Source organism: Aquarana catesbeiana, linkage group LG06, assembly GCF_042186555.1.
Source record: "Aquarana catesbeiana isolate 2022-GZ linkage group LG06, ASM4218655v1, whole genome shotgun sequence".
NCBI classification, from domain to species: Eukaryota; Metazoa; Chordata; class Amphibia; order Anura; family Ranidae; genus Aquarana; species Aquarana catesbeiana.
In genome coordinates, this window is record NC_133329.1 from 350,039,211 (window position 1) to 350,183,389 (window position 144,179).

Sequence of the window (144,179 nt, forward strand, 5' to 3'; positions counted from 1 at the left end):
TGTGAGTTCAGGCACTGATGTTGGGCGAGAAGGCCTGGCTCGCAGTCTTCACTTGAATTCATCCCATAGGTGTTTTATTGGGTTGAGGTGCAAGCCAGTCAAGTTCCTCCACCCCAAACTCGCCCCAAAGGTCCATAAAGGTCTTTATGGACCTTGCTTTGTGCACTGGTCCAAATCATTTGGTGGAGGGTGGATTATGGTGTGCGGTTGTTTTTCAGGGGTTGCGCTTGGCCCCTTAGTTCCAGTGAAGGGAATTCTTAAGGTGTCAGCATACCAAGACATTTTGGACAATTTTATTTATATCTTTGTGGGAACAGTTTGAGGATGGCCCCTTCCTGTTCCAACATGACTGCGCACCAGTGAACAAAGCAAGGTCCATAAAGACATGGATGAGCGAGTTTGGGGTGGAGGAACTTGACTGGTCTGCACAGAGTCCTGACCTCAACCCCATAGAACACATTTGGGATGAATTAGAGTGGAGACTGCGAGCCAAGTCTTCTCGTCCACATCAGTGCTTGACCTCACAAATGAGCTTCTGGAAGAATGGCCAAACATTCCCATAGACACTCCTAAACCTTGTGGACAGCCTTCCTAGAAGAGTTGAAGCTGTTATAGCTGCAAAGGGTGGGCCTACGGACTAAGACTAGGATGTCTGTGTAAAGGCAGTCGTCCCAATACTTTTGGTAATAGTGTATATACACATGAACCAGATGTCACTGTTGATGACGTCTTTCTGCTTTTTGTTTTCCCAGTGCATCCTGGGATTACGCACACCTGCAATACCTCCAAAAGAAAGCAAAGCTAACTCTAAATAAAAGCTTCTCAAAAGCTGCAGGTTCTGTTATAAAGCATTGTTATAGACTTCTATGGTGGCTTTTGAGATTCTTTGAAGCACCAAGAAAGGAACATGGGGTATAATTTTTGGAGCAAATGCAGCATGTAACAGGACTGTAAGTTTACAACTTTATTTCGTGACAGGTGCATTGATTGACATTCAGGGTGCTTTAAAAAAGCGTGTCCAGTGCCACATTTGGAAGCACGTGTAAATGAGCCCTTAAAGCTGACCTCTATGCAAACAGGGGATATCACATGGTCCTAAGTATTCAGACCCTTTGCTCAGTATTTAGTAGAAGCACCCTTTTGATCTAATACAGCCATGAGTCTTTTTGGGAAAGATGCAACAAGTTTTTCACACCTGGATTTGGGGATCCTCTGCCATTCCTCCTTGCAGATCCTCTCCAGTTCTGTCAGGTTGGATGGTAAACGTTGGTGGACAGCCATTTTTAGATCTCTCCAGAGATGCTCAATTGGGTTTACGTCAGGGCTCTGGCTGGGCCATTCAAGAACAGTCACGGAGTTGTTGTGAAGCCACTCCTTCATTATTTTAGCTGTGTGCTTAAGGTCATTGTCTTGTTGGAAACCTTCGGCCCAGTCTGAGGTCCTGAGCACTCTGGAGAAGGTTTTCATCCAGGATATCCCTGTACTTGGCTGCATTCATCTTTCCCTCGATTGCAACCAGTCGTCCTGTCCCTGCAGCTTAAAAACACCCCCACAGCATGATGCTGCCACCACACCATGCTTCACTGTTGGGACTGTATTGGACAGGTGATGAGCAGTGCCTGGTTTTCTCCACACATACTGCTTAGAATTAAAGCCAAAAAGTTCTATCTTGGTCTCATCAGACGAAAGAATCTTATTTCTCACCATCTTGGAGTCCTTCAGGTGTTTTTTAGCAAACTCCATGTGTCTTGCACTGAGGAGAGGCTTCCGTCAGGCCACTCTGCCATAAAGCCCCGACTGGTGGAGGGCTGCAGTGATGGTTGACTTTCTACAACTTTCTCCCATCTCCCGATTGCATCTCTGGAGCTCAGCCACAGTGATCTTTGGGTTCTTCTTTACCTCTCTCACCAAGGCTCTTCTCCCCTGAAAGCTTAGTTTGGCCGGACGGCCAGCTCTAGGAAGGGTTCTGGTCATCCTAAATGTCTTCTATTTAAGGATTATGGAGGCCACTGTGCTCTTAGGACCCTTAAGAGCAACAGAAATTTTTTTGTAACCTTGGCCAGATCTGTGCCTTGCCACAATTCTGTCTCTGAGCTCTTCAGGCAGTTCTTTTGACCTCATGATTCTCATTTGCTCTGACATGCACTGTGAGCTGTAAGGTCTTATATAGACAGATGTGTGGCTTTCCTAATCAAGTCCAATCAGTATAATCAAACACAGCTGGACTCAAATAAAGGCGTAGAACCATCTCAAGGATGATCAGAAGAAATGGACAGCACCTGAGTTAAATATATGAGTGTCACAGCAAAGGGTCTGAATACTTAGGACCATGTAATATTTCAGTTTTTCTTTTTTAATAAATCTGCAAAAATGTCAACAATTCTGTGTTTTTCTGTCAATATGGGGTGCTGTGTGTACATTAATGAGGAAAAAAATGAACTTAAATGATTTTAGCAAATGGCTGCAATATAACAAAGAGTGAAAAATTTAAGGGGGTCCGAATACTTTCCGTACCCACTGTACATAAATATACATTATTTGTACAATGCAAATGGTCAATATAAAAAAGAACAAGCACAGCCTACAAATGTTCTGACTAATCTACTCGCTACTGGGTAAATGTGTTGACATTTTTCTTGTTTGCGCATTTTTCTGGAAAGTTTCCATGTAGATTTCTCATGAGAAATTGAGGATACAAAGTTACACTTACAGCTTACTAAGGTTTTCATTAAAAAAAATAAAAATGTGCATAGCCATTCACCCAGCAATGCTGCATGTTCTCACTGTGTGTGAATCTGAAAAATCAAAAAATGTTCTTTAGGCTATATTTACTAAATGTTGCTTTATTATGGGAAGTAGTAAAATGCCACATTATGGCCAATAGATGATGCTGAGGGGTATATGAAATAGATTTGTCCTTGTGGCAAGGGATAACAAATTTATTTTGGTTACATTGGTTACATTTATTTGCTTATTCCCTCCAGTGTTCTCTAGAAATGTTACATTGTATCTTGTTACAAAGACTTATGTATTTCCTTAGCTCCTCTGCTTTATCTAGTGGCCATAATGTGGTATTTTACTACTGCCCATAGAGATACAGCATTCATTCAATAGAAAAAATAACCTAATTAACATTTAATGGCTATTTCAGGGGCCTTAGAACTCTTTTAGCCCCGCTACATGAGATCCTGATGGTTTTGTGCAGGTGGAAGTCACAAATGCACTATCCAGCCCCACAACCAGTGAAACTCTATAAAAAGCTAAAAGCTGCTGCAGCTGTGCAGTGCACTTAGGGCATGTGTTCTCAACCTGTGGCCCTCCAGCTGTTGTGAAACTACAAGTCCCATCATGCCTCTGCCTTTGGGAGTCATGCTTTTACCTTTCAGACTTGCAATGCCTCATGGGACTTGTAGTTTTGCAACAGCTGGAGGGCCACAGGTTGAGCACCCATGACCTAGGGAACCCCAGGAACGAATGCTTGGAATGCAGACTGCTTGTGTTATGGGCATTCGTCCCTGTGCGCATACTGTCCTAAACATTAGTACTACTCAGCGTAATGCCAGCACCATCCAGCTGCAGCAGCTTTCAGCCTTTTATAGAGTTTGACAGGCTGCCGGCAGTGGTGCACCTGTGCCTTCCGCCTCTGGGCGGGGTCTACTGTGCCCACAAGGTAACACCTCACCCGAAGGTGGGCTCACCGATGCCTGGAACCAGGTGGAGCCTGCGGTCATGTGAGAAATCAAACATTAAGGCAGTCCCTGAATCAGAAATGAGCCACTTGTATGCAGCAGGAATACACAGAGCTCCTCTGTAAGATGTTTTGTCCAATGTTACTACACACTTGTAACTGATGTATGTTTGCATTCAGAGGGAAGTGCAGAGCCTTCGCTCACTCCACCACTCCAGCGTACCTCTGTTACCTCATTCCCAGTAACAGAATGGAGTCCTGCCGACAACATAGAGGGCCCCATGCGTGTTCATTAAGTCTTTCCTTCCCGTTCCTAGCAATCAGGCCTAGATCTCTGTAAGGCTAGTCTGCTCCCGGTGACCAGAGGAAATGGTTGCTGGTTGCTGTAGCTGTTCTTCCTTTCGGTTACCCATGGCAACTACCTCCTCTTCTTCACCTTGCAAATTAACCCTTTTTAGTGGTGTTACACATACCCCATAGTGCTATTACAGACCCAGGTTCTTTAGAATATGCCAAGACCCAACATGCACCCCTTGAATAACTTCAGACAAGGCTCAAAGCAGTTGAAACTTTACTGTAAACTTGGCATGTCAAATGCAACAAGGTAAGATGTCTTTTCCCAAACTAACATGAATTGCGATTGCCCCAGCATACCTGCACAGGTAAAGTCCTTATGGGTAATGTCCATAACTGGATGATCCAGAGTGGAGGTGTTCATAATTATGATGTTCTGATGAGTTGGCTTCCCTGACGTGGACCACAGGTCCCAGTGACCCTCTTCTTCAATAGTTCTCACTCCCGCTCCCTGGGGACCCAAATCTCTCCCCTTATATAATACGTGGGAAGGGAGGCCGGAATCCAAAAAGCCTGCAAACTTGCCCAGCGCAAGTTGCAAAACATTAACCTCTTCTCCCTGCTTGGACAACCAAGCTGGCTAGCTGACTACAATAGCCAACCTGCCTAAATGGCTGCACCAAAACTCCAGGATCTCATTCACTGGGGCTTAATGACCAGTGTGCGTGAAGCTTAGAACAGGGGTGTCAAACTCAATTTCATTGTGGGCTGCATCAGCATTATGGTTGCCCTCAAAGGCCCGGTTGTATCTGTAAGACTATATAAATTTATCCAGGGCTTTTTTCACAGGGAATAGGTGCAGAAACTCAACCATGCCCTCCACCGAACAGCTTTGAATGGTGGATGTGGCAGTGGGAGGATCTTAAAAAGGCAATAAACACCAGTGCACATGTGTGGAGTTCAGGGGTGTGCTATGTACTGAGTGCAGCTTCAGGGGTGCCCTATGCACAGAGTGCAGAGTTAAAGGGTGTGTTATCTACACAGTGTAAAGTTCAGGGGTGCGCTATGTACAGAATGTGGTTTCAAGGGTGCCTTATGCACAGAGTCCAGGGTTCAGGGATGGGCTATGTAGAGAGTGCAGAGTTCAGGGGTGTGCTACGTATAGAGAGCAGTGTTCAGGGATGTGCTATGTATGGAGTGCAGCGTTCAGGGGTGTGCTACGTACAGAGTGCAGAGTTCAGGTGTGCACTGTGTACAGAATGTAGGCTTGAGGAGTGTGCTACATACAGAGTACAGGTTTTAAGGGGTGTGCTATGCACAGTGTGCAGGGTTCAGCTCTCTTTCACAAACAGTCAACATGTCACTTCCACTTCTCCTTGGCTCTGGACTCTGCACCACTCTCCTCCAACACCAACCTCTGCACACATCTCCCTCCACAGCTGTCATCTCCCCCCTCCCCCTCCAAAAGCTTCCTGGAATCTCACCTACCTGGCCTGGCTCTAGTACCTCCCAGCAGTGTAGGTGGATCTTCGGCTCGGTTCACACAGGGGCAACACAACTTACAGCGCGACTTTGCAAGGCGACATACAGGCGACTTCAGTGCAACTTCAGCGTGACTTTGAGCAACTTACAACGTGACTTAAAGTTGCCTCCAGGACAGGCGACTTTGGCTGTGGCCAATCACAGAATAATCAGCTCTCTGGGAGGGAGGAGTTTGCCTGGGTAAACTATTTTTTTTCCCTGTAAAGTCACTTCAATATAGATGGGAGATCCGACTTGGAGACGACTTCCATTGAAATCTATGGGTACAAGTCACCTAGAAGTCACCTTGAAGTAGTACAGGAACCTTTTCTGAAGTCAGAGCGACTTCAGTAGTGTACATTAAGATGGCTCTCATTAACTATAATGGAATTTATGATGTCAAGCGACTTGGGGCGACTTGAGGTCTGACAAGTCGGATCCTAAGTCGCGGTAGTGTGAACCGAGCCTAACTCTCTCACTTGCAGGGAGATCATTGGTCGGCATCCATACACCTGGGCACAGATGAGGGATCCCCGTACAACTTAACACATGATCCCTCATCCCACACTACACCTGCATCTCCCTTTCCCTGCTGTGAATGCAGGGCAGGCAGGGATCTGTGAGAGCTGGCGAGAGGAAAGTAGTTCTTGTAAACACAAAAGGATTCTATGTTTACAAGTGACAGTGGTGAGTGGGGAGTGGGAGGTGGTGGAATGGAGTTTCGTCACGTTCTGCCTGAAAAAAGCCCTGGGTGCGAGGGCCACATAAAATGACCTGGTGGGCCGGATTCAGCCAGTGGGACTTGTGTTTGGCACATGTGCCTAAGAGCCCTTGCACACTGGGGCGGGGGGCGGCGTCAGCGGTAAAACGCCGCTATTATTAGCGGCGTTTTACCGTCGGTATGTGGCCGCTAGCGGGGCGGTTTTACCCCCCGCTAGCGGCCGAGAAAGGGTTAAATACCACCGCAAAGCGCCTCTGCAGAGGCGCTTTGCCGGCGGTATAGCCGCGCCGTCCCATTGATTTCAATGGGCAGGAGCGGTAAAGGAGCGGTATACACACCGCTCCTTCACCGCTCCGAAGATGCTGCTGGCAGGACTTTTTTTACCGTCCTGCCAGCGCATCGCTCCAGTGTGCAAGCCCTCGGGGCTTTCACACTGGAATGAAAGCAGCAGCACTTTCGGGGCGGTTTGCAGGCGCTATTATTAGCGCAATAGCGCCTGCAAACCACCCCAGTGTGCAAGGGCTCTTAGAGTATCTAATCTGCATACCTCCCAACATTTTGAGATGGGAATGAGGGACACCTACTAGCAAACATGTGTAGGCATAGGACACACCCCCTGCCATGCCCCTTAAAGGGGACATAACCAAAAAAAAAAAAAAAAAAGGTTATTTAAATCCACAAGTGCTTTTTTTACCACTAATATTTCTTTATATTGGCTTTTAAAATTGACAAATGCAGCAATTTAGAAATTGGATGACAGGTTTAGCGCTGGGAAACACTTTTTGAAAGATAAACAGTGCATTTTATATACAACTATATAGATCAGACCAAAATGAGGAGGAAAGAGGGACAGAGGGACATTGCTCCAAATCAGGGACAGTGCCTCGAAATCAGGGACAGTTGGGAGCTATGAATCTGCCCCTGGTCACAGGGGTGGATTTACTAAAGGAAAATAGATTGTGCACTTTGCCAGTGCAGTTGCACTCATTTTCCTCAGAGCTTAACGAACGTGGTAAAGCTCTGCTGATTACCATCATCCAATCAGGTGAAAAAATCTTGCACCTGTTGGGCATTCTATGCAAATTGAAGCTTTACCACCTTCACTAAGCTCTGGGGAAAATGAGTGCAACTGCACTTGCAAAGTGCACAATCTATTCAGTAAATCAACCCGACCGAATTCTATTTTTTGCTAAAAGCAGCTAAACTGAATGCAGGTAAATGTGCAGTGAACATTTATATGCTTTTAGAAATGTCCTATAAATCCATATAAATGCATATATTTGCAGGTTTGTTAATGCCAGAGTACGAGGCCTCGTAAATGAGGCCCGAGATCCTCCCTCACTTAGCTCCTTGCTGAATTTCTCAAAATCAGCAAAAAGTTTAATTCCCTTCGAAAAAGTTAAACATTCACGAACGTGTCCAAGCCTTCTTCAGATGCCTAAACACAGCACGCTCTGTGTTAATCTGACAATAGTGGCTTTGAAATTAAAGATTTTTTCAGTGAGCGTTGTCTGCTTTTCTTAAGTATTAAAAACAAATGTATCAGAATGTGCTTCCAAGGACAAAAGGGAAGCCTTGAAAAACCTGTGATTGGCTGCGTGTTTGTGCTCTCCCACGGTTAGTTTTAATTGGCTTTGAGTGAAGTTAGGATCACATTTTTTTCCCTCAGTCTGTGCTGTACAACTCGGCACTATCTGACGTGACGGCATATCCTGGACTATTATTACCCGTGTAAACTGCTGTATGCAGCGCAAACATGAGCCTGTATGCGAGGAGAGTGACCCTGCCTGCTATCACCCCACTGCTGCTACAGAAAAGGGTAGGGCACTGTGTGTGATTTGTTCTGTCAATGACTGTGAGCCAGAATAGAACGCAGGCACGGAAAAGCTTGTATGAAGAGCTGCATGACAGTATGTGTGTGTGCTATATGGCTGTAACATTTAAACAGTGCTTTACGATAGCTATTGGTATTTTATTTTTTTGTTGAGTTTGCAGAGCTGTCCGAATAGATTAGATAGTTTGATATAGATTTAGGATCTTATCACCAAATTATTGGGCTTGATTTACTAAAAGGACAGAGTATTTACTTAGCAAAGTGAAGCTTCAATGAGTTAAGTAAAACCGATGAAGCTGAGTTCACTTCAATTAACCAATCGTGTGCTAACAAAAATCCTGCCATTTCTTTTAAACATGATTGGGTGAATGAACGGACGTGGACCTCTTTTACTTGGCTAAGAGAACAGTTAGTACTGAGTTAGTCAATCCCAAAGGGGTTGATTTGCTAATGACAAGTAGGCTATTCATTTTGCATGGGAATTTTCCCTAAGCTTAGAGAAAAAAGTGGATCTTCACTTTGCAAAGAATACCCAATCCGAGCAAGGGAAATAAAAAAAGTTAACAGTATTTATGCTTGCACGTGATTGGATGATGGAAGTCAGCAAAGCTTCATCACATTCACTAAGCTTGAGGAAAATTCCCTTGCAAAGCAAACAGCTTATTTGCCTTTAGTAAATCACCCCCGATTTATTTATTTTTTATTTGTTTAGAAATAAGGACATTTTAATATTATACATGTAAAGTAATTATAATCTTTAAGGCTAGGTTCACACTGCTGCAAATTCTATTGCGAATTTGAGCTGTTGCGATCGCTCAAATTCGCAAGTCATTTAAATTACATAGATTAACATTACTGTCGTTCACATCAATGCGTTGCGAATATAACCTGCGGGAAAAAAGGTCCTGTGCGAGTTTGATCCGTGTGCGATGCGAATTCAGCTCTATAGACTGAAAAATTTGCAGTAGAATCTCAAGAACACATATAGAATTCGCAATGCAAATTCGCAATGCAATTGGAACAAAATCGCGCTAAATTCACACTGTAGCAGTGTGAACCCAGCCTAAATATTCAAAATGAGCATGCAGAAAAAAGTGACAGTGTACCTAGCTTGACTGCATCTCAGAGAGACACCTTTATGGCCCGTACACATGATCTGAATACTGTACGAAAAATACCGCTTTCACTTTAAATACCCTCTTTCATATCTACTGGTTTGGGCTTAACCCAGTTATTTGATGTTCATTATCAGTTGCTTGAAACCTACAGCCTTCCTTGACATTGGGCACTGGTAGCCCCTAGGCAGGAAAACAGTTTTACCTGTTACCTTTATCCAACTGAATGTTGCAACAAATTGAATGTATACAACTATGCTTGATATATCTCTGTATGTTCAAAAAAATCCCTTTTTCAATAAATCTTGTTTAGAAAAATACCTTTTTTGAATGGATCGTACGATAATCTGATGGTTAGTACACAACTTTCGATAGCCGATCATGACAGTTCATCCAATATTATCTGATGGGACAAGCAAGAAAAATGTTCTCGTACAATACCAGATTGTACAACTTTTCTTTTAATTAGTACAGTTGTTGTCCGAAAATACAATACAAATACACTACAACACATTACATGACTTCCGAATTTTTCTCCTGTCATTCAAGAATTTTCATAACTTTAGTAACCTCTTCAATTTCTACTTGCGACTAGCAAGTGAAAAAAGTCGAACGATCTGTCGTCTGATTTTCAGATTGTGTGTACAGGGCATTAGTCTAATCTTGGGGCAATAATTGCAATGAGCCAGTAAAATTTAATTCTGCCTTTTGACTCTTCCATATGACTAGAGCTACCATATGACAAAAAGCTGGAACTACAGGATACATAATATTATTATTACTATTATTATTCAGGATTTATATAGTGTCAACAATTTGTGCAGCTCTTTACAAAATGGAGGGTGACAGTACAGTTACAATATAATTCAATACAAGAGAAATCAGAGAGCCCTGCTCATTAGAGCTTAAAATCTAAAAGGAATGGGCAAGTGTTTCAAAGGTAAGGCTCCATTCACACCTGAGCGTAGCTTTTTATAGCTTTTTTTTGTTTTTTAGTGGAGTGTTTTTGAAGAGGCAACGTTCATTTAAATTGGCCTCCCTCTACCACAAAAATGCTCCAAAGAAGCTCACGTAGTGAATCTTGGCACAGAGCCGGGGCGTTTGACGCTGTGATTTTTGTCGCTCGCATAATCAGTCGCACCGTGTTTGGGGTGCCATTAAGAAATAATGGCATCGCAAACGCGTCCCGCATTTTGCCACGATTCTGGAATCGCGGGCAGAATTGTGGTGAATTGTGGCTACCAAGCACAGCTGCACTCTCCAGTTTTAGTAAATCAGCCCCATCAGTTTATTATTACTTGGAACAATAGCATGCATATTTTTAGGGGAGCTCACATTTTTGGAGAGATCAAATTGTTACTGTTTATCTTTCCAACAAAAGCATGAACTACTGTTCACGCGCCAGGCTATCACCATTGCCTTGTAGACAGTCAGGCGCTTAGAATGCATAGTCATTGGTAAATTTAGAGGCGATTATGCAGTCAGGATGTGAAATGTGTGACCAATTAGGACACTGTAATAGTTATGGCCAAGTTTTTGTCTAGAGGTAGCCTGAGATCATCTAGAGGTGTTACATTACTGCAAAGTTGACAAAGATGTACTAAAGAATGTATAAAAACCTTACCATGCAATAACTAACTAAAACAAGCAATAATATCTAAATATAAAGACAACCATACCTTGTTCTTTCAATATGATTTCGTAGGTCATGAGCACACACAGAGGTAACATACATCAAGTGAGGCGATGCATTTGCTAAGTGTTGACATCTTCAGCTGTCACTAGCTGTGGAGCTGAGGCTAATAGGGCTCACCGCAGATTATAGAAATGCACAAACCACTATAGAAGAGAACGAAGAATAAGCTCACCTTACTGTGAGATGCCAGCACAATCACACTATTTTATTTAATAAGCCTGTTACTGATCTTTGCATGATCCACTTGTCAGAGCAACATTATGGGAACTTTATTCCTGTAATGTAATGTTTGCAGAGGTGTACAATGTCAACATTGTTGATCTTGACATTGAAATACTATGCAGTGGTGCTGATTTACTAAAGCAGTAGAGGATGTTCACTTAGCAAAATGTTCACTCAGCTTAGTAAATATAAGACGAAGACATGTTCAGTTAAAATACCCCTATATGCGCAAAGGAAAATAAAAACACACATAGTGCATGTGATTGGAAGGTTGTAATGAACATGGTTTCTTTTGCTAAGCTTTCCGTCATTATATAAATTTTCTCTATTCCTTTAGTAACAGAGTGGATTTACTAGGGCTCTTGCACGCAGGTGGAAAAAAATATGCTGGATTTGTAGCCGTGTAGTGTTTTTTAGAGACTAGATATCTTTTTAAGAACTTAGATCTACACTGAATACTCCTGATGCAGTTAAATTGTGTGCTTAAGTGAAGCTTGAAACATGAGCATGGAGTACATACAGTGCATGCCAAGGTTTGCTTTTCATTCTGGCAATGCTTGAGTACACTAGGCCACTCTTTTGTGTAAACCCCTTTGGTTGCTGGTTAGAGTTGAGCCGAACACCCTCCAGTTCAGTTCACACCAGAATTGCTGAACATGTAAAAAGTTCGGACCCGAGCGGCGAACTCTATTAAAGTCTATGGGACCCAAACTTGAAAAATCAAAAGTGCCCATTTTAAAAGCTTATATGTAAGTTATTTGCAATTAAAAGAGTATGGGGGCCTGGGTACTGCCCTGGGGGACATGTATCAGTGCAAAATTTTTCTTAAAAAAAGATAATTTTACATGAGTAGTAATTTTAATGATACATAAAGTGAAGCAATAAAAATTCCTTTAAATATAGTGCTTTGGGGGGTCCCTTTAGTCTGTCTGTAAAAGTGGCAGATCTGTACCGTGTATAGAACCTGCTGAAGTAAAACTGACGTATATAAAGAAAAAAAAATGACATTTAACCACGTAAGGACAGAGCCTGGTTTTGAGATTTGGTGTTTACAAGTTAAAATCTTTTTTTTTGCTAAAAAATTACCTAGAACCCCCGAACATTATATATATTTTTTCAGACAACCTAGAGCTGGGATTTGCAATTAGCGGACCTACAGCTGTTGCAGAACTACAAGTCCCATGAGGCATAGCAAGACTCTGACAGCCACAAGCATGACACCCAGAGGCAGAGACATGATGGGACTTGTAGTTTTGCAACAGCTGAAGGTCCGCTAATTGCATATCACTGACCTAGAGAATAAAATGGTGGTCGTTGCAATACTTTATGTCACACCGTATTTGCACAGCGGTCTCACAAGCGCAATTTTTGGGGGAAAAATACACTTTTTTCAATTAAAAAAGACACCAGTAAAGTTAGCCCAATTTTTTTATATTGTGAAAGATAATGTTATGCCAAGTAAATTGATACCCAACATGTCACGCTTCAAAATTACGCCCCGCTCGTGGAATGGCGACAAACTTTGACCCTTAATAATCTCCATAGGCGTTGTTTAAACAGGTTACCAGTTTTATATTACAGATAGGGTCTAGTGCTAGAATTATTGCTCTTGCTCTAACGTATGTGACGATACCTCACATGTGTGGTTTGAAAATTGTTTTCATATGTGGGCGCAACTTACGTGTTCCTTCACTTCTGTGCATGAATGCGGCTGGACAGGGTGCTTTAAAATTATTTTTTTTCCCCTATTCATTTTAAATTTTTATTTGTAAATTGTCTTTTTAAAAAAAAATATTTTGGGTCACTTTTATTCCTATTACAAGGAATGTAAACATCCCTTGTAATAGAAAAAATGCATGACAGGACCTCTTTAATGTGAGATTTGGGGTCAAAAAGACCTCAGATCTCACATTTACACTAAAATGCAATAAAAAAAGAAAATAAAAAACTAAATGTAAATTTGTTTTACAAAAAATAAATCCCCTTTAAGAGCATTGGGCAGAAGTGATGATTGACGCCGCTTCCGCCATCCAATGATATGGAGCCCAGCGGGGGGGCCATCTTTCCCTCACTTGGCATCCAGCCTGTGAGGGTAGCAGACTCGATCTCCTCCGCCGCTACCGACGGCTCCAGTAAGCGGCGAATCCGCTGTGTAGACCACTTTTATCTGAAAGCCAACTGCCCACTGAAGAAGAAACTACCGGGGTTATGGCAGCTATATTTCTCTTCAAACAACCGCCATATAATGATGGCGGGCGGTCAGCAAGTGGTTAAATTGATTTTCCTTCTGCAAGCCATTTCTGGCAATACAAAAATGTTTAAAAAAAAACAGCATGGGGGTCCTCCCCTCAATCCATACCAGCGGTCAAGTGCATTGCTTTAGCCAATCAAGGCTTAGAATGCAGTGCATTGTGGGGTGCTCTGGGGGGGCGAACATCCCGCCAAGCGCCCCGCAAATTGGGGTGTTTACCGAATGGGCGATGTTCAGGGTAAATTTATGCTTGGTCCGAACCGCTTGCTCAACTACCCCTCAGTCTTTAGAGGAAGGTAGGTTGCAGAACTGGAAAGAAGCAGCAGTACAGTGCAAAGGCCCTTCTGAGAGCCCTGCTAATTCTGGCAACTTGAAAACTATAACCCCAAAATTAGGCTAGAGTAGTCTTTCTGATTTGTGCATATGGTATACTGTGATAGCAGGACATTGCATCATTCTACTTACCATATTTATCGGCGTATAACATGCACTTTTCCCCCCTTAAAATCAGGGGAAAATCATGGGTGCGTGTTATACACCGATCCCTGTTGTCTCTGAGGGAAGAGGAGCGAGCGCCGTTGAATTACATAGAGCCCCGATCTCCTGTGTACCCGACGCTCCGTTACTCACAGCCAGGGAAGGACTTAGGGTGGTGGGGGCCCCTGGGCTTGGGTCACTTTCGGGCCCTACCTTCTATACATTACTTTAAACCTTTAGTTTTCTTTTAAGCGCGCCACTCTGATACCGTTTGTCCGCCATTATATCACTGTCTAATGCAGACAGGTTTTCTCAACAGCAGTAGATGAGGCACTACGTAACTGCCAATAACCAATCAGCAAACCTCAAGATAAGAGTTTAAGGAATTTTAAGGAAAAAACTATTTAAGGAAAAAAAACTTACATTTAAATGCTTATCAATGCAGCCTTGCACAGCGTCCATCTGCATGCTTGTCCAGTGTCATTTACAGCCTTGTCAGTGTCATTTACAGCCTTGTCAGTGTCATTTGCAGCCTTGTCAGTGTCATTTACAGCCTTGTCAGTGTCATTTGCAGCCTTGTCAGTGTCATTTATAGCCTTGTCAGTGTCATTTGCAGCCTTGTCAGTGTCATTTACAGCCTTGTCAGTGTCATTTGCAGCCTTGCCCAGTGACATTGCAGCCTTGTCAGTGTCATTTGCAGCCCTGCAGCCTTATTAGTATCATTTGCAGCCTTGCAGCCTTGTCAGTGTCATTTGCAGCCTTGCAGCCTTGTCAGTGTCATTTGCAGCCTTGCAGCCTCCATCTGCACTCTTATCAGTGTCCATCTGCAGCCTTCTCCGTATCATTTGCAGCCTTGCCCAGGCTGCAGTTAAACTGCAGTGACTTGTCAGTGTCACTGCAGTTTAAATATGGCGCCGCCGAGATATACAGATCCGGTCCTGTGTATCTTGGCTCCTGTCTGCTTTTCTCGGCTCCTCTCGCAGTTCCACCCAGTCTCGCCCTATGATGGACATAACACAGGTCAAATAGCGGGACTGAGCGTGACTGTGAGCGGAGCCGAGCGCCGCCGATATACATACATAGCCGAATGTACTCGGCTAGCTCCGCTCACAGTCAGGCCCAGTCCCTGTGTTATGTCCATCATAGGGTGGGACTAGGCATGACTGTGAGTGGAACTAGCCGAGTACACTCGGCTGGGGCCCGCGGGGCCCCCTATTGGGCAGGGCCCATGGGCTTGAGCCTAGTCAAGCACAATGGTAAGTCCGGCCCTGCTCACAGCCACGCCTCCTGGCCCCGCATTGGGCCACTGTTCTGTCTATCATATGAGCAGGGCCAGGAGGCGTGGCTGTGAGTGACGGAGCCCCCCGGTACACAGGAGATTGCGGCTCTGTGTAATTCAGCGGCGCTCGTTCCTCCTCTTCCCTCGGAGACAGCAGGGATAATCCAACACTGGCAAGGCCAATGGCTGCAGATGGGCACTGAACAAGCTACATTGTTGGGCAATTTAATGGCTGCAGATGGGCACTGAGCAGGGTGCATTGTTGGGCAATTTAATAGCTGCAGATTGGCACTGAGCAGGTTGCATTGATGGGCAATTTAGAGGCTGCAGATGGGCACTGAGCAGGGTGCATTGATGGGCAATTTAGAGGCTGCAGATGGGCACTGAGCAGGGTGCATTAATGAGCTGTGACCCTAATTTTGCTTCAAAGTTCTTTATTTAAAATGTAAGTTTTTTCCTTAAACTTCCCTCCTAAAATTGGGGTGCGTGTTATATGCCTGTGTGTGTTATACACCGATAAATACAGTACTCTCTGAAATTGCTCTAAAAATAGACCGGCATACATTTCATTACACTATCCATGTTGCTACAGGTGCTTTGTTTCCTAATAAAATCTATTGTATGATGGAAGCTAAAAATAACTATGTGGTTTGTTTATAGTGATTGAATTGAGGCCAGGCAGATCAGGTTGAGAGTCCCCTGCGCTGCATTGTGCCCGTATTGTTGTACTCATTAAACAAACAGAGCTAAATTTTGATTGCACATGTCAGCACCAGTGTTTGTTGTCTAATACTCACATAATCACACATGATGTAATATGGCACAGGGACATGGAAGTTTATGGATGGAAAAAAAAATGATAAGTCTACCTAATCTATAAATATTATGGAATGTATAAATGTGTACCAATGTATTTTATAATTATTTTTATGTATTTATTTCATTTTTGGGATTAGAGGCTTCTTATCCTTAAAGTGGTGTTCCGGCCGAAATTATACTTTTTAAATAAAAATACCCCTATCATACACAAGCCTAATGTATTCTAGTAAAGTTAGTCTGTAAACTAAAGTCTGTTTTGTTAGTTTATAGCAGTAGTTTGTTATTTTATAAACTTACAGCAGGCCGTGGCCATCTTAAGTGTGGGCATCTGAAGCCAGACTGTATTTCTTCCTGGATCTCATCCTTGCAGATCTCGCACATGCTCAGTGCAGCACAAGCAGTGTAATAGGTTTCAGGTCAGGTTTCCATAGCAACGGCAGTTTCAGAGGAAGTTGCCACCCCTTCCCAGAAGGCATTGCAAACAGGAAATGATGCGATGGGCCGCGGCCAGGGAGGAGGAAGTGAAAAATGAATACAGCAGATATACAGTAGGTGCTGAGAAAAAAAATAAAAAAATATCCAATTTGTTTACAGTGCACAGTTTAGTGAGGGATGCTGAAGAGTTGTAAAAGTGGGTGGAACTCCACTTTAAAGTGCTTGTGAAGCGTAAACTTTTTTTTTACCTTAGCATATAACTAAAAGCAAAACTTTTTTTTTAGTTTTGGATAGAGTGGAGGGGGATAAGAACCTATGTCCGTTTTTATTGCTGTCTGTGCCCCCCTTTAGGAGATACACTTTCTATTTGTCCTGTTTACCATTACCATTGATAGGGAAAGTGAAAGAAAATCACAAATTTTGGGTTATCCCCAGAAAGGTATTAGCGGGGAAATCTTCCAATGGGGACATTAGTTCTGGTTACCTGGGGGTCCCCAGGGAATTCCCTTAATTTGCAGGGGTTTTTTATCACTTCCTGTTTGGCTATGGGACAGGAAGTGAAGGGAAATCTCCGCAATGGGACACTGATGTTGAAAAAAAATTTGACAGGGGTTATAACCAAAATGAAGATATAATACAAAAGGAAAAAAAAAGTTTTGCCTATAGTTCTACTTTAATGCATTCCTTGCATTAAGGTAAAAAATGTTTAGGTGTCAGCATTCCCCCCTCATCCCCCTTTTACTTACCTGAGCCCTCATTGGATCCAGCGCTGTGCACATCTGTAGCTCTTCTCTCCCTTCTGGGTCTTGCTGGCTTTGCTGGGGCTGTCAATCAAAGCCAGTGAGAAGGGAGTGGGAGGTGGGGCCGAGTCCCACTGTCTGTGTCAATGGGCGCAGCAGCGAGGCTTGGGTGCCCACTTCCCATGGGGGTACTGGACAGAGGGGAGGGGCTAGGAATACCGGCTGGGGACTCGAAAAGAGGAGGTTTGCAGCCGCTCTGTGCAATCCCATTGCACAAAGCAGGTAAGTATAGACGTGTTTGTTTTTTTTATTTACCCTTACAAGGTAACATTACAGGTAATTGATACATGCAGGTATATTTCTTAGACCCCATACACACTATTAGATTTTCTGCAGATTTTTGTCTTCAAAAACTACATAATATGAGGTAAAACCTTAAGAGTTTAAATTTGTATGCAATCAGGCAGGCCCTTGCACTACATGATTTTGGTAAATCTGAAGACAAAAATCTGCAGAAAATCTAATAGTGTGTACGGGGGTTGAGTGTCACTGCTTACTGTAGAAATTAAAGATGATTTAATGGCTATGAGTGAATGTTGGTGCACTGAATCAATCAATGGTGTTTTACTTTCTCTTGGGGACATAATGAGCTCTGCTTGCCTTTGCATCTATACCCATGGTGTCACAAGACTCCTGCCTGCTCCTATAATCTCCATAATGGTACCCTAAAAAAATAGTAAATGAGATCCTCCTGTAAGGCCCATGTCATCTTGTTGAAACCAGAAATTCTGTTGCCGGAATCTGCTGAGTTTCCAGAGAAATGTAACAAGCCAGTAAATTATTTTTTAATTGTGACATTACAGAGCCGGTCCAGGCTCTGAAAGGATGCTGACCATGTGGTCAGGATCCGCCCGGATACCCAGACCGACAGCTGGCTCAGCCTCTCTGTGGGACTCGCTGAGAGGCTGAGCCAGACTCTCCCACCTCCTCCACAGCTCTGCGCTCCAGTGAGCGCTTGAGGGGCAGAGCAGAGAGCTGGATACTGACAGTCACAGGCTCTCAGCTCACTGAAGGCTGAGAACTGAGTGATCAGCAGCATTTGATCATTTCGTTCCCAGTCTTAGCCAGTGAGGGATTGATGCTGCATCCACCTAGGTGAGTATAAACTTACATTTTTTTTAACAAGCCCATACTTCTCTTTCAAAGAGTATGTAAATCCAACATTTCAAATTCTTGATATGTGCCTGCTGTACCATGTACTTGTATGTACTTGTATGTAGTCTCCTGTTCCTGTTCTTCCATTGTGTGAAATCCCTGGTGAGCCTGCAAGTCCCCCTGCTTTCCTATTAAAAACTGACCACATTAAGCGCGAGAGCACAGCGTGGTCAGTTCTTTAGCTGTGCTGGGAACTCAGCCTGCTCTCCTCCAACGATCAGTCTTGTCCTGACATGCCCCCCCCCCTGCACAGCCATTCACTGGGAAGACCAGTGTGCTGAGTACTCTTATGCAGCTGAGAACAGGGGGTATGTGATTAATTATAAAAAAGGGAAAAAAGGCATTTATAGTGTTTTTTTATATCTACACAAAAATGTTTTGCCTTTTATTTCTATTTTAAACTGAATCAGCTGTTTTACAAGGTGAGGGTTTACATATACTTTAATCTCTAATAGAACAAAAATAAAGAACATGAAGAAAAAAAGAACAAAGAAAATTTTTTTTTTTTTCAGATCAACAATATGGTCTGCAAAAACAGTTTGTTCTCTATTTCCATCCTAATCCAAACATTATAGCGCCACTATTTAGACATCAAATAAAAAAGCATCAGAAAAGATATATTTTGAAGAAAAAAGAAAACTCGTCGTACAAAAAATTGTCATATCTGCACTCTGTACATTACTTTTGACCCCTGCACTTGGTATGTTACACACTTCTGACCCCTACACTCTTTACGTTGGTATAACAATTGGACACGTACATTGGGTGCACACATTGCGCTTTGATACAACAAATGGGTATGTACATCACAGAGGAGGGGGTGCAGTTTTTGCATCTTTGCCCCGGCACTGGATGACCTTGTCCCAGCACAGCCCACTGCATTCCCAATAATGAGTGACAGGTTTTAACATGCTAGTCTTGTAGTGAAAACTTAAAGTGGTTCTAAAGATTCTTCATGCACCCTATGCATGAAGGTAAAAAACCTTCTGTGTGCAGCAGCCCCTCCGCCCCCCCCCTTCCCCAATACTTACCTTAGCCCCATCGCGATCCAGTGATGTGCACAATATCCTTGGCTCTCTGGGGACTCTCCCTCCTCATTGGCTGAGACAGCAGTGGGAGCCTATGAGAAGAGAGAGGGGGTGGGGGCGAGCTGCAGCTCTGTATCTGAGTCGACATGCAAATCAGCGGCTCTGCTCAGATGCCACTACAGCAAGCTGTTTGCTCTGGGGGCGCTCGGCAGGAGGGAGGGGACAGGAGCAAGAGAAGAGGAGGATCAGGGCTGCTCTATGCAAAACCATCACAGAGCAGGTAAGAATGACATGTTTGTTATTTTTTTTTTAAAGTTAAAAACTTGCAATGCTCAGTCCTCTCTCTGTTTAATGTAATAACAATTCTAGTAGACTCTTGTTGTCCAAATGAAGCAACTAACTAGCTAGAACATATACTGCAGTAAGTGCATTAAGAAATGTGTAATGCCCCGTACACACGGTCGGATTTTCTGACGGAAAATGTGTGATAGGTCCTTTTTGTCGGACATCACACATTTTCCATCGGATTTTCCGACACACAAAGTTTGAGAGCAGGATATAAAATTTTCCGACAACAAAATCCGTTGTCAGAAATTCCGATCGTGTGTACACAAATCCGACGGACAAAGTGCCACGCATGCTCAGAATAAATAAAGAGATGAAAGCTATTGGCCACTGCCCCGTTTATAGTCCCGACGTATGTGTTTTACTTCACCGCGTGTAAAACGATTGGATTTTCCGACAACTTTGTGTGACCGTGTGTATGCAAGACAAGTTTGAGCCAACATCCGTCGGAAAAAATCCTAGGATTTTGTTGTCGGAATGTCCGAACAAAGTGCGACCGTGTGTACGGGGCATTACAATGTATGTACCGTCACACAAGATATACAGTAAAACCTTGGATTGCAAGCATAATTTGTTTCAGAAACATGCTTGTAATCTAAAGCCCTTGTATATCAAAGCAAATTTCCCCATAAGAAATAATGGAAACTCAAATGATTTGTTCCACGACCATTTATTCATAGGTCCTTCAGTCTATAGTTCATATAAAAAGATCAAAGCAATGTGATGGTTGTGTAACCATAAAATGTCCATCCACAAATGGAAGCCTCCACAAGGCGATTAGATGCAAAATCCAGCAGGAGCTACAGAGTATAAAAGAGAGGCGCCTCTAAGTGTAGCAATATGTTGCTAAATGTTGTAACTTCATTAAATGTAACCATATTGCTGCACTTAGAGGTGCCTCTCTTCTCTTTTATACTCAGCTGTGACATGACATTTGTAAATCAAGACATCACTTGTATATCAAGTCAGCATTTATTTTAAAATTTTACTTGTCTTGCAAAACGCTCTCAAACCAAGTTACCCGCAAACCAAGGTTTTACTGTATATATATATATATATATATATATATATATATATAGAGAGAGAGAGAGAGAGAGAGAGAGAGCGAGAGAGAGCGAGAGAGAGAGAGAGAGATCGATCTATATTAGGAAAAAACACATTTCTACTGTCTGATCTTTAGGGCACTGTTTCTTTTGATAGATTTTTGGCAGTATGTTTATTTTTGGCCCCAAGAACCCAGCGCCAACCCCCAAAATTTTCCTAGATAAAGCAAAAAAGTGGACTGCCACAGACCCTGACCAATAAGTGTAACCTACTGTAACTGTGACATTTCAACCTTTCCTCTCCCAAGCCCTAAAATGCAACCATATGTTACCTAACTTTAAAAATATAATTCTCATGCTGCGTACACACGATCAGAAATTCTGCCACAAAAAGTCAGATGAGAGTTTTGGTCGGAAAATGTGACCGTGTGTATTCCAGCCAGCAAAAGATTGAGAGCAGGTTCTCAATTTTTCGGTCGGAAAAAGTTTCGATCGGAAATTCCGATTGTCTGTACCTATTCAACGCACAAAATTCCTACACATGCTCAGAAACAATTCGACGCATGCTCAGAAGCATTGAACTTCATTTTCTCAGCTCGTCATAGTGTTGTACGTCACCGCGTTCTTGACGGTCGAAAGTTCAGAGAACTTTTGTCTGACTGTGTGTATGCAAGGCAAGCTCGAGCGGAATTCCGTCGGAAAAACCATCCAACATTTTTCCGACGGAAAATCCGCTCGTGTGTACACGGCATCACACTTAACATTAACCCTAAACAGTGCCCGATACTTAGCTCAATACGGTAAGCCTTTAAGCTTTACCCTAATCCACAAATGATTTCCTACACCTAATCTTAACCTTCTTGACACAAGCTTTGCAAGTTCAACCAATGTGTCTGATGTTCCTTCCCTCGGGGGTACCTACCACTTGGCCTCCCTGCAGCCCACAGACAGACCCAGACAGTGGTGGTGGCTGGTCATGGCACCTATCAGGGACAGGTTTAGTGGCAAGAAAGTGATAGCTAGGCTGTTGCGTATATGGCAGGGAAGGATTCTTTGTATGCTGGAGAAACCTTGACTAGTAATTAATTTATGCATTGGTGTAACAAACTACCCATATCGTTCGGCTAATCACAGTTATAGTAGTGCTTCAATTGTTTGAGATCTGCAAACTTTTGTACTTGCAATTACTTTTAATGAATGTTGGATTTTGTAAACAAAGCTTCTTTGCTGCAAGATCTATCAGCACCTTCATATTACACTTCTACACTTGTGGTTTCTGATGAACCTTGGAAAAACAGTGGAACTTTCCCTGTGCACGTAATTTGTGGAGGTGCCTAATTTATTTGGGGAAAGGTGATAACACAAATACAATGGCATTATGATGCAGCCCTCACTATAATCCCAGCTGGATAAAATATTGTTCTGTGCTCAAAGTAACATACCTGCATTTGGTACTCACAAATAAGAAGCCAAATCGGGAGAATAATTCTGCCCAATTTACTACGCTACACCAATCATTTTTTGACATTGTTATTTTCAGCAATGGGAGCTGGAAATAACAATCACATGGACGAAAATAAGGATCAGTATGGCAAATAATACATGTGTTATAATTTAGTCATCTAAGCCTATTGCTTAAAGGGTTACTAAACCCACAACAGTAAAATCAGTCTGTATATGCAGTAAAGCATGCTTGTTATACTCACTGTGGAACCTAAGGGGTTATTCCTCTGCATTGTGTAGAAAGGCTGTGTGTTCCTGTCTCTCTGATCCTCCTCTTCTTTAACTGACTCCAACCCATCTACTGGTAGAACAGATTCCTAGGAGTCAGGCTGCACATGCTCAGTTTGGTGTGCATTGCTAGAGCTTTTTTTTTTCTTGGGAGAGTGCATATGATTAGCACAGGGCCAATCAGCACTGTCCAGACAGAGGATCAGGTGAGAATGAAAACTCCTCCTACAAGCTTTAAGCAGATGCTGATAAAAGTCACAAGACTGCTCTAACTGCTGATGAAAAAAGGTATTTAACAGTTTATATTTACTAAGACGATTACATTCCCATGTTCTATGTACTGTGGGAGACCAGATATAGTGAATACAGGTCCTGGGTTTAGTAACACTTTAATATCAGAAAGAAAGATCATTTCAAAATGTTAGCTTGTGCTAAGGCTACTGATACTGGCTACTAATAACTCTTTTTGTGACCGCTTATACAGTACACTTGCCCTTAGGTACAGCAGTTGGTGGTTAAATAGTTAATTAGACTTTTCATTTTCTAATTCATGATCTCAGCTGATGTATATTAAAGTAGAGATTAACTGTATTTGGCAGGGATAAAATAAACCTGATCAAAGGGCAAAAATGACTGAAATGTCCTTTAATTTTTGCACACGCACACCAAAGCATAAATCCAGCCATTCTTGGTGGTACACAATAACGGAGCAGAGTCAAGACATAGAAATTTAATGAGGACTTGTATAACAATGTTCGAAACAGGAGCACAGAGGTCAACATTTTTATAATTACTAGCATTACCATTTTGAATTTAAATTGGCCAGTACAATGATTTAAACATAATTTTTCTGCATTTGTTGTTTGTGTGTTGCATCCGGCTCTTAAAGGGAATCTGACACAATCCACAGAACAGTAACGTGAACAACGTGGAATTTACTTTTACCGTTTCAAGAGGGAATCATTTTTCTATTTATTATGCAGAGCTTTACATACTGTACAATCATATCAGTCCCTGCCATTAGGGAGCTTACAATCTTAAGTTCCCTATCTCACATGCACATACTAAGACCAATATTAGTCAGGAGCCAATTAACCTACCAGCAGTCTTTGTAGTGTAGGAGGAAAGCAGAGTACCTGGAGAAAACCCACACAAGCACAGGGAGAACTTGCAAACTCAATGGAGATATTGTCCTGGACGGGATTTGAACCGGGGGCCTCAGTTCTGCAAGGCAAATGTGTTACTATTCTTCACAATATCTTTCTATTTTCCATATGTAGGTGACTCAGCCATCTTAGATCCATTTAACCTCCCTGGCGGTATGATTATTTCGGATTTTAGGTGCTGAAAGCGGTACAATTATTTTGCATGGAAATTTGGCGTTTTATATTGTAGGTCTGTAATTCTTAACAATAACACACTTAAATCTGTCCAAACAAGAGTCTAGTAGATATCCTAATATCCTGGGTATGATGAAGTTTGAAACACAAAAACATAAATTATAATATAATAAATAAATATAAATAATTTAAAAAAAAATAATATAATAATAATAAAATAAATCTCCCACAATTCACTATCGCTCAATTCTGCAAGTGTTCTAATTTACTATTGCTGTTTTCTAGCTGGTCTAAAGCCACTTTTGACGTAAAGGGACACTTTTTGGTTGCTATGGACAATCTCCAGTTTCCAGGCAGAAAGAACAGTATATATAACATAAAACTGCATGCAGGGCATAGGACAAAGCACTGGGGACAAAAGGGATGTGAAATAATTTCATACAGTACTGTAATCTGTAAGATTACAGTACTGTATGTGTTATGGTTTTTAAATTTTTTTGAATTTGTCGCCAGGCTCCGCCCCCGTGCGTCACGACGCTCGCAGGGAAAGGAGCCTGCCACAGAGAGGCTTCGGAGGAGGACGGAGCCCGCAGAAACAGCGGGGGACATTGCAGGATCCTGGGGACAAGGTAAGTAATGCCGCACCAGGATCCTGCAATGTAATCCCGAGTGTGGCTCGGGGTTACCGCTAATGGGACTGAAATTTAACCCCGAGCCACACTCGGGAAAACCATCAGGGAGGCTACAGGGTATGTCCAGGTGTGGCCCAAATATTCTCCTTAAATCTTCCTCTCTAGAGTATGTCCTAGCATGTTTTTTTCTTTCACATTGTTCCTGTAGAGAGAAACTTCTTCAGCACCATTTCCTATGATGTCATCACCAGAAATGTAAGATTTTTCCAGGTGCAGCTGCTGGAAGGTCAGTCCCTAGTAACAAAGACACTTTCCCAGAACTGCATCTCCCAAGAGCCATTTGCCTACGTATTGTATGCTGTTGGTAGTCTTGTTCCTGAAGATGCTCTGTATGAGTGACAAAACAAATTGGGTGGGATTTCCGGTGATGTCACTTCTGGCCTGTGGTGTGCCTCACTACCAACTTTTGCTTGCACATGGCTGAATGATGGTACTCAGCTTCACCTCATTCACTAAGCTCTGGAGCAATGGCAAGGCAAAGTGCAACTTCCCTTTGGACAGTAAATAGCTTAATTGCCTTTAGTATATCAAACCCTACATTCATTTTTGGGACTACACATATTTTTATATACACAGGGGTATTAGCATGTACCTGGTAGCAGAGCCTGAAATGATGAGGAAGGCCTCATCATTCACACCTCTGACTCTGGGCCCCTAGTAGTGTGAACAGAAGGCACAGGACTGCAGAGTGGCACTAGTGCCTTTAGGTCTTGCCAGTAGCATAGCGGGTATCCACGCCAAGCAGGAGAAGTCATCAGTAGTCTTCAGTGAATTAGCTAATAGACAGATGGTGGATAAAAGACTGAAGCAGGTTGGTACTGGCGACAGCAGGCGGGTGAGGCATGCACTGGTAGCAGACTGTAGAACAGAAAGCACAGCAGGATGTAAGGCAAGTACTGGAAATCACAGGAAGGTTAGCAGAGTCAGGCAGGCTGAGTCATAGATTGGCAGGACAGATCAGGTACAGAGGAGCAGGCAAGAGCGTGGTCTGGGTACAAGCCGGGTCAAGAGCCGGGTCAAGAGCCAATCAGTGGAGCAGGCAGAAGTGGAAGTCAAGGACAAGCCGGGGTCAGTGCAGGCGGACTTCAGAGAGTAACAAGAGAACTCACCACAAGCTTTACCGCTATATGGTACAAGTGTGGGTACAGAGTGTCGGTGCTCTGGCTAATCAAGTTCACAGTGAATCCATAGCAAGTACAAGCTGGCGACTTTGAGCATTATAGCAGTAACAGAATCCAAGAATTCTGAGGCATTTCGGCCTAAGCCTTCATCAAAGTTTTTCAAAGAAGAAGCTGTTAAGTCATTGTATTTGCTATGGATTTCAGAGAGTGGTCAAACAAGCCGGGTTAGCAACTGGAATCATGATGCCGAATAAAGGGGTCACAGGATACAGGGATGGCGGAAAGACAGAGCAACACTGATCCTGAGCACTGACACAGTTTATATAGCCCATTTAGTGACAACATCTGTCACAAGTGCACGCAAGCAGGCTGATGCACACGTGTATGCGCATATGTGCGCATATGTGCGTGTCCATATGCATAAGTATTGGCCAAATTCCTATGTCTACGAAGAATGAATTAGCCTGTAAAGAGGCACAGAAGTCTGTCTAGAGCAGGGATATGTAATTAGTGGACCTCCAGCTGTTGCAAAACTACAAGTCCCATCATGCCTCTGCCTCTGGGTGTAATGCTTGTAGCTGTCAGAATCTTGCTATGCCTCATGGGACTTGTAGTTCTGCAACAGCTGGAGGTCCCCTAATTGCATATCCCTGGTCTAGAGGAACCATGTTGTCTACTGGAATGCCCTTCTTGCCAGGTATATGGAAACACAACATGATTTGAAGGTGTGAAAGAAACGTCATGTTTTGTGTTGATAGCGGAAGGGATTTTATATTATTTTGCTTCCGCTGTGTGATGAGACATCCAGCTAAAAGGTGACAGGTGGGAAGCCTCACTTTCCTCATTAACTGCGTGTGTTGCTGGTAACACGGTTTTAACCCCTGCTAGCGGCCGAAAAAGGGTTAAAACCGCCCGCAACGGCGCTGCCCCATTGTTTTCAATGGGTAGGGGCGTTTTAGGAGCGGTGAATACACTGCTCCTACAGCTCTGCAAAGATGTGGCTTGCAGGACTTCTTTGACCGTCCTGCAAGCGCACCACTCCAGTGTGAAAGCCCTCAGGCTTTCACACTGGAGACACAGGAGGGGCTCTTAACAGGCGCTACACAGGCGCCATTTTTAGCGCTGTAGCGCCTGTAAAGTGCCTCAGTGTGAAAGTAGCCTAAAAATTATACAATAAAAAAAAACAAAAAAAACACACACAAAACCAAAATTGCAGTAATATGCGATACTATGTGAAACAGTGATGAAGTGCACTAATTCAAGAAGCTAAGCAGCAAAAATAGACAACAATGCATGAATGCCTATCCCTAATTAAAAAAAAAAAAACAACACAAAACGAAAATTGCAGTAATATGCGATAATATGCGATACTATGTGAAACAGTGATAAAGTGCACTAATTCAAGAAGCTAAACAGCAAAAAGACAAATATGCATAAATGACTATCCCTAATTTAAAAAAAAAAATATATATATATATATATAATAATATGCGATAATATGTGAAACAGTGATAAAAATGCTTGAATCAAAAGCAGGTATTCATTTGATTTTACGTATAAAACAATAAAATAAGTCCCAAATACTAAAGTATGTGTGCGTCTGCATCAAAATGTCATGAGATGTGAAGAGCACTTGCTCAAAAAACAGTTCTTGAAAGTTGTGAATACAATTATTCCCACCATCCAGGCATCCACCAGGAGTGTGCCCTAGCAGCTCACCTTAAACAAAGACCACGACAAGTCTAGTGTCGCTTTGGTATACAAATCCTTAATGGCAGTCCACGTTCTACTCTCCTCGCCTGCGTCGAAATCCACAGCTGGTCTGACAAGGCTTTATTATATTGGTCCTTTATGGAAAATCACATTCCACTCCACTCGCCTCTTCTAAAAGTGCCATTATTGTGGTCTTTTTGGTGTTAAATTTGGTGTTATCGCTCTCACTCTCTCATACTGGTCACTAGAAGTTCAGCATGGCACCTCATGGCAAAGAACTCTTTGAGGATCTGAAAAAAAGAATTGTTGCTCTACATAAAGATGGCCTAGGCTATAAGAAGATTGCCAAGACCCTGAAACTGAGCTGCAGCACAGTGTCCAAGACCGTACAGTTGTTTAACAGGACAGGTTCCACCCAGAACAGGCCTCGCCATGGTTGACCAAAGAAGTTTAGTGCACATGCTCAGCGTCATATCCAGAGGTTGTCTTTGAAAAATAGACGTATGAGTGCTGCCAGCATTGCTGCAGAGTTTGAAGGGGGGTGGGGGTGTCAGTGCTCAGACCATACGTCGCTCACTGCATCAAATTGGTCTGCATGGCTGTTGTCCTGAAGGAAGCCTCATCTAAAGATGATGCACAAGAAAGCCCGCAAACAGTTTGCTGAAGACAAGCAGACTAAGGACATGAATTACTGGCACCATGTCCTGTGGTCTGCTGAGACCAAGATATATGGTGTCAAGCGTGTGTGGCAGCAACCAGGTGAGGAGTACAAAGACAAGTGTGTCTCACCTACAGTCAAGCTTGGTGGTGGGAGAGTCATGGTCTGGGGCTGCATAAGTGCTGCCAGCACTGGGGAGCTACAGTTCACTGGAATGCCAACATGTACTGTGACATATTGAAGCAGAGCATGATCCCCTCCCTCCGGAGACTGATGACTGATATGATAACTACCCCAAACACACCTCCAAGGCGACCACTGCCTTGCTAAAGAAGCTGAGGGTAAAGGTGATGGACTGGCCAAGCACATCACCAGACCTTAACCCTATTGAGCATCTGTGGGGTATCCTCAAACAGAAGGTGGAGGAGTGCAAGGCCTCTAACATCCACCAGTTCCGTGATGTCATCATGGAGGAGTGGAAGAGGACTCCACTGGCAACCTGTAAGCTCTAGTGAACTCCATGTCCAAGAGGGTTAAGGCAGTGCTGGAAAAAAATGGTAGCCACACAAAATATTGACACTTTGGGCCCTGGACATTTTCACTTAGGGGTGTACTCACTTTTGTTGCCAGCGGCTTAGACATTAATGGCTGTGTGTTGAGTTATTTTGAGGGGACAGCAAATTTACACTGTTATACAAGCTGTACACTCACTACTTTACATTGTAGCAAAGTGTCATTTCTTCAATGTTGTCACATGAAAAAGATATAATAAAATATTTACAAAAAATGTGAGGGGTGTACTCACTTTTGTGAGATACTGTATGTTTAAAAAATGAAAATGTATGTAAACCCCAACAATGAACTACAATTATGTAGCTCATATTGGTCTGGTGAATATACTATTGAGGGTATTTTGTTATGTTGGTTTGATGAGCGTAAAAGTCCTAATTTATCCTGCCCAAAATTTCTATGCCTGAAAAAAAGAAATCAAAAGCAGCCTTCAAATCAAATCAAATCAAATCCTTCACAGGAGTTCATTGACTAAGCTGAGGTAGATAGGCAGAGAGAATTCAGGAGCAGGGTTTTTTATATCTTATAAAGTGGGCCATGTTGGAGAGTCTGGCACCAGTTGACTCATAGACCTGCACCTAGACTAAGTTTGGTATCTGATAAAAGGCTGTCTTTTTCCTTTTGTATAGTTGACAACCCTGATTTACGCTAGTGACAATTCTAAGGCCCCTTGTTTTCTTTTAGGAAACCCATTTAACAGCTTAGGCTACACGGGCCGTATTGTCTGCTCCTGGAAGGACCCTATTTATTAATAAATGAGTCTTCCACTTTAGATTAATGCATGTATTATACAGTGCTTATTGTTCAGTTTTTACATGTGTTTACCTAGCTTAGCTGACATATCTATCTAGTATTTCCATCTTATGGTTTAGGGCTTACATTACTTTACTTAGTAAAACTAGGAAAAACAAACAGAAAGACTAACAAAACAGTTTTATACAGATTTCTAATCAGTAAAATTAAACAAGGTGAGACAAGAAATGAAAAGATAGATGGAAGGGTGGGGGGAGCCTAGCAATAAAAAGCTTATATTGTGTTTGGATATGACTAAATACACCATTCCCTGCTTGACACATGTCACCCGGAACTAGGACAAAACAAGCACTGTATTGTGGTGCTCTGGGAAGATATCTGGCAATGACAGGGGTAGAGTAATGAGAACGTCAAGGTCAGAAGAAAAAAAATAATGAAAACTGAACACATCTTTGAACCAAATAAATATTCTGCTTTGTTGGGACTTGAGGGAGCGAAAAGTTATCTGGAGCTTATGGATAGGAGTTCGATTCGAACATCGAGTGCTCACCTGTTCGCCAAATACCGAACATTATGGGGCGTTCACGGGAAATTCGAGCACTCGCGGAATGCGCCACAATAAACAGCAAGACCGCAATGCACTGCAAGCTCGCAGTGCATTGATGGCTGCTGATTGGCCAAAGCATGCACCTGACCTGCATGCTTTGGCCAATCACAGCGTGCTCTGCTGTGAGAGCCATGATTGACCAATCAGTTTTATGAATGAGAGCAGCAAAATTATATTTGTAAAGGACAAAATGTCATTTAAAACTGCTCGTGGCTGTAATGTATTGCCGGATCCCAGCGATATATATAAAAATCATTGAAAAAAAACGCATGGGTCCCCCCCAAGTCCATTAACAGGCCCTTTGGGTCTGGTATGGATATTAAGGGGAAACCTGCACCAAAATTTGAAAAAAAATGGCGTGGGGTCCCCCCAAAATCCATAGCAGACCCTTATCCGAGCACGGCCTGGCAGGCCGCAGGAAAAGGGGGGGGACGAGAGTGCCCCCCCTCCTGAACCGTACCAGGCCCCATACCCTCAACATGGGGAGGGTGTTTTTGGGTCCCCTCAAAACACCTTGTCCCCATGTTGATGGAGACAAGGGCCTCATCCCCACAACCTTTGCCCGGTAGTGGTGGGGGTCTGTGGGTGGGGGGCTTATCAGAATCTGGAAGCCCCCTTTAACAAGGGCCCCCATATCCCTTTAACAAGGGCCCCCATATGGTAAAAAGTACAGGACACAGTTTGGGACAAGTCCTTTATTAAAAAAAAATAATAAAATGTCCCGTGATATCCATTCATCTTCAATCACAGCGTCCAACGGACCGAGAAAAAAAAAGACGGAAAAAACTCCGCCTCCACGGGAGGCTCCCGCTGATTTCAGGCTTTCTGCTTTGACAGCTGTTATATTGCTGAGGGTGGGGCCACCCGGTGATGTAAATGGGTGACCCCGCCCCCCTCTGATGTTATGTCACCGGTTACATCAACATGGGGACAAGGTGTTTTGGGGGGGACCAACACCCTCCACATGTTGAGGACGTGTGGCCTGGTATGGTTCAAGAGGGGGGCAGGCACTCTCTCATCCCCCCTTTTCCTGCAGCTTGCCAGGTTGCATGCTTGGATAAGGGTCTGGTATGGATTTTGGGGGGGGGGGACCCCCATGCAATTTTTTTTTTAATTTTGGTGCGGGGTTCCCCTTAATATTCATACCAGACCCAAAGGGCCTGGTAATGGACTGGGGGGGGCCATGCCATTTTTTTTCAATGATTTTTATCTATATTGCCGGGATCCGACAATTAATTACAACCGCGAGCAGTTTAAAATGAAATTTTTTGCTTTAGAAATGTAATTTTGCTGTGGTACTATTCTAAACATGGGAAAGATGCGCTACTTTACAGGCATACTAAGGACACCCCCCGGTCCGTTATTTAAAGGAATATTTCATTTTTTTTCACTTTAAGCATTAATAAAATCACTGCTCCTGAAAAAACTGCCATTTTTGAGACTTTTTTTAAATTGATACATGTCCTCTGGGGCAGGACTCGGGTCCCCAAACACTTTTTATGACAATAACTTGCATATAAGCCTTTAAAATGAGCACTTTTGATTTTTCATGTTTCCCTGACCTTGCAAGCCTCCCGACACTTCTGACACCCTGGGTTCTGACATAATTCAAGTATACTTCTAAAAGACACCAGAGAAACAATAGAAATGACTAACGGATATTTTACTAGATATTCTTGAGTCAAACAAAGAAAGAATGTAAATATTCCTCAAATTACAAACTTTAACTTTAAACAGAATTACAGAGAATATACAATGAAATGGCAGTCACAATGAATCAGGAAGCAATGACCAACAGGCTCTAAGAGAACCTATGACCCCAGGTATAAGAGGGAGAAGATAGACTTTTTGTCAAACAGCTCCCTCCAAACCCTGATGCCACAGGACAAACTGAATAGAAGGCACAATATATGACAACACAATATGTGAAAATGCAATTAGCGAAACCTGAATAAGAGTTTCCCTTTAAAAAAATTAGGAGTCCTTGATGTAAGGTGTCCAAAATCTTCACCTAGCTATGAAGGGGCCCAAGATGTTGCTCTGAAATGGCGACCAGCAACAGTAGATGTAAGCAAGGTATCTCTCAGGGAAGGCCTTGGATGTAGGAAGAAAAGGGTAAAGGTGTCTTCATGCAGTCTCTCTGAGTGTAATGTTAATGATGGGCTTCTGCCCGCTCACCACTCCTGAAAATATTGATGCTCTTGGATAAAGGACGTACAGAACAGGCTCTTGTAAGACCTGCAGTCGGATGAGAAATGCCCGACTGGTCACCCGATAACCCAGGGATTCAGCGGTGTCTGTGTCAGTGCAGATGAAAATGGCCCCAGATAGCCACGCTGCTGATGGGAACTTGGTCATTAAAAGTCTGTCTACAGGAATAGGACTCACTCATAGAAAGCACTCCGCGTCATCCAGGCCGTGGTGCCCAGTCACATCCACCGGAGAGGCCTGGTCCCTGCTCTGCAGCTGTAGGCCTGGTCCCAAAAGAGCAAGCCTCTCCCCGGACTTGAATAAAGGACGTACAGCACAGGCTCTTGTAAGACCTGCAGTCAGATGAGAAATGGCCGACTGGTCATGCGATAACCCAGGGATTCAGAGGAGTCTGTGTCAGTGTAGATGAAAGTGGCCACAGATAGCCACACTGCCGATGGGAACTGAGTCACTGAAAGTCTGTCTCCAGGAATAAGACTCACTCATAGAAAGCACTCCGCATCGTCCAGGCCATGGTGCCCAGTCACATCCACCGGAGAGGCCTGGTCCCTGCTCTTCAGCTGTAGGCCTGTAGGCCGCTCTATTTATCTCCTCACCCAGAATTCCTCCTCTCTTCAGCCAGCTGAAACTTAAGTTTGCAGCAGCATCAGGTTCACTGAAATCCTGGCCCTTCATACTCCACGATCCTCTGCTTTCAGTAGTGGTCTCTCTCTCTCTGCAATCAGGAAATTAGAACATAATCCCCATGGTGGGCACTTGAGGGAGCTCATTGTAATCTTTGTTAAGGAATGTCCCAAGATGACAAAGCGATGTAGCCAGCACTTGGCTACATCAAGAACATCATTTCCATCATCTCAAAAAAAGGGAAGTTGGGATTTTAAAGGTACCTAGTGTAAATACAACTAGACAAGCATGTATAATTCATGGTTAACTTGGAAGTATGTGGACTGTAGCACCACAGGTGTGCTGTATTTAATGACTTGCACCTGTGGTGCCTTTTAATGTAGGAAAGACCCATGTCAAAGGATCAATGACCATGTGTATTATACCTGCAATTGGAAGATAGTCGCACCCACTCCAAGTAAACACATTAGATTGAGGCATAACCTTGACAGCTCTATGAACTTCAACACCTCATTCATGGCATTAGAGCAGGACTGCAAAGACCCATGTGGAGGTGAATTTGACAGATGCTCCAACAGGCAACAAACCCCCTAACCTGGGTTTAAATGAAATCTTGGGTTTTAAGCACTTTTTTACATCATGGACATTATCAATGATAGATATTTGCAGATTACTTTCCCAGCTTCCTCAGGAAGCATGTCACATCCCAAAAAAATGCATCAAGGATTCCAGCTCCCTTGGAAATTCCTCTACTCGAGACTGATGAGCTATCACACATATGTGTGTGCATTGCTAATATCTATAAACATGTGACAGGAGGGAGTTATATACCCCCATAAAATAGGGGGTATATAAAATATTCGCTATATGAAACAAAGTTTTATTATTATTATTATTATTATTAATAATAATAAAATATGTGGACAGGGACTTTTTAAAATACATGTTGAACCGTGTAATACTTTACTTTTTATATTAATACATTTAGTATATTTCTTTTTACACTTATGTAGTTTAATCCTTGGGCACCCAAAAAGTCCACTTTCAAAAAGTACAATGTACTATGTATAGGATGTGGTGTATATCACCCACCAAAATTAGGGAGTTCACTGCATAAAAACAACTCTAAAAGCTACTACCTGATACAATGAGATCTGTATTTTTGTGAGTAACATATTAGTATAATACACACTTCAGTTTTTAAGCATCATCTTGACATCAAGCAAATATACAGTATATAAAACGCGAAGTCCATAATATATTTATTTAAAAAAAAAAAAAAACTTTAAGTTGGCTTTCACTTTCTGATGCATTTCCTGGAAAAAAAGGTCTCCTCCATCAGAGAAAGGTAGACACAGATGGACCTGATCAGTCCGACAGCGTGAAAGGGGCTTAACACATTTGTGCTCTGTACCCACTCCGCCTCCAACCCCCAGCACATCTCTGTACCCCCCCACTTTTGCCCTATGGCCACTCACTTGAATGTTGATGACAGTTTGTGGTGCCTGCAGCATCTCCCCCTGCACCTCTGGCTGTCAGTTTAATATGCAGTGGGGGAAGGTGGGGGGGGGCGATCAGCAGCTCTATGGTGCCCGTGGGCCACGGGATGTCCCTGGGGCTAGTAGTTTACTTCCGGAGTGTATACAGTGGAGAGAGGAGGGGCCTCTAAACAAGGCGTGTATTGGCAAGAGTGTAAGCAGAGCGACTCACTTGTACACTGAAGAGTGAAGTTGATACATGCCCGGGTCATAGGCCCCTCCCCTCTCAATTACATACACTCGGGAAGTAAACTACTAGCCCCAGGGAGATCCCGCAGCCCGCGGGCACCATAGTGCTGCCGATTGATTCCTCCCACCTCCCCCCACTGCATAGTAAGCTGACAGCCAGAGGTGCAAGGGGAGATGCCTGGTCTTGGGCCCCCCCACAGCGGCATAACACGGTGTTCCCCCTCTGCGGCACCTGGGTGTGGTGCAGCCCCCGCACCCACCCAGGATTGGTCCTGCATACAGGGGGCCCACACAGGCCCCCTGCAGCATGGGTCTGGGTCGCTGCCACAACTCCTGCGACTCCTATAGATATGCCCCTGCTCTTTACTATTAGCATTTGACAGTATTCCATTATTTGCAGGTCTTATATGGTAAATCCTTCAAAATGTTTTGTTTAGTTTTGGAAGACCAGAACATTAATCATTTGCAGTTTTTTGAAAGCTGTGGGATCATGTTGAGGAGATTAGAAATATCAGCTTCCTATGCCACTGTCATGCCAAGCCTTACACGTGTTCTATTGAAAATCTAATATGAGTAGTGCATAAAACTTTGCAATGCATGTTATGGTCAGTGATATTTGTGGTGTATTTATCTAGCCAAGGTCCTATAGATCGATTAATATCTGTATATATTAATTTTTTTGGAGTTATAATAAATTTGGACTTATTTAAGAGCATGTATGGATTTGTAGACTGTTTTCCACCCAGATCTGTTAATATGCCAGTAATTTTGGGTAGACTGTAAGCAAAGCAACGTAGTCACAAAAATCTATTGAATCCTTGAATGAGAGTTCTGTATTATATAATTCTGAATTCCACACTTCCAGGCTTGAACCCACCAACTTCCTGTGCAAATATCTAGTTGGAACTAACAATCAAATCATTTTAGGTCATTATATATACAACACCTTTTATTATTGCAGGTGATTAAAGTCTTCAATGAGGATAGTACTAGCAGGGCTTTGGAAGTGCCAAATGATATGACAGCCCTGAATGTATGTCAACTGCTCATCCAAAAGAACCATTACATTGATGACCAGAACTGGACGATGTTCGAACAGCTATCTTCGCTTTGTCTAGGTTAGATTGTCTCACATCTTTTTTTCCACTTATATCTACTGTATAAGTATAATAACAAAAAGATGATAAATGGGCTAGACAGATATCTTTTTTGTGGTATCCTAGGAAATAACATCTGATATGCTTCTGTATTTTAATTAAAACGATAATGTCATCGACTCAATTTAATTGAATTATTTATAAGTATAGACATTTTAAACTTACATTATTTTCTTTTGTTTATACAAAATGTCTGATATGCACATAATCATATATATATATCTATATATATATATAGATATATATATAGATATATATATACACATTAACACTCTAAAAGATATAGTGCATACACAATATATATTCTTTACCAAATCCTTGCACTGATGTGCCCACCACCATGCTCAATTAGATGTCTCCTCACCTGGCAGAATTGACCCCACTACTATAGAAAAGGGGTCAAACAGCGATTTTACCGAATCAGCCAGCACACTGATTCTCTCTTCAACTTCGATTCTCCATATGTAGTATTCAAAGCATAAAAAAGGCCACATAATGTAAAATGCTTTCATTTTTATTAAAGAAGGATACAATTGCACTCACAGGATTAAAAACCATATAAAGGCATAAATCATCTTGCATTTGTTGCACATATTTATTGCACTCTGCACATTTAGTTCATTATTGCTGTTTTTGCACATTGTTTTTGCCTATTTGCACAATCCATTGAGGTTTACAGTGACTGTATATTTATCTTATCCATTCCAGCTAGATATTTATCACATCTGGTTGAAAGTCATTATTGATTGATTTTTGCAATTTGCACTTTGCTATTATCACCGATTACTGTGGAATACCACATTGCACCTATTGTGTATAGAAGTTTTCTAATAGTATTTGTATATATTTTTATATTGTTTTTGATTTTTTATATTTACATTATTTCATGTTTTTATCTACATTTGTACTGCTACCTTTAGCAGGATAATTTTTCCATCTTGTTAAGAGCAGCGCAGCACCAACTTCTATATATATTTCTTCTATTGCTGTATGGGCTTGGCTTGACCCATATTCGGTGTTTGCAGCAGTTCAGTTTTGCTCCTCCTTTACATGGTAGCGCAGGAATAACTACACATTACTGTGCTCATAAGTTTACATACCCTGGCAGAATTTATGATTTCTTGGCCATTTTTCAGAGAATATGAATGATAACACAAAAACTTTTCTTTCACTCATGGTTAGTGTTTGGCTGAAGCCATTTATTATCAATCAACTTCAACTGTGTTTACTCTTTTTAAATCATAATGACAGCAGAAACTACCCAAATGACCCTGATCAAAAGTTTACATACCCTGGTGATTTTGCCCTGATAAAATACACACAACTTGACACAAAGGGGTTTGAATAGCTATTAAAGGTAACCATCCTCACCTGTGATCTGTTTGCTTGTAATTAGTGTGTGTGTGTATAAAAGGTCAATGAGTTTCTGGACTCCTGACAGATCCTTGCATCTTTCATCCAGTGCTGCACTGACGTTTCTGGATCTGCAGAAAAAGGTGGTTGAACTGTATAAAACAAGAAAGGGATATAAAAATATATCCAAGGAATTGAGAATGCCAATCAGCAGTGTTCAAACTCTAATCAAGAAGTGGAAAATGAGGGGTTCTGTTGAAACCAAACCACGGTCAGGTAGACCAACTAAAATTTCAGCCACAACTGCCAGGAAAATTGTTCAGGATGCAAAGAAAAACACACAAATAACTTCAGGTGAAATACAGGACTCTGAAAACATGTGGTGTGCCTGTTTCAAGATGCACTATAGTGGAGTCACTTGAAGAAAGATGGGCTGCATGGTTGAGTCGCCAGAAGAAAGCCATTACTATGCAAATGACCCAAATATCCCGCTTACAATACGCCAAACAACACAGAGACAAGCCTCAAATCTTCTGGCACAAAGTCATTTGGAGTGATGAGACCAAAATTGAGCTTTTTGGCCACAACCATAAACGCTTCATTTGGAGAGGAGTCAACAAGGCAGGGGCAGATCCGGGGGGGGGCAACAGGGCAATTGCACCCCCCCCCGCAAAAATATCACACTGACTGACATGATTTGATTGTCAGTCACTTGCAGGCTGCAGCGCTGCTATGCCCGAGTCTCTCTCTCTGTCTCATCAGCCGATCAGCGGCGCAGAGAGAGAGACTCTAATGTGTTACACTGCGCCTGGACCAGGAGGAGCCTGGAGGTGGGTGGAGCTGAGCCATTGGCTTGGCAACCCTGCACTCATTGCTAGCGCCTGGGCCGCCTGGCGTATAGCAACGAGTGACGTCATTGAGTCAGTCATGTGACTCACGTCGGACTCGGAGTCTCAGACTTAGAGCCGACTTGACGTTGACAGGAGTTGCCTGGAGGAGCCTAGGGGAACAGTTGTTGCTGCAGTCTCAGACTGCAGTAGTAAGTAGTGGCACTGTGTGGCAGAGGCAAAGCGCCAGCAATTTTCCTTCTATGCGGCCGCCCCTGAGTGTGTTGGCCCCTCCCGGCTGCAGCACCTCCTCCCTCCATCTTGTCCACACTCCACACAGTCACTCACACTGCCTGCAGGCCTCCGCCCCTGATAGCAGGAAAGTGACACAGCAAGTGACAATTGGCAACAAATGACAGGTGACAGGTGACATGGCAAGTGACAGTCCGCAACTTGTGGCAGGTGACATGGCAAGTGACAATCCACAACATGTGGCAGGTGATGTGGCAAGTGACAATCCGCAACGTGTGGCAGGTGGCATGGCAAGTGACAATCCGCATCTGGTGGCAGGTGACACCCTCGGGGCTCTCACTGATTCTGCATTATGGTGAGTTGAACCATTTCATTTTATATAACAATGTAATAATAGAAATAATGCGCTTCAATCATCCTGACACCATATTAACCATGGTGACGGGATGATTGAAGCGCTAACACCATTTCCCCGATAAATTGCCCACAAAAAAACGTATTTTCTGGCAGTGCCCCTCCCGAGACTAGACTCCGGATCCGCCCCTGCAACAAGGCCTATGATGAAAGGTACACCATTCCTACTGTGAAACACAGAGGTGAATCGCTGATGTTTTGGGTAGGTGTGAGCTACAAAGGCACAGGAAATTTGCTCAAAATTGATGGCAAGATGAATACAGTATGTTATCAAAAAATATTGGAGGAACATTTGCATTCATCAGCCAGGAAGCTGCGCATGGGACGTACTTGGACTTTCCAACATGACAATGATCCAAAGCACAAGGCCAAGTTGACCTGTCATTGGCTACAGCAGAATAAAGTGAAGGTTCTGGAGTGGCATCTCAGTCTCCTGACCTCAATATAATTAAGCCACTCTGGGGAGATCTCAAACGTGCAGTTCATGCAAGACAGCCCAGGAATTTACAGGTACTGGAGGCTTTTTGCTAAGAGAAATTGGCAGCTTTACCATCTGAGAAGATAAAGAGCCTCATCCACAAATACCACAAAAGACTTCAAGCTGTCATTGATGGTAAAGGGGGCAACACACGGCATTAAGAACTGGGGTATGTAAACTTTTAAACAGGGTCATTTAGGTAGTTTCTGTTGTCATTATGATTTAAAAAGAGTAAACACAGTTGACTGATAATAAATGGCTTCAGCCAAACACTAACCATGAGTGAAAGAAAAGTTTTTGTGTTATCATTCAATATTCTCTCTGAAAAATGGCCAATAAATCATAAATTCTGCCAGGGTATGTAAACTTATGAGCACAACTGTATATATATATCTTCCCCATATGGCTTCTTTTTTTATTTAAAGAGGAGTTCCCATTTTAAAAAAAATTAAAAGCCAGCAGCTACAAATACTCCAGCTGCTGACTTTTAATAATCAGACACTTACCTGTCCCAGGGTCCAGCGATGCGGGGGATAGAAGCCCCTCTCGTCTCCCCCTCTGTTCGGCGGCATTGCAACTCTGGGCGCCCGGCTGTGGCTTCACAGCCAGGCACCCACTGCGCATGCGCGAGATTGGCCGCTCAGTCATGTGGGATGATTGACAAGAGGGAGGGGGCAGAGCTGAGCCCTTCCTGCACCGAGGGGAAGTGATGTCACCAGCCCAGGCACTGAAGGAGGCAGACTATGAGGGACCCCCTAGCAACAGCCATTTAGAGGTGAGTTAAAAAAAAAATTTCCAAATTTTTTTTTTTTTTTTGGCACGTTCATGCATTTTATTTTTTTGGGTGGAACACCACTTTAAGATCTTCCACTTTTTCCCCTTCTTAATCAATTTCTTCAACTTTTTCTTATATTCTCTTACTGGACCCTTTCCTTAAACAGTGCCTTGAAAAAGTATTCATACCCCATGACATTTTCCACATTTTGTCATGTTACAACGAAAAACGTAAATTTTTGGGGGGGATTTTATGTGATGGACCAACACAAAGTGGCACATAATTGAGACGTGGAAGGAAAATGATAAATGGTTTTCCATTTTTACAAATAAACATCTGAAAAGTGTGGCGTGTATTTGTATTCAGCCCCCTTTACTCTGATACCCTAACAAAAATCTAGTGGAAAATATTGTCTTCAGAAGTCACCTAATTAGTAAATAGAGTCCACCTGTGTGTAATATAATACAGCTGTTCCGTGAAGCCCTCAGAGGTTTGTTAATGAACCTTAGAGCTGGTTCACACCAAGGCAGCACGACTTGCAAAACGACTTCTATATAGAAGTCAATGCAAGTCGCCTCAAGTCGCCCCCAAAGTCGTACAGGAACCTTTTTCTAAGTCGGGGCGACTTGAGTCACTCCTATTACAACGGCTCCATTGTATAAAACGGGACGCGACTTATCAGGCGGCTAAGTCGCCTGACAAGTCGTCCCAGTGTGAACCAGTTCTTAGTGAACAAACAGCATCATGAAAAGAAGAATGGGCAAAAATGTCACTCTCTAAATGTGCAAAGCTGGTAGAGACATCCCCAAAAAGACTTGCAGCTGTAATTGCAGCACCAAGGTGGTTCTAGTATTGACTTAGGGGGCTGAATACAAATGCACGCCACACTTTTCAGACATTTATTTGTAAAAAATTTGGAAAACCATTTATCATTTTCCTTCTACCTCACAATTATGTGCCACTTTGTCGTGTATAAAAGACAGTTAGCGCCACCTTCCTAAAGTGCTATGTGCTATAAACTAAATAAAGTGCAAACTGTAAGAACTAATAATTAATATACAGTATATACACCACAACTGTTGTACACTTCCAGTGAATTCACCTCACCATACAACATATAAATTAATACAATATAAGTGCAGTGCTATTAATCTATCATGTGAAAAAATATATATCCAGTGATATCAAAATATATTAAAAATAAATCAATCTATATAATAAAGTGTTCTATTAAAGTTCATATATATGAAAAATCTTCTGCAAATAATGATATTATGTGCACACCATCATACACGAGTCAGGTAGACTCGGAAACAATTCCTTTCTTTCTTTCAGCTATGGTCTCATCTCCTCCACATCCGACCTGCTACTCTGTATCCACTTCCTAATCAGTAGCCTCCCTGGTGGATCGCGAAAAAGATCTCTCATATATACTGCCCCACTGTTTCTCTCCTTCCTCCACACCAGCCTTATTGCTCGGTCTTCCTTATAGGATATGGCTACACATTCATGTAACAATAAATAGAGGATACATAGTGCTCTCCGTTTGCAACATTTATTAAAATGCCCCAAATAAAATACACTTACAGGATATTCAATTAAAACCAGCTCTGTAAACATACAAACACGTCTGCCTGCTCACCACTGTTGCTGCGTGACATCAGGGGCTCGGCTCCTCCCCTCAACACACGTATCACCCTCTGATTGGGCTTTCTAAAGGTAATACTACCTCTGCTCCAACCCACATTTTTATTCCATTATTATGCAATAAACCTCCCGCCCTACTAATTCGGACAGTAACAATCTGAACAAAAAATAACTGTAGTAAAATATATAAATAATACCACTTCTACTTACATTATAACCCTCACTTGTATAATTGGTGATTATTTTGTATAGACGAGCTAAATTATACTGCAAACCATTTTATTAATGACTTGATCCATGCACAATACATAAATTTAAATAAAATTAATATTAAATGTATTAGATTTATTAAAATAAAAATATAAACTATATAAAATATTTCATTAGCACTGGGTTTGCTCCAACACAAAACTTATTATTCATAATCTCAGTGTATCACATGATGTCATCTAGTATGTATCTTATCACCAGGTTCCAACCATGAGACACCAATATATATTCTTATTATGGCATACCCCCATTTACTATGTTCTAGTCCTTTTTCTAATGTATTAATGAATGTATTTGGAAATGAATGGTATAAGGTATCCCTATTAAATTTTATTACTACTGAATAAAATCTATCTCACTAATTGCTCCTATTTCTAGTACAGTCCATAAAACCTTTATTCATTATATATCCAGCTTTAATTCTTCAATACTACCCAATCAATAACGACCACTGTTAACCATTGTTGATGAAGCAGTTCAGGTCAAAGTCCATGTTGAGACCCCTGGGTGCTAAGACCTTTGTCTCATACACTCATAATGATTCACGCTGACTGAGGGTTCTTATATAGTTGCCTCCTCTCCATTGACGGTTGGCCTTTTCCACCCCTCCAAATTTGAAACCTTTAGGGTTCCTGCCATGTACCTCCCTGAAATGTTTGGACACACTGTGTTCTTTCATTCCCTTTCTAATATTGTTTATGTGCTCGTGTACCCTTACCGGCAGTGGCCTCGAAGTACGACCCACATACTGGAGCTTGCAAGGGCATTCCAACACATAAACAACCCCCTCTGAAGTACATGTGATAAAATCTTTGATCTTATGTGCTCTCCCTGTGGCTGTGACTATGAATTCCTTCCACTTCTTAATATTATTACCTTTTGTGGTTCTACATGCCAAACACCTACCACATGAGTAAAAACCAGTTAGAAAAGGAGTTCCCACTCCCCTCACAGGGGGATCCAATACACCTGGGGCTAGTATATGCCTAAGACTAGGGGCCTTTTTATGTACAAATGCAGGGGGAGGGGGAAGTACCCCCCAAGGGGGGGTAAATAAAATCACCCAATGCTTTTTATTATATTCTCAATTTTATTCTTCTGTATATTATATCCCAATAATATCCTAAATTCATCCCCTTCTTTATTAATACCCACTGGTTTCTCACTTTTGTCACTAACAAATCCTTTCTCTCCATGTTCTTAACTGCTTTACATTTTTTCTTAATGAATGTGTCTTCATAACCCTTCTGCAGACACTTCTCTCCAAATTGTCTGTCTGTGTTATGAATTCCTCTTTCTTAGTACAATTTCTTCTTAACCCTACAAATTGTCCCTTAGGTATATTCAACAACCATGGTTTGTGATGGCAGCTATCAATCGCTATATAGCCATTCCTGTCCATGGGTTTGGTGTAATTCCTAGTGTGAATCTCTCCCTCCTGCACATACATTTCTATGTCCAGGAACACCATGCTATATTTATTATATTTCCAGGGAAGTACTATGTTTTTATCATTCTGATTCATCTCCTTTCCAAATCATGAACAGGTCATCTATGAATCTATTATAGCATACCAACTCTTCAGGCATATCCAAAAAAAAAAACATTTGTGACTCCCAGTGGGCCAGAAATAAATTGCCCACACTGGGGGCAAAGCGAGCTCCCATAGCTACTCCGGTTTTCTGTAGATAGTAATTACTATCATACCAGAAGTAGTTACATAGTTAGTCAGGTTGAAAAAAGACACAAGTCCATCCAGTTCAACCATAAAAAAAAAAACAAAACAAAAAAAACAAAACAAAAAAAAATATCGTACAATCCAATAGACCCAATTCTATACACACAGTTGATCCAGAGGAAGGCAAAAAACCCCAGCAGAGCATGCTCCAATTTGCTACAGCAGGGGAAAAAATTCCTTCCCGATCCCCCAAGAGGCAATTGGATTTTCCCTGGATCAACTTTACCTATTAATGCTAGTACCCAGTTATATTATGTACATTTAGGAAAGTATCCAGGCCTTTCTTAAAGCAATCTACTGAGCTGGCCAGAACCACCTCTGGCGGGAGTCTATTCCACATTTTCACAGCTCTTACTGTGAAGAAACCTTTCCGTATTTGTAGATGAAATCTCTTTTCCTTCAGTCGTAAAGAGTGCCCCCTTGTCCTCTGTGTTGACCGTAAAGTGAATAACTCAACACCAAGTTCACTATATGGACCTCTTATATATTTGAACATGTTGATCATATCCTCCCTTATTCTCCTCTTCTCAAGAGTGAATAAATTCAGTTCCTCTAATCTTTCCTCATAGCTGAGCTCCTCCATGCCTCTTATCAGTTTGGTTGCCCTTCTCTGCACTTTCTCCAGTTCCCCGATATCCTTTTTGAGAACTGGTGCCCAAAACTGAACTGCATATTCCAGATGAGGTCTTACTAATAATTTGAACAGGGGCAAAATGATATCTCTCTCTCTAGAGTCCATACCTCTCTTAATACAAGAAAGGACTTTGCTCGCTTTGGAAACCGCAGCTTGGCATTGCATGCTATTATTGAGTTTATGATCTACCAAAACCCCCAGATCCTTCTCCACTATGGATTCCCCCAGTTGTACTCCCGCTAGTATGTATGATGCATGCATATTCTTAGCCCCCAAGTGCATAACTTTACATTTCACAACATTAAACCTCATCTTCCACATAGACGCCCAATCAGACAGTGCATTGAGGTCAGCTTGTAAATTGGAGACATCCTGTAAGGACGTTATTCCACTGCATAGCTTGGTGTCATCTGCAAAGACAGAAATGTTGCTTTTGATCCCAGACCCAATATCATTTATAAAGTTATTAAAGAGTAAGGGTCCCAGCACTGAACCTTGGGGTACACCACTGATAACCTTAGACCATTCAGAGTAAGAATCATTAACCACTACTCTCTGAATTCTGTCTTTTAGCCAGTTTTCTATCCATTTACAAACTAATATTTCCAAGCCTGTAGACTTTAACTTACACATGAGCCGTGTGTGCGGAACTGTATCGAACGCTTTTGCAAAATCCAAGTATACCACATCCACAGCCACCCCTCTGTCCAAGGTTTTACTTACCTCCTCATAAAAAGAAATAAGGTTTGTCTGACAACTTCTGTCTTTCATGAATCCATGCTGTCTGTTGCTTAAAATGTTTTTTTCCAGCAAGAACTTGTCTATGTGGTCTTTTATTAAATGCTCCAGTATCTTCCCGACTATAGAAATTAAACTAACAGGGCTATAGTTACTTGGTAAAGACTTTGATTCCTTTTTAAATATAGGCACCATGTTCGCCCTGCGCCAATCCAGTGGTACTATTCCCGTCATTAATGAGTCCCTAAAAATTAGATACAATGGCTTTGAAATTACAGAGCTCAATTCTTTTAGGATCCGTGGGTGGATGCCATCAGGTCCAGGTGCTTTATCCACCTTTATTCTGTCTAAATATTTCTGGACCACATCACTTTTGAGTCATTGTGGATCATTCGGGACTGTGTCAATACCACCTCCATTATGGACATGAGCTTGCCATGCTCTTTTGTATACACAGAGCTGAAGAAAGTATTTAATAAATTAGCCTTCTCCTTGTCCCCAGTCACCCACTCTAGATTATTTTGTAAAGGGCCTACAGACCTGACCTTTTTACTATTAATATATTTGAAGAATTTTTTGGGGTTTGTTCTACAATTTTTTTCGATCTGTCGTTCATTTTGAATTTTTGCATCCTTGATTTCCTTTTTACATATTCTGTTAAATTCTTTGTAGCATTTAAACAACACTAGTGTTCCTTCATTTTTATATTTTTTAAAAGCTCTTTTCTTATTGTTTATAGCTTTTTTAACTTTGACCGTGAGCCACATAGGTTTTATTTTTAGCCTTTTAAACTTATTACCCATGGGAATATACTTTGCAGTGAGGTCCCAAACAGTATTTTTGAAGAATTTTCATTTCTGTTCTGTGTTTATCGATGTCATTATTCCCTCCCAGTCTAAATCCTGGAGAGCAGCCCACATCCTTGGAAAATTTGCTCTCTTGAAGTTAAGTGTTTTTATCTTTCCCGTATGTATCTCTTGTTTACAGCTAACATCAAATGAAATCATGTTATGATCACTGCTACCCAGGTGTTCCTTTATCTGAACATTAGTAATAAGCTCTGCATGGTTTGAGATTACCAGGTCCAACAGAGCTTCATTCCTAGTTGGGGCCTCAATAAACTGGACCATAAAATTGTCCTGTACTAGGTTTATAAATATTTGCCCTTTAACTGTCCCAGCAGTGCCATTACTCCAGTCAATTTCTGGGTAGTTAAAATCCCCCATTATTATCACTGTCCCAGCCCTTGCAGCCCTTTCCATCTGTGCAAGGAGCTGAGTCTCTACCTCCTCGTTAACGTTGGTTGGTCTATAACAAACTCCAATGATTAACTTTGAACTACGCACATCTATATGCAGTTCCACCCATAATGCTTCAGACTCATTACACTCTCCATCAACCAGGTCCTCTTTCACACTTGCTTTGAGATCACTTCTCACATAGAGACAGACCCCGCCACCTTTCCTTTTTACCCTGTCTCTCCGAAAGAGTGCATAGATAGGAATATTAATAGCCCAGTCACGTGAGGATTGAAGCCAAGTTTCAGCAATACCGATTACATCATAGTTCACCTCATGCACCAGAGCTTCCAACTCACCTATTTTGCTTGGCAGACTTCTGGCATTGGTGAACAAACACTTTAATGCATTATTACATTTTGCTCTGGTGTTTTTCATATAATTTTTAGTAGTACAAATGGCACTACAGTTTCCAATGGCTGTTTGCAACATGGGAAATTTCTTGTCACCTGCCATAACCCCCCCCCCTCAATCCTAGTTTAAATACTCCTCCAGCCTTCCCATAAACCTCTCCCCCAGCACAGCAGACCCCCTTCCATTCAAGTGCAAACCGTCTTTAGCATATAGGTTGCACCCCAATGAAAAGTCAGCCCAGTGCTCTAGAAACCCAAATCCCTCCTCCCTACACCAGGTCTTTAGCCATGCATTCAGCTCTCTAATCACCCACTGCCTTTTCTGTGTTGCGCATGGCACAGGCAATATTTCAGAGAATATCACCTTGGAGGTCCTAGTTACGGAGCAATCCAAAATCCAAGTAGTGGTCGACATGACCAGAGGATGCAGAAAGATATCTAGATACTGGCCCAATTCAGAGGTTAGGGAATCTACCCCATTTACTATAGGCCTACCCGGTGGGTTTTTACTATCCTTATGTATTTTCATGAGAAAATATATTACCGGGGTGTAGCATGAAGTGGGATTCAAATATTCTGCCTCTTTTTTTTTTACATAAAATATTTTTCTTAATTCCTTTCTTAATTAATTGTGATAGATCATCTTTATATTGTCTCACTGGATTGAAACTGAGTAAGATGTACGTATTTGTGTCTCCCAATAATCTCTCCATCTCCTGCTTATAATAGGCTTTGGACATCAACACGATTCCTTCCCCTTTGTCTAAAGGCCTGACTATTACCTCTTTCTTATCCTCTAGGGATTTTATACCTTTTCTAATATATTCTGGATCATTCTCTTTCCTAATTTTCAATTTTTCAAAGTCATTACTAACCATATTTTGCAAACCGACCCGAAGGTGCCGATGCTGTCTCTCCAGTGTGAGGGGCCCGAGGGCTTTCACACTGGAGCGGTGCGCTAGCAAGACGGGAAAAAAAGTCCTGCTAGCAGCATCTTCGGAGCGATGAAGGAGCGGAGTGTATACCGCTCCTTCACCGCTCCTGCCCATTGAAATCAATGGGATAGCGCGGCTATACCGCCGGCAAAACGCCTCGGTAGAGGCGCTTTGCGGTGGTTTTTAACCCTTTCTCGGCAGCTAACGGGGGGGTAAAACCGTCCCGCTAGCGGACGAATACCGACGGTAAATCGCCGCTTACATCGCTTTATCGCCGACGCCGCCCCCGCCCCAGTGTGAAAGGGCCCTACGACCCCTTTCACACTGAAGCGCTAAACTGCCAGTAAAACACCGAGTGCTTTTGAAGAGCTTTTTCAGGCGCTTTTGAAGAGCTTTCCATTCATTTCAATGGAGAGGGGTGTTTTTTCACTGCCCTGCCAGCGCACTGCCCCAGTGTGAAAGCATTAATTGATGTAGCCTCCCTGGCGGTTTTCCCGAGTGTGGCTCGGGGTTAAAATTCAGTACCATTAGCGGTAACCCCGAGCCACACTCAGGATCGCATTGCCTTGTCCCCGGGATCCTGCGATGTCACCCGCAGTGTCCGAGGGCTCCGTCCTCCTCCGAAGCCTCTCCGTGCCAGGCTCCGTTCCCTGCGAGCGGCGCGACGCACGGGGGCGGAGCCTGGCGGCAAATTAAAAAAAAAGTAAAAATCATAACACATACAGTACTGTAATCTTACAGATTACAGTACTGTATGAAATGATTTCACATCCCTTTTGTCCCCAGTGCTTTGTCCCATGCCCTGCATGCAGTTTTACATGATATACACTGTTCTTTCTGCCTGGAAACTGGAGATTGTCCATAGCAACCAAAAAGTGTCCCTTTACGTCAAAAGTGGCTTTAGACCAGCTAGAAAACAGCGATAGTAAATTAGAACACTTGCAGAATTGAGCGATAGTGAATTGTGGGGAAATTTATTTTATTACTATTTTTTTTTTTTTTTTAATTATTTATTTTTATTTATTATATTATAATTTATGTTTTTGTGTTTCAAACTTGATCATACCCGGGATATCTACTAGACTCTGGTTTGGACAGATTTAAGTGTGTTATTGTTAAGATTTACAGACCCACAATATAAAACGCCAAATTTCCATGCAAAATAATGGTACCGCTTTCAGCACCTAAAATCCGAAATAATCATACCGCCAGGGAGGTTAATAGAAATAGGATTTCGTGAGCTTTTCAACTGCTTTTTTTTAGCGTGAAAGCGATGAAAAGCGTCCTCAGTGTAAGGCTGCTTTCACACTGGAGGCACTTTATAGGCCCTATAGTGCCAAAAATAGTAAAGAGCCTCTCTTCTCATTCCAGTGTGAAAGCCCGAGTGCTTTCACACTGGAGCGATGCGCTTGCAGGACAGTAAAAAAAGTAAGCAAGCAGCATCTTTGCAGCGCTGTAAGAGCGGTGTACACACCGCTCCTAAAGCACCCCTGCCCATTGAAATCAATGGGCAGTGCCGGCAAAGTGACGCTGGAGCAGCGATTTGCTGGCAGTTTTAACCCTTTTCCGGCCACTAGTGGGGGTTAAAAGCACCTTGCTAGTGGCCAAATAGCGCCGCTAAAACGGGAGTAAAGCGCCGCTAAAAATAGCTGCGCTTTGCCCCCAACGCCTCAGTGTGAAAGTAGCCTTAAAGGGGTCTTAGATTGTAAATTCCTTCCCCCTCTTTCAAACCTTTTAAAACCGTTTCCACTGTGCTTTGTATTTACATAATTCCCTTTGAGGAATATCTTGCGTTTTATCAGCGTAAACTCACCTTCTCACAACCGGTGTGTTCTGGGCCTCAGTTTTTTTTGAGTATAGTAATAGTGCAGGGGATCACTATTCACTTTTTTTTTTTTGATGATAATAAATGAATACAGTATATGATAACTATGCTATGTTTCTGTTTAAAACTCAACAGCATTACTGATCATAGCAATGTGGGACTATCACACCGATATGTCTGCTTTTACAAATAAGAGACCCTCTTGGGGTTTATTTTTATAAAACTGGAGCGTGCAAAATCTGGTACAGCTGTGCATGTTAGCCAATCAGCTTCTAACTTCAGCTTGTTCAATTAAGCTTTGACCAAAAAAAAAAACCTTCCAAGCTGATTGGTTTCTATGCAGAGCTGCACTCAATTTTGCCCTCTCTAGTTTTAGCTAATCAACCCTATTGCCTAAACAAGCAAAGCCATATTTTTAAAACACCAGCTAGAACAGTAAATGTGAGCAGATATGTTTTATTTTACAGAAAGAATCATAGAAGATCATGAGATGGTTATTGAAGTGCAGTCAAAGTGGGACATGGAAGAGGACTGCAGGTTCTGCGTCAGGAAATACTATGCAAAGTATGAATTCTTCAAGAATCCTGAGGTAGGTTCCATACTATAAATTAAAAGAGTACATGTGAATAAGCACTTGAGTTCACCCTTAGCTTACCTTCACACATAGATGCAGTGTTTGCGATCTGCTGCGAGTGTCAATACAAAGTTACCGACGACCCCAAAAGGATTGCAGGTTTGCCTGCACCGGATCACATGTTACAAGACGACCATGTGATCCGGTTGCAGTGCGGCTCCTAAAAAATTGCCTGCACTTCTGTGGTGCAATGCGGTGCGATTTGAGCCAAGTCAAAAGGAATAGGCTCAAATTGCACCGCACTGAATTGCATGTGGATTTTACAGCAGTGTGGTTCTAATCATTTTACAGTCAATCCAAAACTAAAAATAAAGCTTGGCTTTACATACAGTACACTTTCACAACACAACAGCATTTTCCCCCACCCTAAATGACCCCTTGTTCTCTCCTTTGCAATAGAACCTCAAATTATTGGCTGGCCAAAGCTTGTGATATTTTAAAGTGGTTCTAAAGGCTCAAGGTTTTTTTACCTGCATTCTATGCATGAAGGTAAAAAAACCTTCTGTGTGCAGCAGCCCGCAGCCCGCTGCACATCACGATCCAGTGATGTGCACGAGAGCCCTGGCTCTCTGGACACTCTCCCTCCTCATTGGCTGAGAGCACAGCCAGTGAGCCAATAAGAAGAGAGGGGGCGGGGCGGGGCGGGGCAGAGCCGAGCCACAGCTCTATGTCTTAATGGACACACAGAGCAGTGGCTTGGGAGTGAGCCTGCTTGGGTGCCCGAGCAAGCTGCTTGCTCTGGGGGCACTTGATAGAAGAGAGGGGCCAGGAGCGCCACCAGGGGACCCAATAAGAGGAAGATCAGGGCTTCTCTGTGCAAAACCACTGCACAGAGCATGTAAGTATGACATGTTTATGTATGACATGGGGACGAGGGGAGGAGGGGGCGGGGATGAGGGGAGGAGGTGGGCGGGGAGTCACAGGAGAGCTGAAGACAACTGAGCCCGGCTACAGGGTTGGAGGGGGTTGGATGAGGGCGGGGATAGGAGGAGACTGGAAGGATCCATGTGCTTTCACAGAGGAGTAGAATTTTGTCTATTCTAGTGAAAGGAAGCTTGCTCGCTCTCTTTTTATGTGGAGATTTCAGCCCTGTACACTTATTACACCCCCAGGGCAATCTGCACAATCTCCCCTGGATAAATTCACACTCCTTATCTCATCTGCATAGGAGATTATTTCTCTGCCCCGGCCTCCAGGCAGCTCTCTGCAGTTCCCTGACACACACCCATACCTCCCAACTCTTTGAGATGGGAATGAGGGACACCTATTAGCAAAAGTATGCAGGCATAGGACACCCCCCCCTGTCACGCCCCCTTAAAGGAGACTTGTACAGAACAAATTGATTGGTTAAACCCAGAAGTGCTTTTTTTTACCACTACTATTCCCATTATAGTGGCTTGTGGAATTTACAAATGAGGCAATTTAGAAACTGGATGAAAGGTTTAGCTCTGGGAAACACTTTTTGAAACATAAAAAGTGCATTTTATATACAACTATATAGATCAGACCAAAATGAGGGACAAATGAAGAGCTATGAGGGACAGAGGGACATTGCTCCAAATCAGGGACAGTCCCTCGAAATCGGGGACAGTTGGGAGCTATGCACAGGATTTGTGTGTGTGAAAAGATCATGTTACAGGACTGGGCTGCAGCAGCTAAGGTTTGTCTCCTCAGTGTTTGCAGTTTGGATGAGAAATACAGTACATCATGGTAAAATATAAAATACTTTTGTTTTCTGCTTTCCCATTTGAACACGCATAGTATGTACACTTTCCTTGGCTGTTTCTGTGTTCCATGCTGTTGATACTTTGCCATAACAGGGCATGAACTTCCACAGAAGCTGCCATTCCTATGGCAACTGATAAACAACAATGTGCACCACAGTTTGCTTACTGCACAGACACGAGACTAGGAAGTACATATTGAGTAGCCAGCAGCATAGAAATCCAGGAAGTGAACAGGCAGCAGCTTCAGCTGCCCACAGTTAAAATGGATGCAGCCAGACTCCGTGGAGGGAGATTTCTGCAGCACATTTGGCAAGTACAGAATCACAGTATAGATGAAATAATATGCAGTGTTTGGAGGGAAGTTTCAAAATGGCAAAGATGTTTTTATTACAAATTATGTGAGCAGACTGCAGTTCCTCTTTAAAAGGGTTGTAAAGGTAAATTCTATGCATTAAGGTGAAAAAACATCCGACAATACTGGCCCCCATAGCCCCCCGTTTTACTCACCTGACCCCTCGGAACTCCCGCGCTTGCCCCCGACATCCTCTTTGCCGCTCAGCCTGGCCGTTGATTGGTTACAGTGGATGGATTGAAAGCAGCGCAGCCATTGGCTCGCGCTGGTGTCAACCACATCCAATGACGCGGTGCGCCGGGGGGCGGGCCGAGTGATACAGTGAGCGGCTATGGTCGCCGGCTGTATCACGGGAGCGCGCCCGCAAGCACTCAACACCATGCAAGGGAGCACGCATGAAGGTGTTGAGTCCTTGCGGGGGGGGGGGGGGGGCCGAGACAGCTGCCGAGGGACCCCAGAAGACCAGGTTCGGGGCCACTCTGTGCAAAACAAGCTGCATAGTGGAGGTAAGTATAACATGTTTGTTATTTTAAAAAAATTACCTTTAGTGAACCTTTAACCACTTCAGCCCCGGAAATGATTTACCCCCTTCCTGACCAGAGCATTTTTTGCGATATGGCACTACGTCGCTTTAACTGACAATTGTGTTTTTTTCCCACAAATAGAGCTTTCTTTCGGTGGTATTTGATCACCTCTGCGGTTTTTATTTTTTGCACTATAAACAAAAAAATAAGCGTCAATTTTGAAAAAAAGCAATATTTTTTACTTTTTGCTATAATTAATATCCCCCAAAAATATATAAAAAACCAAATTTTTTCCTCAGTTTAGGCCAATATGTATTCTTCTACATATTTTCGGTAAAAAAAATCGCAATAAGCATATATTGATTGGTTAGCGCACAAGTCTACAAAATAGAGGATAGATTTATGGCATTTTTATTATTTAATTTTTTTGTAGTAATGGCGGCGATCTGCAATTTTTATCGGGTCTGCGACATTATGGCAGACACATCAGACATTTTTCACACTATTTTGGGACCACTGTCATTTATACAGGGATCAGTGCTATAAATAGCCACTGATAACTGTATAAATGATACTGGCAGGGAAGGGGTTAAATGCTAGAGGGCGATCAAGGGGTTAATTGTGTCCTAGGGAGTGATTCTAACTGTTGGGGGATGGGCTACCAATGACATGACATTAATCACTGCTCCCGATGACAGGGAGCAGTAGACCCCTGTCATGTCACTAGGCAGAACAGGGAAATGCCTTGTTTACATAGGCATCTCCCTGTTATGCCTCTCCGTCTCACGATCGTGGGGCGCCGGCGAAGATCGAGTTTGTGGGACCCGCGGGCACACTCCCGCGGCATGCGGCGGGTGCGCGTGTGCGAGCTGTCGGTGGCGCCCGCGTGCCTGCAAGGCGGCAAATTCAAAGGGACGTACAGGTACACCCATTTGTCTGTACAAGCCATTCTGCCGACGTATATATGTGTGCGCGGTGGTCGGCAAGTGGTTACGGTGTGAAAAGATAACCTGCGTAAGAATCTTTGTGAATTGTCTTTTACATACACTTTTTATGGCAATGAGTGTTAAAACAGCACACTATTTGGAGTAATTGGGCCGAATATACCACATACAATAACTGCATTAATAATACAATTATTACAGTTTGTGAACCAATAAACGTGAGTCTTCATTTTAGATGACATGGCTTTCTTTGTGTTTAATGATTTTATGTTAATAGAACTATTTTCCAGATTTAATGCTGTCCTATTCCAGTGAAATGAATGGCACAACAAAGCCTGTGGATGTTCTAAAGGTAAGGAGTAGACTGAAGTGTAGTTTTCACATGCAAGGTATATTTAAGATGACTTCCAATGTTTGAGATGATGCTTGCACAATATCAGGGAAGACGGGTCAGGGAATGCAAGCAGAACAGGGATTGGAGTAGCAAAGAATTCTAGAAAAGTATAGAAGTAGTAGCTATGATGGGCATTAGAAAATGTAAACTATATTGTCAAAAGTATTGGGGCACCTGCCTTTACGCGCACATGAACTTTATTGGCATCCCAGTCTTAGTCCGTAGGGTTCAATATTGAGTTGGCCCACCCTTTTGCAGCTATAACAGCTTCAACTCTTCTGGGAAGACTATCCACAAGCTTTAGAAGTTTGTCTATGGGAATGCTTGATCATTCTTCCAGAAGCGCATTTGTGAGGTCAGGCACTGTTGGGCAAGAAGGCCTGGCTTGCAGTCTCTGCTCTAATTTATCCCAAAGGTGTTCTATTGGATTGAGGTCAGGACTCTGTGCAGGCCAGTCAAGTTTCTCCACCCTAAACTCGCTCATCCATGTCTTTATGGACTTTGCTTCCTGCTCTGGTCCAAATCATTTATTGGAGGGGCGATTATGGTGTGGGGTTGTTTTTCAGGGGTTGGGCCTGGCTCCTTAGTTCCAGTGAAGGGAACTCTTAAAGCCTCAGCATACCAAGACATTATAGACAATTTCATGCTCCCAACTTTGTGGGAACAGTTTGAGGATGGCCCCTTCCTGTTCCAACATGACTGTGCACCAGTGAATAAAGCAAGGTCCATAGATATAGAAGAGTGAGTTTGGGGTGGAGGAACTTGACTGGCCTGTCTCAACATGATAGAACACCTTTGGGATGAATTAGAGCGGAGACTGCGAGCCAGGCCTTCTCGTCCAACATCAGTGCCTGACCTCACAAATGTGCTTCTGGAATAATGGTCAAACATTCCCATAGACACACTCCTAAACCTTGTGGACAGCCTTTCCAGAAGAGTTGAAGCTGTTATAGCTGCAAAGGGTGGACCAACTCAATATTGAACCCTACGGACTAAGACTGGGATGCCATTAAAATTCATGTGCGTGTAAAGGCAGGCGTCCCAATACTTTTTGTAATATAGTGTATCCTCCTATGGGATAGTCAAGGCTATGACTTGTTCATGTTCAGAAAATCTGTCTTTTTTTATTTAAATCAAGTCAATAAAATCTTATATAAGTTTAAAAGCTTTCATTTTATAAGTTGTTTTTCAGAATTGTTAAATCTGCATCTTCCAATTAAAGAATACCTGGTAATCCTGCCATGAAGGTTCTTGTTCAATCGTTTGCAGGCGGTATTGCGCTAAAAATACCGCCTGCAAACCGCCCCTAAACAGCCTCCGCTGTTTGTTCAGTGTGAAAGCCCGAGGGCTTTCACACTGAAGCGGTGCGCAGGCAGGACGGTGAAAAAAGTCCTGCAAACCGCTTTTTTGGAACGGTGAAGGAGCGGTGTATTCACCGCTCCTTCACCGCTCCTGCCCATTGAAATCAATGGGACAGCGCGGCTATACCGCGGCAATACCGCGGCTATAGCCGCGCGGTACGAGGGATTTTAACCCTTTTTCGGCCGCCAGCGGGGGTTAAAACCGCACCGCTAGCGGCTGAATACCGCTGTAAGAACGACGGTACAGCAGCGCTTAAAATAGCGCTGTTGTACCGCCGACGCCCCCTCCGCCCCAGTGTGAAAGGGGCCTAATCCCTGCCAGCCATCCTTAAAAAAACACAAAAATGTTTTTTTTAATGAGTATCAACAATGAGTATATTCATATTTCTAAATAAATGTTACTTAGAATTTTTTTTTTTTTTTAGATGTTTTTGAGTACAAGCACATATCCTGAAATCCACAGTTACTTATTTATGGCAGAAAAAGGAAAAAAATCTTGGAAAAAACTATATTTCATTCTGCGACGCTCAGGATTGTACTTTTCTACAAAAGGAACTTCAAAGGTATCATGAATTCTTAAAGAATAAACTTAAAATAAAATAAAAATGAATGCCAAATGTATAAGTGAATATAAAGTATAGTGTACATATATAATATGTACAATGTACATATACAATATATATATATATATATATATATATATATATATATATATATATATATATATATATATATATATATATATATATATATAGAGTGTTGTTAGGACTAATTTTTTCTTCTCAGTAGTGCAAATAGTAAATATTACTTATCAATATTTCATATTTACATTGTGTAGGTGGCAAGAGGGAAGCTGTCTTCAAAAGTTGTTGAATACAATGCACGTTTATTAAATTCTATTGTTACTAAAAAGAATTCAGGTTAAGTTGATTCTAGTAGGCATTTCGTACTGTATAAATGGGAGCATTGTTTATGCAGAGATCAATCATGACTCAAGGAAGTGAGATTTCTGTTGATTAGAGTATTGTTTTTTTTTTTTTTGGAGGGGGGGGAGTGGGACTGTTGGAGAGCCAGGCTGCTGTTTGTGTGTTAGAACAGTGGTCTGACTTTCCTATGTGCTGCCACTGCAAGGTATTTAAACTCTTGCTGAAGCACTAGTGTTAAGGTGAAAACAAAAAAAGTTCAGCATTTTTAATATTGTGTATGCAACATGACTGCAATACAGTAATAAATAGCGAGGACTGAGCTTTAAAATTGTCCAGTTCTCAACCTTCCTTCTTTGCTAGTAAATGTGGAATAAGGCATGGTTGCCTATTCTTGCCACCACTCAAACATTCAGTTGAATCCAAAGAAATGAATATTTGCAAAACTGCTGACATTACAGGAGTTAAAATACAAATAAGAGGTAAGTGGCACTCATGTTTTGTATGAAGGGGCAGTATACTGATGTCGCTAAACTGCATTGGAAACACGTTGCAAAGATCACCTTCCAGCTGTCTTCTCTTGTAGCTTGATCTTGGTGCATGTCTTCCTTGAAGTCCTGATAAATCATACCACAAAGGGAAAAGAATCCAGAGGCACTTGTAGGTTTAATTTATTTTTTTAGCAACAGTTGCAAGATTAAATTTCAAAAATGTAATTCAAGTTTGCTAACAATTTTAAAGCAAGTCTATTTATTGCTGACCTGTTCTAAAACAAACAATTATTGAAAACCTCTATCTCGGGACTTTCTCTGAACATAGAAAAATCTGAAATCCTTTTTGGTAATATCCCCTATGTTTCACAAGAAAGCATAGATAATACGGTATATTTGCATTCCATAAAACAACAGCTCTACCTCTTATCTTGGTATTAAGCTAACAAACCTGTGACCTCATCATATAAACACGACAATATCCCTCTCTGTAAATAACTTTTGGAAGACATGAAGACGTAGAATTTTTTCCTTTGTTGGATGTCTTGGATGGATACAATACATGCAATTAAGATGCCATTTCTTTCTTGAATTCTTTAGATTGAGTGAGTTCTCCCAATTCCTATACAGTGGATTGACTAAATCAGTCTTCAGCATCAGATATCTTGTTTCATTTGGCTTGGTAAGAGACTAAGGATCATTAAGAAAAGACTAGTAGGGCTCTCCCCATTTCACACATTCCTAAATATTACATTACTCTCAACAAGCTTGTATTCCATCTGCCAATGTTGAAAGCCAGTCTCCTTTATGGACCTTCCTAGAGGTAGACCTGCTCTTTCCCTGCTCTCTCCAAGTGCTGAGTTGGTTTACACATTCTCTTCTACCAGAGGTTGTAGATTTATCCCCAATTTTCTATTATATTTCAAGTACCTGAAGGAGAAGAATACACTTTAAATTTAAAGTGTTCCTGTGCCTTACCCATGCAGGATAAAGCAAAGAATCCACTTAACTACCTTCCCCCCCGTTGCACATACTTACCTTACTTTTGCATCCCAGGAAATCTGTTTGGCCATGGAGATTAAAAGGAAGCCATGTGTAAGTTCCAAGTTATTTCCTGAAAATTACAAAGGGTTAGGGATTTTCTTCCTACCCCATGTGACAGCACTGGGTGTCCGAGCAGCCAGCTATGAGCCATATGCTTCCTACATGCATAGCAGCTAGGCAATGTATGATCAAAGCAGAGATCTACTTTACCACTTCCCTTCAGGGCAATAGCAGAATGATGCCCGGGCGGGACTTTTGTCGTTCTGGGTGGACATCATATGACATCCTCCTGGAATTTGCCTTGCGCGTGCCTGTGGAACCAAGCTGCGGGTGCAATCTGTCACCGGCGGTGTCCGTTGACAGATCACTGTACCGGCACACTTCCGGTACCATGTGATTGCTATGACCAATCAAAGCAGATCACATGACAGTTGTAAGCAATGGACGACTTCCTTCCATGCCATCCATCGTGTACAATTGTATTGCTAGCTGTGATTGGTCACAGCGATCACATGGTACAGAAAGGGCAAATCACAGCCCATCTGTATCATGTGATTAGCTGTGGCCAATCACAGCTAATCACAACAATACTCACTGAATAATTCAGTTTTATTCAGTAAAAATGGTAGTAATGTAATAATGTAAGTAATGATAATGTGTAAAAAAAAATCCCGATCACTTCACTATGGTATCACTGTATTGCTCTGGTCACAATGTGTTAAAAAAAATTGTAAAAAAAATTTTTAAAAAGTGTAAAAAAAAATTATATTATTTTTTTACATACTGTCATCAGTCAGTTTTCCCGATCACTGCCACAACAGTTATATTATAATGCTGTACTGCACTGGTGACAGTATGTACAAAAAAATTGTGAAAAACCTAATTTAAACAAAAAAAAATTCTTAACTGTCCAAAAAATTGTGACAAAAAATTATAAGTTTAAAAAACTCACCATGCCTTTTACTAAATACCTTAGACTGGCTACTGTAAAAAAAGGGGTCATTTAGGGGATATTTGTACTGTCCTGATGTTTTCAGGCCTCAATATATATATATATATATATATATATATATATATATATATATATATATATATATATATATAGATATATATATATATATATATATCTATATTATATATATATATATATATATCTCAATCATAGTTTGTGGACTATATAACTTTCCTACAGACTAAACAAACACTGATTAGGGTTTTTTTCACCAAATATACATAGCAGAATACATTTTGACCTATATTTGTAAAAAATGTTAATAAAAACTAAAAAAAAAAAAATTTTCAAGGTTTTCCATCTTTTTTAATTTTATTTAGCAAAAAATAAATAACCCAGTGGTGATTCCACCAAAAGAAAGCTTTATTTGTGTGAAAAGAATGCTAAAAATATTATATGGGCAGTGTTGCATGATCAATGTCATTCAAAATGCGACAGCGCTGAAAGCTGAAAATTGGCCGGGGCAGGAAGGGGGTGAAAGTGCCCGGAATTGAAGTGGTTAACATTCATACAACTCAATCACCTCCTGTTGGAAGACAACATGTTTTATTTCATAATATAAGATGTTTTTGAATATGAAATTTCACCTCCAACCAATTTCTCATTTAGTCTTGTTTTGCCCCTGGGATGAAAAAATATGATTTCCAATGGTAGTTTAATAACAACCTAATAATATACTGTAGTTTAATAATAACAATACTTCACCACTTCTCAGAGGGTGATAAAAGTGTTATTTCCCATCCTAAATTCCTTTTTAAACACATTTTTCCACTCAGTAAACAATACTACATGCTGCAAGCATTCCACTCCTCCAGGTTGCATGAAACTTATTATAAGGTATTACAGCCCTTGTCCTTTGAGATCATGTTGTTACAGTGCCTTGAAAAAGTATTCATACCCCCAGGGCTGGACTGGGACAAAAATTTGGCCCTGGACTTCATCCAGACCGGCCCACTTTACTCCAAACACCTGGTGTTGGCGCTTCAATCTTCTCGGCACCATGGTTCATATGGTGTCAGGATGATTGAAGCGCATTATTTCTATTATTACATTGTAATATAACATGAAATAGTTCAACTCACCATAATGCAGAATCAGTGGGAGCCTTGAGTGTGTCACCTGCCACCTCACTTGCCACATCGCCTGCCACCAGATGCAGTGTTTCACTTGCCACGTCACTTGTCAGCAGAGGCAGCTTGTCATTTGCCACGTTGCCTGCCACCAGATGCAGTGTTTCACTTGCCACGGCACTTGTCAGCAGAAGCAGCTTGTCACTTGCCACATCACCTGCCACCAGATGCTGCATGTCATTTGCCACGTTACCTGCCACCAGATGCAGAATGTCACTTGCCACGTCACTTGTCAGCAGAGGCAGCTTGTCATTTGCCACGTTGCCTGCCACCAGATGCAGAATGTCATTTGCCACGTCACTTGTCAGCAGAGGCAGCTTGTCATTTGCCACGTCGCCTGCCACCAGGTGCCGCATGTCACTTGCCACGTTACCTGCCACTAGATGCAAAACGTCACTTGCCACGTCACTTGTCAGCAGAGGCAGCTTGTCACTTGCCACGTCGCCTGCCACCAGATGCTGCATGTCACTTGCCACATTGTCTGCCACCAGGTGCTGCATGTCACTTGCCACCATCGCCTGCCACCAGATGCAGCGTGTCACTTGCCACGTCGCCTGCCACCAGATGCAGCGTGTCACTTGCCACGTCGCCTGCCACCAGGTGCTGCATGTCACTTGCCACCATTGCCTGCCACCAGATGCCACATGTCACTTGCCACGTTACCTGCCACCAGATGCAAAACGTCACTTGTCACGTCATTTGTCAGCAGAGGCAGCTTGTCACTTGCCACGTCGCCTGCCACCAGATGCCGCATATCACTTGCCCCGTCGCCTGTATCCTGCCAAGTCACTTGTCACCAGATGGCAGATGCAGTGCTACTACATGACTTGATGGGCACCTCCAACCCAGCTCTGTAACCCCCCCCAACACACAACGTGACAGGGGAGGAGAGAGAGATACACAGCGCCAATTGTAGCATTAAAACAACTTGTATTCCACTTAAAGAACGTTACTGACAAAGGTAGTAGGGTGAAAGGCATTGAGACACTGTGATCTGAATTAGGAGCCGCCACCGGGAACCGAACGGGCCAGTAGATGCAGAGCATCGGTGTGTACTACTACTTCCTGGTAGCGGTGGAACGCATGATGGGGCGGACGTGATGTCATCATCCGGAAATGATGCAAGATGTGGGAGGTGACGCATCCTTCAGGCCATCATTCCTCCGCCACCAGGAAGTAGTAGTACACACCGATGCGCTCTGCATCTACTGGCCCGATCGGTTCACGGTGGCCGCTCCTAATTCAAATTGTTGACAAGCCTGGATTCTTGCCAGTGTTTCAATGCCTTTCACCCTACTTTGTCAGTAACGTTTTTTAAGTGGATTAAAAGTTGTTTTAATGCTACATTTGGCGCTATGTATCTCTCCTTCCCTGTCTCTGAAATTGGCCCACTGAGCCATCGGCCCACCGGGAATCTCCCGGTAGTCCCGATGGCCAGTCCATCCCTGCATACCCCTTGAAATTGTTCAAATTTTGTCATGTTACAACCAAAAACGTAAATGTATTTTATTGGGATTTTATGTGATAGAGCAATACAAAGTGGCACATAATTGTGAAGTGGAATAAATATGTGGAAAGTGTGGTGTGCATTTGTATTCAGCCCCCCTGAGTCAATACTTTGTAGAACCACCTTTTTTTTTACCTTTTTTTTTTTTTCGCTGCAATTACAGCTGCAAGTCTTTTTGGGGATGTCTCTACCAACTTTGCACATCTAGAGAGTGAAATCTTTGCCCATTCTTCTTTGCAAAATAGCTCAAGCTCTGTCAGATTGGATGGAGAGCAGGGCTGGACTGGGACAAAAATTTCATCCAGACCGGCCCACTTTAAGTTTGCAAACACGCACAACTCACCTCTTTTATTATTTCACTTATTCTCCTCTGTATTTTTCTCCTCCGCTCCTTCTCACATCACAGCATGAATGCAGGAACATTGCTAAATTTTTTTATTTTTATTATTTTTAAAATAATTTTTTACAATTAATATTGTATTATTTTTTTTACAGTGATTGGAGGGGGTGGGAGTAGTGGACGGTGTCAGTAGGGCAGTAGACAGTGTCAGTAGTTTTTTGTTTTTATTATTGTATCTATTATTCTTTACAATTTTGTTGTTTATTCCTTTTTAAAATAATTTTAAAATATTTTTTTTCCACAGTGCTTCTGGGGAGGGGGTATAGGGCAGTGAATGTTGTCAGTAGTTTTTTATATTTATGTATTTTCTTTACAATTTAGTTTGTTTTTGAATTTTTCCACAATGCTTTTTGGGGGGAGGGGGTTGGGGCAATGGACAGTGTAGCAGTGTTGGTAGGGTGGGGGGGTCAGTAGTTTATTATTTTATATTTGTTTTACAATTTTATTTTTAATAATTTTTTTACAATTTTTTTTTTATTGATTGCAATTTTTTTTTCTATCAGCCCTGTTGGTGGGTTTTGTTGAGATATAAGGGGTCTAAACAGACCCCTGACATATCCCCTTTGAGACAGAGAAAGGGACTGAGGACACAGATTCCCCAGTCCCTTCCTCTGCTGTCTCAGCATTAAAGATCAATGGACAGGAGACAGTGGCTCCTGTTCATTCATAAACTGATGCAGAGTTTACTCCTTTCTCCGCTCTGCATCCTGACACATCCCCCTAGCAGTCAGTGTGAGAGGAAAGGAGGGAAGCTGGATGCGGGGTGCGAGGGGGGGGGGAGAAGCACAGGGGACTGGATGAGCAGCCAGAGCACACGTGGCGGAGGAGGAGGACATGGGACCGGAGGAGCGGCCGGAGCACACGGGGCAGAGGAGCAGGACAGGGGACCAGAGGAGCGGCCGGAGCACATGGGGTGGAGGAGGAGGACATGGGACTGGGGAAGCGGCCGGAGCCCACTGGGGGCAGAGGAGGAGTAGGAGCAGAGGAGGAGTAGGTTGGAAGAGGAGGACACAGGGAACAGCTGGGGATGATCGGTGCGGCGGAAGCCATGCAATCATTACTTTGACAGGCTCAGGCTGTCACTGAAACTGGCCCACTGAGCCATTGGCCCACCGGGAAACTCCCAGTAGTCCCGATGGCCAGTACATGCCTGAACAGCAATTTTCAAGTCTTGCCACAGATTCTTAATTGGATTTAGGTCTGGACTTTGACTGGGCCATTCTAACACATGAATATGCTTTAAATCTAAACCATTCCATTATAGCTGTATGTTTAGGGTCGCTGTCCTGCTGGAAGGTGAACCTCTGCCTCCAGTCTCAAGTCTTCTGCAGACTCTAGCAGGTTTTCTTCTAAGATTGTCCTGTATTTCGCTCTATCCATCTTCCCATCAACTCTGACAAGCTTCCCTGTCCCTGCCGAAGAAAAGCATCTGCACAACATGATGCAGTCACCACCATGTTTCAAAGTGGGGATGGTGTGTTCAGACTCATGTACAGTGTTAGTTTTCCGCCACACATAGTGTTTTGCTTTTAGGCCAAAAAGGTTGCATCTGTCCAGAGCACCTTCTTCCACATGTTTGCTGTGTCCCCCACATGGCTTCTCGCAAACTGCAAACAGGACTTCTTATGGCTTTCTTTCAACAATGGCTTTCTTTTTGCCACTCTTCCATGAAGGCCAGATTTGTGGAGTGCACGACTAATAGTTGTCCTGTAGACAGATAATCATACGTGAGCTGTGGATCTCTGCAGCTCCTCCAGAGCTACCATGGGCCTCTTGGCTGCTTCTCTGATTAATGCTCTCCTTGTCCTCTCTGTTTAGGTGGACGGCCATGTCTTGGTAGGTTTGCAGTTGTGCCATACTCTTTCCATTTTTGGATGATGGATTGAACAGTGCTCTGTGAGATGTTCAAAGCTTGGGAGATTTTTTATAACCCTGCTTTAAACTTCCCCACAACTTTATCCCTGACCTGCCTGGTGTGTTCCTTGGTTTTCATGATGCTGTTTGTTCACTAACGCTCTCTAACAAATCTCTGAGGGCTTCACACAACAGCTGTGTTATTTATACTGAAAATAAATTACACACAGGTGGGCTCTATTTACTAATTAGGTGACTTCTGAAGGCAATCGGTTCCACTAGATCTTAGTTAGGGGTATCAGAGTAAAGGGGGCTGAATAAAAATGCACACCACACTTTTCAGATATTTATTTGTAAAAAAAATTGAAAACCATTTATCATTTTCCTTCCACTTCACAATTATGTGCCACTTTGTGTTGGTCTATCACATAAAATCCCAATAAAATACATTTACGTTTTTGGTTGTAACATGACAAAATGTGGAAAATGTCGAGGGGTATGATTACTTTTTCAAGGCACTGTATATACCCCATTACAAAATGGTGCAATTTTACATATAAATGCAGCTTTTGAGTCTCAAAAAACTACCCATTATTATTAGTTAAATGGGATGAGATCTTAACATTAATATAGCAACCTCTCAAAGACAGCACTGTTGCAAGACATTAAAGCGGTATTAAACCCAAAAGGAAACATTTAATATATTGCAGCTTACCATTTCTCAGATGTGATGGCTGCTTTTATTTTCTTTCTTAGGCTTTCTTTCTTCTATTATCACCTAGTGATCCAGCCAGTAAGTCTGTTGTTTTTCTCTTTCCAGCAGAATAATTGGTTATAGAGATGAGACAAACTATTTAAAACCGACAGGGATGCTTACAATAATCACCTTTTATTTATTTATGTAAAACTTTTATCCCAAAATGAAAATAACATGTTTTCTGTGTCTGCTTATAAAGCGTGAGCTGGAGTTTGGCTTCAGTTTGTTACTGTATGCAGATCTACTTGGTCATCTAACACCTCCCTCCCCCCAGACTGACAATGTTGTTGTCCAAAGGTGCCCCCTGTGCTCCTTTATTTAGAGTGGGGGAACTCTAATACAGGAGGTCACAGCAGATCACCAGGTGAAAACAGAGCAAAAAGCCTAAAAAAAGAAAACAAATGCAGCCATCTCTAATAATTGGTAAGCTGCAATATTTTACATTTTTGGATTTGGGGTTAATACCACTTTAACTAAAGAAATTTGCTTAAATCATTTAATAGGAACATTTAAAATGTATCAAAAAATATTTTTTTCCGTTTCTGTTATAAAATTTAAAAGTTAGTAATTTTTCTTTATAAATTTTGGCCAACATTTATACTGCTACAAAAAAAGAGGAAAGTGCACCAAAAATAAGCCACGTCCATAAATCATCGAGGATAGAAGGATAGAAATAGAGGAGAAGATATAGCAGTATAAAAAATATAAATTTATTGAAAAATACAATATCTAACAAAAAATGACAATTGTAACATATAGCATCTATGATTATTGTGCAGTGAGCCCTTGTCTACGCGTTTCACCGTTAGGCTTCCTCAGGACACGGCCAAGGTTCACAGATGAGACAGAGAAGGGACAATCCCATCGCTGCATATTAAGGATACAAATAATCCAGCGGAGTGTGCAGTGTATTGCTGTCTCCCAGGGGCACGCTGGATTATTTGTATCCTGAATATGCAGCGATGGGATTGTATTGAGCCTTCAGCATTGCTGATACTAAATCCAGGATCTAAGTGGTGCATCCAGTGTTGGCCCTCCTCCCTCTAATGGCTGCTCCCTTAATTAGGAATATTGTTTACATGCCCCTGCTGAGATATTTAGCTATATCTAATATACTTTCTTACTGCTGATTGAACTTTCTCATGCTACCGTGACTTGCATGATTTTGCATTCCAATTTAAGATAGAGAGACATATTCCCTTCTCTGTCTCATCTGTAAACCTTGGCCGTGTCCTGAGGAAGCCTAACGGTGACGCGTAGACATACAAGGGCTGCACAATAACCATAGATGCTATATGTTACAATTGTCATTGTTTTTTAGATATTGTATTTTTCAATAAATGTATATTTTTTATACTGCTATATCTTCTCCGCTGTTTCTTAGCCTAAAAAGTCCGCCTCCCTGGTAATACTCAGTACTACCTTATTTTGTATCCTCAATTTATACTGCTACATATCTTTGGTAAAAAAAAATAACCCAAATTAGTGTAAATTATTTGGTCTTTGTGAAAGTTATAGTCTCCAAGCTATGGTGGCATTCATTGAAAATTGATCAAACCTGATGTACTGATGGCCTCATCTCATTTCTTGAGACCCTAACAAGCCAGGACAGTACAAATACCCCCCAAATGACCCATTTTTAGAAAGTAGACATTCCAAGATATTTAGTAAGAGGCACGGTGAGTTCTTTGAAGTTGTGATTTTTTCCCACAATTCTTTGCATAATAAATTTTTTTTTCAAAAATTGTCATATTAACAAGTTAATTCTCTCACACAGCATATGCATACCACAAATTACACCCCAAATACATTCTTCTACTCCTCCTGAGGATGGCAATACCACATGTGTGAAACTTTTACACAGCTTGGCCACATACAGAGGCCCAGAACATGCAGGGAGCACCATCAGGTGTTCTGGGAGTATAAATTACACATATCATTTCTTGACTACCTCTTACATATTTTGAAGGTCCTGGAGCACCAGGACAATGGAAACGCCCCAAAAATGACCCCATTTTGGAAAGTATGCACAGAAGGGAAAAAAATTGTGACTTTGAAGGTGCTAAAAAACCTCCCTTTGGAATAACTAGTCCTATACCATTTAAAAATATAACATTCTTTTATTAGATTTGTTAAAATGTCTCAAAAGACATAAGACACTACATTATGTACCAGCATCATACTACTAGGCCCCATACACTCCCCCTTGTCTCCAAAAGGTATATCCCCTACAATATCTGATCAGATATAACATTCATATCAAGAATTATATCAGTCTAGGGAAATAAAAACCAAGGTTTGGTTGTCTCTTTCATTTTTTTATTTCCCTAGACTGATATAATTCTTGATATTAATGTTATATCTAGGGATAAGCCCGATGTTCGAGTAAGTAAGTAAGTGTGCCGGACACACATGTAAAAATAAGGGGAGGAGGAGGAGGCAGCCTGAGCAGAGCAAGCAGCTGGAGGAAGCAGCTGAACATCGATACACTATGATAACCCTGCCAGCCCCCCCTACACCAACAGCCCTTCTCTGCCCTCACACACAACTGAGAGTATAGGGAAGGCTGACAAGTCTCCTGGTGCTATGTGCTGAGCTGAGGAATTGGAGTCTCTCTCTCCCCATCTTACTATGTCCTGTGAGGCTGCGTTGTATACTCTGTCCTGTGAGGCTGAGCTATATACTATGTCCTATGAGGCTGCGCTGTATACTATGTCCTGTGAGGCTGAGCTGTATACTCTGTCCTGTGAGGCTGAGCTTTATACTCTGTCCTGTGAGGCTGATCTGTATACTATGTCCTATGAGGCTGCGCTGTATACTCTGTCCTGTGAGGCTGCGCTGTATACTATGTCCTGTGAGGCTGCACAGTATACTCTGTACTGTGAGGCTGGGCTGTATTCTCTGTCCTGTGAGGCTGCGCTGTATACTATGTCCTGTGAGGCTGCGCTGTATACTCTGTCCTGTGAGGCTGCGCTGTATACTCTGTCCTGTGAGGCTGCACTGTATACTCTGTCCTGTGAGGCTGCGCTGTATACTCTGTCCTGTGTGGCTGCGCTGTATACTATGGCCTGTGAGGCTGCACTGTATACTATGTCCTGTGAGGCTGCGCTATATACTCTGTCCTGTGAGGCTGCGCTGTATACTCTGTCCTGTGAGGCTGCGCTGTATACTCTGTCCTGTGAGGCTGCGCTGTATACTATGTCCTGTGAGGCTGAGCTCTATACTCTGTCCTGTGAGGCTGAGCTGTATACTCTGTCCTGTGAGGCTGCGCTGTATACTCTGTCCTGTGAGGCTGCGCTGTATACTCTGTCCTGTGAGGCTGCACTGTATACTATGTCCTGTGAGGCTGCGCTGTATACTCTATCCTGTGAGGCTGCGCTGTATACTCTGTCCTGTGAGGCTGCGCTGTATACTATGTCCTGTGAGGCTGCGCTGTATACTCTGTCCTGTGAGGCTGCGCTGTATACTATGTCCTGTGAGGCTGAGCTCTATACTCTGTCCTGTGAGGCTGAGCTGTATACTCTGTCCTGTGAGGCTGAGCTGTATACTCTGTCCTGTGAGGCTGCGCTGTATACTCTGTCCTGTGAGGCTGCGCTGTATACTCTGTCCTGTGAGGCTGCGCTGTATACTCTGTCCTGTGAGGCTGCGCTGTATACTCTGTCCTGTGAGGCTGTCCTATATACTATGTCCTGTGAGGCTGCGCTGTATACTTTGTCCTGTGAGACTGCGCTGTATACTCTGTCCTGTGAGGCTGCGCTGTATACTCTGTCCTGTGAGGCTGCGCTGTATACTCTGTCCTGTGAAGCTGCGCTGTATCCTCTGTCCTGTGAGGCTGCGCTGTATACTGTGTCCTGTGAGGCTGCGCTGTATACTCTGTCCTGTGAGGCTGAGCTGTATACTCTGTCCTGTGAGGCTGCGCTGTATACTCTGTCCTGTGAGGCTGCGCTGTATACTCTGTCCTGTGAGGCTGCGCTGTATACTCTGTCCTGTGAGGCTGCGCTGTATACTCTGTCCTGTGAGGCTGCGCTGTATACTCTGTCCTGTGAGGCTGTCCTATATACTATGTCCTGTGAGGCTGCGCTGTATACTCTGTCCTGTGAGGCTGCGCTGTATACTCTGTCCTGTGAGGCTGCGCTGTATACTCTGTCCTGTGAGGCTGCGCTGTATACTATGTCCTGTGAGGCTGCACTGTATACTATGTCCTGTGAGGCTGCGCTATATACTCTGTCCTGTGAGGCTGCGCTGTATACTCTGTCCTGTGAGGCTGCGCTGTATACTATGTCCTGTGAGGCTGCGCTGTATACCCTGTCCTGTGAGGCTGCGCTGTATACTCTGTCCTGTGAAGCTGCGCTGTATCCTCTGTCCTGTGAGGCTGCGCTGTATACTCTGTCCTGTGAGGCTGCGCTGTATACTATGTCCTGTGAGGCTGAGCTCTATACTCTGTCCTGTGAGGCTGAGCTGTATACTCTGTCCTGTGAGGCTGAGCTGTATACTCTGTCCTGTGAGGCTGCGCTGTATACTCTGTCCTGTGAGGCTGCGCTGTATACTCTGTCCTGTGAGGCTGCACTGTATACTCTGTCCTGTGAGGCTGTCCTATATACTATGTCCTGTGAGGCTGCGCTGTATACTTTGTCCTGTGAGACTGCGCTGTATACTCTGTCCTGTGAGGCTGCGCTGTATACTCTGTCCTGTGAGGCTGCGCTGTATACTCTGTCCTGTGAAGCTGCGCTGTATCCTCTGTCCTGTGAGGCTGCGCTGTATACTGTGTCCTGTGAGGCTGCGCTGTATACTCTGTCCTGTGAGGCTGAGCTGTATACTCTGTCCTGTGAGGCTGAGCTGTATACTCTGTCCTGTGAGGCTGCGCTGTATACTCTGTCCTGTGAGGCTGCGCTGTATACTCTGTCCTGTGAGGCTGCGCTGTATACTCTGTCCTGTGAGGCTGCGCTGTATACTCTGTCCTGTGAGGCTGCCCTGTATACTCTGTCCTGTGAGGCTGCGCTGTATACTCTGTCCTGTGAGGCTGTCCTATATACTATGTCCTGTGAGGCTGCGCTGTATACTCTGTCCTGTGAGGCTGCGCTGTATACTCTGTCCTGTGAGGCTGTCCTATATACTATGTCCTGTGAGGCTGCGCTGTATACTCTGTCCTGTGAGGCTGCGCTGTATACTCTGTCCTGTGATGCTGTCCTATATACTATGTCCTGTGAGGCTGCGCTGTATACTCTGTCCTGTGATGCTGTCCTATATACTATGTCCTGTGAGGCTGCACTGTATACTCTGTCCTGTGAGGCTGCGCTGTATACTCTGTCCTGTGAGTCTGCGCTGTATACTCTGTCCTGTGAGGCTGCGCTGTATACTCTGTCCTGTGAGGCTGTCCTATATACTATGTCCTGTGAGGCTGCGCTGTATACTCTGTCCTGTGAGGCTGCGCTGTATACTCTGTCCTGTGAGGCTGTCCTATATACTATGTCCTGTGAGGCTGCGCTGTATACTCTGTCCTGTGAGGCTGCACTGTATACTCTGTCCTGTGAGGCTGCGCTGTATACTCTGTCCTGTGAGGCTGCGCTGTATACTCTGTCCTGTGAGGCTGCGCTGTATACTCTGTCCTGTGAGGCTGTGCTGTATACTCTGTCCTGTGAGGCTGCGCTGTATACTTTGTCCTGTGAGGCTGCACTGTATACTCTGTCTTGTAAGGCTGCGCTGTATACTCTGTCCTGTGAGGCTGTGCTGTATACTCTGTCCTGTGAGGCTGCGCTGTATACTTTGTCCTGTGAGGCTGCACTGTATACTCTGTCTTGTAAGGCTGCGCTGTATACTCTGTCCTGTGAGGCTGCGCTGTATACTCTGTCCTGTGAGGCTGTCCTATATACTATATCCTGTGAGGCTATGCTGTATACTCTGTCCTGTGAGGCTGCACTGTATACTCTGTCCTGTGAGGCTGCACTGTATACTCTGTCCTGTGAGGCTGCGCTGTATACTCTGTCCTGTGAGGCTGCGCTGTATACTCTGTCCTGTGAGGCTGCGCTGTATACTCTGTCCTGTGAGGCTGCGCTGTATACTTTGTCCTGTGAGGCTGCGCTGTATACTCTGTCCTGTGAGGCTGCACTGTATACTCTGTCCTGTGAGGCTGCACTGTATACTCTGTCCTGTGAGGCTGCGCTGTATACTCTGTCCTGTGAGGCTGCGCTGTATACTCTGTCCTGTGAGGCTGCGCTGTATACTCTGTCCTGTGAGGCTGCGCTGTATACTATGTCCTGTGAGGCTGCGCTGTATACTATGTCCTGTGAGGCTGCGCTGTATTCTCTGTCCTGTGAGGCTGCGCTGTATACTCTGTCCTATGAGGCTGCGCTGTATACTCTGTCCTGTGAGGCTGCGCTGTATACTCTGTCCTATGAGGCTGCGCTGTATACTCTGTCCTGTGAGGCTGCGCTGTATACTCTGTCCTATGAGGCTGCGCTGTATACTTTGTCCTGTGAGGCTGCACTGTATACTCTGTCCTGTAAGGCTGCGCTGTATACTCCTGACACTATGGGTGGAATACAGTGGACAGAGTGGGTGGTTTCTATAAGGGCTGGGCTTATTAGAAGTGGGAGGGGTCAAAAAGGAAGGGTGGGGTCTGTCGCCCCCCACCCTAAAACTTCACCAGCCACCAGCGGAGCAGCTATGAGTCATATGCTGACAACTAATTTTTCTGGTTGTCAATTTTTGCTAGAGGAGTTCATTTTGAATTTTGAACAGCTAGACAGATACAAAAAATGTTTATTACAATTAAGTATCAGCTTATATTAACATCATGGTCATGCAATTGCATATCACATTTTCAACTGAATCAGAAACTCTGCTTTAAACTATTTGTAAAATCCAATACCATATAAACCAAGTACTGTATATTCCACCCCATATTCATTTTTACATTGCCAGCTTCCAGATGCAGTGTAGAAAGTTGCAGCACAGTGATCTGTTGTTTGCAATCACAACCTTTGCTTAGAAGGGTGAAAGTTAAATCAAGCTTAACTGCAAACTTTATAAGTAAAACTTTAACATGAATACGTAATACTGTGAGAGATGTGTTGCTATACAACAATCCACAGTTGGCGGAAAACAATGCTTATTGCCTGTTTAATAATCCATGGCGCCTGGGTTATTCAGCAGTCAGCTGGCAATGATTCCTCCATGACTGACTTACATTCTTAGGAGCAAGTTCTTAAAAAAGTTGCAGCCAGATGATAGTACTTATAACAATCAATGTCTTCACCGCTATATAGTTTTTATTGTCCTATTGTTTTCTTTAGAATTTGCGATGGCAAGTTTATCAGTTTCAAATACAAGGAGTCTCAGATATCAGGTTTTTAACTTTTACTCCCTGATATTTTCCATTAGTGGACTTAATCTGATTGGCTGCCATGCAGCAAGACCCAAGGGGGCCTATCCATAAGAGTGCCACATAGTAATTTGCTTGCTGTTTCTCCCGTACACTATCCTTCAGAATAGGCTTGCCAACTTTTGTTTCTCGAATTTACAAAAGGATGAACTGAATTTTGGAGTAAAAGAGAAAATGACAGGCGGGTTCTTGAAAGGGTAGTGATGTACAGCCGTGGCCAATAGTTTTGAGAATGACACAAACATTAAAGGGGTTGTAAACCCATGAGTTTTTATATTTCAATGTTTTTATTGAAAGATTTTAGGAATAACAAAATCAGTAGATACATTTAGATCAATCTTCAGATTTTTGCTATGACAAAATTAGAAATATCTAAAATATAATTACCAAAAGTATCACATGGTCTCTTATTATGAAAGAATAAACAATACTAATAAATCTGCTAGGCAAAAGGGCCCAGTGTATAACATCAAACAATATTAGGTATATAATTAACTTAACCTTTAAATTCAATCAGTGTTCAACATCATGGCCACATAAAGTGACTTAAAAAACCTGAGTAAAGCATATTTAGATAGGTGAAGGGAAGGGAAAGGTCGAAGAGGGATAATAGGTAAGACATAATAGGACATTTTTTATCCCTTCCCCATAATGTCAGTATCATAAACTTAGTGGACTTTTAAGACAACCCAGTAAGTATTGGGTTAAAATACAAATGGAAAAATAGAGAGGAAGAAAGAGAACAAAGATAGGAAAAAAGATAGAGGAAGAAGATGAATGCAAGAGGGTCAATCCAGAGCTCATTAGGGAACCGAAATGTAATGGATTCATTGGTCCCATATTTTATCAAATTTTTTGGAATTATTATGGAGCGTGTGAGTAAGTTTGTCATTTACCATAATCCAGTTGATTTTATTTTTAACGTAATCTAGCGGGATATTCGTTTGTTTCCAATGCCGGGCCACTGTAATCCTTGCAGCTAACAGTATATATGTGATTACTTTAGTTAATTTCCTGGGTATCTCTTCAGGTAAACTATGGAATAAGGTTATTTCTGGGGATCTACGGATGTTCACCCCTGTCACTGAATTTATTAAATTAAAAACCCTAATCCAAAACCTAGTTACCAGAGGGCACTGCCACCAAAGTTGGTACATTGTCCCTGATTGACCACAGCGTTGAAAACAATTAGATGATGTGGATGGATGCATCTTAGCCACCTGAGCTGGGACCAAGTACCAGCGTAATAATGTTTTATAGTTGGCTTCGATTAGCGTGGTATTGATAGAGATTTTGGATAAGTTATAAGCAATTTCTTGCCATTCACATAGATCTAAACTAAGATTCAGATCTTTTTCCCATTGTTTCATATAGGAAAGTTTTGATATAGGTTCAGTGAGGGAAGCATAGGCCACAGATAGTCGTCCTTTTAATTGACCCCTTGTCTGACATGATAACTCGAACGTTGTAAGTGTATTTGGTTCAATTATTAGATTAAGTTTGCGTCTGATAAAGAATGTAATTTGATTATATCGGAATATTTCATTAGTAGGTATCTGCATCTTCTCTTTGAAATGTCGTAAAGAGTATACTTGGTTGCCATTAAGGTAATCACCAATTCTCAGCAAACCTTTGTTAAGCCACCAGTGAAATGACTGTGGTACCAACCCGGGTGGAAATTCTGGATTGCAAAAGACAGGAGCTAAAGGCGTGTGTGGGCATGATAGGGATACCCGATGACGTGATAATGAAGGGCATAATATAGGGGGGCGTAATCGACTGGGAAGTCATATCAGTGCGCCTATAGCCAAGGGGTGGCAGGAAAGTGCTTCCAGAGAAACCCAAATGGGTGCAGGGCCTGTAGCAGTAGTTTGGGCTAATTGGGAAATTTGGGCGGCTTGAAAGTAGTTTAGTAAATTAGGAAGCCCAAAACCCCTCTTAATTTTGGTGCATATAGGATCTGTTTGTTCATGCGAGGTCTTTTATTACCCCAAATTAAATGAAAAACCTCGGCTTGTAAACACTGTAGTTCTCCCCTCGGGACCGTCACTGGTAGCGTTCTAAAGTAATATAGTATCCTGAGTAAAAGCGTCATTTTGACTGAATTGATTCTGCCAAACCAAGATAGGGAATAGTCTGCCCACCTGCAAAGGTCTTCTTTAAGTTTTTTAAATAATGGGGGGTAGTTAGCCTTATAGAGGGTCTCAATAGAAGGTGTTAGTTGGATCCCTAAATATGAAAGGGAATGCGACGCCCAATGAAAGTCGTAATTATCCCAAAGCATCCGTACTATTGAGTGTGGAAGTGAAACATTAAGGGCTGTTTTGTGTGGGTTCAAAGAGAGACCAGAAAGCCGAGAAAACTTATCTAGTAGGGATAGCAAGTGGGGTAGAGTGACTTGAGGGTTTGTAATATACATAAAGACATCATCGGCAAATAATGCACATTTATGTTCCTGTTGTCCACAATTGATACCAGAAATATTAGGGTAGGACCGAATTGCCATAGCCAGAGGCTCAACAGCTAATGCAAAAAGTAAAGGTTCTAAAGGGCATCCCTGTCTCGTACCATGTTTGATAGCAAATGTCGACGATTTGTAACCCCTTATGGAAACTTGAGCTGATGGGGATCCATATAAAGTCTTCAATAACAATAAAAAGCTAGGTCCAAATCCAAACGTCTCTAGAGTAGCGAACAGGTAATTCCAATTCACGCTATCAAAAGCCTTATGGAGGTCTAATGATAGAAGGAGAAGCTCTCGGGAAAGGGGGGCATCCCAGTTAGTATGTACAGCTGAAATCAAATCAATAGTTCTACGGATTTGGTCTAGTGTTTGGCGCCCAGCAATGAATCCTGACTGATCTTTATGAATGTAGTCTGCCAAGAATGAGCTAAGACGTAGGGCCATGAGTTTTGTAAGAATTTTCAGATCACAATTAATTAACGAGATTGGGCGATAATTTAGAACATCGGTATTATCTTTGTTAGGTTTAGGAATGACACTAATGTACGCTTTGTTTCCGTCCAGAGGAACCGCCCCTCCATCCCGCAAGGAATTAAAGTAGAGGGCCATGTGTGGGACCAGCTGTTCTGTAAATTTTTTGTAATAAATGTTAGGGAGACCACCTGGTCCTGGTGATTTATGGAGTGGTATCAGTTTGATGGTATTACTGATCTCCTTACAAGTAAAGGGCTGGTCCATTAGATCTCTATGTGCCTCCTCAATAGAGGGAATAGGTAGGCTCCCCAGAAATACCCCAACAGATGAAGAAGCGGATTCCCGGGGCTGTCCATATAGTTCAGCATAAAATTTATGAAATTCTTTAAGAATTTTTTGAGGATTTTGGGAAATGTGGCCTCCTGAAAGTCTAATTTTAGATAATGCTGAGTGAGTATATCTAGGAGTGAGCTTATGTGCTAGCAGAGATCACGGGCGGTCGCACCAAGTAAAGAATCTATGGTTGGACCAGCGTAATTGCTTCTCAGCTCTCGTGGTGAGGCAAAAGTTGAGTTCCAAATGGGCTTGTTCAAGTTTAGTTATTATGTCAGGGGAGCTTCATACTCCCTAGTTTTGGCATGAATCAACTCGTCTCGTGCTTTTTTGAGCCTAGAAGACAGCTGAATAAGGAACCCTCTTACGGACGCTTTATGTGCAGCCCAATTGATTGCAGGGGTTGTATCTTCTGTCTTATTCATTTCGAAATAATTCTTCAGATGGGTAGAAATATCAAGGCAGTAAGCTTCATTACTTAGGAGAGAGTCATTTAGACGCCAATGCGATTTCGCTATTTTAGTTGTTAGGTCATGGTTTGACCAAGGGGATGAGATTATTTTGGCTGATTGCAATTTAGGTAAAAGTCCAGAGAAAAATATGATCAATGCGAGAATATCGGTTATGGGCTCTCGAGAAATGTGAGTAATCCCTAGAGGTGGGATTAGCCTCCCTCCAGGCGTCTACCAGATCAAATTGGTATATTAACTGAGCAATTAACTGAGGTATCTCCCTTCCCGGTATTTTATGACCTTCATTTCAGTGAACAAGAGCCACCTAGACAAACAGAGGGCTACCCCCCTCTTTTTTTCGGAGGCATTGGCAAAATAGCAAACAGGATAATCTTTATGGATGTATCGGGGGGTGAATAAGGGAGGAAAGTGTCACCTTAACCACTTCCCACCCGGCCACTGCACATAAACGGCCGGGTGGGCGCTCTCTCCTTCTGAGTGGACGTTCAGGAACGTCCCTCAGAAGGAGCGTGCTTGCACGCACGTGTGCTTGCACAGCGTCGAAATCTCGATGCGTTAGTGTCACCCGGAAGCCGCATCTCTAATCAGCAGGAGGGCTTTGTGATTGGCCCTCCTGATCACATGGCGGCTGTGTCCAATCACAGCCGTCATGTGATGTAAATACAGAGCCGGTTGCTAGGCAATCAGCTCTCCTCTCCTCACACAGAAGTTGTCAGTGAGGAGAAGAGAGCGGCTGGTGATCAGTGAGTATGAGCTGTTTTTTACAGCTTTTTACTCACTGATCACAAGTCTAGTGTCCCCACAATGTAAAAAACACAAAGTAAACATGTCCCCAAAACACATGTCCCCACATAGTAAAAACACCTGTCCCCCACATATGTAACAATAAAATCACATGTCCCAATGATCACCTGCGCACATCTGTACATGATCATTTGCGTACATCTGTCCGTGATCACACGAACCAATTATTATACACTTAACGGGATTTTTTTTACCAAAAACATGTAGCAGAATACATTTTGGCTTAAATTTATGACAAAATTCGATTTTATTGGATTTCTTTTAAAATAGAAAGAAGAAAATATTGGGTTTATTTTTTCAAAATTTCCGCTCTTTTTTCGCTTATATCGCAAAAAATAAAAAACGAAGTCGTGAATAAATATCACCAAAAGAAATCTCTATTTGTGTGAACAAAATGATAAAAATTTCATTTGGGTACAGCATTGGGGGTGAAATTGCCAAGTATTGAGGTGGTTAATGCATCCTATGCATTTAGGTGAAAAAAACTTCTGACACTGTCCAACCCCCCAGCCCCCACCATTTTACTCACCTGAGCCCGTTCGTTCCCTCGGCGGAGAGGCGCTCTTCCTCTCTGCCCGTTGTCTTGGCTCTTGATTGGATAGATTGATAGCAGCGCAGCCATCGGCTCCCGCTGCTGTCAATCAAATCCAATGATGCGGGCGCTGGGGCGGGGTCGAGTCCTGCTTTCTGTGTGAATACATGCAGAAGCTAGACTCGGGAGCGCGCCCGCATGGGTGTCCACCAAGGAGAGCGCTTCTCTAACATGGACACCTGTTGCAGGGAGGAGCTACTAACGCCGCCAGGGGACCCCAGAAGAGGACGATCGGGGCCACTCCGTGCAAAATGAACTGCACAGTGGAGGCAAGTATGACATGTTTGTTTTTTTTTAAACAAGGGTTTACAACCCCTTTAATTTTCACAAAGTATTCTGCTTTTTAGATCTTTTTGTCATATGTTACTTTGGTATACTGAAGTACAATTACAAGCATTTCATAAGTGTCAAAGGCTTTTATTGACAATTACAGCACTGCAAAGAGTCAATATTTGCAGTGTTGACCCTTCGTTTTCAAGACCTCTGAAACTTGCCATGGCATGTTGTCAATCAACTTCTGGGCCACATCCTGACTGATGGCAGCCCATTCTTGCATAATCAATGCTTGGAGTTTGTCAGAATTTGTGGGGTTTTTTTTGTTCAGCTGCCACTTAAAGATTGACCACAAGTTTTCAATGGGATTAAGGTCTGGAGAGTTTCCTGGCCATGGACCCAAAATTTCCATGTTTTGTTCCCCAAGCCACTTAGTTATCACTTATGCCTTATAGCAAGGTGCTCCATCATGCTGGAAAATGCATTTTTCGTCACCAAACTGTTCTTGGATGGTTGGGAGAAGTTGCTCTGGGAGGATGTTTTTGTACCATGCTTTATTCATGGTTGTGTTCTTTGGCAAAATTGTGAGTGAGCCCACTTCCTTGGTTTAGAAGTAACCCCACACATGAATGGTCTCAGGATGCTTTACTGTTGGCATGACACAGGACTGTTGGTGGCACTCACCCTTTCTTCTCTGGACAAGGTTTTTTCCGGATGCCTCAAACAATCGGAAAGGGGATTCAGAGAAAATTACTTTACCCTAGTCCCCAGTCCAATTCCTGTACATTTTGCAGAATATCAGTCTGTCCCTGATGTTTTTCCTGGAGAGAAGTGGCTTCTTTGCTGCCCTTCTTGACACCAGGCTATCCTCCAAAAGTCTTTGCCTCACTGTGCATGCAGATGCACTCACACCTGCCTGCTGCCATTCCTGAGCAAGCTCTGCACTGGTGGTGGCCCGATCCCAAAGCTGAATCAACTGTAGGAGATGGTCCTGGCACTTGCTAAACTTTCTTGGGTGCCCTGAAGCCTTCTTTTCAACAATTGAACCTCTCTCCTTGAAGTTTTTGATGATCCAATAAATGGTTGATTTAGGTGCAATCTTAGTAGCAGCAATTTCCTTGCCTGTGAATCCCTTTTTGTGCAAACATGATGGCTGCACATGTTTCCATGCAGGTAACCATGGTTAACAGAGAAATAACAATGATTTCAAGCACCACCCTACTTTAACCACTTCAGCCCCGGAAGAATTTACCCCCTTCCTGACCAGAGCGTTTTTTTGTGATTCGGCACTGCGTCTCTTTAACTTACAATTGCGCGGTCGTGCGATGCTGTACCCAAACAAAATTTACATCCTTTTTTCCCACAAATAAAGCTTTCTTTTGATGGTATTTGATCACCTCTGCGGTTTTTATTTTTTGCGCTATAAACAAAAAAAGAGCGACAATTTTGAAAAAAACACAATATTTTGTACTTTTTGCTATAATAAATATCCCCATTTTTTTTTTTAAAAAGCTATTTTTTTCTCAGTTTAGGCTGATATGTATTCTTCTACATATTTTTGGAAAAAAAAAACGCAATAAGCGTATATTGATTGGTTTGCGCAAAAGTTATAGCATCTACAAAATAGGGGATAGATTTATAGCATTTTTATTATTATTTTATTACTAGTAATGGCCGCGATCTGCGATTTTTATCATGACTGCGACATTATGACGGACACATCGGAAAATTTTGACACGTTTTTGGAACCATTGGCATTAATACAGCGATCAGTGCAATTAAAAATGCATTGATTACTGTAAAAAGGGGTACTATAAGAAGGGGTTAACTGTTTTTTCCCTGGGAGGTGATTCTAACTGAAGGGGTAGGGGACTAACTACAGAATTCTTAGGTTGCTAAGAATTCGCATTAAGGAGCATGTCCAAAATATCCAGAATGGCTTTGACAAACATAGTGTCTCCAGGCACTTTGCTAAATATCATAATAAAAATCCCAGCCATTTGAATTTCTGGGGCATTGTACCCTATACCAGACCATGGCGTGGGGGACATAAAGTGAGGATTCTAAGCCAACTTGAGTCCAAATGGATATTTTCTATGGACACTCTTGCGCCCAAAGGGCTCAATATTGAGTTCGATCTAAACTGCTTTCTCAGTGACTTTTAGTCTAGTTCTTATTCTATTCTTTACACCATTTTCAATATTCACATATTCTATATATTTACACACCTAGTTTGTTCATCTCTGGGCAATTCAGCCCTATGGGTCGTGTATTTACAGTATCATTCATTTGTTTTCACTTCACTCACTGCTGTATAGATACCTATTGTTTTCATGCATTCATTTATTTATACATCTTCATACCCTTTTAGTTGATTTGTGTAGTCTCCTGAGCTCCTCTTTTTCATTTTTTGACCTCCCTATCCCCCCCCCCCCTTCTCGTTTCGTGGACTATGTTCAGTTCACTGTTCCTTTTCCTCTCTCCCCCTTTATATATATATATATATATATATATATATATATATATATAATATTTTCCTTATCTATATCATATAATTTTTTTATATATATTTTATACATTTTTATATTTTTATAGTGAATTCCAATTTTTTATCATTTATGCTAGTCGGTGCATTACTATCCTTAATATATAAGGTGACGTTCCCCATTTGTGGGTCTTATCACTGTTTAGTGATTGCCTTTGCTGTGCTTCTCATCCTTGCTCCACATGGACCATACTATTGGCAATCTTCTTTTTCCATACTGTCTGTCTATGTGTGAGTCCACAGCAAAATGGCCGACGGACCTGTGTAATACCGTAGCCTTCCACTATATTGTTTGACTTCTGGAAAATGGCCGCCAGTCATCCATCATGCGCAGACTATTTATAGACACTCACCCTTACCCTGTGTTATCCTCTGATGAAGTCACGTGACGTGACGATACGCGTCAGGATTGGAGCACGGGACACTGTCACATCGCAACGGCAGGAGACGAGCTCGGCGCTCGTGGATGTTATGTGCCGCAGTCTGCTTTTAAATGTGAGTCTGCTTTACTGTTTTAAATAAAATTAGTCTACCATACGGGATTATGCTATGTATACTATTTCTTTATACCCAATATGCACCTACCCAACTGACGAGCATTGCGGAGCCGGGACCAACTGAGGACATCTACTGAGGCATACGAACTCGGCGTTCGTGGATTGATGCCCACACACACTTTAAGCAAGTGAGTGCATCCTTTCCTTTTGGTCCGTCCCCTCTGGCCGTCACGGTGTTATATTTGATATACTGCTTATGTCATTTTTTTATTCTATATACCCATCATTGGAACCATTTGAAACACTGGATGGGATATCCATGTCTGCCTTTGGTCTGTAACTAAGCACATGCAGTAAGGTGAGCTGCTTGAAGACACAGAGGTGTTCACACTGAAGATTTGTATGCTGTTTGGTGGCGGGATTGCTATTCATTCACTTATATGGACTCACTGCATCCAGCTTTCATATTTACGTTAGTCAATTTGTGCTAGTTTGGAGACTAGACCACTTGGACGTTTTGTTGAGTGTTTTCACCTAAGTTTGTTCAACTCCATTGTATTGTATATTTATTTTTTGAGATATTTACTATATGCTACACAGTCGCTACATTGATTATACACTTTACTACACTCGATTTTATCATTTTGTATATTATTACCTCCTTTTTTAGTGTATTTGTGGCCCCTTTTTGGAGCTGTTTTCACCTCTCCATCACATTCACTTTTTATTTAGTCCCTCCCACATTCCACTTCCCTTTTCCTTATCACAGCGCGACTACCATTCTTCTGTTTGTACAGCTAACAGGAACACACCATCTGTCACTCCTGTCAGAATAGAACAGGGAAGTGTGTGTTTACACACACTCGTCCCTCTTCTGTGTCTCCTGCTCACGATCGCTCCTGGCCGGCGGTCATCACGACCGTCGGCCTTGAGCATCGGCACCCCCCACGCGCCTGCTATCCGGGCCCCGAGAGCCAACGTACAGCTACATGATTTCACGCAGGGGAGCCAACCTGCCGCAGTATAACTGCAGAGGCTGGTCCGGAAGCGGTTAAAGCTTCCAGTTTGTTATTCTAATGCAATCAGCCTTACAGAATGATTTCCAGCCTTGTCCTCGTCAACACTGACACCTGTGTTAACCAGAGAATCACTGACACTGACATTGCAATTCGTCTGATTACTCCTTATAACAGTATATGCAAATTGCCATCATTAAAGCTGAGGCAGCAAACCTTGTGAAAATTAATATTTGTGTAATTCGCAATACTTTTGGCCAGGGCTGTAGCAGCTGGAGGAAAGCACCTTATACTGTAGCTGGGGACATGCTATCAGACACTGCTGGGCATGCCTCTGGAAGCAAAAAAATTAGTACATCTTCTATTGGAAAGGTAAGTACTTCTTCTGTTATAGGATGCTGCCGATTGTATCATAGGGTTGCTTTACAAGTGATGAATGGACAAGTGATTATTTTCTGCACTGTGCTTAAGTCAATGACACTTGTAATTGCGGTATACTCCAAACATTTTTTCTGCTCCATCATTTTGGCAGTTTTAAAAATGTGGACAATGTAAAAATAAAAACCTAAAAAATGTAAACATTGGATTTAAAATGCTTTACCATGCATTCTTCTAAAGTGCAAGGTCTGTTTATTATATACACCTCCCTCCCCCATCTAAAATTGTTGCATTATAGCTGTAAAAAATAATATACTTATAGATAAAGTGAAAAATATACTTACCTTATACTTGGCTTCCGCTTTGGAAACAGTGATGGCATAATCCTCCAGGTGAGATCCTGGGAATGCTGGGTATCCAAAATCTCAGGACCCTACACCCCAATGCCAGGTGTAAGGTAAGTATATTTTCTAACTATTCTCTATAGGTCTTTTTATTTTACAGGTAGAAGCTTTTTTGGTGTTGGGCGGGAGGAGGCGGTATGTAATTATCAGACCCTGCATTGTAGTGGAAGGTCCATTTTAATGTGTATCTCTATACAACACTTTTGCTTGCTTTGGATTAAGTAGGGAATGTTTAAAACCCTTGTCCTTTTTTCCTCTTTTCCTTCACTTCCTGATACAGAAACACGGCAGAAAGTGAAAAGAAACCTCTCCAAAGTGAGGGAAAAGTCCTTTATTAAAGTTATTACTAGGACAAGTGCCTGCATTGGAAGATCTAAGATCACCTAGTTGAATCTTTACAATTAGCAGGGGAGGACTGGGCTGGGGGTCCACTACATTGCCAGTATATTGGGTTGGTGACTCTGAGTGCCAGATATTTTACCCTTCATGCATTATTTAGAATGAAACCCACAGTGATACATGCTGAAAATTGTAGAGAAGAATCTCAGAAACCTTCAGGGCCCCGGTGCAAGAATCCATGAAAGGCCCCCCTGACCTCCCTCTTCCCTCCGACCCCAGGGCCCTTCCCATTGATCCTGGGATCCTTTACCCCTATTGCAGAACCCTTAATTACAATCCCGCGTGCCTCCTTCCTGTCATCTTGAGTAGGGTTGCTACCATTTCGTCAAGCCAAACCCAAACACTTTAGCGGCGTACAGCAATTTTTTAAAAATCCCCTTTGCATTCCCTCTTTACATCTGAATCCACAGGGTTCCCAAAGCCCCCCTCTTACATCAGAGTTCCCAGCACTCCTCTTTAATTAGGGGTCCCAAAGCACCCCATCCCCAGAGTGGCCCTTAGATCAGAGTCACCAGAGTGGCCTTTAGATCAGAGTCCCCATAGTGGCCTTTAGATCAGAGTCCCCAGAGTGGCCCTTAGATCAGAGTCCCCAGAGTGGCCCTTAGATCAGAGTCCCCAGAGTGGCCCTTAGATCAGAGTCCCCAGAGTGGCCCTTAGATCAGAGTCCCCAGAGTGGCCCTTAGATCAGAGTCCCCAGAGTGGCCCTTAGATCAGAGTCCCCAGAGTGGCCCTTAGATCAGAGTCCCCAGAGTGGCCCTTAGATCAGAGTCCCCAGAGTGGCCCTTAGATCAGAGTCCCCAGAGTGGCCCTTAGATCAGAGTCCCCAGAGTGGCCCTTAGATCAGAGTCCCCAGAGTGGCCCTTAGATCAGAGTCCCCAGAGTGGCCCTTAGATCAGAGTCCCCAGAGTGGCCCTTACATCAGAGTGCCCAGAGTGGCCCTTACATCAGAGTCCCAAGAGTGGCCCTTGCATCAGAGTGGCTCTTACATCAGAGTCCCCAGCATTACCCATACATCAGAGTCCGCAGAGCGGCCCTTACATCAGAGTCTAAAGAGAGCCCCTCACAGCAGAGACCTTAGACCCCCTCTTACATCAGAGTCCAAATCAGTCCCTTACTTTGGAGTCCACAGAGACCCCCTTACATAATAGTCTGCAGAGGGCCCCTTACATCAGAGTCCACAGAGTGCCTCTTACATCAGAGTCTGCAGAGCCTCCCTTACATCAAAGTCCACAGAGCGCCCCTTACATCAGAGTCCACAGAATTTCCACTTATACTGTAGGGGGGATCTCTATGGACTTTGGAATGTAAAGGAGAACCCTGATTTAAGGAGAGGTCTGATGTAAGGGGGAATGCTATGGATTCTGGTATAAAGGGGAATTGTCATGGAAGGGAGTCTCTGCTCGCCAAAGCCCCACTTACTTCAGAGTTCACAGAGCACACCTTACATCTGGGTCCCTCTTAAATTAGTACTCACTGGGAGGCAGAAGAGAGAAGGGTGGGATGAGGGACACTTCACTCACAGTAGATGGATGGAGAGGCAGGGTGCACCTTTCCTTTTCTGGCTGCTGGGCTTCAAACTTTCTGCTTATACTTCCCCTTCTCTAAGTCGCACAACTGCCGGGAAGTGTCAGGGCAGACACAGGAGAAGAGGGTGGGAGGAGGAGAAGCTGATCAGCTCTCTCTCCACTCCTGTCCGTGCTGGCGGGGGGGGGGGTGTAACTGTCAGAGCTGGCTCTGGGCTGTAAGAGAGACACTCGCAGCTCAGAGCCCTGCAGGCACTGGGGAACTACAGTTGAGGCTCTTGCCCCCACCCCCACAGTGGAAGAACTCCAGGGCCCTGTTATAAGTGCGACCTTTGCAACCCTGGTAGTTCTGCCACTGATATAAGCTCAGCGTGTTAAAGGTAATAGCAGCCTAACTCCATCCAGGCCACGCCCCCTAACATGTTTCGCCCCATTTCCATAAATAAGCCCCGTGGGTGGGGTGAAACATGTCGGGGGAGTGGCATGGATGGAGTTAGGCTGAGGCTGCTATCACCTATTAAACCTGGGCTTGTGTGGTGTACTGTGATTGAGATTTTTACTTGTTCTGTGGATTACATGGAGTCAGGGTGGACTCCTAGCCTGACCTGCACCCCCAGTGGAACACACCAAATAAGGGGCATAGATGCTGGAGCAGAGACCCTAAAGTCAGTTTAGGTTCACATGATGAGCATTATAGAGTTATCAAATCCTCCTTAAAATCTGCGATCACAGCGCCTAGCAAAGGGAAATTGGTTTTGAGATATCCTGTGACTGAATGCCAAGAGCCACAAAGAAAGCTGATGCTGGAACTTTTTAAAAAGTATATGACAATAGACCATATTCTTTAGTAACACCCATATTTCACTATGCCTACCAATCAAGATACACCATGGGGCTGATTTACTAAAAGCAAATAGACTGTGCAATTTGCAAGTGCAGTTGCATGCATTTATCTAGTAAATATAAGGTGGTAAAATTTCACTTTATAAAGAATACCCAATCAGATACAAAGAAAATAAAAAAGCAATTTTGCATATGATTGGATGATGGAAATCAGCAGAGCTTACCGCATTTACTAAGCTTGGGGGAAACTGCACTTGCAAATGCACAGTCACAGGCTCACTTTGCATGGTACAATTTCCTTAGTTCTTAAAAATCTGTTCCTACGATGAAAGGACTAGCTGATTGTTCTTGTCCTCCAAGCCAAAGGCTACAAGTTCTTCAACCCTTTCACACTCTATCCCAAACTAAAGCTCTAGCTACCTGAGATACACTTTAAAATGGATTGACATACTTTAGAGCCTCTAATTTACATATTTTCCCCACCATACTTCCAAAATGAGTGTATCTTTTTTTTTCCTAGGACCCCAGACACCTACAATTCTTCTGTGATTTTCCTGAGAGTAATGTATATATGTTGCTGTCTGCAAAGAAAAGCTATGGGGCTCCTACAGATTTTGGATTCTGCCTCAAGGTACGATCATTGTTTTATCACTGTGATACTTAGCAATTTACAGCAGAAATTAATTGTGGAGCATGTATGGTAAACTGTAATCATGTCTTGGCTGTTTAAGTAGGAGTATTTTAGTGAATTTTATTTCAACAGGTATTTCCTGCAAGGCATGCATTAATCAAAATGTGCTGTGGCCTTCTAGCCTAACAAGACAGGAGGAACCAAAGAAATGAAACTACTGTGTGCAGAGACTGAAGAGAATAAGATCTGCTGGCTGACAGCAATTAGGTTATACAAGGTATACACACTCTTTTTATCTCTCTTATACATACTCTGTCTATCTTTTTATTTGGTAAGAATTATCCATTAAATTTAGTTTGAACACTGAAAGGGCTTTTTCACATGGCTTATTCTGGACACAGCAGGACCATCTATCTCTACCCACGTATTAGTCAAAAGGAAGAGGAAGACTGTTATATCTGAACTACAGGCAGCACAGTGGCTTAGTGGTTAGCACTTCTGCCTTTTAGCACTGGGGTTCCTGCTGTGAATCCTGGTTAGGACACTATCTGCATTAACTTCTTCCACGCTATAGCCGAAAGATGGCTACAGCGTGGGCCTTAATTGCCGGGAGGGTGCCCCTTACGATGTGATCAGCTGTCAGCCAATGACAGCTGATCACGTGATGTAAACAGAAGATCGGTAATCTGTATTTTTTTTTTCCTCACACTGTCAGCGTGAGGGAAAAAAAAGCTGGCTGCCGACTTCTGTCAGAGGGACATGGATCTCTCACACAGAAAGCCACGGCTGCCTCATCTGTGCCCACCAGTGCCACCTACCAGTGCCCACAGTGCCACCTACCTTTGCCCACCAGTGCCACTCATCAATGTCCACCAGTACTGCCAATCAATGCCCATCAGTGCCTCATCATCAGTGCCACCGATCAGTTCTGCCTATCAGTGTCACCTACCAGTGCCTACCAGTGGCCATCAGTGCCACCCATCGGTGCCAACCATCAGTGCCACCTCTCAGTGTCACCTATCAATGCCCATTAGTGCCACCTCATCAGTGCCTATCAGTGCCACCTATCAGTGCCCATCAGTGCTGCATTATCAGTGCCTATCATTGCAGTCTATCAGTGCCCATCAGTGCAGCCTATCAGTGCCCATCAGTGCCGCCTCATTAGCGCACATCAATGAAGGAGAAAAATTACCTGTTTTCAAAATTTTATAACAAACTATGAAACAGTTTTGTTTTTTTTTCAAATTTTTTTACATTTTTTCGTTTTTTTAGCAAAAAATAAAAAGCCCAGTAGTGATTAAATACCACCAAAAGAAAGCTCTATTTGTGGGGAAAAAAATGATAAAAATTTCATCTGGGTACCGCATTGCATGACTGCGCAATTGTCATTCAAATTGTGAAAGCTGAAAATTGATTTGGGCAGGAAGGGGGTTTGAGTGCCCAGTAAGCAAGGGGTTAAGTTTGCATGTTCTCCCTGTACTTGCATGGATTTCCCCCATATACTCTGGTTTCTCCCACACTCCAAAGACCCGCTGATGGGTTAACTGGCCCCTGTCCATATTAGCTCTAGTTTGTGTATATTTATAAAGGAGATAAGGACCTTAAAGGTACTATAAGTACCTTGAGGGTAGGGGCTAATGTGAATGTACAGAATGTAAAAGTGCTATATAAACTGGTGGCGCTACATAAATAAATACACAAAGAGATAAAAAAACACCAATAAACCCAGGTATGCATTTATTGCAGAAGAATTAAAGCCTACGTTTACCCAGAACCACCAAACAAATAAAAAATCAGCACAAGGGACATTACTTACTTTTAGTGAGATGTGTCACTTGCGCAGATATGTCTCCTTTCATTGAAATTACCCTCCTCTGATGCCCCCTCCCCCGCCACTGTAAGCTTCCAGTGCAGCTAAGGGGCTGTGACAGGCACCCATCAAGACTGCCCACTATGCCTGCCCTTTCTGTCCAGCTGCTCCATTTATAGAAGCCATTACTATAGCTCCCATGAATGAAAATGTATCTTTGAATGGAGGATACGCGGATGATTGAAAGGTCTGCCCCCTCCATTCATAGAGCCAGGGCCAGGTCACCCATCTGGTACAGACAGTGATTAGCGTTAGGAGAGGTTCCTGAAGAGAGGGGAAAGGATAGGGACCATCCTTCCTGGAGATCTCCCCGTTTGGGTATGGATGAGCCAGGCCGCATTCCACCCCTTAAGACATCTGAGACTTGCTCTGCTACACATTGCTGCTACCTTCTGTGAGTGTTCCTGGTCAGCTGCCTTCCTGACGGGCTTGTTGTGAATTATTGAACTCTGAGATTAATCAAAGTTCTGTTCTCCGCAACTGGACTCTGAGTGTTTACTGCTGCCGCACCACACTGCACCTCCCTGTACCCTGTAAAATAGCAATGAGGCTAGGGAAAGGAGTAGCAGCACAGGTGACCTGCATGTGTCCTGCTCATGTTCTTACAAGAACTTTGCTGATATGAGAAGAGAGCAGAGAGGTGACTGGACAGTGAAAGTGCAGTAACCGACTGATTATATCATATCATTATAGCTATAGAAAAGTCAGGTCACTAAGTTGGCTTTGCTATCTGCTATGGCTGATTAAATGGGCAGACATTTAAATAATTTGCTAGGTAAGCTGTCACATGTATGTTTATCTGTTTGCCTGGAGTTCAGCTTTAATTGGAAAAGTTTTACTTCTGACGTAGAAAACGTGCTCAGTCCCAGTGCTATAGAGCAAGGGTTTCGAAATGTTTCAAACAAAGGACCAGTTTACTGTCTTCAGACTTTAGGGGGCCAGATTGTGGTGGTAGAAAAAGCCCCGTGCCCAGCATCAGTGAGAATAAATATGGCTGCGGGGTTAGTGGTCAGCAGAAGGAGGAGTAATGCCCCATCATTGGTATTAGTGGGAGGGATAGTACACCATCATTGGTATCAGTGGAACAAATAGTGCCCCACGGGCCAGATAAAGGCTAGCAAAGGGTCACATCTGTCCTGCGGGCTGCAGTTTGGAGATCACTGCTATAGAGCAATGGCAGATGTCTGGCAGTCTGTTTTTGGGAGACATTTGCCAATCTATGGCGGACCAGTATTTTTGAATTTGTCAATAAGAATATAAAATCAAACTGAGGTATGTAGGCATGCCTAGGTATCTCCTCTTTCTGTTGATCAACTTACAAATCATGCACATCTCCTACAAGTCTTATTTAGCATTTCATTTTTATGTGGTAAAAAAGCCAGATTTTAAGTTGATGCAGTAGATGGAGTGATAAACAATCACCTGTTTTGTTTGAATGAGTGTGGAACAGAACTAAAAGATTTTTCATATATTTGGAGTTCTTTTCCTAAAAACATTGTTGTTCCCTGTATAATAAGGAGCAAAACATATTTCTAATGCTATGTCTATATTTATTTTCAGAATGGAAAACAGATTTATCAAAATTATTTAAGACCACAGCAAAAAATTGATGCAAGCAGTCAGAATCTTGCGGCTATGGTACATATTATTGTTTGAATATAATAATAGATGTAAAATGTTTCTATTTTTGATTTTTTACCAATCAGTCTTGGATAGAAACCAACAGGTTGAATTACCCATTGGCCTTTTATATCTGTCTCTGAGATTCTGGTGGTGATATCCTGATCCTCTTCCTCTTCATGGCCACAAGGGGATCATACAGTTTTTGATCATTGTAAACCCTTGCAGGCTGGAGACTTAATTGACAAAAAAAAAGCCTTGAGGTGGCACTGTAGCTTGAAGGTGGATGTGCCTATGTTTAATATTGTAATTGTCAGATTTTATTACAGTATAGAAAAGGGTAAACACATAAATACATGTATAAATATATATATATATATATATATATATATATATATATATATATATATATATATATATATATATATATATATATATATATATATATATATATCTATATATATATAAATATATCTATCTATATATATATATATATATATAGATATATCTATCTATCTATCTATCTATCTATCTATCTATCTATCTATCTATCTATCTATCTATCTATCTATCTATCTATCTATCTATCTATCTATCTATCTATATATATATATATAGATATAAAAAAGTATTTAGTCAGCCACCAATTGTGCAAGTTCTCCCACTTAAAAAGATGAGAGAGGCCTGTAATTGTCATCATAGGTATACCTCAACTATGAGAGACAAAATGTGGAAATCCAGACAATCAAATTGTCTGATTTTTGAAAGAATTTATTTGCAAATTATGGTGGAAAATAAGTATTTGGTCACCTACAAACAAGCAAGATTTCTGTCTCTCACAGACCTTTATCTTCTTCTTTAAGAGGCTCCTCTGTCCTCCACTCATTACCTGTATTAATGGCACCTGTTTGAACTTGTTATCAGTATAAAAGACACCTGTCCGCAACCTCAGTCACACTCCAAACTCCACTATGGTGAAGACCAAAGAGCTGTCGAAGGACACCAGAAACAAAATTGTAGACCTGCACCAGGCTGGGAAGACTGAATCTGCAATAGGCAAGCAGCTTGGTGTGAAGAAATCAACTGTGGGAGCAATAATTAAAAAATGGAAGACATACAAGACCACTGATAATCTCCCTCGATCTGGGGCTCCACGCAAGATCTCGCCCCGTGGGGTCAAAATGATCACAAGAATGGTGAGCAAAAATCCCAGAACCACACGAGGGGACCTAGTGAATGACCTGCAGAGAGCTTGGACCAACGTAACAAAGGCTACCATCAGTAACACACTATGCCGCCAGAGACTCAGATCCTGCAGTACCAGATGTGTCCCCCTGCTTAAGCCAGTACATGTCCGGGCCCGTCTGAGGTTTGCTAGAGAGCATTTGGTTGATCCAGAAGAGGATTGGGAGAATGTCATATGGTCAGATGAAACCAAAAGTAGAACTGTTTGGTAGAAACACAACTCGTCGTGTTTGGAGGAGAGATAATGCTGAATTGCAACCAAAGAACACCATACCTACTGTGAAGCATGGGGGTGGCAACATCATGCTTTGGGGCTGTTTCTCTGCAAAGGGAACAGGACGACTGATCCGTGTACATGAAAGAATGAATGGGGCCATGTATCGTGAGATTTTGAGTGCAAACCTCCTCCCATCAGCAAGGGCATTGAAGATGAAACGTGGCTGGGTCTTTCTGCATGACAATGATCCCAAACACACTGCCCGGGCAACAAAGGAGTGGCTTTGTAAGAAGCATTTCAAGGTCCTGGAGTGGCCTAGCCAGTCTCCAGATCTCAACCCCATAGAAAACCTTTGGAGGGAGTTGAAAGTCTGTGTTGCCCAGCGACAGACCCAAAACCTCACTGCTCTAGAGGAGATCTGCATGGAGGAATGGTCCAACATACCAGCAACAGTGTGTGACAACCTTGTGAAGACTTATGCCGCGTACACACGACCGGACTTTACGGCATACTTTGCCCGGCGGACTTTGACAGACTTTACGACGGACTTTCCGAATGAACGGACTTGCCTACACACGATCAACCAAAGTCAGACGGATTCGTACGTGATGATATATGACCGGACTAAAACAAGGAAGTTCATAGCCAGTAGCCAATAGCTGCCCTAGCGTCGGTTTTTGTCCATCGGACTAGCATATAGACGAGCGGACTTTTCGAACGGACTCGAGTCCGTCGGATAGATTTGAAACATAGGCAAAAAAAGGGGACTTTTGGCCATAGAGGGCCAGGGAATTTTAACGGTGCTTAATAGACAAAGTAGAGATTTGTAGGATAAAAGAATATATTTTATTTATGAATCCATTACTTTAAAAACAGACAAGACATTTATGTTTGTTTACAAAACAATTGTGATAAAAATATGATACAGTGCTTGATACCACTTTCTCAACATGTTTCGCTTTCTTAAGCTTCTTCAGGAAACATAATGTGGCATCTGATTAACTATAAAATGAAAAATAAACCATAAATGTATGAAAAAAATTATATAACTCATAATCATGTAGCATTAAACTAATATACAAGAATATATAGAAAAACTACTGTTTGGGGGTATGAATCAACATTCAAATATCAATATAGAGTGTATCCGCATAATTGCAGAACAAGATAATGATAAAGATATTTAATATTTATATAAAAAAAAAAAAAAAGGAGGGGGGGGGGGGCATTCATCCGTTTATCATACCCGATGTCCTTGAATCTGTAAATGTGTTATTTAGATATCGAAGTAGTACACCAATAAATTGTGCCCTTTTGCCCAGACCTCCTAATGAAGGCATGCAGGGAGGGGTAATAAAGGGTTTCAATAATATCAAGTAACTGAAAGTCTCTGTGATAAAGAGAAAAATATTAATTATATCAGATGTCTGGGCAAAAGGGCACAATTTATTGGTGTACTACTTCAATATCTAAATAACACATTTACAGATTCAAGGACATCGGGTAAGATAAACGGATAAATGCCCCCCCCCTCCTTTTTTTTTTTTTTTTTTATATAAGTATTAAATATCTTTATCATTATCTTGTTCTGCAATTATACGGATACACTCTATATTGATATTTGAATGTTGATTCATACCCCTAAACAGTAGTTTTTCTATATATTCTTGTATATTAGTTTAATGCTACATGATTATGTGTTATATAATTTTTTTCATACATTTATGATTTATTTTTCATTTTATAGTTAATCAGATGTCACATTATGTCTCCTGAAGAAGCTTAAGAAAGCGAAACATGTTGGGAAAGTGGTATCAAGCACTGTATCATATTTTTATCATATTTTTTTTAATTGTTTTGTAAACAAACATAAATGTCTTGTCTGTTTTTAAAGTAATGGATTCATAAATAAAATATATTCTTTTATCCTACAAATCTCTACTTTGTCTATTAAGCACCGTTAAAAGTCCCTGGCCCTCTATGGCCAAAAGTCCCCTTTTTAAATTACTGGGATGTGGTGCTTTGGTTTGATTCCTCCCCTCTCTTTTAGATTTGAAACATGTTTCAAATCTAAGTCCGTCAAACTTTTGAGAAAACAAAGTCCGCTGGAGCCCACACACGATCGAATTGTCCGTCGAAATCCGGTACGCCGGACCAAGTATGCCGTAAAGTCCGATCGTGTGTACTCGGCATTACAGAAAACGCTTGACCTCTGTCATTGCCAATAACAAAGTATTGAGATGATGACAAAATACTTATTTTCCACCATAATTTGCAAATAAATTCTTTCAAAAATCAGACAATGTGATTGTCTGGATTTGTTTCCACATTTTGTCTCTCATAGTTGAGGTATACCTATGATGACAATTACAGGCCTCTCTCATCTTTTTAAGTGGGAGAACTTGCACAATTGGTGGCTGACTAAATACTTTTTTGCCCCACTGTATATATAGATATATATATAGATATATATCTATATATATAAATATATACACACAGTATACAGTCACTCTAAAACAAACAAAAAAAACAAGAACATAAATTTTATTAAAGAAATAAACATTATATCTTTAAGAAGTGTAAATATATTTAAGTATGCAAATTACTGTTAATGGCAATGGTTATGGTTACCGCTGCTAAATTTGGCATGGGTATGTAGGCATTAAACACCTATGGTCATAAACTAGTTAAACCACAAAAGGTTCTTCTGGTTCTTCTTGCTGTGTTAAACTGCCAGTGAATCCTGCCAAGCAAGCAAGCCACTGAATTTATATAAAGTCTAGGTCTTAGAAGTAGTAACAGACAAATCTGCCCAGGTACAATTTGCCAAGGGTTTGGCGAATCTTGTTGAAAATTTGGTGAGCAAACTTAGAGGCAGGAGCCATTGAAGTCTATAGGGGCAAAACCTAATGCTAAGTTCTGTCAATATTGGAGGTAATGGGCAAACTACTGTCAAAAAATACATGATAAACTGCAAGCTGCACTGCAGTACATATACAAATGCCAGATTTTTTTTCTAAAAAAAAACCGTACAGCAAGGAATCTTTTCATGTGGCTTCAAGGGTAATATAAAAAAAATAGACAAACCTTTTATTAAATAACATGCTTGGGACATGCCTTAGCCCTTTCACTGCCTCTGATGTAATGTTTACATCGGTAGCAATGGGGGGGGGGTTTAAACTTCATAAGCCAGCTATAAGCTTTCAGTGAAAATGACCATACAGTGACCTTACAGCCGCTGGATCACCAACCCCTGGAACGGTTGCTCCTGTGCAAGCTCCCTGTCATGTTTTCCCAGCTTCACTATGCCACCTTAGGGAAGCTAGCGAGCTTCCATTTGCTGATGTCGCCTAGCTAGTAAGAACACAGAAGTGACACGCATTTGCTACTTCCGGTTCCTGCTGTCACTTGCCCTGGCCGCTGTGGTCAGGGAAGAAGCGAATGGAGCACAATCTGTGCTCCATTAGCTTCAGTGGAGGGCAGGGGAGACATCAGGGGCTCAATAGACCCCTGATGTCTCAGTTAACAGAACACTTTACAGTAAAATGCTATTAACCACTTGCCACCCAGGCCAATTCTGACATTTCTCTCCTACATGTAAAAATCATCATTTTTTGCTAGAAAATTACATAGAACCCCCAAACATTTTATATATATATATATATATATATATATATATATATATATATATATATATATATATATATATATATATATATATATATATATATATATATATATAGTGGGTCAAAAAAGTATTTAGCCAGCCACCAATTGTGAATTGTGTAAGTTCTCCCACTTAAAAAGATGAGAGAGGCCTGTAATTGTCATCATAGGTATACCTCCACTATGAGAGACAAAATGTGGAAACAAATCCAGACAATCACATTGTCTGATTTTTGAAAGAATGTATTTGCAAATTATGGTAGAAAATAAGTATTTTGTCAGTATCAAAAGTTCATCTCAATACCTTGTTATATATCCTTTGTTGGCAATGACAGAGGTCAAACGTTTTCTGTAAGTCTTCACAAGGTTGTCACACACTGTTGCTGGTATGTTGGACCATTCCTCAATGCAGATCTCCTCTAGAGCAGTGATGTTTTGGGGCTGTCGCTGAGCAACACGGACTTTCAACTTCCTCCAAAGGTTTTCTATGGGGTTGAAATCTGGAGACTGACTAGGCCACTCCAGGACCTTGAAATGCTTCTTACAAAGCCACTCCTTCATTGCCCGAGCGGTGTGTTTGGGATCATTGTCATGCTGAAAGACCCAGCCACGTTTCATCTTTAATGCCCTTGCTGATGGGAGGAGGTTTGCACTCAAAATCTCACGATACATGGCCCCATTCATTCTTACATGTACACGGATCAGTCATCCTGTTCCCTTTGCAGAGAAACAGCCCCAAAGCATGATGTTGCCACCCCCATGCTTCACAGTAGGTATGGTGTTCTTTGGTTGCAACTCTGCATTCTCTCTCCTCCAAACACGACAAGTTGTGTTTCTACCAAACAGTTCTACTTTGGTTTCTTCTGACCATATGACATTCTTCTAATCCTCTTCTGGACCATGCTCTCTAGAAATGCTCTCTAGCAAACCTCAGACGGGCCCGGACATGTACTGGCTTAAGCAGAGGGACACGTCTGGCACTGCAGGATCTGAGTCCCTGGCGGCGTAGTGTGTTAGTGATGGTAGCCTTTGTTATGTTGGTCCCAGCTCTCTGCAGGTCATTCACTAGGTTCCCCTGTGTGGTTCTGGGATTTTTGCTCACCATTCTTGTGATCATTTTGACCCCACGGAGTGAGATCTTGCGTGGAGCCCCAGATCGAGGGAGATTATCAGTGGTCTTGTATGTCTTCCATTTTTTAATTATTGCTCCCACAGTTGATTTCTTCACACCAAGCTGCTTGCCTATTGCAGATTCAGTCTTCCCAGCCTGGTGCAGGTCTACAATTTTGTTTCTGGTGTCCTTCGACAGCTCTTTGGTCTTCACCATAGTGGAGATTGGAGTGTGACTGTTTGAGGTTGTGGACAGGTGTATTTTATACTGATAACAAGTTCAAACGGGTGCCATTAATACAGGTAATGAGTGGAGGACAGAGGAGCCTCTTAAAGAAGAAGATACAGGTCTGTGAGAGCCAGAAATCTTGCTTGTTTGTAGGTGACCAAATACTTATTTTCCACCATAATTTGCAAATAAATTCTTTAACCACTTAAGGACCGCCTAACGCCGATTTACGTCGGCAAGGCGGCACGGGCAGGCAAAATCACGTACATGTACGTGATTTGCCTCCCGCGGGTGGGGGGTCCGATCGGACCCCCCCCCGGTGCCCGAGGCGGTCCCGTTTTGTCCCACGGCGATCGGAGGTGAGGGGGAGGCCATCCGTTCGTGGCCCCCCCCTCGCGATCGCCGCCGGCCAATCAGATTACTTCCTTTGCTGCTGTATGCTAAACAGCAGCAAAGGAAATGATGTCATCTCTCCTCGGCTCGGTATTCCGTTGCAGCGCCGAGGAGAGAAGACATCTATGTGAGTGCACCAACACTACACAACACAGTAGAACATGCCAGGCACACAAAACACCCCGATCCCCCCCCCGATCGCCCCCCGATACCCCCCCAATCACCCCCCCCCCTCCCTGTCACAAACTGACACCAGCAGTTTTTTTTTTTTTTTTTTTCTGATTACTGCATTGGTGTCAGTTTGTGACAGTTACAGTGTTGGGACAGTTAGTATTACCCCCCTTTAGGTCTAGGGTACCCCCCTAACCCCCCCTAATAAAGTTTTAACCCCTTGATCACCCCCTGTCACCAGTGTCACTAAGCGATCATTTTTCTGATCGCTGTATTAGTGTCGCTGGTGACGCTAGTTAGTGAGGTAAATATTTAGGTTCGCCGTCAGCGTTTTATAGCGACAGGGACCCCCATATACTACCTAATAAATGTTTTAACCCCTTGATTGCCCCCTAGTTAACCCTTTCACCACTGATCACCGTATAACTGTTACGGGTGACGCTGGTTAGTTTGTTTATTTTTTATAGTGTCAGGGCACCCGCCGTTTATTACCGAATAAAGGTTTAGCCCCCCGGTCGCCCGGCGGTGATATGCGTCGCCCCAGGCAGCGTCAGATTAGCGCCAGTACCGCTAACACCCACGCACGCAGCATACGCCTCCCTTAGTGGTATAGTATCTGTACAGATCAATATCTGATCCGATCAGATCTATACTAGCGTCCCCAGCAGTTTAGGGTTCCCAAAAACGCAGTGTTAGCGGGATCAGCCCAGATACCTGCTAGCACCTGCGTTTTGTCCCTCCGCCCGGCCCACCCAAGTGCAGTATCGATTGATCACTGTCACTTACAAAACACTAAACGCATAACTGCAGCGTTCGCAGAGTCAGGCCTGATCCCTGCGATCGCTAACATTTTTTTTGGTAGCATTTTGGTGAGCTGGCAAGCACCGTCCCCAGGCAGCGTCAGGTTAGCGCCAGTACCACTGACACCCACGCACGCAGCATACACCTCCCTTAGTGGTATAGTATCTGATCGGATCAATATCTGATCCGATCAGATCTATACTAGCGTCCCCAGCAGTTTAGGGTTCCCAAAAACGCAGTGTTAGCGGGATCAGCCCAGATACCTGCTAGCACCTGCGTTGTGCCCCTCCGCCCAGCCCAGCCCACCCAAGTGCAGTATCGATCGATCACTGTCACTTACAAGGCACTAAACGCATAACTGCAGCGTTCGCAGAGTCAGGCCTGATCCCTGCGATCGCTAACAGTTTTTTTGGTAGCATTTTGGTGAACTAGCAAGCACCGTCCCCAGGCAGCGTCAGGTTAGCGCCAGTACCACTAACACCCACGCACGCAGCATACGCCTCCTTTAGTGGTATAGTATCTGAACGGATCAACATCTGATCCGATCAGATCTATACTGGCGTCCCCAGCAGTTTAGGGTTCCCAAAAACGCAGTGTTAGCGGGATCAGCCCAGATACCTGCTAGCACCTGCGTTTTGCCCTCCGCCCGGCCCAGCCCAGCCCAGCCCACCCAAGTGCAGTATCGATCGATCACTGTCACTTACAAAACACTAAACGCATAACTGCAGCGTTTGCAGAGTCAGGCCTGATCCCTGCGATCGCTAACAGTTTTTTTGGAAGCTTTTTATTGAACTGGCAAGCACCAGCGGCCTAGTATACCCCGGTCGTAGTCAAACCAGCGCTGCAGTAACACTTGGTGACGTGGCGAGTCCCATAAGTGCAGTTCAAGCTGGTGAGGTGGCAAGCACAAGTAGTGTCCCGCTGCCACCAAAAAGACAAACACAGGCCCGTCATGCCCATAGTGCCCTTCCTGCTGCATTCGCCAATCCTAATTGGGAACACACCGCTTCTGCAGCGCCCGTACTTCCCCCATTCACATCCCCAACCAAATGCAGTCGGCTGCATGAGAGGCATTTTTATGTCCTCCTGAGTACCCCTACCCAACGAACCCCCCCAAAAAGATGTTGTGTCTGCAGCAAGCGCGGATATAGGCGTGACACCCGCTATTATTGTCCCTCCTGTCCTGACAATCCTGGTCTTTGCATTGGTGAATGTTTTGAACGCTACCATTTACTAGTTGAGTATTAGCGTAGGGTACAGCATTGCACAGACTAGGCACACTTTCACAGGGTCTCCCAAGATGCCATCGCATTTTGAGAGACCCGAGCCTGGAACCGGTTACAGTTATAAAAGTTAGTTACAAAAAAAGTGTAAAAAAAAAAAAATATATATAAAATAAAAAAAAATAGTTGTCGTTTTATTGTTCTCTCTCTCTATTCTCTCTCTCTATTGTTCTGCTCTTTTTTTACTGTATTCTATTCTGCAGTGTTTTATTGTTATTGTTATTGTTATTATGTTTTATCATGTTTGTTTTTCAGGTATGTAATTATTTATACTTTACTGTTTACTGTGCTTTATTGTTAACCATTTTTTTGTCTTCAGGTACACCATTCACGACTTTGAGTGGTTATACCAGAATGATACTTGCAGGTTTAGGTATCATCTTGGTATCATTCTTTTCAGCCAGCGGTCGGCTTTCATGTAAAAGCAATCCTAGCGGCTAATTAGCCTCTAGACTGCCTTTACAAGCCGTGGGAGGGAATGCCCCCCCCCCCACCATCTTCCGTGTTTTTCTCTGGCTCTCCTGTCTCAACAGGGAACCTGAGAATGCAGCCGGTGATTCAGCCAGCTGACCATAGAGCTGATCAGAGACAAGAGTGGCTCCAAACATCTCTATGGCCTAAGAAACCGGAAGCTACGAGCATTTTATGACTTAGATTTCGCCGGATGTAAATAGCGCCATTGGGAAATTGGGGAAGCATTTTATCACACCGATCTTGGTGTGGTCAGATGCTTTGAGGGCAGAGGAGAGATCTAGGGTCTAATAGACCCCAATTTTTTCAAAAAAGAGTACCTGTCACTACCTATTGCTATCATAGGGGATATTTACATTCCCCGAGATAACAATAAAAATGATTTAAAAAAAAAAAAATGAAAGGAACAGTTTAAAAATAAGATAAAAAAGCAAAAAAATAATAAAGAAAAAAAAAAAAAAAAAAAAAAGCACCCCTGTCGCCCCCTGCTCTTGCGCTAAGGCGAACACAAGCGGCGGTCTGTCGTCAAACGTAAACAGCAATTGCACCATGCATGTGAGGTATCGCCGCGAAGGTCAGATCGAGGGCAGTAATTTTTGCAGTAGACCTCCTCTGCAAATCTAAAGTGGTAACCTGTAAAGGCTTTTAAAGGCTTTTAAAAATGTATTTATTTTGTTGCCACTGCACGTTTGTGCGCAATTGTAAAGCATGTCATGTTTGGTATCCATGTACTCGGCCTAAGATCATCTTTTTTATTTCATCAAACATTTGGGCAATATAGTGTGTTTTAGTGCATTAAAATTTAAAAAAGTGTGTTTTTTCCCCAAAAAATGCGTTTGAAAAATCGCTGCGCAAATACTGTGTGAAAAAAAAAAATGAAACACCCACCATTTTAATCTGTAGGGCATTTGCTTTAAAAAAATATATAATGTTTGGGGGTTCAAAGTAATTTTCTTGCAAAAAAAAAAAACTTTTTCATGTAAAAAATAAGTGTCAGAAAGGGCTTTGTCTTCAAGTGGTTAGAAGAGTGGGTAATGTGTGACATAAGCTTTTAAATGTTGTGCATAAAATGCCAGGACAGTTCAAAACCCCCCCAAATGACCCCATTTTGGAAAGTAGACACCCCAAGCTATTTGCTGAGAGGCATGTCGAGTCCATGGAATATTTTATATTGCGACACAAGTTGCGGGAAAGAGACAAATTTTTTTTTTTTTTTTTGCACAAAGTTGTCACTAAATGATATATTGCTCAAACATGCCATGGGAATATGTGAAATTACACCCCAAAATACATTCTGCTGCTTCTCCTGAGTACGGGGATACCACATGTGTGAGACTTTTTGGGAGCCTAGCCGCGTACGGGACCCCGAAAACCAAGCACCGCCTTCAGGCTTTCTAAGGGCGTGAATTTTTGATTTCACTCTTCACTGCCTATCACAGTTTCGGAGGCCATGGAATGCCCAGGTGGCACAAACCCCCCCCAAATGACCCCATTTTGGAAAGTAGACACCCCAAGCTATTTGCTGAGAGGTATAGTGAGTATTTTGCAGACCTCACTTTTTGTCACAAAGTTTTGAAATTTGAAAAAAGAAAAAAAAAAAAAGTTTTTTCTTGTCTTTCTTCATTTTCAAAAACAAATGAGAGCTGCAAAATACTCACCATGCCTCTCAGCAAATAGCTTGGGGTGTCTACTTTCCAAAATGGGGTCATTTGGGGGGGTTTTGTGCCACCTGGGCATTCCATGGCCTCCGAAACGGTGATAGGCAGTGAAGAGTAAAATCAAAAATTCACGCCCTTAAAAACGCTGAAGGCGGTGATTGGTTTTCGGGGCCCCGTACGCGGCTAGGCTCCCAAAAAGTCCCACACATGTGGTATCCCCATACTCAGGAGAAGCAGCTAAATGTATTTTGGGGTGCAATTCCACATAGGCCCATGGCCTGTGTGAGCAATATATCATTTAGTGACAACTTTGTGGCAAAAAAAAAAAAAAAAAAAAAGTGTCACTTTACCGCAACTTGTGTCAAAATATAAAATATTCCATGGACTCAATATGCCTCTCAGCAAATAGCTTGGGGTGTCTACTTTCCAAAATGGGGTCATTTGGGGGGGGGGTTGTGCCACCTGGGCATTCCATGGCCTCCGAAACTGTGATAGGCAGTGAAGAGTGAAATCAAAAAGTTACACCCTTAGAAATCCTGAAGGCAGTGATTGGTTTTCGGGGTCCCATACGCGGCTAGGCTCCCAAAAAGTCCCACACATGTGGTATCCCCGTACTCAGGAGAAGTAGCTGAATATATTTTGGGGTGCAATTCCACATAGGCCCATGGCCTGTGTGAGCAATATATCATTTAGTGACAACTTTTTGTAAATATTTTTTTTTTTTTTTTGTCATTATTCAATCACTTGGGACAAAAAAAATAAATATTCAATGGGTTCAACATGCCTATCAGCAATTTCCTTGGGGTGTCTACTTTCCAAAATGGGGTCATTTGGGGGGGTTTTGTACTGCCCTGCCATTTTAGCACCTCAAGAAATGACATAGGCAGTCATAAACTAAAAGCTGTGTAAATTCCAGAAAATGTACCCTAGTTTGTAGACGCTATAACTTTTGCGCAAACCAATAAATATACGCTTATTGACATTTTTTTTACCAAAGACATGTGGCCGAATACATTTTGGCCTAAATGTATGACTAAAATTGAGTTTATTGGATTTTTTTTATAACAAAAAGTAGAAAATATCATTTTTTTTCAAAATTTTCGGTCTTTTTCCGTTTATAGCGCAAAAAATAAAAACTGCAGAGGTGATCAAATACCATCAAAAGAAAGCTCTATTTGTGGGAAGAAAAGGACGCAAATTTCGTTTGGGTACAGCATTGCATAACCGCGCAATTAGCAGTTAAAGCGACGCAGTGCCAAATTGGAAAAAGACCTTTGGTCCTTAGGCAGCATAATGGTCCGGGGCTCAAGTGGTTAAACATCAGACAATGTGATTGTCTGGATTTCCACATTTTGTCTCTCATAGTTAAGGTATACCAATGATGACAATTACGGGCCTCTATCATCTTTTTAAGTGGGAGAACTTGCATAATTGGTGGCTGACTAAATACTTTTTTGCCCCACTGTATACATATATATATATATATATATATATATATATATATATATATATATATATATATATATATATATATATATATATTTTAGCAAAGACCCTAGAGAATACAATGGCGGTTTTTGCAACTTTTTATCTTGCACGGCATTTGTGCAGCAATTTTTCGAGCGCGTTTTTTTTTGGGAAAGAAACAGTTTTGTGCTTTAAAAAACAACAAAACAGTAAAGTTAGCCCAATGTTTTTGCATATTGTGAAAGATGAAGTTACACCGAGAAAATAGATACCTAACATGTCACGCTTCAAGATTACACACGCTCGTGGAATGGCACCAAAGTTTGGTACGTATCCCCATAGGCGACACTTGAAATTTTTTTACTGGTTACATGTTTTGAGTTACAGAGGAGGTCTAGGGACAAAATGTTTGCTCTCGCTCCAATGTTCACGTTGATAACTTACGTGTATGGTTTGAACACTGTTTTCATATGTGGGCGGGACTTACATATGCGTTCACTTCTGTGTGCGAGCACACGGGGACAGGGGCGCTTTAAAACATTTTTTTTTTATTGTTAATTATACTTTCTTTTTTTTATTTTGACACTTTTTTGAAAAAAAAAAAATTTTGATCACTTTTATTCCTATTACAAGGAATGTAAACATCCCTTGTAATAGGAATATGACATGACAGGTCCTCTTTATAGTGAGATATGGGTTCAATAAGACCCCACATCTCACCACTAGGCTGGGAAGCCTGAAATAAAAAAAAAAAATAAACCGATCTCCGCTTCCCAGCCGAAGCATTTTTTTGAATGCAGAGGCCAGGCATGATGTCATAACATCGCGCCCAGCCTCCGACGATCATAGAGACTTCGGCGACCATCTGGTCCGCCGGAAATCTCTATGATCAACATCCGATCATAGCGGTGAGTCGGTAGAAGCACCGGAGGGCGGTGGGAGGGGGGGACGTCCCCTCTCGCCTCCCGTAAGAACGATCAAGCCGCGGAACAGCCACTATGATCATTCTTATGGTGTAGTGAATTGCCGGCTGAAAACGGCAGTATCTGAATGATGTCTGTAGCTACAGGCATCATTCAGATATACCCGCTCAAAGCCCGTCAGGTCATATGATGGCGGGTGGGAGTCAGGCGGTTAAAATTCTATCTATGTATTAGCAACAAAGTTAAAGGAATTTTAAAGTCAGAAGGTTTTTTTTTAGCTTAATGCATTCCTATGCATTAAGATAAAAAGCCCTCTGTGTGCAACAGCCCCCCTAATATTTACCTGAGACCCATCTCTGTCCAGCGATGTCCACGAGTGTCTCAGCCTTCCAGGACTCTCCCTCCTGATTGGCTGAGACACAGCAGCGGCACCATTGGCTCCCACTGCTGTCAATCAAAATCAGTTAGCCAATCAAGAGAGAAAGGGGGCGCTCAACAGGAGGGAGGGGCCAGAGCACAGAAGAGGCACCTGAGAAGAGGAGGATCTGGGCTGCTCTCTGCAAACCCACTGCAACAGAGCAGATAAGTATGTTTGTTATTTTTATTTAAAAAAAAAAAAAAGATGAGACTTTACAATCACTTTAAGCTTCCCATGTATACACACATACGAACATAGACGCATGCATCATGGATGCCTACATATGAAAACATTGATTGTGCCACACATGATAGATATCACCACACCAAAGTGATAGCAACAATTCTAGGGCCATCATTTATGGTTAACTCTGAACTGCTTAGCTGAATGGGCTTTTAAAGCTTTGCTTAATTTTGTGTATCCAGGTTTGTCACCATTTCACTGCCATTTGCAATTTTAGCTTTATGTGGAATCTATATATGCAGCCCAACCTCATCTTTTAGATTGTGCTTAAAATCTGGTAATATATTGCATTTCACAGATTTTTACTGACAATTTGGATTTGATAAACTGTTGTGCTATCTGACATAAAAGGGTATCTGATTTCACAAAATTGGTGAAAATTCACTTTGCAAACAATACCCAATCACATGCAGGAGATAAAAAAGGTTGTTTTGCTAGCACATAACTGAACAATGGAGGTCAACAGAACTTCACCTCATTCACTAAGCTAAGGGAAAATTCCATTGCAAAGAAAAAAATCCATTGCAAAGTGAACTGCCTGTTTGCATTAAGCAAATCAACCCCAAATAATACAGGCAGGTGTTTTACCACAAGTAGTATATACTTGGCCAGCAGCAGGACAGTTTTAATTAGGTATAGTGTATGCCTAACTTGTATTTTATCGATGGGGATAGGTAATATGGCGATTGTGAATGATAGAATATAAGGTGGTTCAGGTGCACACTGTTCTTGCATTTTTTTTCTTATAAATAATGCAACCACGTACTGAATAAAAAAAAAGCCTTCAATCATTAGATAAAAAAAGAAAGAAGTTGACTGCCCAAAGAGCAATCAGAGTTAAAGTATGGTTTCCTAACTGACCCTAATATCTCTCTATGCAGATTGTCAGCTTGCCCAATGCTTTTGCTGCAGCAGCTTCCAGTTCACTGACACTATGAATGCTTGGTCTTTCACCCTCGCTTTTATAAGGATGGGGGTAGCTTAACCAAAAGCCCCCTTATTGGCCTTTCTAAGCCCTCTGACCATGGTTCGAAGGTCATGCAGTAAATTGTGGTTTAAAAAAAAATCTCCTGAGCAAATCTGCACACAAATTTGCTGGAACCACAAATCATGACTGTGCAGGATTAGCCTCAAACCCATGGTAGTGACGAACCCTAACCTCATCCCTACTCATGAGATATGTTCCTTGTATAAAGTGACATTTGAAACAGTACATGCACTTTGAATCTATCCCTTACTAAATAATATACATATAATGATGAAGTTAATTAAGTTTTGTTTGCATATGTTCTAAATTTTAGAGAAGCATATCGGAAAACTCTCTTGTGGCGATGGATTTTTCTGGTCATAAAAGCAGAGTCATAGAAAATCCCACAGAAGCATTGTCCATTGCTCTTCAGGAGGGATTGTTATGGCGGGTATGTGTGATTTCTGCATTGCCATCTGTATTGTAGAACATGTTTTTTTCCATGCATGCATTGTTGTGTATGGAATGTTAACAAAATGGTCAGTATCTTTTTTCAAAAATACGTGGACTGTACCGAATGTAATGCAAATGTGGGCATAACTTTGTTTATTAACTTACATAGGCAGTTCAAATTTCAAATGTTAGTAGAGCTACGCAGACCATACACGGTTCAAATTCCGGCCAGTTCGGCAGGAACTGGCTGAGATCCGAACTGAATATGAGCAGGCTGAATGTACCAAGATGATCGATCGATCAACTTGGGTACAACCAGCATGCTGGGTTTTACCTGCGATAGCTGCTAGCAGTAATCACTGTCTTCTCCCGGCGGGGACCGTTTCCCCCACCGGGAGAAGACAGTGGGCCAGCAGGAGGGATTCCCGCATCAACACTGTCTGTGATGATGGGGGATTGAGCTCTTGATGAAGAAGGGGTACAGGGTGTTCAACATCCACAGAATGCTACAGAATGCTTACAGAGATGGCACAATGGACAATGGATGACACAATGGACAAAAGCAATGCCCTTCATTGGTGACTCTTGTCAGTGGTGTCATCTTCGTAAACATGCTGTATGTAAGCTCCTGTGGATGTTGAAAGTTGAAAGTACAAACACACATGCTCGGAATCAATTCTCACCAAACAAAATTTGGCAGAAGGCGTTCAAATGGTGGCGCTCAAGAGCTGAAATTCCTCATAGTACGTCACTACCTTCATGTTTGTTGGCCAACAATTGTGTACCGTTAGTATGCAAGACAAGTTCCTGGCGCACGTCCTTTGAACAAAAGTCTGACGCTCTGTTGGTGAACAATCTGACCGTGTGTACGAGGCTTTAGGCTGCATTCACACTTCAGCATTTTGAATCGCGGGCAGATTTGTCGAGATTCTGCTTGCGATTTGAAAGTGCCGATGTGTGAATGACAAAATTGCGGGACTCACATTTAAGATGCCATTCATTTGAATGACACCTTAAATCGCAGTGCGTGTCTTCCGTAATTGTTGCACGATAAATCTCGGCAACCCGCATCACCTGAAGCATGTCACCCAAAAGTAGCTCCTGAACTTTTTTTGGGCGGCATGCTTCACGCAATGTGGGTTGCCGCGATAGCCACGCGATTTATCGTGCAACAATCGCCACAGACCTGCACTGTGATTTTAGGTGTCATTCAAATGAATGGCATCTCAAATGTGAGTCCCTAGATTTGTCACTCGCACATCAGATCTTTCAGATCGCGGGCAGAATCGCTGCAAATCTGCCCAATGATTCAATACGTTAAGTGTGAATGTAGCCTTATCGCTATTTTTATTTTCACTTTGCAGATGGCATTGGTATTGTTGCATTTTTATTGCTCTTTTGTTGTAAAGCTCTTATATATTCAGTTTGTATGTCTTGATTTTTCAAGGCAAAACTCTAGGACAGGGTGGCTAGGGAGCCTTCTGGTTGTGACAGCTTGTAAATGTATGTTCTTATTAGATTCTTATGTGTGTTCCATTTTTTTTTTTTTATAAATAAATAACTGCTTTAATTAGTGATTTTATTTTCACCAGCTCGGAGTTCAGCTTTAAAGATAAAACACAGCTTAAAAAAAATTGTATCTTTGTTCATTATGATATTCAGTTTTCAATCATATTTTCAAAGATGGCATTTAGGCTACAACTGAACAAGCATGAACAAACATACTCTAATGAGATAAGAACTTGAGAGCAAAATACAAAAATATCCTGTGGCAAATCTGTACAGATATAAAGGTTTGTGCTCATATTTGTTGAAAAAAAATATTTATAAGATTTTTCCTTCATATCAGGGCAACTGATGAGGGAATAGGAAACCCCACAATAATAAGGTAAAATAGAATTAAAAGTCAATAAAAAATAGAAAAGTAAATAGTATGAAGTGCACAGGAGCAGCAATTCACCAGTTATAGTACTGGAACATTTTTATTGTTTTATTTTTAACACCTGCCTTTTCACGCACATGAACTGTAATGGCATCCCAGTCTTGGTCCGTAGGGTTCAATATTGAGTTGGCCCACCCTTTGCAGCTATAACAGCTTCTACCCTTCTGGGAACGCCATCCACAAGGTTTAGGAGTGTGTCTATGGGAATGTTTGATCATTCTTCCTCAAGTGCATTTGTGAGGCCAGGAAATGATGTGGACGAGAAGGCATTGCTCCCAGTCTCTGCTCTAATTCATCCCAAAGGTGTTCTATCGGGTTGAGGTCAGGACTGCAGGCCAGTCAAGTTCCTCCACCCCAAACTCACTCATCCAAGTCTTTAAGTACCTTGCTTTGCGTACTGGTCCAAATCATTTACTGGAGTAGGGAATTATGGAGTGGGGTTGTTTTTGATGGCTTGGGCTTGGCCCCCTAATTTCAGTGAAGGGAACTCTTAAGGCGTCAGCATTACAAGACCGTGGACCTTGTTTGTGCACTGGTGCACAGTCATGTTGGAACAGGAAGGGACCATCCCTAAACTGTTGCCACAAAGTTGGGAGCATGAAATTGTCCAAAATGTATTTGTATGCAGGCCAACTCAATATTGAACCCTAGGGACCAAGACAAGTATGCCATCAAAGCTCATGTGTGTGTAAAGGCAGGCATCACAATACTTTTGGTAATATAGAGTAGTGCTTTTCATGTTTACATGGCCTGTTGGAGGTACTTGAGGACAGGGTTGAGAACCACTGATATAGATTATATATATATATATATATATATATATATATATATATATATATATATATATATATATATATATATATATATATATATATATATATATATATATATATATATATATATATATATATATATATATATATATATATATATATATATATTCATTCATTTTATATAATAAAAAATATTAGCACTTATCAATTAATTTCATTACAGACAAATTACATTTTTTTTCACACAGAGAAAAAGCAGTGGTAGGATCAATTTACATGGAAGTTCTCAGAATTCTTCAATGAACTTAGGTAAGCATATTAAGTTAAAATCCAGCATTAAAATTTTTTTTTTTAAGTTTTAGTTTGAGTGGGGAATGGTAGAACCTATATTAGTTTTTTTACTGTTGACTGTGTCACCCCTGGGGATATTTTCTCTTACTTTCTGTCACCATGACTTTCCAATAGACCTATGGACAGCAATACAATTTTGACATATGGACAGCAATAAAAAAGCTTGGTAGAGGCAGGACTTTGCTTCCTAATGTCAGTACCTCCAGCATGAAGAGTGATCAGCACAGTAGTGACCTCACCAAATTACTCTCCAAACCTCTAGCAGTCAGAGGTTATGGGTGCCCAGGCACACTCACATACCAAAATTCTGCAAAAAACATTTTTAGGGTACTGCTTAGACACAGTTATCACTTCAAGATGTTTCATATGATAAAAAAAAAAGGAGTTGTGACCTGTCCACACCAAGAAATGCACTGACATGCCTCCTTCCCTGTCATTTGGCGCAAAAAAGAAGGGGATAGTAGCGGGACTTTGCGTGAGACATGTCAATGAATGTATAAGCTAATTGGTCAGAGTCAAATTGAATTGACCTGAAACCAGTATTATATCTATAATCCATAGTGTGGTGTACTGTCCATAGTTATTCGTAAAGCCTACAATACCATAATCGCAAAGGATTTTCAAGATGCTAATGGTACGAAATAGTTTAATAAAATTCATCTTTGGACATAGTACAAAAATAAAAAACAACATAGGACACAGTTAGGCATATACAGACCATCAGACAGTAGACATAATTCATACAATAGGTACAATTTCAAAGAAAAAATTATTTTACAATAAAACAATATGTGCATCCATAAGTTGTCAACGCGTTTCTTGGCTTTCAACCAATCATCAGGAGTCAGATGCAATTTAACTAAAATTAGAACAATGAAACATCTATTAGTACATAAGCAATTATGGATATGATATTGCAAATCTTCACTTTTGGCTACAGGTGCACATTAATGCTTAAACTGTTCAATTTACTTAATTTAGCATGTTCTGCAAAAAAATGGCCTTTTCCCACTATAAGGCTGCTATTACACTGTCAGCAATCTTTTAACAGCTGTTATGAAAAAAAAAGAATAAATATAAAGGTTATCACTCCTTAAAGTAGAACTATAGACAAAACTTTTTTTTTTCACTTTGGGTAGACTAGTTTGGATAACACTGGTTTCAGGTTGATGATACTGTAAATATTCAATAGCACAATTTTTTGCTAGAAATAGAAAACTTGCTCACTTACTTAAATTCCAACTTAATTCTACATTTGTTTAATCAATCAAAAAATGGCAGAAATGTATTAATGATGTTAATTTTTAATATAAGGTGCTTATTTTTCCTGTTACAATCTAGCTTAGTTCATAAGCATTTTAAAGCGAAAAAAAGCTGTATAGGAAAGGACCAACCAGATGTCAGTAAACTGGATTGACATTACCTAAGAGATGCTTTCTGATAAGTTTATGTGGATTAAACAACATAGGCAGCTAAGTTGCCATTTGGGTCACATTAGAAAGGACAGGTAGATACGTTTCCTACAGCAACCAATTGACCACCTTCTTGCCTCCAGGCCCCTCAGCTTCAATGCATTAAAATGTTCTGAATGAGCTCATATCTCAGCTCACTTGTTTTGAAGCGGGGTCTTCTAAACTAACCTTTTTCACATTAAAAAATATACTGGATATAAGAACAATTTCAATTCTACACTGTTATTCTGATTTCCTTTCTTTCCCTGCCTTTTGAAGACTTTATATAAGCCTGATTTTGTTTCCTTGTGCGGTAGAATGTTGGATGCTACTAAAGTATTGGTCCTTAATTTCGTTTAATTTTGTACATATTTTATAACTACTGAATTACAAAATCGTTCAAATATTTAGCAGTCCACATGTCACAACCCTGGTTCCACCATAAAATATCAAGAGATGAAGCTCAAAAACTGATACGTCAACAAGGACTTGTGAATGGGTAAGTTCAGTCTCATAGCTGATATTAATTAATGATCATAATTAATTCATTAAGAAATATATATATATATATATATATATATATATATATATATATAGATAGATATATATAAACATTCAGTAAATACCTTAAAAAAGGCATTAAAGTCAATTCAATAAAGGAAATAAATAAAAAAGGTATGCAGTAATTAAGTAGTAAATGTATAAAGTGATCTCGCGCAGTGTTAGAGAATCACATAAAAACCTGAATAGAGATCATTGAATAATGAATAATGTAACAATAAAGTGCGAATAATATCACAGTGCAAATATTAGATGGAGTGTCAATGAGTAAAGTGTCAGTGCAAACCATAAATTAAGTAGTGGTCCTGGCATGTAAAAATATAATAGCCAATTTGGAACAGTCCGTACCTTTTTGAATCAGTTTCGCATCAGTAATGCATAGAAACCTAAATATGTAAAAACACAGAATTATTGGGGCTGATTTACTTAAAGTATAACTAAAAGGAGTGGCTCAAGAAAGAGCACATTAAGGTCCTGGAGTGGCCTAGTCAGTCTCCAGACCTTAATCCCATAGAAAATATGTGGAGGGAGCTGAAGGTTCGAGTTACCAAACATCAGCCTTGAAACCTTAATGACTTGGAGAGGATCTGCAAAGAGGAGTGGGACAAAATCCCTCCTGAGATGTGCGCAAACCTGGGGGCCAACTACAAGAAACATCTGACCTCTGTGATTGCTAATAAGGGTTTCTCCATAACTACTAAGTCATGTTTTGCGAAGGGGTCAAATACTTATTTCACTCATTAAAATGCAAATCAATTTATAACTTTTTTAAAATGCATTTTTCTGGATATTTTTGTTGTTATTCTGTCTCTCACTGTTAAAAAAAAAACCTACCATTAAAATTCTAGACAATCATTACTTTGTCAGTGGGCAAACATACAAAATCAGCAGGGGGTCAAATACTTGTTTCCCTCACTGTATGCTTCAGGGACCGCACTAATTAGGCACATTTCTACGGTTTCAACCATTTTAGCTCTTTAGTAGCAATACAAACTGTCAGGGGTGCCAAACCTTCTCCACTGTATCCGTTCCACTAAATATCATTTCATGGGATACTGTAAAATACCGAATAGTTTCATGAGATAAATACCTCACATCCTGATGAAATAACTAAGCTTTATTTTAGTAGCATTTACAGTATTTGTGAATTTCACAAACAGTTTTGAAAAACGTTATGAGCTATTTTACTGCAATTTTTAAAAAGGAAAATACCTCTTTGTGAATTGAGCCCGGTTAATGTGTGTTAGAGATTCTACATCCTTGTTACTAATTGCATAAGCTTAATAAGCATTATGTTTAGGAATAGAAGTTGCATGGAAAATGCATCTACAGCATCCTTAATGAAACATAACAGGCAATTGTATCCTCTCCTAACACTTATTGTGTGCATGTGACAAGAAAATAGAAGTAGATTTTAATTGGCAGATCCAATGATCTTTGTGGATAGCAATAGAAGGAGAAAACATTAAAGTTTATATTTACACACTTGCTTAACTGCTTCAGCCCCGGAAGATTTTACCCCCTTCCTGACAAGAGCACTTTTTTGCGATTCGGCACTGCGTCGCTTTAACTGACAATTGCGCAGTCGTGCGACGTTGCACCCAAACAAAATTGACGTCCTTTTTTTCCCCACAAATAGAGCTTTCTTTTGGTGGTATTTGATCACCTCTGCGGTTTTTATTTTTTGCGCTATAAACTAAAAAAACTACCATTTTGAAAAAAAAGCATTATTTTTTACTTTTTGCTATAATAAATATCCTCAAAAATATATAAAAAAAACTATTTTTTTCCTCAGTTTAGGCCGATATGTATTCTTCTACATGTTTTTGGTAAAAAAAAAAAAAAAAATCGCAATAAGCGTATATTGATTGGTTTGAGCAAAAGTTATAGCGTCTATAAAACAGGGGATAGTTTTATGGCATTTTTATTATACATCTTTTTTTTACTAGTAATAACGGCAATCTGCGATTTTTATCGGGACTGCGACATCATGGAGGACACATCGGACAATTTTTACACATTTTTGGGACCATTGGCATTAATACAGCGATCAGTGCTATAAAAATGCATTGATTAATGTAAAAATGTCACTGTCAGGTAAGGGGTTAACACTAGGGGGCGATCAAAGGGTTAATTGTGTTCCCGAGTGTGTGTTCTAACTGAAGGGGGGAGGGGACTGTGTAGGGGAGATGACAGATTGCTGTTCATACTCTGTATGAACAGACAATCTGTCTCTTCTCCCCTCAGAGAACCGCAAACTGTGTGTTTACACAGACAGATCCTGGTTCTCCGTTTGTCAGCCGCGATCGCGGGAGCCCAGCGGTGATCGTGACTGCCGGGCACTCGCATCGGCTCCAGGGTGAGCAGCAGGTGCGCGCGCGCCCCCTAGTGGCCACAGGGCGAAGCGAAGTAACATGACGTCGGTTCGCCCAGCCGTGCCATTCTGCTGCAGTTCAACTGCGGCGGCTGGTCGGCAAGTGGTTAATGTTTCACAATATATTAAAGAACTTTTAAATTTATACTTGTTCTTTAAATTCCTACCATATTTCAAAAAACATTATTTTTAAGACTTTATAAGTAGATAATATACTGTAAAGAAAGTTTCTGAGTTAATGTTTTTATTTCTGGATCAGAGAGGCGTTTTGAAGTTCAGCTGTTATGTAGTCTATGCCAGCTGGTGGACTACACAAACTTGACAGCTTGGACCTATAGGGATAAATCAATACTCAAGCCATTGAAGTTTCTTTGAAAGCATAATCACATGCTTCAGCATTATCTCCTTCCACTTCTAACCCAGAGATCTATTTTTAAGTCCTATCTGATATTCTGAACGCTTTCTAAATTTTTTACAGTGCTATTCAGACAGTAAATTGTGCAGAAGAGCACATACAAGAACAAAAAAAAAAAAGCATATATACAGATTCTTTTTTTGTTGTAAATAAACATTCATAATTCCCTAAGGATGGCTCAATAAAATTGAGAGATGAGACAAGAATTCTATGCAATAATTAGTCAATCAGGGGATAACGGCAATACAATTAAGCCCTCGTTCACGCTGAACACAGCTTTGAAATCGTGCAAGTTCATCTGAACTCACACAATTTCAAAGCCCCATTTCAGTCCGGCTTTGGGGGCAACTTGAAAGACATTTTATCAGGTTCATGCACAGATGTCTATTGAAATCGCCCCCAAAGTTGCCAAAAGTAGTGCAGTAACTACTTTTGGAAATCAGTGCGCGCCGCAAAGTCGGCGTCGCACCGATTGGGACGCTCTTATTTCCGGCAATAGGTTCGGATTTGACATGCGATTTGACCTGTCAATGTGCATGTCAAATCGCGCCGATGTGAACGGGGGCTAAGTGCTAATGGAGATAAGAGTTTTGCAATCAATCTGATGTCATTGAGATTATTTTGTACCTTAAATTTTTGTATTTTTTCTAGAGTATTTTTGCTCCGTGACAGCCAAAGTGCACCAAAATCATTTGTTCTTTCCATGTGTCATGGGCAGAAGATAAAGCATTTTCAGATTTCACCAGTAAGTTTTTATTTGTAGTATAATGTATACTTGTATGAAAAAAACAAGCAGGATTATCCATTAAGGCAGTGCGGAGGACAATGAAAATGTGTAAAGGGTATCCCATAGCAACCACTCAAATTTTAGATGGTTTGCATACTGTAGTAGCATGACGGGTCATGTGCTTTCCCACTTCCCTTAAAAGCAACAAGCAGTCTCCGGATACTCTGTATTTTAGGTTAAAGTAGGACCATAGCCTCCTAATAAAGAAAAAATGTGTGTGTGTATATATTTTTTTACACTCATTGGCCACTTTATTAGGTGCACCTTGCTAGTACCAGGTTGAACCCCCTTTTCAGAACTGTCTTAATTGCTTGTGGCATAGATTCAACAAGGTGTTGGAAAAATTCCTCAGAGATTTTGGACCATATTGACATGATAGCATCACGCAGTTGCTGCAGATTTGTCGGCTGCACATCCATGATGCGGATCTGGTGACTGTGGAGGCCATTGGAGTACAGTGACCTCATTGTCATGTTCAAGAAACCAGTGGTGAGATGATTTGAGCTTTTTTGTTTTTTTGTTACAAGGTAGGATGGATCCATGCTTTTATGTTGTTTATGCCAAATTCTGACCCTACCATCTGAATGTCGCAGCTGAAATCGAGACTCATCAGACCAGGCAACGTTTTTCCAATCTTCTATTGTCCAGTTTTGGTGAGCCTGTGTGAGTTGTAGCCTCAGCTTCCTGGTGCTATCTGACAGGAGTAGCACCCGGTGTGGTCTTCTGCTGCTGTATCCTATCTGCTTAAAGTTTTGATGTGTTGTGCATTCAGAGATCTATATACCTTGGTTGTAACGAGTGGTTATTTGTGTTACTGTTTCCTTTCTATCATCTCAAACCAGCCCATTCTCCTCTGACATCAACAAGGCATTTTCGTCCACACAACTGCCACTCACTGGATATTTTCTCTTTTTAAAAACCATTCTCTGTAAACCCTAGAGATGGTTGTGTGTGAAAATCCCAGTAGATCAGCAATTTTTGAAATACTCAGACCAGCCCATCTGGCACCAACTACCATGCTATGTTCAAAGTCACTGAAATCTCCTTTCTTCCCCATTCTGATGTTCGGATTTAAACTTTAGCAAGTTGTTTTCACTACATCTAGATGACTAAATGCATTGAGTAGCTGACATGTGATTAGCTGATTAGTAATTTGTGTTACCATGCAATTTAACAGGTGTACCTAATAAAGTGGCCGGTGAGTGTATATATACTGTGGCACTTAATTTTAAGGGCATCTGCACTTACAGTTTTCTCTGCAAAGTCCCACAAACACCATAGGGGGGATTTACTATAACTGGAGCACTCAGAATCTGGTGCAGCTGTGTATGGTAGCCAATTTCCTTCTAACTCCAGCTTGTTCAATTAAGCTTTGACAATAAAACCTGGAAGCTGATTGGTTTCTATGCAGAACTGCACCAGATTTTGCACGCTCCAGTTTTATTAAATCAACCCCCTTGTTACCCTGCTAGTGATGCATTGTTGCCACACCATCACAGGAAGCTGCATTAGGTGATAACACAGCTTCCTATGATGGTGTGGCAACAATGCTAATCTGCTCCTGAATTCAGAGCAGAGTTGCCACTTTATGTAGGCTGCGCCTGCTTACAGTACAGTGGGAGAAAAAAAGTTGCAGGCAGTGTGGCTACCAGCATTGTCACTGCTAATTTACAAGCCTGTACTTCACACCTAGTCCTGACCACCTTTGTCAACTGTGTATTTTCCCACAAACTAAACATGACAGTTTGATTTATATTATACTCAGTTTTTGCATATCATAATATATGACTTGATCACACATATTGTTACACTATTCTGTGACGTGTGGAGATGTGTCTAAAATTACTGTTCACATTGATGCTACTTTCAAATTGTGCTACTTCACTTAAAGCAGAGGAAATTTTTTTTTTAAAGTCAACAGCTACAAATACTGCAGCTGCTGACTTTTAAAATAAGGACACTTACCTGTCCAGGGTGCCCGCGATGTCAGCACCCGAGGCCCAACCGTCCCTCTGTCCTCGGGTGCTGCCGCCGCCATCTTCGGTAAGGGAATCAGGAATTCTGGCACTCCTCTCCTACATGTAAAAATCATCATATTTTTGCTAGAAAATTACTCAGAACCCCCAAATATTTTATATATTTTTTAGCAGAGACCCTAGGGAATAAAATGACGATTGTTGCAGCTTTTTATGTCACACTGTATTTGCGCAGCAATTTTTCAAACGCTTTTTTTTTTTTGGAATAAAAACTGTTTCATGAATAAAGAAAAACAAAACACTAATGTATGATTTGAAAGATGACGTTACACCGAGTATTAAATACCTAACATGTCATGCTTTAAAATTGCGCACGCTCATGGAATGGCACCAAACTTCGGCACTAAACAACCCCTATAAGCGAGAATTTTTACAGGTTACCTGTTTAGAATTTTGGGCTAGAATTGTTGCTCTCACTTTAATGTTCGTGGCGATACCTCACATGTGTGGTTTGAACGCCATTTACATATGTGGGCAAGACGTAAGTATGGGTTCGCTTCTGCGTGCGAGCACGCAGGGACGGGACAGTTTCTATTTTTATTTTATTTTTTATTATTATTGTTTATTTTATTTTTACACTTTCCCTTAAAAAAAAAAATTTGATCACTTTTATTCCTATTACAAGGAATGTAAACATCCCTTGTAATATAAATAGGACAGGACAGGTCCTCTTTACAGAGAGATCTGGGGTCTATATAGCCTTGAAAGACTGAGATTAAAAAAAAAAAAGCGATTTCAGCCTTTCCTGTTAAAAAAAAAGGCAGTGTTTACATCTGCCCAGGCCGGACGTGACATCATACCATCGTGCCCGGCCTCCGAAGGTCATAGAGACTGCCGGGTATTCTCTATGATAAACTTCTGCCGCCAGCCGATTCATTCTTCCAGCTCGCCAATCACATGGGCGAGCTGGTAGAAGCACCGGAGGGCTACGAGGGGGGGGGAAGTTCCCTCCCGCCTCCTGTAAAAATAATCAAGCGGCTGAACAGCTGCTATTATTGTTTTTACAGTGCAGGAAATCGCCGGCAATTCAAATATCCCCACTCAAAGTCCAGGACGTCATATGACATACAGCAGACGGGAAGTGGTTAACTGGCTTTCTGATAAAAGTGGTCCCTGCGGCGAGATCACTTTTATCGGTGGCAGGAGAGGGGCCCCCCCTCCCGCCATGATCAGGTGCCCTCTGTCGCTTACCGGAGCCGTCGGTAGCGGCGGAGGCGATCGCGTCCTACTCCGTGCTGTGCCTGGAGACGAGTGAGGCTAAGATGGCGCCCACTGGTCTCCATGACACTGCTGGCCGGAAGCGACGTCAAAACGTCACTTCCGCCCACGCCTCTTAAAGGCATATTTTTTTCAATGTCATTTTTTTAAATGACTTTTTTTTTTTTTTTTTTTTTTAAATTGCATTTTAGTGTAATCCTGTCCTGCTTTTTTCTATTACAAAGGATGTTTACATTCCTTGTAATAGGAATAAAAGTGACACAATTTTTTTTTTTAAACAGTGTAAAAATAAATAAAATAATGTAAAATAAATAATAAAAATAATTTTTTTTTTTAAAACCCCCCCCATCCCGACGAGCTCGCACGCAGAAGCGAACGCATACGCGAGTAGCGCCCGCGTATGAAAATGGTGGTCAAACCACACATGTGAGGTATCGCCGCGACCGGTAGAGCGAGAGCAATAATTCTAGCTCTAGACCTCCTCTGTAACGCAAAACATGCAACCTGTAGAATTTTTTAAACGTCGCCTATGGAGATTTTTGAGGGTAAAAGTTTGACGCCATTCCATGAGCAGGCGCAATTTTGAAGCGTGACATGTTGGGTATCAATTTACTTGGCGTAACATTATATTTCACAATATAAAAAAAAATTGGGCTAACTTTACTGTTGTCTTATTTTTTTATTCAAAAAATTTAATTTTTTCCAAAAAAAGTGCGCTTATAAGACCGATGTGCAAATATGGTGCAAAAAAAAGTATTGCAACGACCACCATTTTATTCTCTAGGGTGTTAGAAAAAAATATATATATTTTCTAGCAAAAAAACCTGTTCTAAACATGTAAACGCCTAAAATCCAAAACGAGGCTGGTCCTTAAGTGGTTAAAGTAGCATGATTTCAAAGTAGCAGGTCAGCGCGATTTCAGGTGCTACTTGGCTGACCTCTGTGCCACTTCATGCACTGTCTATGCAAGTTGCACCTGAAATTGCAAAAAGTAGTGCAGGAACCTTTTTTTTTCAAATATGTGCAGCACCGCAAAGTCAGAGTCGCATCGATTTGATTGCCGACAATATGGTGCAACTTGTCATGCGATTTGGAACTGTTAAATCGCATGACAAGCGCACCGGTGTGAACAGTCTCTGACTGTGAGCTGCAGTGTCTGAGAGGGTGGGCAAGTGAGACATACAGTATAAGGAGGATATTGCTATGTCAGGGATTGTAAAAAAAAAAAGTTATTTTGTTAATTTTATTTATGGCATCACAGCAACTGGATTTAAGACTTGTTTAGACTGTGATATAGGAACCTTTAGTTGTATAACAAAGCAGAAGTGGCAACTGGTCCTCAATCGTACATAATAATGTTGGCGATAGGGGCTTTATCGTACTGATAATGTTGGTGATAGGGGCTTTATCGTACTGATAATGTTGGTGATAGAGGCTTTATCGTACTGATAATGTTGGTGATAGAGGCTTTATCGTACTGATAATGTTGGTGATAGAGGCTTTATCGTACTGATAATGTTGGTGATAGAGGCTTTATCGTACTGATAATGTTGGTGATAGAGGCTTTATCGTACTGATAATGTTGGTGATAGAGGCTTTATCGTACTGATAATGTTGGTGATAGGGGCTTTAATAGACCAGTATAATATTCTGTTTTGGATTATCTCCAAGGTAAAAGAGCTTTATGTTGCTCATTACCAATGACATAATTTTAATTGTTTCTCTTTGCCTGGAATTTAAATGGACAGACTCAGCTTTGCCACTGACAAAATGGGTTAAGTAGGGAAATGAATCTATGAAGTGCTGCATTCCCTTGAGTTCATACACTTGAGTGCATAGTTGATTCAGTAGACTGCTCTCTTTTGTGCATACACCATGGTTTAGCTTTTGTGACTAACATATCCAGGAATGTAAAAAAAAAAGTGCTACACTATTAACTGGTCCAGGAAAAGTTTAATGTTTGTAGTGTCCATTCAAAGGCCAACATGTTTCAGGGGCTTGAACAATGTTGAAACTGGAAGAATCTGGAGGGATGTAAGTCAAGAATTTTGTTAAAAGCAGAGCGCTGTGGTTGAATGAAAAGAGCCTGCTTCACTTTTGGCAAAAACAGACAATCTGAACAATAAAATATTTCTGGTCCATTCAATACGTAAAAACAATAAATTCATAGTGTGTTATTTTTTTTTTTAATTTTAATTTACAAAAACAGATCCAGTATTACTTGTAATCAGCTGTTTGGTGAAATTAGGAAACATGATTTCAAATCCTGGATTGAAGGCAGCTGTATAACAGAAGGGAATTCTCTTACACTACAGAAGTCTAAGGCAGTGACATAAAAAAAAATAATACATAAAAATTGGAGGAGCTAAAGCTTGACTTGTTATTTGCTCATGAAAACACAATAGTAAAAACGTGGAACAGAACCTTCATCCAATGGATCCTGCAGGGGCAATGGTCTACCAATTTAATTCTAGATATTTTTGAATGGAAAACAGTATTAGGATATTTTGACAATATACTGTATATCCCCATTAAGAGGAGAACATATTTGAAGGCACCATAAAATATAAAAAAACAGCTCTGCAGTTCCTAAACAGTTACCCTGCTTCCCCGAAAATAAGACCTAGCGTGATTGTCAGTGATGGCTGCAATATAAGCCCTACCCCCAAAATAAGCCCTACCCTGTTTCCCCGAAAATAAGCCCTACTCTGAAAATAAGACCTACAAGGACTTTAACTAGGGCTTATTTGGGGGGTAGGGCTTATATTACAGCCATCACCGACAATCACGCTAGGTCTTATTTTCGGGGAAACAGGGTACTGTATGGGGAATTGGCAGTAGTACTGGGGGCTTCCTTTTCCCCCTCATGTGTACAGAACAGTGTCTTCCCCATATAATAATGTGCTGCAAGCCTCCAACTTCTGATTAGCAGCCAGCATAGGTGAATTGGCAGCCAGGAGCTGGCTGCACATTTCTTGCATGTAAGATGCTAATCAGCCCATATGAAATGGTCCTTGATCAGGTGCACACCCCCATGTAGTCCCTTAGGATGCTTTGACGCTGGGGTGGCGGGTCCGTTAGCGGTAAAGCACAGCTAGATTTAGCGGCACTTTACCGCTGTTTAAGCGGTGCTTTTCGGCCACTGGGGGGGGCTTTTAAACCCCAAGAAATGGGTAAGAAGGTGTTAAAAGCGGCCGTGTTGCGGTGCTTCGGAAGTGCTGACCATTCATTCCAATGGACAGGGGCGGTGTAGGAGCGCCAAGGCCGGGACAAGGGAAGGGCAAGAGGGATGGCTGCCCGGGGCACTGTGGTATCGTGGGAGGTGGGGGGGCGCCACAAGGAGAATGGGGGAGAAGGGATTTGTGTTGGAGGGGGAAATTGGGGGGGCGGCAGGGGGTAAGTATTATTTTAGGAAAGGAAATTGGGGGGGGTGCTAAGAGTGGTGATCTAAGGAGATCTGTGTTGGGAGCGGGATTGGGGAAGAGTATTTGTGCTAGGAGGGGGGATTTGGGGGGAATCTGAGCTGGGAGGGAGGGATTTAAAGTGTGGGGGAGGGGAAATTTTAGGGGTAAAGGATTTGTGCTAGGAGAGTTGAATTTTATTTGAGGGGGTCATTTAAACTGGGGGGATTTGGGGGGTGGATGGGGGGGGGGCAAAAAGTTGTGCTGAGAGGGGGAATTTCAGCAGGGGGGGTCAATTTGTACTTGGAGGAGGGGGAATTTATGCTTAGGGGGTAAGCATGCAGATTAGTGCTCAGCAGTGTTTTTGTGGGGGGACACATATGGCTAATGCATCTTGGAGAGGGAGCGCAGTTTGCCATGTTCGCCCTGGGCTCTAGATAACCTTGTCCCGGCACTGAGGAGCGCTGTTTACAGCGCTCTTGCACCGCCCCAAAGATTCTGCTTGCAGGACTTTTTTTCCCGTCCCGCAAGCGAATCGCAGTTCAGGCATGAGAGGCAGTTGTCAGGCGCTTTACAGGGACTAGGGGTCTTAAGAAGGTGGAGAGGTTTTTCTCATTCAAAATTTTGCATGTGGGGCTGCTATAGGTATAACTATGGTGTTTTTACATCACATTGCAATGTTTATGAACTTATTATTTGCAGTAGGGCCTTATTTGTATTTGTTGTGACCATTTTATTTTTTTAAATTATTTTTACTATTTTCATTTTTTTATTTATTTTTTTCAGTGTGCGTTGCTGATTCTTTTTTTTGTCTTTGACCAGATAGAAGATGAAGGAGAGCTGTACTACACATTAGATGAAGGACACACAAGATTTACAGATTTGACACAACTTGTTGAATTTCATCAGTTGAATAAGGGAATATTGCCATGTACACTGAAGCACTACTGTACCCGTGTTACAGTCTAATGTTAATATGTTCAAAATACTGTAAATATTTTTCACCAAATCATGACATGATTGAAAATGTACAGTGACAGAACGAGACTTATTTAGGCAACAATGCAAGGAGCGTGGGCAAAATGCACCAGCATTGAGGATGAAAAAGTGCAGTAACCCACTGCAACCAGAAAACTATTGTTAACTAAATAGACTGCAGTAACCTGAGCTCTGATTGGTAAATGTTTACTGCAATTTTCACATCTCTTTTGATGTTCTCATTTTAATGGTTAGGCCTGGTTGGGATTATACTGTAAAGAAAATATTCCTTGCACTTATTTTAAAAAAAGAAAATCGAAAAAATATGCTTGTTTAATAAGGCAGATAAGGGTGTAAAATGCATAATAACCAATAAAAAAATCTTGTTTTACTTGTTATAAGTTGCTACACATTGCAAATTATCATGGACCTTTGAATTCAGAACAAAAACAGCAGGTTTGCTTTCACCCTCCACCAATCCCCACCAGCGCATATGATCACCTTTACTTCTCTCCCCTGCTGCTGCTTTTAGTGCCAAGAATAAAAGGAAATGCCTGACACTACTGGATATGGAGAAGCATGTTACCCCCTGTGCCAAAGCTGGCCTAATCAACACTGCCACAGGGTATTCCTTAGTCCTGTGTGAGCGTAGACTTTGCCTACTATACAGGAACTTCCATTGCTTCTGGCAGAAGAAAAGAGCAGCATGAGAACGAAGTGGTGAGGGAGCAAAATTAAGTAGTATATGTGGATAGGGGCAAATTTAAAATTAAGTTGCTACATTACCCCATCACTGCCCGAGGGTCCCATGCCACTAAGGGGCCCCATCAGGGTTGCCAGCCTCAATAAAACCAGGGACAGTATGGAAAAATCTGTTTTTTTTTAAATCCCAAGATTATAGCTGCCCCGCCTCTCCAGTGCCTTTTCAGTGTGTGTGTATACTGTGTGTGTATATTGTGTGTCTGTGTGTGTATACTGTGTGGCCCCATAATCTATTGCCTGGGGGCCCCATAATCTCCTATTGTCCGGGGGCCCCATAATCTCCTATTGTCCGGGGGCCCCATAATCTTCTCCTATTGCCCGGGGGCCCCATAATCTCCTATTGCCCGGGGGCCCCATGAGTTGTCAGTCCGCCTCTCATTGAGACACAAGTTATATTGTAATTGAATGCTATTGAAAATTACCTTTCCTTTTCAATCAGCAGCCGCTGTAATTTTCTGAAAATACAATGCAATATGGCTACCTGGAGGTTCTGTACACAAAATGTGTACAGACCTCCCCCCAGAAACATCATTTGCTGCTCGTGTGATTGGCTTGCTGATTTTCCCAGAAGTCTGCACTAAGATACAAGTCAGATTTCAGGCATCCCCTGCAACAAAAATGTCATTTTTAGTGAGATACTCCCAATAGGAACCACGTCTAAAAGGATGCAGGCCCAGCAGCTTTCCTAATTAGTGCTCTGCAGGTGCACAGCTGATTGATAATTATGAAACCACTTCCATTCACTTTCCCACATGGACACAGACAAACACACAGGGGTTTCTTCAGAATAACAAAAGGTGGGAATCTGCAACAAAGTTTGTTAAAATCCTTGTAATGTACATAGATCACCCAGAGGGGAATGTTTTTTTCTCAACAAAAGTGGAGTTACACTTTAAATCCCAACTGAAGTCACAGTATAGATATGCAGTCAGATAGGGAGAGCCCTACATAGGCTTGAGAGTGCCCTAGATGCTTAGTGGTCTGCTTTGTTGCCAGCAATCCATGTGTTTATGTAGATTTGGTGTCCCACTTTCTTCTCACAGTCCTAAAACACTATGGTATGGTAACTATCTTCTCCTCAGATCGGTATGAGTATAGCAGGGATTTTAGATTGTAAACTTATTAAAGGGCAGAGATTTCTTTGCTTGGCTGAAGGCCTGAAAATTAAGCACCTTATTTATTTAGCCCAGACATGAACTGTTCCATTTTTTGACTTAGTATTATCTAAGGTAATAGTGAGAGGCTTAACATTGTACAACAACGCAAAAGAAAATCACCCTTGTTGCTAAAGCCTAAAGGCTCTGTGCAATCAAACTGATGTTATGTCATTTATTTGGGTTCAGAGTTCATTTACACTGCTGTGCGCCAATGCATATTGCTTTGCATGGGTTTCTTATATATGGGCCCTCAATGCACACACATGAACCACAAAATGGACCTGACTTTTTTACAGAGCACTGCATAGCAACACAAGTGTTTTCTGTATATACACTATATTGCCAAAGGTATTGGGACGCCTGCCTTTACACACACATGAACCTTAATGGCATTACAGTCTTATGCCCCGTACACACCATCGGAATTTTCGTCGGAAAAACCTTGGATGGTTTTTCCAACAGAATTCCGCTCAAGCTTGGCTTGCATACACACGGTCACACAAAAGTTCTCTGAACTTTCGACCGTCAAGAACGCGGTGACGTACAACACATACGACGGCACTAGAAAAGGGAAGTTCCATACGAAGCGCGCCATCCTTTGGGCTCCTTCTGCTAATCCAGACCGAGCGCTTCCGTCTCGTACTTGATTCTGAGCATGCGTGTTTTTTTGCGCGTCGGAATTGCATACAGATGAACGGAATTTCCAATAGGAACTTTTTCCGACAGAAAAATAGAGAACCTGCTCTCAATCTTTTGCTGGCGGAAATTCCACCAGTAAAAGTCCGATGGAGCATACACACGGACAGAATTTCTGACCAAAAGCTCACATCGGACTTTTGCTGGCGGAATTTCCGATTGTGCGTAAGGGGCATTAGTCTGTGGGGTTCAATATTGATTGGCCCACCCTTTGCAGCTTTAACTCTTCTGGGAAGGCTGTCCACAAGGTTTAGGAGTGTGTCTATGGGAATGTTTGACCATTCTTCCTGAAGTGCATTTGTGAGGTCAGACAATGATGTGGACGAGAAGGCCTGGCTCACAGTCTCTGCTCTAATTCATCCCAAATGTGTTCTATCGGGTGTTTTAAGCATTTGCGAGCTTCTGGTTTCTCCCCTACAATGTCTATAGTACATAGAAAATGATGGTGTTACAAAAAAAAAATACAAAAAAAACAGGCAAATTAAAAACAAAAAAATCACTATGATAAAGCAGGGTCAAGGAAAATAATGTATTATGCCTTCCTTTAAGTCAGCCTAAATTACTGGCTAAAATATAGCAAATATTCAATAAATTTACAGGTGAGGCTCTTGAAAACTATATTCTGTTAAAAATAAAGCAAAAACCTACAGCCCAACCAAATATTTACTTGCATATGAATTAATACTAGAATACAAATATTACCTCTTAAGCCATGATTAGCATTACCATTGGAATGGAAATGAACAATATAGTATATATATATAGTGAAATGAAGATTTGCATTTTTAGTCTGTAGGGTTCAATATTGAGTTGGCCCACCCTTTGCAGCCATAACAGCTCCAACTCTTCTGGGAAGGCTGTCCACAAGGTTTAGGAGTGTGTCTATGGGAATGTTTGACCATTCTTCCAGAAGCACATTTGTGAGATGAGGCACTGATATTGGACGAAAAGGCCTGGCTCACAGTCTCCACTCTAAGGAACTTCTGGGTGAAGTTTCTTCTAAAACAAACACTTTTGGGAATGTCAGTCTCTTGTGTCTCCTGTAGTGCTCATTGGTTTCTCCCCTACAGTGTTTAGAGTTCATAGAAAATGATGTGTTACAAAATGTAGAAGTAGACATATTGGTGAAAAAAACCCAAACTTAAAAAAACTAAAAAAAAAAAACTGGTAAATTAAAAAAAAATCACTATGATGAAGCAGGGTCAAGGAAAATAATGGATTATGCATTCCTTTAAGTCAGCCTAAATTACTGGCTAAAATATGCTGGCAAATATTCTATAAATTTACAGGTGAGGCTTTTTAAAAAAAAAAAAAAAAACTACAGCCCAACCAAATATTTACAATTCACTTGCATATGAATTAATACTAGAAGACAAATATTGCCTCTTAAGCCATGATTAGCATTACCATTGGAATGGAAATGACCAATTCAGTACATAGTGAAATGAAGATTTGCATTTTTAAATGACATTCAGTACCTTCCATTAAAACATGCTGACGGAGACATCTTTCTGAGGGTTCCTTATTAAATGCACACCCCTGCCAGTTACTGTAAATCTTTTATAGCTAAAGATCTAAAGTTCATGTTTAAACTGTTTCCACTGAAATAATTTAGCTTAATTTTAACTTTGTATATTGTTATCCTTGATACTGTGCAAGCTCAAGATTTTGGTGAACATTCATGGAGATTAGGAAGAGCCCTAGAATTGAGTCTAGGATCATTTTCATTGTCAGTGAAACACTATTGGGTTGATTTACTAAAACTGAAGAGTGAAAAATCTGGTGCAGTTTTGCATAGAAATCAGCTTTCAGGTTTTTTTTTTTTGTCAAAGCTCAATTGAACAAGCTGAAATTAGAAGATGTTTGTCTATCATGCACAGCTGTACCAGATTTTGCAATCTTGAGTTCTAGTAAGTCAACCCCTATGGCCCCTTTCACATGGGGCGGATTTCAGCTGTGATCCGCTTGCTCAGCAGGGGATCTCCCCACTGAGCAGGCAGATGACAGGTCCTTGTCCGCATCGCTTATGCAGAGCAGACACAGCCCACTCTCCTCTATGGGAGGTTGGATGTAAAATGACTGCCTGATGGATGGAAGGGGAACAGATGCTTTGGACACATGTCCATTTACACCAGCTGCTTCATAGAATAGAATGGAGATTTTGATCGGGTCGCCTGAAAAACAGACAGGTGGACCTAATTGGAATGTTTGTGTGAAAGGGACCTGTTAGTTTTCAGAAAGGCAGTACAAAAAATAGTGATGTGCTTGAAAAGCACCTAAAGCCTTATTAGGGTTTATAGATATGCTTGTGAAAAGATCACCTAAATATAATTTCCTGATGCCAAACATGGCAGCATACATATGATATAGCTCCACCCCTAGATCCACCCACAGGACCTGTTTAGCTCTTTAAAAGTCTGACTGAGAGCTACCTCCCCCATTCTCTTTTTTGTCCTCAAAAGGTCAACACCTACAGACTGTTACACTCAGGCTAAAGCTCTTACCTGCCGACTACGTCAGAGTCTGTCTGGGTTCAGCCTCTCCCAGTACGCAGTCCCACATCTTAGGCTGCTAAACGCACCAACAAGGTGGGGAACCCCTTCTGGTGGTCTTTTGGGGTCAAGATGTTCTCTAATCAGAGACAACAATCCTCTAGTGGCATGCCTGCTTTGGAGTCTGGATCTAGCAGCTGGGACTGCATGATGTCTTCTCTCCTATGGAATTCTTTCAGGTCTGTCAATTTCTATAAAACTTTTTTTCTCTTTCTTGCGCTCATGTCTCTAAAGACCCCATACACACTGTACAGCTTTTGTTGTCTGATTTCCTTTAGATTTGCCGGGACCATGTAGTGCAGGGGCCTGCCTGATTGCATACAAATTGAGGCTCTTAAGGTTTGACCTCATATTGTGTGGTTTTGGTAAATCTGAGGGAAAAAAAATCTGCAGAGGATTGTATGATGTGTAGCCAGCTTAAAAGTGTCCTTTTGTGTGGATGGGCGTTTGACCTCATATTGTGTGGTTTTGGTAAATCTGAGGTAAAAAAATCTGCAGAGGATTGTATGATGTGTAGCCAGCTTAAATGTGTCCTTTTGTGTGGATCGGCATTAGCTTCCCTCTTAATTGTACTAGCCCTTTTTTTTATTAGAACAGAGGTGACAGAGGGCTGAGTCTCTCTCTCTCTCAGGTGCTCTATTTACAGAGCACAAATGGCCCTGTAATGGATGCCTTTGCTATTCAGGCATCCAGAGAGGCAGCATCTCGTTCTGAGGAACAGTCAATGACAGGTAAGTCTTGCTATCCTAGTAATGGGGATTGGGGGGGCGGGGGGGCAAGGAGCAGTGTATTACTAGGGGATGGGGGAAGGGGGTTTGCCCAGACTTCTTCTATTTAAATTTGTTACTCTTTGCCAAAAAAGAGGGTGATATATATGTATTTTTTTCTCTCTCTCGCTTCCCTTATTTCTCTCTGTTGCCATGCAGTCCCTCTTGCACCTTTCAGTTCTTCCCCCAGCATGAGCCTAACACTCCGCGGGGGTCCAATCTGCTGATCCCCGCTGACAGGTCCGTCTCCGCTCACTGTGCTGAGATGGACCTGTCAGAGCCCCGTTCTATTCTATGGTGAGATCGGATGAAAACGCATCACCATCCCTCTGGATTTCACGGACAGGATCGGATTGGATATCAGCGGATGTAAGCGGACATGTCACCTCTGACATCAGCCGCTCCATAGAGGTGAATGGAGCGTCCGATCAGGTCCGCCTGAAAAACCGGCAGGCGGACCTGATCAGAAAGCCCGTGTGAAAGGGGCCATATTGTTAAAGTTGAACTCCAAGTAGATATAACAGATGGAAAATACTGCAGCTCTGCAATTATTATTACATCATTACATTAAATACTATTATTTTTTTTGTAGGCCTGAAATTGTGTGTACCTGAAATTGTCTTGGTATCAGCCTCATGCAGTCTCTGTATAGCAGAGCTAAGACTAGAGTAGAGAGAAGCAGCACAAGAAGTCAGTCATTTGTGCTGCAAGGCAAACAACGTGCTGAAAGGTGGAGAGAACAGAGTAACAAAAACACTCTGCTGCTTCTCCCTTCACTGTCCAGTCATTGGAGGAAGGGAAGGGCTTGCAAGTGTTACTGAATTACAGCAGAGAAAAATCAGGTTTCCTGTCATACCTGAACTGGATTAATGTAAATATATGAATTCCATCTGTCAAACAGGAAGCAAAAACTTCAAATGTAAAGAGTAAATATGAATATTGGTAAGTTTATTTATATCAAGCTGCTCTCTTTTGCATTAGGCCTCTTTCACACATGCGGACTGTTCATTTCATTAGTTCAGTCACGTCAAAACAAATGAAGTATTCATCAGTTTTTCATCAGTGCTCATTAGTTTGTCATCAGTTTTTTTCATCCGTGATCATCCATTCTTCATCAGTTTTTTTTACATCCACTACCAATGCAAAAATGGATGAAAAATGGACCATTTGTCAGTTTACATCCGTTTTTCATCTGATCCGTTTTTATAACGGAAGAAAAATAGAGCTTTGATCAGTTTAAAAAAAACTTATGACGATGATGGGGATGTAAACTGATGTAAATAGATGATCATCCATTTAAATCCGTTTTTCCATAGAGATGCATTGATGTCCGTTTTTCATCCATAAACGGATGGATGAAAAACGGACAGCATGTGTGATAGGGGCCTTAGCAGCAAAAAAGAAAAAAATACATCAAAAAGACTATACATTTCCTTAACAGTGTAATTGCTTGTCCTATCTAGCCCACACAGTAAAATGCAGCCTTATACTGGGTGGGCAGTTGTCAGTGTGAGGCCTGGCAGGAGGTGGTGCAAAATCCAGAATTTTGAGTTTTAACTGCAACAGTCTATCTGTGAGTAGATTTAACACATGCGGACCGTTCATTTAATCAGTTCAGCCACTTTTTTTCAAAGAAAAAAACGTATGGAGTTTACATCAGTTTGTCATCAGTTTTCCATCCGTTTATTTACATCTGCCAGCCAGAGTCCTTAACCACTTGAGTCCTGGAGCTATTCTTTCATGCAAAAATGGACCGTTTGTCTGTTTACATCCGTTTTTCATCCGATCCGTTTTTTAATTTTACATCCGCTTTTTGGAATGGATGAAGATGAATGATCATCCATTTACATCTGTTTTTCCATTGAGATGCATTGATGTCCGTTTTTTTTATCTGTCAGCGGACGGATGAAAAACAAATGGTCCACATGTGTGAAAGGGGCCTTACATTTGAGGAATTTACCTCTGACTTCTTTTTTCGTCTATGAGAAAAGTAGTAAGGGGAAATCCCTCCAGTGGGACACAGATGGCAAAAAAAAAAAAAAAATAAAACAACAAAAACAAAAACTGGCAGGCATTATAACCCTTCCTTACCTATCCAGAACTAAAAATGAAAGTTTTGATTTTAGATATACTGTACTTTAAACGCTTCTCCATTTTGAAAAATAAATTCATATGAATTAGCCACTAGCCAAATCAAACAATCTTGATATCTGAATAATTTTATAACAAAATAAAAAAAACTGGTATGGAATTATGTGTAGATCTAGATTCTCTGTACAGAACTTCAGGACTGAGCACTGCCACAAATGACCGAAGGAAAAAAAGTCCTTTCCATGCCTCCAGCATTCATTGACACGGTCAATAAAGACAGTTGAAATGTGCCAGAAATAGTGATTAGTAGACAGGTATGAAACTGGATTGCCATAATGGTATTTTAATCAGTCATTGATTGTGATTATTCTTCTTGTTTTGATCTGTGTTTACAAAAATGCCATCATTTTATTTTTTTTATTCATCACATCGCACTACGCGTCTTCTGTTTATCAAACTGGTAAATTGCTCGACAATATAATTTATATAGTGCCATGTCTTCAAAGACCCAAAAATCAAGAACACCGCCATACAGCTGTAAACACATGCCAATGCGTTCAATTCTTAATCAAACCAAATTGATCATTAATTAAGCGTGAATTAAAATGTAATCATGGAAATTCAGCTTGAATTAAAGACAGAAATGTATAGCCTATATCAGACAAATATAAAATGCTGAAAAATATTTAAAATGTTGTTGCTGTTTGAGGTAAATGCAATAATAAAATCTTATAACTTTAAATGAACATTTTTTTTTCTTTCTTTTTTTTTTGTACTAAAATTGCCTGCCCAAGTAGTATTATTGTGCAACTGTTTTTATGCTGTTTAATCCAACTCTATTGTTTTAAACAGAAAATAAAATCATATTCCACCTCTTTTTTTTCCCTTATTAAAAATGCAGACTGCAGCTGCATAAAAACCCAATAAATGTTACATTACATCATTTTTGGTTATTTTTTAATTTTTAATGAGGTCCTGGATCATTTGTAAATAAAATAATTTGGCCATATTTCGGATTGGCCTCTGGATGTCAGCAGCACACCATAAAGTATCTGTGTGTACTCAGTTCAACGGCCAGTCTCCAATCATTAAACATATGGTCCTTGCGCACCTTTTAAACAGCCGTGCTTTTTTGTAATTGTATAAATTATTTACTTATTCTGTACCAATTAGTTCTACCAATTGCTAGGTTTGTTATCAAGTTAGGCTTTAAGATAAAAAACCTGGACTTGAACGATGATTAAAAATTCATCAGCCGAGCGGATTAAATATGCACATATTCGGCGTGTGAAGCTTGTTCTTAAAACCATTATGTTAACTTTTTATTCTAATGATTTCTATAATTAATATAAAGGAGCCTGAAAAGACTTTTGAAAGCATAATGAGACTTTTCAAAAGGGGTGAGATGCAAATTAGGTAGCAAAGTTATTGCAAAGAAACCCCATTTAAATTGAAGTCGACACAGCTGACCACCCTCTCCTCCTTTACATACTTTATCCTGCTGGACTTATGACATTTCTCTCGGCCTCAGTTTTCTTCCAATTCTAATTTTCGATCTTTAATACTAAACTGTGTAATGTGTTCACTCCACTTAATGAGATGGCTCTGAAGTGGACTGGAGACCTGTTTCTCAATGCTCGAGGGAATTGAATTCCCAAACCTGGAGAGAAGGGACCATCCACATATTAACTGTACCAATCCATTAATTTGTAAGTATTTTTTTCTAATCACGGAAGGGGTTACTAAGATAACTATTTAATTAGTATCTGTTTCTCATTTTCATCTATCTCCTAGTCATGTTTCATTCACAGATTTATGTTAGAGATTCTCCTGAATGTTTGAATTGAATCTTGATTGTGCTACATCAGATTCTTTAGGGCAAAACTTCATGTATATATATATATATATATATATATATATATATATATATATATATATATATATATATATACTTTGTGTGTGTGTGTGTGTACAAATATATATATATATATATATATATATATATATATATATATATATACACATACATACATACATACATACATACATACATACATACATACATACACACACACACACACACACATATATATATATATATATATATATATATATATATATATATATATATATACAGGGGATTGAATCAGGTACTTATACTACATTTACAAACAATATGTTTAATAAATGTATGTAAATTAATAAACTAGTTGCTTTAATTTGTGTATTTTATATCTGCCTAGAGTCAAAGCAGAACTAAGGCCGGATTCATAACTATTGCAAATTGGATGCTGGATCCCCGCATCAAATTCGCAATAGCAGGAGAATATGACGACTCTCTATGGAGCCGGTTCACATATCTTCAGTGTGAATTTGCACAGGAGCCCTGTGCGTCTTTTGGTCCGTTTTCAGGTCCGAATTCAGCCCAAAATTCTGGCTGAAATCGGACCTGGAACGGTGAACGGGGACGCACAGGACCCCTGCTTGGAGCCGCATCGGCATCCAGTGTGAACTGAGCCTTAAGTTGCTCTATCAGCATTAACAATTTATAACCCTTACACTGCTACCCTTGGTAAATAGATTAGAAGGTACATTATATTTACTTGTCTTAAAGGCTAAGTTCACTTTTTTTTTTTCTAAATTCTCCTATGTACCAATATACCATTAACGTACCTCTGTTGCAAAAAAATAAAAGCTTTCTTTGATTTTTAGAAAAAAGCCTTACCTTGTTCCATAGAAAAGTTAATGAAGAGCCAGAATGCAGATTTAGAATGTAAAAACCAGTAAGACACAGGAAGCAGTTCACCAGCTGTCTGACTAGTTCATTTTTAAGGTGTATAAGGCTGTTAGCAGTTTTTGGCATGGACGTTTTCTGGCTGGGAAAAAAAAAAAACAGAACTAGGGCTTTTAAGAGGAGCTTTTGAGATGTAAAAATGCTCTAACTCTGAAAAAAGCTCAAAAACGCAGCTATTTTGTGTTTATTAGCATTTTTGAGCCATAAGCTTTAGTGGAAGTATAGTCTTGCTAAAAAAAAAAAAAAAAAGCTGAAAATTTTAACCACAATACACCTGTGCTTACAATATTATGAGGATATAAAAGTATATGACAGGTTAACTCAATAAAGAAAACAGCTAGCATAGTTCGCTGGCAATGAGACATTTAAACAAAAATATCGTAGGTGAAGCGCTTTCACATATAGTTCCCAATGAAAGTCCTTTTCAATGTGTGTAAAGTTACAAAGGATGGGATCCCAACTGATGTAATTTTCACACACAAGAGGTGCTCTAGAGGTCCTCCACAAAGAGCAAAGTACACACTGACCCTTAGAGCACTTTCACACTGGGGCGCTGGGGGCGTCGTTATTTTTAGCAGTTCTTTCTGTCATTTTAGTGGAACTTTTTGCCCGCTAGCGGGACGCTTTTAACCCCCTCTAGCGGCCAATAAAAGGGTTAAAAGCGCCCCGCAAAGCACCACTGCCAAGTCGCTTTGCAGGCGCTTCGGCGGAGCTGCCCATTGATTTCATTGGGCAAGGGTACTTTAGGAGCGGTGTATACACCACTCCTAAAGCGCTGAAAGATGCTGCTTGCAGGACTTTTTTTACAAGGACTTTTTTTAACCGCTAGCCGACCAGCCGCCGCAGTTATACTGCGGCAGGTTGGCACGGCTGCACAAATCGCCGTAGCTGTACATCGCTCCTTTAAGACATCATAGCAGGCGCTCGCCGCAGCATGTCCCCGGACCTGATGCGTGTGCCTGGCGGGTGCGATGATCGCCGGGCACCCGCAATCACTAGTGACAGAGCGAGACCTGGGATCTGTGTGTGTAAACACACAAATCCGGTTCTCTCGGGGGAGAGGAGACTAAGTATGAACACCGATCGGTCTCCTCCCCTAGTCAGTCCCACCCCCCCCTACAGTTAGAACACACCTAGGGAACACAGTTAGCCCCTTGATCGCCCCCTAGTGTTAACCCCTTTCCTGCCCTTGACATTTATACAGTAATCAGTGGCAATTTTTCACTGTATATATGTCAATAGTCCCAAAATAGTGTCAAAAGTGTCTGATCTGTCCGCTGCAATGTATATGATTGTACAATCTCTGTACAATTTTCTTTAGCGTAACCAAAACTATGGAATAGGAGGACCCACTATCCATTCCATTGCCCTTCCAGAACATCAGGGGTGTCCAACACCATGTGACCCCAGAGAGTCTAGCACAGGGATCTTCAAACTACGGCCCTCCAGTTGTTCAAGAACTACAATTACCATCATGCCTAGTCATGTCTGTGAATGTCAGAGCTTTACAATGCCTCACGGGACATGTAGTTCTGCAACAGCTGGAGGGCCGTAGTTTGAGGATCCCTGGACTCTAGCATGTGGCTCAGGCCCATCTGGAGAGACTCTAGGGCAGTGATGGCGAACCTTGGCACCCCAGATGTTTTGGAACTAATTTTCCCATGATGCTCATCCATTCTGCAGTGTAGTTGAGCATCATAGGAAATGTAGTTCCAAAACATCTGGGGTGCCAAGGTTCGCCATCACTGCTCTAGGGAATGCAGTGCAAACATAGCAGCTGTGGCAGCCTATATTGACAAGCCAGGCAAATGCACGCCTGGAGGGATGCTGGGGATCCCATGCAAACATAGTTGATGGGTGCAGGGTGTGTGTGTTAATGATGTCAGCTTGTGAACTGCACCATGTGTCTTATGGCTTTTTACATCTTAAATCTACATACCTGGAAGTCATGAACTTTTTTATGGAACACACCTGGGGCTAAAGTAAGGCCTTGTTCTAAAAATCAAAGAAAGTTTTTATTTTTCTGCAACAGAGGTACATTAATGGTATATTGGTACATAGGGGGGCTGGAATTTAGGAAAAAAAAACGTAAACTTAGCCATTAAACTTATTATTTATTTTTTTTACATTTCTTTAATTGCTTTCTGGCCTAGAACTAAAATGATGTCATACATTCCAGGAGTCTTCATTAGCATTTTATTTCCTTGCATCTGGAGGAGGGGGGAGAGGGGCTTTGTCAGCTTAGCACACTCTCCTGGCTGCATACCTGAGCTGAGGGCAGATGGATTCCAGGAAATAAATGCTACATTAATCAACTGTCCTTCCTCAATATGGCCACGGCTAGAAATGCTAGGGAGGTGTTTTTCAAAGTGATTTCTCAACAAAATAAAGCATGGAGACATGGATGGATGGGTGAGTTTGCTTTGAATATTAAAAAAAGGAATTAAATAGCGTTTTCAGTTTGTGGTGCTCAGGTACAGTTTAATTCTGCATTAAAGAGACTGTGTCCCCATACTATTATTATCTGCAACAATCTTTCCCTAAGATCACTGTATACGTTAAATTACCATTTATTTCCCTGTAATTATTAATGAAATTGTGACATTAAACAGGTCTGAGAGAACTGCTGGGAGATGCCAACTTGGGTGTAACATCAGTAGAGCCATCACTCAAATAACTCCTGCTAGTATTCCCACTCTATTATTTATTTCTATTGTAGGCTCACTGAACAGGTTTTTATTTATCTGATGGTAGGGCAGACTGGCTGATTGTAGGAGCTTGCACACAGCAGAACACTCAGTAATGCCAGCAGTGGCACCCCTACTCTGCACATATTGCAATCTGCTTCTGCATTGCTTACATTTTTAGTGCACTAATGACCCTGCTCCAACTGGCACTTCATTTTGATTATTGGGTGCACAGATAATAAATAGCTGATCTTGCCTAAAATCCTAATGTTTGCTAAGTAGAAACTTTGAAGGCTTCAGCTGTCTGCCTAAATAGCAGTAGGGGAATGGGCAGAAGTAGATTTTTTTTTATGTTGGGGAAAATGCAAGGGCTTTTTTATTATATTTAAGGTTATCAGCTAAAAAGTGAGGTCTGGTGACAGGATCTCTTTAACCACAAGTCTACCAGGGCAATTGAAATCAGAGGCCCTGGAGAATAAAATGGTGGTAGTTGCAATTTTTTATGTCACACAATATTTGCGCAGTTATTTATCAAATGCAGATTTTCGGGAAAAAATACACAAAAATTTATTTCAGTGCAAACAAACACAATAGAATATCTATTTTTTTTTTGGTAAAATATGACAGATGGGGTTGTGTTGAATAAATAGATACTAAGCATGTAAAGTCTCAAAACTGGACACGACCATGGAATAGAAAAAAACTACTCAAAATTCTCCATAGGCGACGGTTTAAAAGCTTTTACAGTTTACAGGTTACCAGTTTAGAGTTAACAATGAAAGCGGCCCTAGAATTATTGATCTCACTCTGATGTTCACAATTAGAGTTGGGCTGAACACCCCCTGGTTCGGTTCACGCCAGAACTCTCGAACATCGCAAAAGTTCGGACCTGAACTCCAAATCCTATTAAAGTCTATGGGACTCGAACGTGAAAAATCAAAAGTGCCCACTTTGAAGGTTTATATGCAAGTTATTGGCCATAAAAAGAGTATGAGAGTCCGGGTACTACTCTTGGGGACATGTATCAATGCAAATAGATTTTTTTAAAAGATAATTTTTACATGAGCAGTGGTTTTAATGATGCTTAACCAGTTGCTTACTGGGCACTTAAACCCCCCTCCTGTCCAGACCAATTTTCAGCTTTCAGCGCTGATGCACTTTGAATGACAATTGTGCGGTCATACAACACTGTACCCAAATGAAATTTTTACCAAAATAGAGCTTTCTTTTAGTGGTATTTGATCACCTCTGCCATTTTTATTTTTTGTTAAAAAAATTTAAAAAGACCGAATTTTAAAAAAAAAATTATATTTTTTTTATATTTTGTTATACAATTTTGCAAACAGGTCATTTTTCTCATTCATTGATGTACGCTGATGAGGCGGCACTGATGGGCACCGATAGGTGGCAGTGATGGGTGGCAATAATGGGCACTGATCGGCACTGGTTGGTTACACTGATAGGCAACACTGCTAGGTGGCACTGATTGGCACCACTGGTGGGCACTTGTGGGCATTGATAGGTGTCACTCATGGGCATTGATAGTTGGCACTGGTGGGCGCTGTGGGCACTGGCAGGTGGCACTGGCAGGAGGTACTGGTGGCACAGATGAGGCAGAATTGCCTCTTCCTCTTCGGGACTGATTTCCCTTGCACATAAGTCAGCGATCGGCTTTTTTTTCTCCTTACGTTATCAGCGTGAGGAGAAAAAAAAATGATTACCGAGCTTTTGTTTACATCATGTGATCAGCTGTCATCGGCTGACAACTGATCACGTGGTAAGGGGCCAGGATCGGCCCCTTACTCGGATCTGTGATCACCTGAGTCTCAGTGACTCGGTGATCACAGCGCATGCGTGCAAAGGGGAGGACATCATATGACGGCCTTCCGGAAATTCAGGTCTGCGCTGTGGCCGTCATTCGGCTATAGAGCGGACACCAAGAGGTTCAAGTGGTGCATCAGTACTGTGTATAGAACCTGCTGCAGCAAAGCTGACATTTATAAAGAAAAAAAATGCCATTTAAATTGCCAGCAATACAATACCATTGTCGGCAATAGAAAAAGGTTTAAAAAACAGCGTGGGGGTCCCCCACCAATCAATACCTGTTATGGATTTTGGGGTCTGGTATGGATTATAAGGGGAACCCCACGCCAAAATGTAAAAAAACAAAAACGGAATGGGGTTCCTCTCTGGATCAATACCAGACCCTTATCCGAGGATGCAACCTGGCAGACCAGGAAAAGGGGAGAAACGAGCGAGCGCCCCCCCCCCCCCAAACCATACCATTTCACATGCCCTCAACATGTTAATGGGAAAAAAAGGCTTCTTGCCGACAACAATGGGCTATGGTTGTGGGGGCCCGCGGGCAGGGGGCTTATCAGAATCTGGAAGCCCCCTTTAACTAGGGGACCCCCAGGTCCCGGCCCCCATGTGAATGAGTATGAGGTATGTTGTGCCCATTCACCAAAAACCGTCAAAAAGCGCACACACACACACACATACAGACACAGTTTTTGACAATTCCTTTATTAAAAAAAAAAAATCAATGTCTCTCGAGGTACATCTATCGTCAGTCACGATGCCCGCCACCACCGCTGCACCCCAAAAAAGAGAAAGAAAAAGCTCCGCCCTGGACAAAAGCTAAAGCACTGACTACTGGCTTCGCAGTTAGACAGTTCTTATGGTATTCCCCTCAAAATCCATACCAGACCCAAAGGGCCTGATATGGATTGAGGGGAGACCCTCACAACATTTTTTTAAACATTTTTCTATTGACAGTAATGTTTTTTTTTTTTCATTCAGCTGTTAGCAGGAAAGCCTGTTGACAGCTGATGACTCATCTGTTGTTAAGGACGCTGTAGCCCGCTTCCTGGCCTACTTCTTAACAACCAGCTATTCACTGTGCCCTAATTGGACAAAGCTTAGAATGCACTGTGCACTTTGTACTGTACTGTACAAACGTTACAGCTTGTGACAAATCGTTGCAAATAATCCCCGCAATGTGTCTAATATGTTTATTTCCTATGATCATCACTCCATCTAGTGGCCAAAATGCAGTATTTCCCTGAAAAACCTACATCAAGAAAATACTTTATTATGGCCACTAGCTGGGGCTGACGATCAATTATTCACGGTGGCTGTACAAATGCTATAACATTTGTACAGCAGATTTCTTTCATAAATGACCCCTAGGCTACCATGATGGCAATGCTAACAGTGGAAATTTTATTGTACTGAAAATGCCTTTAGATCTTATTTATAATGTACTATATGATAAAATATGAAATTATTAGCTTTTAGAGTTTGTGTACATGAATGCATTTTGCATTTGTGAAGCATTTTTGAAGGATCTAAAAGTCAATGTTTAAATTGGATTTTAAGGACTGCAATTAACTTGTCTTTGCTGATGCGTTCGCTATGTGTTTAATTTTTTTTTCTTATTCTCCTGTTTTTTAACCGCTTCCGTTCTTTTAAACAAACCATTGGGAGTCGGTGTGAATGGCAACGCATAATAAAGGCATGTATGGTGAAAGCAATGTAAACATCTCAAAAGCAGTGCATTTTTGATGGAAAGCATCTAAAAGTTTGCTTTCTTGTGGCCACGTTGGTCTTACTTGTGTTTAATGCCTGTGTACACAAGCTTTTATAGGTCTGAGGTGTTGAATGACAGCAAAGCCTGTCACACCTATCTCTTTTATGAGTTAACATGCTGACTCTGCCATGGTAGATGAAAAATCGCTTAAAGGTCGCAGAATTAGAGTAGGGCTTAAACATGACACTCACATAATACAGTGACTGCTTTAAACTGGAAGAACCAAATGCTGATTCTACCTCAACTACTCTCATAATTTTTTAAAGCATCATATTTATTATTACAGTACAGGTGCTCTTTAACATAAAAATGACCTTGAGATTTCCCTACATGCATTGCTTCCTTTCGGAAGGTGCTGGGGCCATACAAATCAGGTTAGGGCGATCTCCAGCAGCCATTTTTTTTCTGTACGAATATGGCCTCCTGGTGACTAATGATCACCCCTGGCATAAAGGATAATCTGAAAAAATTGGTGGGGCCAGGAGGACACTGCAATGTGAAGAATCATGAAAAGAAGAAAGAAAGACGATTAATTATGATTATTAAGAAGGTTGCATAGCAAATATGCTACAAGGAGAAAATGTAAAAAAAAAAAAAAGAAGAAAAGAAGAAAAGTTGAATGTGGGCATTACAGGGCAAAGACTGGAAGTAGATCACTTACTCTACAATGCTTCAGTATATATCCATAGAAATTTATTAGTGGCAGACAGAGGGGACCTGGCTATGCAGCATGTAACAATAAATCATCTTACACCTTAAAATCTTAGCAGAAAAACAGCATATTTCATGCAAAATAGATATATGGAACCTAGGAGCATTCTGAGGCTTGGTGCCACCTAGGAAAACACCAGCTCGGGTTCTGCACTGCTTCTTCAATGGAGAAAGCAGCTTTTAGCTATAAAGCATGGTGAGAATATTATCTTACACCTCCGCAAGGGGCACCACCTAAGGCCAAATTCTCGTCTGGCCTCATTATAGGAGCTGAATGGTTTAAAGTCCAATCGAATCAGGCAAAAAGCAAATACATTCACTCAGCAGAGTGCAGAAAGGTTAAATGTACTTTTTTTTTTTTTAATGCTTGCTGAGCTTGCTTAGTAGTTAAAGCGGAGTTCCGTCGAAAAAAATAAAATAAAAGTCAGCAGCTACAAATACTGCAGCTGCTGACTTTTAATAATCGGTCACTTACCTGTCCCAGGGTCCAGCGATGCGGGGGAACAAAGCCCCGCTCGTCTCCCCCTCCTCTCTGCGGCACTGGCATTGTCACTGTGGGCGCCCGGCTGTGGCTTCACAGCCAGGTACGCAATGCGCATGTGCGAGCCACGCTGTGCGCTGTGACTGGCTGGGCAATCATCTGGGACCTGTGACATGTCCCAGATGATTGCTGAGAGGGAGGGGGGAGAGGTGAACTTCCTTCCGGCACCGCGGTGCCGGGAGGAAGTGGGAGCTGGAACCCTCTAAAAAGAGGGTTTCCGTTCCCCCCCCCAAAAAAAATATGACATGCCAAAATGTGGCATGTTAGGGGTCACCTTCACTTAAAGCCGAAGTTCCATTTTTGGGTGGAACTCCGCTTTAAGGCCTACGTTTAGTTAAAATGTTCTATTTTCAAATCACCACAAGGAATGGTGCGCACATTCAACCCCCTTGTGCTGGTGGCTGTTGTCTAGACTTAGTTGAATTCCTCTGTCCTCTGCCCCCCGGGCATATTAAAGTGTTTGTTAAGCCTTTTTTTAAAAAACCTGCCAGCCGCTCTATTAGAGGCTGTAATACAACACTGTGCAAATCCTTTCTAAAAACGAGCAGTGTAAATAGTTATTTAGAGCGTTCTTCAGGCCGGTCACGTGACTCGCGGCCGCTTTTCAGCTCTGATACACTGCAACTGCAGGAGGGACCGTGATCTCCCTCTGACATCAGCCGGGGACATCATGTGGACGCTCGGCTCCTCCCGCAGAAGCACTGTCTCGGAGCTATAAAGCAGATTTTTTTTCTGTGATTGCTGTAAACAAACATGTAAACAAAGGCTGCAATGCTGCAGCCTTTGGAGTCTCCTCTCGCTGCTGATCCACTGTGAGACAAGAGAGTGTGTAGTACAGTGCTATGGCACAATCAAGAAATAAGAAAAAAAAATAACTTTATTGTACTGCTCTAGTTAGTGATCAGAGACATAGTATGCTGGTGCAGCATACAGTGTCTCTGATCACTGGCCAAAGCAGTAAAATGATATAGTGACACTGCACTGCTCTGGTGACAGTGATTTTTTATTTTTTAGGGCTCATTTACACTTGCGGTGCTTTCTGAAGAGCGATTCACATTCACATTGCTCTTTAGAGATCATTTCACAGGCAGGGAGGAGGCATTGCATTGCCTCCTCCCTGCCTGTTTTAACCCCCAAAATGCTGGACTGCCATGCCACAATCGTGCGCTTTGTGCGTGGCCCCATTCACTTGAATGAATTACTCTTGGCATTGGGTAGAACCCACCAGTCCTGTGCCATTATTAGGCCTCATTCACACAGGGCGTATAAATCCATACCCTATGGGAGGGCCACGTTTACCTGCATGGGGATGCACAGGTGTTCAGTGCATCCCTATGCAGGCGACCCCCTTTCATGTCTATTGATCCCAATCTGACATCTGTGCAGGTGCAAGGTCCAAACGCAGACAGTGTGAGTTCAGAGATATGCAACCGCACGGATGTCACATTGGAAACAGCAGCTGTGTCCAATGTCAGGGGACTGCCTGCATAGGGATGCACAGAGCACCTCTACATTTCCATACGGGTAAACAGGGCCCTTGCATGGCGTATGCATTGATACACCCTGTGTAAATGAGGCTTGAATAGTGAAGCCAGTCACAGTGTCTCCAATTACTGCCACACCAATCTCAGTTCCACCAAAAGGCCTAGTTCACTTGGGACGTATCAATGCGTATCATGTGCGAGGGCCTTGTTTGGGGATGCACAGGAGTTCTGTGCATCCCCATGCAGGCAGAACCATTGATATCTAATGGGATGCAGTAGTTGCAAGGACACAGCTGCTGCTCCCAATCTGACATGCATGCTGGTGTGGTGCAACGCCACAAATGCAGACAGTGTAACCAGCCAGTCACAGTGTGCCCGATCACCATCACAATAGTCACAGTGTTGCCAGACCAGTGTGGCCAACAACATAATTCCCGATCACTGCCACACCAGTGACAATGTCCCCAGCCCAGTGCGGCCAACAACAATATTCCTGTTTACTAGTCAAACCAGTGCCACTGTGCAGTGCAGTCATCAACAATGTCCCTGAATTCTGCTACACCAAGTGTCACTAGTGGCAGTGCAGCCAGCAACAGAATTCCTGCTCACCAACATACCAGTGCAATATTGCTTTGCCTGCTCCCTGTACTGACCCTCGTCTCTTTTGTTGACCATGTTTCTGCCTGTTGTCTGGATCGGTTCTTTGCCAGTTTATTGACCATGTCTCTGCCTGTCACCTGAACTGACCCATGATCTGCATGTTCTGCTGACTACATTCCTGAGAGACACCAGTCCCAGACAATACCTGTGGACGACTACACTACTGAAACCACAGGACCTCTTTTGTTCACCCTTTGTGCACAAAGGCATTCCTGGGGGTTGCCAGGTACCAGTAAGCTAGACTTATAGGAATGGGGACTGCTATAGGTGACACTCACTCGCCATGTCTCCTAAAAAATACCTTGAGGTGTTTAATTTCCAAAATGTGGTCATCTTGTGGGTGTTTTCATTATCAAAAATGTTATAGGTTAGATGCATAATTTCTGCCTCTAGAAATCTGGATGGTGCTCCTTGGATTTTGGGCTCCTCTTTGTGGTTAGGCTGTGAAAAACTCTCACACATGTGGTATCCCCATACTTGGGAAGAGTAGAAGAACGTGTCTGGGGTGTAATTGTAAGTATGCCTGCGCTGTATATGAGAAATAACTTGTTAAAATTAACATTTTGTAAAAAAAAAAAAAAAAAAAAATTTAAAAATTCTATTTATTTTTATCATTTTTCAAAGAATTTTGGCAACCAATTACAACAAAAAAAATCACCACGTCTCTTCCTAAATATCTTGAACTGTCTACTTTCCAAAAAGGTCACGTTGGGGGTATTTGTACTGTCCTGGCAGATTAGGGCCTTAATACATGAAATAGGCAGTCAGAAAATCAGGATTGATCCATTTTTAAATATATATTCCACAGTTTGTAGACTTTATACCTTTCACACAGAGTAAATAATATATACACCTATTTGATCTTTTTTAAACTAAAGAATTATAGCAGAATACATTTTGGTCTAAATTAATGAAAAAAGATTATTTATGTGCATCGTTTTAAAACAAACTAAGTAAAACGGTTTTATTTCTCATTTCTTTTATAGCAAAAAATAAAGAACCCAGTGGTGATTAAACACCATCAAAAGAAAGATTTATATGTAACACAAATTGTAATAAATCCATCTGGGTACAAAGTCGAATGACTGAGTAATTGTCATTCACAGTGTGACCACTGAAATCTGAAAAATGGCATGGACTGAAAGGAAGTGAAACTCTCCTGTCTTGACGTGGTTGATTATTGCTTCTCTAATAACTCATAGTTCCCATAAATAAATAAATAAATATAAATATAAATATATATATATATATATATATATATATATATATATATATATATATATATATATATATATATATATATAGTGTATCTCACAAAAGTGAGTACACCCCTCACATTTTTGTAAATATTTTATTTTATCTTTTCATGTGACAATGTCTACAATGTAGTGAGTGTACAGGTTGTATAACAGTGTAAATTTGCTGTCCCCTCAAAATAACTCAACACACAGCCATTAATGTCTAAACCACTGGCAACCAAAGTGAGTACACCCCTAAGTGAAAATGTCCAAATTGGGCCCAAGTGTCAATATTTTGTGCGGCTGCCATTATTTTCCAGCAATGCCTTAACTCTCTTCGGCATGGAGTTCACCAGAACTTCACAGGTTGCCACTGGAGTCGTGTAACATAAGAATAAAAAACCTGAATTAAGCTCAACCACCTCCACATTTGACAAAACAAAAAACTCTCACAGCCCACCGCACATCTCAATAAGGCAAGACGTTTAATGGTATGAAAAAGTTATGGAAAGCTACATGTAAAACCACACATATGACAAGACACATACATTGCTAAAAGAATGTGACCACCTCTAAGGTTGTACTGTGAAACCATAAGTGTTATTGTGTTTTATACATTTTATATTATGTCCTCTATATAAGCACTAGGCTACTTGGAGGAAAAAAAAAACCATGGATGGAATTTTACACCCTGGCAAATTGCAAAATTATCCTGTGGGGTAAGGAGTTAAAGATGATCCATAGAAGGCATGGATGTGGCACCAAAATCCCAACTCCAAATGAACACAGACCGATGGCAAATGGTAAAAGCAATAAAACACTCGATTGAATGTATCTGGAGGCTGATAATAGTGGTCTAGAGGAGGTTCTAATTTCAGGAACAAGATGTGAGATATATTCATGTATTCAATGGTGGAATCACACAATTTACAAAAATGTGAGGGGTGTACTCACTTTTTTGAGATACTATATATATCTTATAACCACTATATATATAGGTATAGTGATATACTGGCCATTACTGGGTCTCTGTACTTCTCTGTGCAATGAAGGAAGGTCGGAAATAGTGAGAGGAGATGAATAGTTCTGCACATAGCTTCCTGAATACATCACAGCACCCTGACTCAGCCCTTCTTCTCTCAAGTGCCCTCAGCTCTGATGCAAGCAGTAGGCTGGCTCTTAAAATTAAAATAATAAAATGCCTTTAGAGGTGGATGTGAGTCAGTGGGAGTGGGCATTCCTATACAGGCTTCATTTGAATGCAGACTGCCTTAGGTAATGCCCATATGTGATGCTGAGCCTCCATGATTGAAACTGGAATCCAGTGAATGAAAGGAGCGGGCTGGGAAGAATCAAGCTGGAGTAGAAAGAGATAGATGATTCAGGATGTTCCCCAGCCAGGAAATGAGGCGGGATGTGTCTTATTTGCTGCAGATTCTAATACACACTGGGAAAAGCTCACAGTGTGCAGTAAAGTCAGAGCAAGCCATTTCAGTACAGGAGAGGTACCTGTGCAAATGTGCAATGCTAACGATAAGGCCGAAGCTTTTAGGCAATCACAATCCTTTAACCACTTCAGCTCCGGAAGGTTTTACCCCCTTCCTGGCCAGGCCATTTTTTGCAATACGGCACTGCGTTATTTTAACTGACAATTGCGAAGTCATGTACCCAAATAAAATGGATGTCCTTTTTTCCCCCACAAATAGA

The 144,179-nt window shown here is 41.8% G+C and overlaps 1 protein-coding gene across 2 annotated transcripts; it reads left to right on the forward strand.

Moving 5' to 3' along the window:
* The first annotated feature begins 7,866 nt into the window (after nucleotides 1–7,866).
* On the forward strand, nucleotides 7,867–121,141 carry GRB14 (growth factor receptor bound protein 14). 2 transcript variants are annotated; one of them, XM_073634027.1, is made up of 13 exons: nucleotides 7,867–8,043; nucleotides 35,432–35,588; nucleotides 49,632–49,753; nucleotides 53,623–53,697; nucleotides 55,526–55,663; nucleotides 85,138–85,248; nucleotides 85,430–85,525; nucleotides 88,679–88,756; nucleotides 104,335–104,451; nucleotides 107,417–107,477; nucleotides 109,382–109,469; nucleotides 112,972–113,065; nucleotides 120,585–121,141. In XM_073634027.1, the coding sequence occupies exons 1-13, from the start codon at nucleotides 7,981–7,983 to the stop codon at nucleotides 120,729–120,731; spliced, it is 1,347 nt and encodes a 448-aa protein (XP_073490128.1). In that variant the 5' UTR covers nucleotides 7,867–7,980; the 3' UTR covers nucleotides 120,732–121,141. The 2 variants fall into 2 exon arrangements, with proteins under 2 accessions (XP_073490128.1, XP_073490129.1); XM_073634028.1 differs by lacking the exon at nucleotides 35,432–35,588.
* The last annotated feature ends 23,038 nt before the right edge of the window (nucleotides 121,142–144,179 follow it).

Coding starts and splice junctions, on each gene's coding strand:
- GRB14 (XM_073634027.1), top strand. CDS start 7,981: ATGAGCCTGTATGCGAGGAGAGTGACCCTGCCTGCTATCACCCCACTG. Junction 49,754..53,622: donor AATTCTTCAAGAATCCTGAG/GTAGGTTCCATA, acceptor TTATGTTAATAG/AACTATTTTCCAGATTTAAT. Junction 53,698..55,525: donor AGCCTGTGGATGTTCTAAAG/GTAAGGAGTAGA, acceptor TTTTTTTTTTAG/ATGTTTTTGAGTACAAGCAC.